We start from the raw sequence: 131,073 nt of genomic DNA on the forward strand, positions 1-131,073 counted from the left end.
AGAGGAAATAAAGAGCCAGAAAGATCTGCAGGGGAGCCGACCACAGCATGTTCAGGAAGGTGGTCAGGTCCTGGAATCGCTGGGCGTCCACCGACATCAGATTGACCACTTCGCCAACCGTAGACGAACGCTTTGCGGCATTTGTGATGACCAGAGACTGCAGACAGAAGGACAGAGAGTCTCAGCAGATATTCTTTAGTGCTATTGGTGACGTTTCCGTTTATTATGGAACAGCAGATTTTGGCCGCAAAATAAAAATCAGAAGAAAATAATGCTGAATGATACATTTAATGACTCCAGCATGGAACATGTCTGACCTTAGAGGTTCTACAATTAACCAATGAGCAGTGAGAGTGACTCTAATGGTTATCTGCTAAAACCAATACTACCAGTAGGAGGAATGAAGACGATGAGACGGGTCCTCTTTATCTGGGTGGCACAAAGTCACCATCATCTAATATAAGGGTCACCATACATGTTACATCTGACCATACATCCTCCATACAATCAACTTTGTATTTACCAGATCAATGTAATATGAGGACCTACCTGAACTATCCAATCAATTTGTATCCAGCTAAAGAGATCTAAAGGTGACCATACCCTATACAATCTGATTGTACAATCATACATACTGGGGGGGGGTACAACTGTGGGAATCAATGGTGGAGAAGGATCTGGGGGGGTCAATGGTGGAGAAGGATCTGGGGGGGGGGGGGTCAATGGTGGAGAAGGATCTGGGGGTTCTGGAAGATCACAAGCTTAATGGCATAATGGCAGTAATGCCAAGTTGCGGGTTCTAAAGTGAGCAAAATCCTCTCTTGTATTAATAGAGGTAAAGACTCCAGAGAGAGAGATATCATCCCCCCCCCCCGGTACAAATCATTAGTAATACCTCATCTGGAATATGCAGTTCAGTTTTGGGCACCAATTCACAGAAAGAACATTGGGGAACTGGAGAAAGTACAGAGAAGGGCAACCAAACTGATAAGAGACATGGAGGAGCTCAGCTATGAGGAAAGATTAGAGGAACTGAATTTATTCTCTCTTGAGAAGAGGAGATTAAGGGGGGGATATGATCTCCATGTATAATACATAAGGGGGATATGATCTCCATGTATAATACATAAGGGGGGATATGATCTCCATGTATAATACATAAGGGGGGATATGATCTCCATGTATAATACATAAGGGGGGATATGATCTCCATGTATAATACATAAGGGGGATATGATCACCATGTATAATACATAAGGGGGATATGATCACCATGTATAATACATAAGGGGGGATATGATCTCCATGTATAATACATAAGGGGGATATGATCACCATGTATAATACATAAGGGGGATATGATCACCATGTTAATACATAAGGGGGATATGATCTGCATGTATAATACATAAGGGGGGGATATGATCTCCATGTATAATACATAAGGGGGGATATGATCTCCATGTATAATACATAAGGGGGGATATGATCTCCATGTATAATACATAAGGGGGGATATGATCTCCATGTATAAATACATCAGTGGTTCATATAGTGAACTCGATGTAGAGTTATTCCCCCTGAGGTCATCACAGAGGACAAGGGGGCGCTCTTTACATCTGGAAAAGAGATTTAATCTCCAAACACAGAAAGGTTTCTTCACAGTGAGAGCTGTGAGAATGTGGAATAGACTCCCTCAAGAGTTGGTTGTGCCAGCTCAGTGGATTGCTGTAGGAAAGTCCTGGATTCTTTCTTGGATACACAGAATATAACTGGATATAACATTTATAGGTAAAGTTAATCCAGGGAATATCTGATTGCCTCTCGGGGGATCAGGAAGAAATTTGTTTCCCTGCAGGAGAAAATTGGATCATGCTTTGCTGAGTTTTTTTTGCCTTCCTTTGGATGAACTGTGGGTGTAGGATTATAAATTGTTTTTTTTAAGGTTGAACTGGATGGATTTTTGTCTTTTTTCAGCCAGACTAACTATGTAACTATGTAACAATCTCCTCCAGGTCTACCATCAACTATGTATTGTAAGGACCTGTTTAATTTTATAATTCCAAGGACTGTTTAGGTTTAGCCTCATATTACATAGTTATGGTAACTCTAAATGAGATTGTATAGTGTGTGGCCAACTTAAAGAAGATTGAACAACTCGACTGTAATGTCCAGTTTTGTTTCTTTTTATTACAAACAGTACATTATAATGGGCCATCGACTGAATATAGAGTCATTCCAGTGTCTCTTCAGGCCTTCCTGTCTTCCATCAGTGTCCCTCTGGATATACAGCTCCTCCATAGAGAGCGAGACTCCATTTACTAGGACTGAAATAATTTCTCAGTATGTTCTGCACATGACTTTCTGACAGGAGCTTACAGTATATACCTCCAGCGTTCAGCTTCCTGGCAGTGCAGGCAGTACCACCGTCAGCCTCATTCAACTTTCAGCTGATGTTTAGTGATGATGGCATTTCAACAGAATAACACAACGCAGTGAAAAAAAAAGATTCACCAATTTTCAGTGAATATCTATAGGAACCAAGCTGTAGTTTTAAAATGTGTTTATTTATATAAAGGCGCTCGCTGTTCACCTTACGGTATATGATCGCGGTGATGGCGCTTCTCAGCCGCATTCCGGTGACGAAGCAATACTGAAAGTGCTGGTGAAGGATGAGCGTTTGGGCGACGGAGGAAAGGAACATCAATGCGGCGATGCTGAATCCCCACCAGACTGGTGCACTGGAGTCTTTGGTGAAATGTATCAGAATACTAAAGAGAAGAGATCCGGACATATCACAATGTATTTTCAAATTATCAAGGAAATCACATAATACAAATATTACAATAGAGAGCGTTTGTGAGAAACCAGGGCTCTTTGTTCCCCCCCGGTAATTGTCAATGAATAGGAACACTGCACATTTGTAGCTCTGATATCAGCCGATTTCTGATTGGCTGTGCTTGGAGCACTGGCAGTCTGTATCATCCTGCTGCTCCCTCCTCCCTCCAGGTTGCTTCAGTTTACATCTCTCCATCTACATCCCAGGTCGGCTTGGCTCAGCTCGGGCGCTGGTCAGTGCATACTGCGCAGTGACATTATGGCACTTGGAGGCTCTTCCACCAATTTGAGATTTTTAGACTGCAAAGAGGGGGATCGGGAGGAGAGGAGGATCTGCCTTCAGTGCCCTGGCCTGAACTAGACAATTGACTGTTACAGAGGTCAGTGCCTGACAGCTCCACACCACAGAAAGACTGACCTGCCATCTGCTGAGCCTGTAGGTGGTCACTGGTGTCAAGAGGGAGTAGGGACCCTAAGATAAGTGGCCCCCCTTACCATTTTGTATTCACTTTGCAGATGCTGATGTAAGAGGGGTGGGCTCTGGTGACCAGAGACCTCCTTACCTTAGAGTTCCCTTTCCACCAGAGTCATAATAGATGAATGACTCCCACTAGTGCTAAACTTTCCCTTTCTAGGCCAGACACAGGGCCAGATTTAGGAGGATTTTGGTTGGCCTTTTTATGGAAGGTCCACTGAATTCCCCCCCTTACATCTGAGTCCACAGAGTCCCCCCTTACATCAGAGTTCCCAGAGTCCCCCTTGGATTACAATCTGAAGGATTACCTCTTACAGTGCAGCAAAGGGGAACTCTACAGACTCTGATGTAAAGGGGAACCCAGAGGACCGGGATGTAAGGGGGAACACTGCAGACTCTCATGTAAAGAGAAACTCTGATGTAAAGGAGTCTCGAGTCACTAGAGCCCCCATCCCCCATCAAGGTTTGGAGAGTTTCTCCTTATATCAGAGTCTGCAGAGTTCTCCCTTACATCAAAGTCTGCAGTTCCCCTTTACATCAGAGCCTGCACAGTTCCTCTCATATGAGTCCACAGTGTTCCCCACTTACGTTAGCATCCCCCTTACAGCAGAGTCCCCAGAGTTCCCCTTTACATCAGAGTCTGCAGAGTTCCCACTATGGGGTAAGGGGGAACTCTGTGAACCCTGATGTAAAGGGGAACACTGTGGACTCTGGTGTAAAGGGAACTCTAAGGTAAGGAGGTCTCTGCTCACCAGAGCCCACCCCTCTTACATCAGCATCCGCAAAGTGAATACAAAATGGTAAGGGGGGGCCACTTGACTTAGGGTCCCTACTCCCTCTTTACACCAGTGACTACCTACAGGCTCAGCAGATAGCAGGTCAGTCTTTCTGTGGTGTGGAGCTGTCAGGCACTGACCTCTGTAACAGTAAATTGTCCAGTTCAGGCCAGGGCACTGAAGGTAGGATCCTCCTCTCCTCCCGATCCCCCTCTATGCAGTCTCAATATATCAAATTGGTGGAAAAGCCGCCAAGTGCCATAATGTCACTGCGCAGTATGCACTGACCAGCGCCCGAGCTGAGCCAAGCCGACCTGGGATGTAGATGGAGAGATGTAAACTGAAGTGACCTGGAGGGAGGAGGAAGCAGCAGGATGATACAGACTGCCAGTGCTCCAAGCTCAGCCAATCAGAAATCGGCTGATATCAGAGCTACAAATGTGCAGTGTTCCCATTCATTGACAATTACCGGGGGGAACAAAGAGCCCTGGTTTCTCACAAACGCTCTCTATAATGATTGCTCATTAATTCTGCTCTGGGGAGTTCAGACCCCCTTGACAACTCTACAACTCTGTCGATGGCCCACTCCATGTTCGGCCTTTTCTTTGGGGGGTCTAGGTGTGGGCCCAGCTCAATAAGCCTCTATGCTAAAAATATATAAAGAAAAAAAAAACAAAAAACATTTATATATATATTTATACATACATACACACACACATATACACACACACTGTACATTGGTACATTGGAAAGATTTCAGAAGACCAGATATATCCATGAAGAGTTCCCTTGTTAGTTCCCATCTATCTAGAACACACATCACAGCTATGTCCTATTGGGGACATTTTCCTTCACTTCCTGTCCCATAGCCAACACAGGAAGTGAGAGGAAATCCTTCCGAAGTGTGGGAATCCCAGTTTGTCACCATAAATCCCATTGAAAGATTTATCTTCTGTTCCTGCTCTGGTGACAACCCAAAATTTGGGATATTCTCTCACTGTCGGTGATAACAGTAAATAGGACAAACAGAGAGGGTTAATCTCCCAATCAGGGGCACAGACAGCAATAACAACCCAGCAGGGGTTCTAACCCTCTCCATTCTAGCCAAAACTAAGAAAAAAAAAATTTGGCCCTTTGACTAGTCTTGTGCTCTAGATACCCCAGCCAGGAAACACAGCGTGGTTGGTGACCAAATTTTCTCCAGGGAGGTCATCACTCAGCTTAGTCTGCATTTTCATCCTGTCAGTAAGCTCACAATGTTAGAATGACAGCCTTGTATAATGTAGTAGAGCTCGAAATGGCTCATACAGCTGCCCCACCATTTCTTGGGCCACTGTGCAGGAAGCTATTATAAAGACAGATTTAGGTATTTCTACTATCTGTATTTAGATTCTGTGCTGTTTTGCCCCATGATGTAGTCTGTGTTTAGTGATTATGGCAATCCATAAATTCTGCTTTGACCAACTGACAGGAATGCCTCGTTCCCAGAAGAGCCTTACCTTAATAACTGGGGATTGACGAATGACAGGAGATCCTGGAAAAGCTTGAACACGGACCCGATTAAAAAGAATGGCCCAAAAGTCTTGATGAGAACTTTTAGGAAGGATGGCTCTCTCTTCTTCTTGTTGTTGACAATGAGAACATCGGACTCTGTTGGTTTTTCGGTCACGTGGTTCATTTCGGCTTCTTGGGCTTTGGTGAATTGCACTTCATTACTCCTGGAAAATCAAAGAAGATGGAGACAGGTCAACATGACAGTCACTGTGAGCACTATGGACACAAAAAGAATGGTTCTACAGAGCATTGACCGATGGATTTAAATTCTGGTGGGGCGAGGACATCACTGGTACAGCATGCACCTAATTAAGAGTCCTAACAGGTAAACTAGTGAAGGCCATGGAATCAGACTGGCTATATGGCACTGGACAATGAATGCTAGACTCTACATTTATCCCCTGTGTGTAGATATAATTATCTCATCATAGTACATGGATCTTCATGGATTACACAGATTCAGTCATACACTACAAAGGGTCGGTCTGAGGTAGAACAACATAACCTGGTAGCATGTTTTGGATTGCACAACAAAACTGGACCATCTGGTGGTAACCACTAAAACCAAGGAAAGAACATATGAATTCCTTAGTGGCATTTTCTCCTACAAACCTAGAACCACAAGACCACAGTGCTAACACTAACGAATTGTAACACCCAATGCATACAGTGTGGGGTCTAAATTCCTGAATATTTGGCCTGAGGGTTTGTTAAACTCATGGATTGTGTGGTCTCAGATGAAATCCACACCCACTGTACTCTTCAGCAGACCATCAGCCTTCATACATCACCTTAACTTGGCCTTCTCTGTGTCCCACTCTTTGATCAGTTTAGACACAACTGCTATGGATTTGTCATCTTCATTCAATGTCCAAAGATCCTTGTCTTCCAGAGGCCTCCTATAGCCCAATATCGCCATCCTGGGAGCACAAAGAAAAAAGTTCTTCTCAGTTTCAGCATGAAGAGTCACAACACAAACTGCATAATAAAATGAACGTTCATTTACAGGAAAACAAAATATTTAGTTCTGTAGTCTGAGATGGACTTCACACACTCAAGTCTTCTCCAGTCTTTGTTTAACTGGCCCCTTACTTGGCTGAGGAGGTAAGTAGTTCATTGTGTAAGATTGAAGCTTGTGCCAACCGAGTCAGAGAGGTCTGGGACTGAAGTTAGATAAAGGAGTTGTCCTCCCAGTCACCTTGGGAAGGCACACACATTGCAGGAAGATTTGGTGGAAAACACCTCGTTCTTTCCTTTAAGAAAGCCTATTCCACACAAGTTCTCATGTTTTTAAAAGATACCATAGATTTTTAGCATTCTATTTAAGTTTTAGATCAGTAGCAAATGGGAAACTTGGACAGGTGCCTCTAAAGCAGTGGTTTTCAAACTGCAACCCAGGGGCAAGATGTGGCCCTTTGTATGATTTTATCTGGCCCTTAGGGCACTAGTTAATCCACTGATACCAACATAATTCTCCCCCACTGACAGCACTGAAGGGGTACAATTCCTCTCAATGACACCAGTGATGGGGCACATTACCTCCCAATCACATCAACAATTGGGCCAAATGACACCAATGATGGAGAACAATTCCCCGCAATGACAACCACAATGGGGCACGATTCCTCCTGTTGTTGATACCAACAATTGGGCCAAGTGACACCAATGATGGAGAACAATTCCCCACAATGACAACAACGATGGGGCACAGTTCCTCCTGTTGTTGATACCAACAATTGGGCCAAATGACACCAATGATGGAGCACAATTCCCTGCAATGACAACAACAATGGGGCACGATTCCTCCTGTTGTTGATACCAACAATTGGGCCAAATGACACCAATGATGGAGAACAATTCCCCACAATGACAACAACGATGGGGCACAGTTCCTCCTGTTGTTGATACCAACAATTGGGAAAAATGACACCAATGATGGAGCACAATTCCCCACAATGACAACAACGATGGGGTACAGTTCCTCCTATTGTTGATACCAACAATTGGGCCAAATGACACCAATGATGGAGCACAATTCCCCACAATGACAACAACGATGGGGTACAGTTCCTCCTATTGTTGATACCAACAATTGGGCCAAATGACACCAATGATGGGCACAATTCAATGCATTGGTTTTTGTCCACTGATGGAACTGGATCTTTTGTACTCCTAATGGCCACAGTTTCATTTTTACCTCAGTTTCTATTTGCGCTCATGTTCACTTTCTGGAATTTCTTTTATTTTGTTAAAAGATATCTCAGTGATCTCATACACTGGAAGAACAACAAGGAAACAGCTAATACAGAGTTCTTCTTTAGATATTGTATTATGTTCACATTCCACTTACTTTGTGAACCACCAAAATGTCAATCTTGAGAGGAAGCCGGCGTCAGACTCTGGACAAGGATTCTGCAGAAGGATGATGAAGAAGAACTGTTCAATTTGGTTCTTAATGCTTAACTTTTCGGTCAATTAAAGGTGGAGTACTCACACAGTCGGAGGAGACGGGGGAGAAGAAGGGGCGAGCCTCCTTAAAACAAGACAGGATCAGCTCCAACGCCAGCAGAGTAAAATAAATAAAAAAGGTGGTGAAGCGGAATCGGTCCGACACCTCCTGAAGACAAGACAAATCAGAAGGAGGAAATGTTATTTAACCGCTTCCTGTCCGCCCAATAGCAGAAATACTGCGTATATATACACGATTTTGCAGTTCTAGATAGGGAGTGCACGCGAGCCGTGTGCATGCCCTACCCGCACCGCTATTCGTGTCCTCGGTTGTCAATCACTGGGTCCCGGCTGGTGATTACTCACTGGCACCCGGTGATCGCTGAGTATTACAGACGGGGGAGGGAACAATACAGATCTCTCCTCTGTCAGCTCCTGCACACTGTTTTGTATGGCTCTGCATAGCAGAGCCATACAAAGCAGTGTGTTTACAGCTGAAAGAAAACACACAGCACACAGTTAACCCTTTGATCGCCCCACATGTTAACCCCTCCTGCCCAGTGCCATTAGTGCAGTGTCAGTTGTTTTTATTAGCACTGATCACTGTATTGCTGTCACTGGGGATGTCAGTGACACCAAATCATTTCCTCCCAGTGTCAGAATGCCTGCTGTAGCCACGCTATAAGTCGCTGACTGCTGTCATTACTAGTAAAAAAAAATAAAAAATCCCAGTATACAGTCATGCAAACTGTTGTAATTCCTACACTGTTCACCTGATTTGGATGTAAATACCCTCAAATTAAAGCTGACAGTCTGCAGTTAAAGCACATCTTGTTCGTTTCATTTCAAATCCATTGTGGTGGTGTATAGAGCCAAAAATGTTAGAATTGTGTCGATGTCCCAATATTTATGGACCTGACTGCATATACCGCCATTTGTAAATGCTATAACTTTCATGTAAACCAATTAATTTACACGTATTGGTATTTTTTTTAGCAAAGACATGGAGCAGAATACATTTTGTCCTAAATTTATGATGAAATTTGATTTTTAATTTTTTTTACTGGACATGTTTAATAGCAAAAAGTCAAAAATATAGTTTTTTTCTAAAAATTGTCGGTCTGTTTCTGTTTATAGCGCAAAAAATAAAACTGCACAGGCAATAAAATACCACTGCAAAAAAAACTCTATTTGTGGTAAAAAAAAGGCCGTAAATTTAATTTAGGTGCAGCGTTGCATGACCGCGCAATTGTCAGTTAAAATAACACAGCGCCGTAATGCAAAAAATGGCCTGGTCAGGAAAGGTGGGTGAATCCTCTGGAGGGCAAGTGGTTAAAGCAGATCTTCAGTAGAATGAAAAAAATCTATCCTCGCAGTGGGTCTCCCTAAGGCTACATACTCATTTTTGAGTAAACAGCTTTACTTACCTTTCCTCTTTTCTCCAGGTTGTGGTTGGGCCCTCGATGTCCTCACATACAATGCAGGATTGCTGGTCCTGCTTTGTACATGATGATGTCACAGCTACCAGACAGGGTACCAAAGATGGGGCTTTTTACTAAAGCAATGTCCTGTTTGGATAAAACCTCGCCAAACACCCCGGGATCAAATTACCCGATTTACTGAGGACATGACCTTCGACCGGAAAGGAACAATGGCACAGAGTGTGGCCAGGAACCAGAAAATGATGAGAACGCCAGAAGATTGGACGCCCTTCAGCCTCTCGTAGTGGATAAGAATCGTTGCTGCAATCTGAGGAAAAAGAAGGAAAAGCTAAGCGTTAAATATAATATAATATCATATGTACCAAACACTGCAATATAGTATATACATTATATTGTACAGGAGTGACATCACCGCTCTCCAGATATAAGATATATTATACGGGAGTGACATCACCGCTCTCCAGATATAAGATATATTATACAGGAGTGACATCACCGCCCTCCAGATATAAGATATATTATACAGGAGTGACATCACCGCCCTCCAGATATAAGATATATTATACGGGAGTGACATCACCGCTCTCCAGATATAAGATATATTATACGGGAGTGACATCACCGCTCTCCAGATATAAGTTATATCATACGGGAGTGACATCACCGCTCTCCAGATATAAGATATATTATACGGGAGTGACATCACCGCTCTCCAGATATAAGTTATATTATACGGGAGTGACATCACCGCTCTCCAGATATAAGATATATTATACGGGAGTGACATCACCGCTCTCCAGATATAAGTTATATTATACGGGAGTGACATCACCGCTCTCCAGATATAAGTTATATTATACGGGAGTGACATCACCGCTCTCCAGATATAAGATATATTATACGGGAGTGACATCACCGCTCTCCAGATATAAGATATATTATACGGGAGTGACATCACCGCTCTCCAGATATAAGATATATTATACAGGAGTGACATCACCGCTCTCCAGATATAAGATATAATATACAGGAGTGACATCACCGCTCTCCAGATATAAGTTGTATTATACGGGAGTGACATCACCGCTCTCCAGATATAAGATATATTATACAGGAGTGACATCACCGCCCTCCAGATATAAGATATATTATACAGGAGTGACATCACCGCCCTCCAGATATAAGATATATTATACGGGAGTGACATCACCGCTCTCCAGATATAAGATATATTATACGGGAGTGACATCACCGCTCTCCAGATATAAGTTATATCATACGGGAGTGACATCACCGCTCTCCAGATATAAGATATATTATACGGGAGTGACATCACCGCTCTCCAGATATAAGTTATATTATACGGGAGTGACATCACCGCTCTCCAGATATAAGATATATTATACGGGAGTGACATCACCGCTCTCCAGATATAAGTTATATTATACGGGAGTGACATCACCGCTCTCCAGATATAAGTTATATTATACGGGAGTGACATCACCGCTCTCCAGATATAAGATATATTATACGGGAGTGACATCACCGCTCTCCAGATATAAGATATATTATACGGGAGTGACATCACCGCTCTCCAGATATAAGATATATTATACAGGAGTGACATCACCGCTCTCCAGATATAAGATATAATATACAGGAGTGACATCACCGCTCTCCAGATATAAGTTGTATTATACGGGAGTGACATCACCGCTCTCCAAATATAAGATGTATTATACGGGAGTGACATTGCTCTCCAGATATAAGATATATTATACAGGAGTGACATCACCGCTCTCCAGATATAAGATATACAGGAGTGACATCACCGCTCTCCAGATATAAGATATATTATACGGGAGTGACATCACCGCTCTCCAGATATAAAGTGGATATAGAAAAGAATCACTTCCTTTTTTAAAATAATCACAATTTGTTGCTTTGCATCCTGAAATGAAGACAGACACAGTTTTTGTTTTACCCAGCTCTATTTGCTCCGTGCAACTTACTTATAAGATTCAAGTGAAAGATCTTACAAATTGTAATTTTAAATTAAAAAAACTAAATCACTGAGTTGGGATCAGGAAAGTGAAAAGGATCAGTACCCCCCCCCCCCCCCCCCGCTCCTAAAAATGACTTGTGAACTCAATACAGTGCAGCTAATCATCTTCTCAACGGCCATTTGACTTTCAACTTTGATCAGTTATGGTCATTTCAATTAGTTCAGCATGAAAAGAGCTTTCCTGGAGCATGTCAGTCCCTGGTAGTGCAATGGAAGCAAACAATCAACTATGGGTTGCAAGGCACTGTCACGGGGATCTCCAGGATAAAGTTGTGGACAGGCACAAGTCAGGATAGGGTTATGAAAAAATGTCAATGGCTTTATGAATGCCTAGAAGCAGAGTGAAGTCTATTACTAAGAAGTGGAAGGAATTTGCTACAACACAGACCCTCCCTGGAACAGGACCTCACTCTAAACAAGATAAAAAAGCCATTAGAAAACTGGTCAGAGAGACTACCAAGAGGCCTACAGCAAATCTGAAGCAGTTGCAGGAATTGATAACAAAGAGTGGTCATTGTGGTCATGTGACAACAATATCACAAATTCTCCACATATGTGGCTTGTATGGGAGGGGTGCAAGAAGAAACTCACTCCTCAAGAAAGGCCACATGTAGTCACCACTGAGCTTTGCCAAAACGCAACATGAAGATTCTGAGACCACATGGAAAAATGTGTTCTGGTCGGATGAGACTCAAATTGAATGATTTGGCCTCAACACTAAACGATGTCTGGCCGAAATCCAATCCAGCTCACCATCCAAATCCCACCATTCCTACAGTAAAGCATGGAGGGGATAATATCTGGTTACGGACTGGAGCACTTGTCAGGATAGAAGGAAAAATGGATGGGGCAAAATCATGTCACATTCTGGAGGAAAATCTGTTGCCCTCTGCCAGAAAGTTGTCAATGGGAAGAAGGTTGACCTTCCAACATGACAATGACCCAAAGCACACAGCAAAAATGAGCCCACAGTGGTTGGAGGAGAAAAAGGAGAATATCCTTGCATGGCCAAGTCAGAGCCCAGACTTCAACCCCATTGAAAATCTGTGGACTGACTCAAAGCAGGGGAAGACTGACAGCTCATGGGGCCCCCCGCCAATAGGGGGTCATGGGGCCCCTGTGTCCTTGACCAAACTCAAAGCACACTCACAAAAGCCTATAAAAAGGTACCAGGGGCATTTCATGGGGCCCCCTACTGACCCTGGGCCCTCGGGCAGTGCCCAAGTGCTCTATTGGTCAGTCCGCCCCTGACTCAAAGACTGCCATCCACAAACGGTCACCATCAAATTTAACTAAACTTGAGCCGTTCTGCAAGGAAGAACGGGCAAATATTGCAAAAGTCTAGATGTGCAAAGTTAGTAGAGACATCCCAACAGACTAAAGGCTGGAATAAAGCTAAAGGTTCAACAAAATACTGACACAAAGGGGGTCCTTTTTCCAACTCAGTGATTATGTTTTTGAATTTTTTTTAAATGTTTCTGACATGTTGGTGTTCTTTCACTTGGATGTTATTAGAGTAAATATAGCTGGATAAAACAAAAACTGTGCCTGTCTTCATTTCAGGCTGCAAAACAACAAAATGGGATTATTTTAAAGGGGGTGTTTCTCTTTTATACCCACTGTAGGTTATATATTATATATTAGACCTTGAATAGTGATCTATACAAACCATTGTGATTCCGACGATCAAAGGTGTGACAAAAAAGACAGGAGGCGGAGCCTCATTCTGAACAAGTTTATGGAAGGAGTAGAACAGGTCCGCCCAGCACACAAGCCAAAGCAGAATGCCAATCAGCTGAAATACACAAAAAAATGAATCTGTTAAAATGCTTTATGACATGTTTAGAAAAATGTTCAAACCACCTCCTCACTGTCTGAAATATGAGACTGTTAGAACATTTGTTTCAAAGCCATTGTGAACTCCAAGAAGTAATGAGTGAGGTTGCAGAACACTCTGCTCTCCCCACGCTCCTCCTGATTGTAGGAATACATCCCACTGCAAGCCTATCGTAAATTACAGCTGGTGTGCCAGGGAGGATGGCATTTAAAGCTGGACAGTGTATAATAGGTCTACAGCTTACAAGAAATGCGAGGAGTTAAATAAAGGTTGAGCTGTGAAACAAGTCTGATGTCTGTATAGTGATCATGATGCAAGAACACCTGAGCTCATGAAAAATAAATGGATAGAGAATGAGGGGGAGAGAGAAAAACAAAGCAAGAGAAGAGGGGAGAGAGAGAGAAGAGAGGAGAGAGAACGGGGAAGAGAGAGAGAAGGGGGGAGGGAGAGAAGGGGGGGTAGAGAGAGGGAGAGAAAAGAGAGTAGAGGATAGCGTGGGGGTGGGGAGAGGTAGAGAAGGGGGGGGGGAAGCAAGAGAGAAAAGAGAGAGAGAAAGGGGGGAGAGAGAAAGGAGAGAAAGGGAAGAGGAGAGAAGGGAAGGAGAGAAAGGGGAGAGATGAGAGAATGGGGAGGAGAGGAAAGAAAGGGGAGAAAGACAGGAGAGAAAGGGGAGAGAGACAGGAGAGAAAGGGGAGAGAGACAGGAGAGAAAGGGGAGAGAGAAAGGGGAAAGAGACAGGAGAGAAAGGGGAGAGAGACAGGAGAGAAAGGGAAGAAGGAGAGAAAGGGGAGAGAGGAGAGAAAAGGGAGAGAGACAGGAGAGAAAAGGGAGAGAGACAGGAGAGAAAAGGGAGAGAGACAGGAGAGAATGGGGGGGGGGGGGTGGGAGGGGAGAAAGGAGAGAGAGACAGGAGAGAAAGGGGAGAGAGAAAGGGGAAAGAGACAGGAGAGAAAGGGGGGAGAGAGACAGGAGAGAAAGGGAAGAGGGAAGAAGGAGAGAAAGGGGAGAGAGACAGGAGAGAAAAGGGAGAGAGACAGGAGAGAAAAGGGAGAGAGACAGGAGAGAATGGGGGGGGGGAGGGGAGAAAGGAGAGAGAGACAGGAGAGAAAGGGGAGAGAGAAAGGGGAAAGAGACAGGAGAGAAAGGGGAGAGAGACATGAGAGAAAGGGGAGAGAGACAGGAGAGAAAGGGAAGAGAAGTGAGGGGAAGAGGGAGAGGAAGGGGGAGGGACAGAAAGAGCAGTAGAGAAGGGGGCAGAGAGAGAGGGGGAGAGAAAGAGAGAGAGAGAAGGGGGGGAGAGAGAGAGAGTGGGTGGAGAGAAAGGAAGGGGAAGATGGGGGGTGGAGAAAGCAAGATAGAAAGGGGAGAGGGAGGAGTTTGGAAAGAAAGAGAGGTAGAGAAGGGGGGGGGGGACAGAGGGTGGAGAGAGAGGGGGAGAGCAAGAGAGGGAGAAAGGGGGGGGGGCAGAAGGAGAGAGAAAGGAAGGGGAAGAGAGAGGAGGGGGAGGGAAGCAAGAGAGAAAGGGGAGAGAGTGGAAGGGTGGTGAGAGGGAGGGGGGGAGAGAGAAAGGGGGAGAGGGAAAGAAAGGGGAAGGAAGAGAAAGATCAGAGAGAGAGAGGAGGGAGAATGAGAGGGGGAGGAGAGTGAAAAGGGGGGGGGGGATTAGAGAGAGAAGGAGGGGAGAAAGTGATGGGGGAGATAGAGATGGGGAAGAGAAGGTATCTCACCGTTTTGACCTTGCAAAGCACAGACAGCACAATATATCCTCTTCTATTATATCTTAAATAAATAATATAAAATGGGAGCATGGCCCAGAGGTAGATGCAGGGGATCCAGGCGATGATGGTGTTCTGGAAGCATGGCGTCAGATCCGGGGTGTGTGTGTACAGCGTTAGGTTGGGATCCTGAAATTAAACGCAACAGAATATAAGAACTTTGAAAAACTTGACATTTCAGTTCTTTAAAAGTGAGCTGCATTTATAACTAAAATTATTTTTTTCCAGTGGAGTTTTTATTAATAAAATAACTGTAAACTTTGTTTCAGCGTGTAATAGTGGGAGGAGTTTCATCAGCGCCTGGAAATGAGATATTGGACACAGACATAGCCGTATGCTGTGACCTGCTTTATGTTAGCTGATCACAGTGACAGTCATGGGACTGCTGGAGAAGTCAGCTGGAGATATTCCCCCCCCCTTTATTTGGAATATTTCCAGTTCAGATGACTTCTAGGAACTGTTTCTGTATGTATGTCATTGAAATGTCTATTCTGGGGTCCTACAGAGCCCCCCAAATTCTGCTGTACTGAGATGACAGTTCTGAGCAACACCATATCCCATTAATGAGGTCTCAAATTACCCCCCTCTGTCCTCATAAAAGTAAATGAAGCATATAACCCATCGGAGGATGAATGAGGTGATTGTTATAGAATGTAAAACAGACCAACTCTGCTATTAATCATTGACCTGAGTCTGAGAACTCGTTCCAAATCTGACACCAGTATGAACATCAATACACAATATGCTGGACCAAGACCAAGAATATTTCAGGAGAGGAGAGTTATAGAGGAAGCAGCGGAGTCCTCCAGCAGTGCAGAGTATTTCAGGAGAGGAGAGTTATAGAGGAAGGAGCAGAGTCCTCCAGCACTGCAGAGTATTTCAGGAGAGGAGAGTTATAGAGGAAGGAGCAGAGTCCTCCAGCACTGCAGTGTATTTCAGGAGAGGAGAGTTATAGAGGAAGGAGCGGAGTCCTCCAGCAGCGCAGAGTATTTCAGGAGAGGAGAGTTATAGAGGAAGGAGCGGAGTCCTCCAGCAGAGCAGAGTATTTCAGGAGAGGAGAGTTATAGAGGAAGGAGCGGAGTCCTCCAGCAGTGCAGAGTATTTTAGGAGAGGAGAGTTATAGAGGAAGGAGCGGAGTCCTCCAGCAGTGCAGAGTATTTCAGGAGAGGAGAGTTATAGAGGAAGGAGCGGAGTCCTCCAGCAGCGCAGAGTATTTCAGGAGATGAGAGTTATAGAGGAAGGAGCGGAGTCCTCCAGCAGCGCAGAGTATTTCAGGAGAGGAGAGTTATAGAGGAAGCAGCGGAGTCCTCCAGCAGCGCAGAGTATTTCAGGAGAGGAGAGTTATAGAGGAAGGAGCGGAGTCCTTCAGCAGCGCAGAGTATTTCAGGAGAGGAGAGTTATAGAGGAAGGAGCGGAGTCCTTCAGCAGCGCAGAGTATTTCAGGAGAGGAGAGTTATGGAGGAAGGAGCGGAGTCCTCCAGCTCTCCAGCTGAGCAGAGTATTTCAGGAGAGGAGAGTTATAGAGGAAGGAGCGGAGTCCCCCCAGCAGAGCAGAGTATTTCAGGAGAGGAGAGTTACAGAGGAAGGAGCGGAGTCCCCCCAGCAGAGCAGAGTATTTCAGGAGAGGAGAGTTATAGAGGAAGGAGTGGAGTCCTCCAGCAGAGCAGAGTATTTCAGGAGAGGAGAGTTACAGAGGAAGGAGCGGAGTCCTCCAGCAGCGCAGAGTATTTCAGAGAGGAGAGTTCTAGAGGAAGGAGCGGAGTCCACCAGCAGTGCAGAGTATTTCAGAGAGGAGAGTTCTAGAGGAAGGAGCGGAGTCCTCCAGCAGTGCAGAGTATTTCAGGAGAAGAGAGTTATAGAGGAAGGAGCGGAGTCCTCCAGCAGTGCAGAGTATTTCAGGAGAGGAGTTATAGAGGAAGGAGCGGAGTCCCCCCAGCAGAGCAGAGTATTTCAGGAGAGGAGAGTTATAGAGGAAGGAGTGGAGTCCTCCAGCAGAGCAGAGTATTTCAGGAGAGGAGAGTTACAGAGGAAGGAGCGGAGTCCTCCAGCAGCGCAGAGTATTTCAGAGAGGAGAGTTCTAGAGGAAGGAGCGGAGTCCACCAGCAGTGCAGAGTATTTCAGAGAGGAGAGTTCTAGAGGAAGGAGCGGAGTCCTCCAGCAGTGCAGAGTATTTCAGGAGAAGAGAGTTATAGAGGAAGGAGCGGAGTCCTCCAGCAGTGCAGAGTATTTCAGGAGAGGAGTTATAGAGGAAGGAGCGGCGTCCTCCAGCAGCGCAGAGCATTTCAGGAGAGGAGTGTTATAGAGGAAGGAGCAGAGTCCTCCAGCAGAGCAGAGTATTTCAGGAGAGGAGTTATAGAGGAAGGAGTGGAGTCCCCCAGCAGAGCAGAGTATTTCAGGAGAGGAGAGTTACAGAGGAAGGAGTGGAGTCCTCCAGCAGTGCAGAGTATTTCAGGAGAGGAGAGTTATAGAGGAAGGAGCGGAGTCCTCCAGCAGTGCAGAGTATTTCAGGAGAGGAGAGTTATAGAGGGAGGAGCAGAGTCCCTCAGCAGAGCAGAGTATTTCAGGACAGAAGCTCAAGAAAGAGAAAGGAGCTTTTTTTTATCCCAATTGAGGTCAATGCCAACAGCAACTCAGAAGCAAGTCAAATCAGTAGAAAATCTTGCTCCATCTGCCTTGCTGAGTCTGACTTTCCTGTAGATGGACCTCTATGGCTGTCGGAGGGACAGCAGGGTGTTGCAGTGTGATGACAGTAGAGTAGTGGGCTGTATTTTGAATCTTGGTCCCCAACGTTAGATTATGTAACCTCATTCCAGATAAAACATTTTAATTGTAAATTTCTGGCAGGAGTTTTGGGGAAGTGGAATGTGTACAACTTCTACAGAAAACCTCAGACAGTATCATTGATCTGCACTATGGCTGTTGTATTCCAATGAGATTATTTTAAATAAAATCCAAATAAACTGGATGAGCAGATGTGACCGCAGCATCGCAATAAACCCAGAAGGAGAAGTACATCTAAGACTGCAGATTACTGGAAATAACAGAACATTTGCATAAGAACAATACTTTGCAGTGTATTAATACCTAGTTGGAGGACAGTGACAGTTGGCGTACTGCCGAAGGTTAAAGGGGAACTCCAATCAGAGGAAAAAACCACCATATAGCCTGGAATCACACCTATTTCTTTTCCCCCGTGCATCTTCGATTGAAATGAACAAAATCAACGCGCATGTCAGACCACATTTTAAGTGGGCATTGCAATCCACTTTGTATTGGGTATCAGTGAGCGTTATAATGCACATCATGATGCTGGATCCACTTCTTAGCATTTTTGCTTGATTCATTTTCCATTGAAATGAATGGAAACGCATCAAAAAGCATCTCAAAGCAAGCAAGATGTGCAACGTGATGTGAGTTGACACATCGTAACGTACATAAATGGACCATTGCCAACGTGCGCCTATGAACACTGACATGCATTTTGATGCTCTTCTATTGATTTTAGTGGAAAGGGCATCAAGGGAAAATTCGTATTTTTACAAAGAGATAATAAAAGTTCATGTATCTGTCTTTTTATTCGCTTCCTAGCTGCCTTCCCTGTAAAGCAACACTTTGGGAGCAGGAGGGACATTAACAACCGATATGGTCCCTGCTGCATGCACATGTGCTGACAAGCATAGAGCAGAGCTGATCACTTGTTGCTGCTCCTTCATTGTCCAATCAGCAATTTGGGATTGGTGAGGTGATACCAGTATACTCTGGTAACAGAAGAAGTGATGTTTTCTTGCTGGCTGTGCTTCTGGCAGAGGTACACTATATTGCCAAAACTATTGAAACACCCCTCCAAATCATGTGATTCAGGTGTTCCAATCCCCTCCATGGCCACAGGTGTATAGAATCATCACCTAGGCATGCAGACTGCTTCTACAAACATTGGTGAAAGAATGGGTCGCTCTCAGGAGCTCAGTGACTCCAAGCGTGGTCCCGTGATAGGTGGTCACCTGTGCAATAAATCCATCCGTGACATTTCCTGGCTACTGTTAGTGGGATTATAACAAAGTGGAAGCAACTGGGAACAACAGCAACTCAGCCACCAAGTGGTAGGTCATGTCACATGACAGGGCGGGGTCAGCGCATGCTGAAGCGCACAGTGCGTAGAAGTCACCAACTGTCTGCAGAGTCAGTAGCTAAAGACCTCCAAACTTGGTGTGGCCTTCAGATTAGGACAACAGTGCTTAGAGAGCTTCATGGAATGGGTTTCCATGGCTGAGCAGCTGCATCCAAGCCTTACATCACCAAGTGCAATGCAAAGTGTTGGATGCCATGGTGTAAAGCACGCCGCCACTGGACTCTAGAGCAATGGAGACGTGTTCTCTGGAGTGACCAATCATGCTTCTCAGTCTGGCAATCCAATGGACGTGTCTGGGTTTGGCGGTTGCCAGGAGAACGGTACTTGCCTGACTGCATTGTGCCAAGTGTAAAGTTTGGTGGAGGGGAGATTATGGTGTGGGGTTGTTTTTCAGGGGCTGGGCTTGGCCCCCTAGTTCCAGTTAAGGAAACTCTTAAGGCATCAGCATACCAAGACATTTTGGACAATTTCATGCTCCCAACTTTGTGGGAAGAGTTTGGGGATGGCTCCCTCCTGTTTCAACATGACTGCACACCAGTGCACAAAGCAAGGTCCATAAAGACATGGAGGAGCCAGTTTGGGGTGGAGGAACTTGACTGGTCTGCACAGAGTCCCGACCTCAACCCCATAGAACTCCTTTGGGATGAATTAGAGCGGAGACTGTGAGCCAGGCCTCCTCCCCTGACATCAGTGCCTGACCTGACAAATGTGCTTCTGGAAGAATGGTCCAACCTTCCCATAGACACCCTCCTAAACCTTGTGGACGGCCTTCCCAGAAGAGTTGAAGCTGTTATAGCTGCAAAGGGTGGGGCCAACCCAATATTGAACCCTACGGACTAAGACTGGGGGGCCATTAAAGGTCATGTGTGTGGAAAGGCCGGCCGACCAATACTTTTGGCAATATAGAGTATATGAATCTTCATAGTGGCCAGACACAAATATAAATCCTTTGCAAGACAGTTCACATCTGTTTATTTCAACTGTTTGTTGAGGTTCAGCTTTAAGCCCCTTTCACATTGGGAAAGCTGCTGACTCGCAATGTGGGATGGATCGCTTTGTCAGCAGCGGCTGGCCCGTGGTTAGCAGGCGATCAAGAGGTCACCTCCCCACATGCCTGTGTGAAGAGGGATTTCACACTAAAATACCTCTTCACTGTGTCCATTAGTTGATGGTTGAGTGACAGGTGGGCTGCCCCAGGCTGCAGAAAACAACAACAAAGGGTGCGGCATTGTGTATATTATATCCTATGCACATTGAATTTACTTCCATAGAGACTACCATGTAGTAGCTTTGAAATTTCAGCTGGAATGTCCACATGCAAAATTCCGCTGTATTTTACAGTAAATATATATATTTATAGTGATATGGAGATGTTACCTCTCATGATAGATGCATTTTGTACAGTGAGTCCATGGCAGACAGGGACTGTAGTTAGGGGCCTGGTAGCCATATGGTTTTGCACACAGGGGTTTCAGCTCCATACCAAACGAAAAATGCTGAGCAGGGACGGACTGACCATTTGGAAACTCGGGCACTGCCCAAGGGCCTGGGGTCAGTAGGGGGCCCCATGAGATGCCCCTGGTACCTTTTTCATAGGCTTTTTTGTGTTTGGGCAAGGACACAGGGGCCCCATGATCCCCTATTGCCCGGGGGTCCCATGAGTTGTCAGTCCGCCCCTGATGCTGAGCCACCTGGCTCTTAAAAAGGGATCCCCCCCCAAAAAAAAAAAAACAAAAGTCAGCAACTACAAATACTGTAACTGCTGACTTTTAATACTTGGGTACTTACCTGTCCACACCCAGAGCTGATTCTTCAATCAGCTATGAGGTGCTGGTGCCACCATCTTGACTAAGGGAAACCAGCAGTGAAGCCTTGCAGCTTCACAGCCAGTCTCCTACTGAGCATGCGCAAAGTGCACTGCTCTTTGGGAATGGGCCGCAGTCTTCTGGGACCTGTGAAGAGTCCCAGAAGGTTGTGGGGGGGGAAGGACAAACCTCCGGGCTATATCGCCATGGCAAATTGAGCCAGAAGTGGGAGCGGGTACCTGTCAAAACCAACCACCCCCCGAAAAAGGTGCCAAATGTGGCAGCTGGGGGGGAAAGGAGGCAGACAAGCAGAGTTGGATTCAGAAGAGAAGTATGAATCAAGAAGTATCGCCTCCAGGAACTTCAAATTAAGTAGTTGTGAACTCTCCCTGGATTGAATATGCAGTATGCAGGGGCGGACTGACCATTTGGAAACTCGGGCACAGCCCGAGGGTCTGGGGTCAGTAGGGGGCCCCATGAGATGCCCCTGGTACCTTTTTCATAGGCTTTTTTGAGTTTGGGCAAGGACACAGGGGCCCCATGATCCCCTATTGCCCGGGGGCCCCATGAGTTGTCAGTCCGCCCCTGATCGGAACGCATGGGTATTCACACCTATGCATTCTGATTCTGCACATCGCACTGCGTTTTGTGGACCGCTTTCAGGGTGTTAACATACCCGCAGTGGTTCGCATGAACGGGGAGCGATTGTGATGCTGTGCAGAAAATGCTGCGAATTCTGCACCGCATCAATGTGAACCCGGGCTTAAAGAGTGCAAAATCTGGTACAGCTGTGCATATAAACCAATCAGCTTCCAGGTTTTATTGTCAAAGCCTCATTGAAGAAGCTGAAGTTAGAAGCTGATTGGCTACCATGCACAGCTCCACCAGATTTTGACCTCTTCAGTTTTAGTAAATCTCCCCCCATTGTATTGTGCTGCATTAGAAGAAAATTGCTCCATGTTGGTTTTGTTGCCAACGCTTACTGAAGTGTTTCAGGATGAAAAGTGACAGTTGGCCCATAGCGTTCATCCCACTGATCACATTACAATGTACAGACAACATTGATGTTCAGACACGTTATGAGTGCGACTCTAGAGAATTATATGCGATAATGAAAAAGAGGAAGTGAAGGAGATAAATGAATCTTATCAGCCGTCTAATCACTCAGTATAAAGGAAGTCATCGTTCCAGAGCCAAGAATAAAATGTGGACGGGATTGAGAAAGACAGTTCAGGCTTCAGAAGGGCTTATAGACTCTAGTAACAACAAGAAAATTACAAAAATACTTAATACCCATATTAGAGTAATAGGAAATAATGGAGTATAAGCCATACAGTGGACCGGTCATCAGATATAATTTTCAAAAATTCACACTATGAGGGTCTTTAATGAGAAACTTCACTCTCTCAATCAACATGGACTTTTTCTAATCCGTATGCTGCTAGCATTAGTAAATATATAGGAAAGTATATTATATGTACTTGTTTTAACCCTTTATTTTTGCGTTCCTTCATTTACTGCGTGGTTTCCATGCCTAGGCAAATGATGTCATACATCCCAGGAGTCTACAGGAGAAGAGGGAGGGTTCTCAGATCAGCCAATGCCTGAGCTAAAGACAGATGAATTCCTGTGTGTGATGAATGGCCTTAGCCCTCGCGCCGGCCACATCCACTAATTCGTTTCGCCTCTGACCACACCCCCTATAAGCAGGGTGAAATGCATCAGAGGGCGTGGCTGGAACAATGGCTGAGGCCATCCATCACACACAGCGTTGTTTTCTGAGTCCTGGGGATCAGTTTGAATGGCATTCACCCCTACATATGCTATAGAGCAGGGGTCTCCAAACTTTATAAATGAAGGACCAGTTTACTGTCCTTCAGACTTTAGGGGGGCCGGACAGTGGCCATTGGAAGAAGAAAATGTCCTGACATCAGTGGGAGTAAACAATGCCTCATCATTAGTATTAACGGGAGATATAGTGCCCCATGACTGGTATCAATAGGAGTAATAGCTTCCCATTGTTGGCATCAGTGGGAGAAATAGTGACCCATCATTGGTGTCAGTGGAAGGAATAGTGCCCCATCATTGGTGTCAGTGGGAGGAATAGTGCCCCATCATTGGTGTCAGTGGAAGGAATAGTGCCCCATCATTGGTGTCAGTGGAAGGAATAGTGCCCCATCATTGGTGTCAGTGGGAGGAATACTGTCCCATTGTTGGCGCCAGTGGGAGAAATAGTGACCCATCATTGGTGTCAGTGGAAGGAATAGTGCCCCATCATTGGTGTCAGTGGGAGGAATAGTGTCCCATTGTTGGCGTCAGTGGGAGGAATAGTGATCCATCATTGGTGTCCATGGGGAGGAATAGTATCCCATTGTTGGCATCAGTGGGAGGAATAGTGACCCATCATTGATGTCAGTGGAAGGAATAGTGCCCCATCATTGGTGTCAGTGGGAGGAATAGTGCCCCATCATTGGTGTCAGTGGGAGGAATAGTGCCCCATTGTTGGCATCAGTGGGAGGAATAGTTTCTCAATGTTGGTGCCAGTGGGAGGAATAGTGACTCATCATTGGTGTCAATGGTAGTAATAATTTCCCATTATTTAGAGTTGTGTAGTTTATTGGGTTGTTTGGAGGATTTACCGCAATTTATATTTATAATTTCCCATTATTGGTGTCAGTGGGAGGAAAAGTGCCCCATCATTGGTGTCAGAGGGAGGAATAGTGTCCTATTGTTGGCATCAGTGGGAGGAATAGTGACCCATCATTGGTGTCAGTGGGCAGAATAGTACCTTATCATTGGTGTCAGTCGAAGGAATAATGCCCCATTATTGGTGTCAGGAATAGTGCCCTATCATTGGTGTCAGTAGAAGGAATAGTGCCCCATTGTTGGTGTCAGTGGCAGGAACTATGCCCCACTGTTGCTGATGGTGGGGGGAATAATGCCCCAAAGGCCAGATAAAAGCAAGCAAAGGCCACATCTGGCCCCCGAGCTGCAGTTTGGAGACCCCTGCTACAGAGCATCTAATCATGATTATGGAACATTGTAGTGGTCTCACATCTCCTGCTGTATAGCATTTGATTTTACAGATATACCCCAGTTAAGTGTGCTATAGCATGCGATGCGTGAGCGGTCCTCTGTTGCAGGGGCGGACTGACAACTCATGGGGCCCCCGGGCAATAGGGGATCATGGGGCCCCTGTGTCCTTGCCCAAACTCAAAAAAGCATATGAAAAAGGTACCAGGGGCATCTCATGGGGCCCCCTACTGACCCCGGGCCCTCGGGCAGTGCCTGAGATACCAAATGGTCAGTCCGCCCCTGCTCTGTTGTACTGCATTTGATATTATGAATATACCACAAATAATTCGATTTTAGCAGCGTGTAGTCATCTACAATTGTGCACGAGGTCTCTTCAGTGCCAAGCTGGATGAGCACCCTGTCCCTGGGAGGATGAGGACGGACAGACTCAGAGCAGGATTATACATTGTTTGCAACAGGCAGAAAGTTTATTTAGCAGGAAATGATGCCGGTTATCTGATTGGCTGTTGGACGGGTTATATGAATCAGCGCCACGTTCATGTTCTTCCCATGTGCTATGTACCAGAACAAATCACATCGAATAAACAGGATTGTAAAATATTTATATAACTATACAGACGTTCCGTAGGCGAGGAGAACGCATGTCATCCCCACCCTGTAGATTAGCTGCCCCAGATAGTCATCATTCTGCCATTTAGTTGCTGTAGTGACAATCGTTTAATATTTAATACTGATAAATGTTTGGTTACGGTTTAACTCCAATTCTCTGGGGAAAACATTGAGCTCTGCGCAGACACAAATCGGATTTGTTTCTTTTATTTTGCATGGGCAGCACAGTGGCTGAATGGTTAGCACTTCAGCCTGGCAGTACTAGGGTTGCTGGTTCAAATCCCAACCACAGCACCACCTGCCTGGAGTTTGTATGTACTACCTGTGCCTGCGTGGGTTTCCTCCGGGTACTCCGGTTTCCATCAACACTCCAAAAAGACATGCTGGTAGGTGAATTGGCTCCTGTCTAAATTGGCCCTAGTATGTGTATGTATGAATGTGAGTTAGGGACTTTAGATTGCACGCCCCTTGAGGGTTGGGGACCTTAGATTGTACGCTCCTTGAGGGTTAGGGACCTTAGATTGTACGCCCCTTGAGGGTTAGGGATCTTAGATTGCACGCCTCTTGAGGGTTAGGGGCCTTAGATTGCACGCCCCTTGAGGGTTAGGGGCCTTAGATTGCACGCCCCTTGAGGGTTAGGGGCCTTAGATTGCACGCCTCTTGAGGGTTAGGGGCCTTAGATTGCACGCCCCTTGAGGGTTAGGGATCTTAGATTGCACGCCTCTTGAGGGTTAGGGGCCTTAGATTGCACGCCCCTTGAGGGTTAGGGACCTTAGATTGCACGCCCCTTGAGGGTTAGGGACCTTAGATTGTACGCTCCTTGAGGGTTAGGGACCTTATATTGTAAGCTCCTTGAGGGTTAGGGACCTTAGATTGTACGCCCCTTGAGGGTTAGGGACCTTAGATTGTACACCCCTTGAGGGTTAGGGACTGATGTGAATGTACAATATATATGTAAAGTGCTGTGTAAATTGACGGCGCTATATAAGTACCTAAAATAAATAAATAAATACAGCTAAAACAAAATATGAATGCAATAAAAGACTAAAAATGTCTAACTTGGTGCTGGAAAGAAGACACAATATTATATCTGATACTGCAACATAGTTGACTACAAATCTTACCTACATATCACAATTGGGACACCTATTGAAGAATGAATACTGGGACCAGGTTATATCATTTTGGGATTTGGTGTCACCGCTATCCACAGTGTCCAGTAGGGGGCGACAGGTGTCACTGCAGGTCATGTCAGGACAAAGTTCATCCAGTCGAATCACATGCACAATCAGCAGCCTCCATATTCAAGAAATTTCTCCGGCTGTTATCACAAATCAGCAAATCTATTTATATATTGTCTGCTTTTTACCTGCCCTGCTTAGGCCTGGCTCACACCAATGCGTTATTTAGTGCTTTTCGCAGAAATGTCCATTTAACATTGTTTCCTATGGGACATGTTCACATTATTATTATACAGGATTTATATTATTATTGTTATTATTATACAGGATTTATATTGTTATTACCGTATATACTCGAGTATAAGCCGAGTTTTTCAGCACATTTTTTGTGCTGAAAAACGGCCCCCTCGGCTTATACTCGAGTCAACAGCGTACAGGGGTGGGCAGAGGGCTGCTGTCTCTTACCTGGCTCCCACGATGATCCATCCAGGAAGCGCTGCTCCTTCCGTCACTCCGGCCACTCCCTCACTCCTGCCGCTCGGCTCCGCCTCCTCACCGATGACTGGCCACCAGAACTGTAGCTCAGGAAAGGTACACAGGCGGCCAATCACGGGCGAGGAGGTGGAGCTGAGCGCACCCGTGAAAATCGAGTGAGGGAAAAGCCGGTAGTGTGCAGTGCAGAGGTGCTCCTGCAACCACATATGCTGGCTGCAGCAGCACCATACTGCAACAGGGGTCAGCAAGTGTCATTGGTAGGAATAGTGCCCCATCATTGGTGTCACTGATACCAACGATGGGGCACTATTCCTTCCACTGACACCAACGATGGGGCACTATTCCTTCCACTGATACCAACGATGGGGCACTATTCCTTCCACTGATACCAATGATGGGGCACTATTCCTCGCTCTGACACCAACGATGGGACACTATTCCTCCCACTGACACCAATGATGGGGCACTATTCCTCCCACTGATACTAATGATGGGGCATTATTCCTCCCACTGACACCAACGATGGGGCACTATTCCTCCCAGTGATACCAACGATGGGGCACTATTCCTCGCTCTGACACCAATGATGGGGCACTATTCCTCCCACTGACACCAATGATGGGGCACTATTCCTCCCACTGATACCAACGATGGGGCACTATTCCTCCCAGTGACACCAACGATGGGACACTATTCCTCCCACTGACACCAACGATGGGGCACTATTCCTCCCACTGACACCAACGATGGGGCACTATTCCTCCCACTGATACCAATGATGGGGCACTATTCCTCCCACTGATACCAATGATGGGGCATTATTCCTCCCACTGACACCAACGATGGGGCACTATTCCTCCCAGTGATACCAACGATGGGACACTATTCCTCCCACTGACACCAACGATGGGGCACTATTCCTCCCACTGACACTAACGATGGGGCACTATTCCTCCCAGTGACTCCAACGATGGGGCACTATTCCTCCCAGTGACACCAACGATGGGGCACTATTCCTCCCACTGACACCAACGATGGGGCACTATTCCGCCCACTGACACCAACGATGGGGCACTATTCCTCCCACTGACACCAACGATGGGGCACTATTCCTCCCACTGACACCAACGATGGGGCACTATTCCTCCCACTGACACCAACGATGGGGCACTATTCCTCCCACTGACACCAACGATGGGGCACTATTCCTCCCTCTGACACCAACGATGGGGCACTATTCCTCCCACTGACACCAACGATGGGGCACTATTCCTCCCACTGACACCAACGATGGGGCACTATTCCTCCCACTGACACCAACGATGGGGCACTATTCCTCCCACTGACACCAATGATGGGGCACTATTCCCTCGGCTTATACTCGAGTCAATAGTTTTTCCCAGTTTTTTGTGGTAAAATTAGGTACCTCGGCTTATATTTGGGTCGGCTTATACTCGAGTATATATGGTATACAGGATTTATTATTATTATTATTATTATTATTATACAGGATTTATATATTATTATACAGGATTTATATCGCCAACAGTTTGCTCAGCACTTTACAATATAACGGGAGACAATACAGCAACCATACAGTTCAATACAAGAGGGATAGGAGGGCCCTGATCCTTGGAGCTTACAATCTAGGAGGGAGGGGCTGGTGGTACAAAAGGTAGTAACTGTGGGGGATGGACTGGTAGGAGTAGAAGATTCCATTATTAGCTGAGGGCAGGATAGGCTTTCAGAGATCGCCTAAAAGTGAGCAGAGTAGGCGATAGTCTGATAAATTGGGGTAGAGAGTTCCAGAGGATGGGGGAAGCTCTGGAGAAGTCCTGGAGACGAGCATGGGAGGAAGAGACATCTTTGTTTTTTTCAGCTGCCGTGTTTTTGGAAAGGTCCAGGGACTTTTTTTTTAATTAAAAAACACAAAACGGTGCATTTTTGGCTCAACAGATTTCAATGGAGACAATGCAGAAAAGAATGTAGTGCGTTTTTGATGTGTTTTGCATTTTTTAACCAGTTCCATGCTGCCCTATAGCAGAAATACTGCTACAGGGCAGCACGGGTGCACAAAATCACATATATATATATATACACGTGATTTTGCAGTTCTTAATAGGTGCTGTGCGCGCCCTATCTGCGCCGCCATTCACGGCCTCGGCTGTCAATCACCAGGTCCTGTCTGGTGATTACTCGCTGGCACCTGGTGATCACCGAGTATCTCCAAGTGGGGAGAGACCTGTATGTAAGCAAACAGATCTCTCCCGTCAGCTCCTGCACACTGCTTTGTATGGCTCTGCATAGCAGACCAATACAAAGCAGTGTACTTACAGTGAAACACACAGCACAGTAAAACAGCACACAGTTAACCCTTCCTGCCCAGTGTCATTAGTACAGTGTCAGTGCTCTTGATTACCACTGATCACTGTATTGGTGTCATTTGGGATGACAGTGACACCAAGTCAGTCCCCCCCCCCAGTGTCTGAATTCCTGCCGCAGTCCTGCTATAAGTTGCTGATTGCCGCCATTACTAGTAAGAAAAAAAATCCCAGTATCTATACCGCCATTTGTAAACGCTATAACTTTCATGTAAACCAATTACAGTTATTTACACGTATCAGGATTTTTTTCTTTAGCAGACATGTCGCAGAATACAGTTTGGCCAAAATTTATGACAAAATTTGATTTTTTAAATTTTTTTACTGGACATGTTTAATAGCAAAAAGTCAAAAATATTGTTTTTTCTTCCAAAATTATCATTCATTTTTTATTTATAGTGCAAAAAATAAAAAACACACAGGCGATTAAATACCACCAAGAGAAAGCTCTATTTGTGGGAAAAAAGGATGTACATTTCATTTGGGTGCAGCATTGCACAACCGCGCAATTGTCAGTTAAAGTAACACAGCGCTGTAACGCAAAAAAAGTCCTGGTCAGGAAGGGGGGGAAATTGGAGGGCGAGTGCTTAATCTGCCCAACAACAAAATTGGCCAAAAAAAAAAAAAAACATTAAAAACCCAAATTGGGTTAAAAAATGCATAAAAATCGTGTACAAAAACACAAAACGCACCGCAAAAATGAATCAAAAGCAAACTTTGAACCAGAGCAATGCTGCATCCTGTAATGTCAGATCTGTGCGCAGGAGCCAATAGGGGATGATTTATGAAAACTGGAGCACTCAGAATCTGGTGCAGCTGTGCATGGGAGCCAATCAGCTTCAGTTAAGCTTCGTTACCCCCGATTCACACCTCTGCGGCCGCGCAGACTGCGTTTTGCTCGGGCACGAGAGCTCATTCATTTGAATGGACTCCCGTGTCCGTGACACGCAGGGAAGAAGTCCCTGCACTACTTTGAAAAACACAGCCTGCACGGGAACCTCGGTTCCCAGTCTGGTTGCATTTCCCAGTGCGGGCGCTGTGGCATTAGAAGTAATGGCGCCCGCCCGCAGGTCCGCAATTCTCTGTGCGGGTGGTGCGGCTGCACAGATTTTCATGCGGATCCGCAGCGGCATTTCCCGCATGGATGTGAACCTAGGGTCAAGGAGTCCTCATGCACACGGGACGTTTGTCGCCAGATGTTTTGGGCTTTTGAGGTTTTCTTCCTACAGCCAGTAAACCCCCCAGCATGTCATCCTAGGTGTCCATACACACAGAGACTGGAATCAATGTTTTTTGGCTGGAAAAAAAAAAAAACAGGACAAGTGGGTTTCTAGAGGAGTTTTTTTAGCTGTAAAATCGCTCTAAAACTGAAAAACGCAAACCGGCATTTTTGGACTTTTTTTGACCCAAATAAAGGTTTTTTTGGTGAAAAAAAGGTAAAAAAAAAGCAAACGCGGCAAAGCGCCCCAAACTGGCATTTTTAGACTTTTTTTGACCAAAAAAAAGTTTTTTTTGGTGGAAAAAAACACTAAAAAACACAAATGCGGAAAAATGTGGCAAATCACCGCAAACCTGCATTTTTAGACTTTCTTGACCAAAAAAAATTGGGGTTTTTTGGTGAAAAAAAACACTAAAATACACAAACGCGGAAAAACAAGGCAAATCACCGCAAACCGCGTTTTTGGACTTTTTTGACCAAAAAAATGTTTTTTTTGGTGGAAAAAACACAAATGCGGAAAAACGCGGCAAATCACAGCAAGCCAGCATTTTTAGACTTTTTTTGACCAAGAAAAAAATTTTTTTTGATGAAACAAAAATGCTAAAAACCATAAACGTGGAATAATGTGGCAAATCACCGCAAACCTGCATTTTTAGACTTTCTTGACCAAAAAAAAAATTGGGGTTTTTTGGTGAAAAAAATGCTAAAAAACACAAACGTGGAAAATCGCAGCTAATTGCTGCAAACCTGCATTTTTAGACTTTTTTGACCAAAAAAAATTGTTTTTTTTAGTGAAAAAAACACAAACGTGGAAAAACACAGCCAATCGCTGCAATCCGGTGTTTTTGGACTTTTTTAAACCCCCCCCCCCCAATTATTATTTTTTTTTTTAAAACCACTAAAAACACCGCTAAACGCTAATGCAAAAACGCTAAGGAACTCATGTTTTTAACATGACTTTACACAGCTAACGTTACCAGCCTTATCAATACGCCCCGTGTGCATGATGCATAAAACTTGGAAGCTGATTGGTTTCTATGCAGAGCTGCATCAAATTTTTCCCGCTCCAGTTTTAGTACATAACCCCCAATGTGTGCCAATCATTAAGCCAGGGGCCAATGTTTAGAGGAAATGACTTGTTTAGAGGAAAACTCAGATTTGATTAAAACATGGTGACACCATGACTGTTATACGTGTCACGTCGCAGTTTGCCGTAATTGAATTTGACTTTTTTTATTCCCTTCTGCAGCCAGCCACAGTATTCAGTTTACAGATATTGCCATCCCACTGTGCATGCAAGGGGCTCAGTGATGCCGCCATCCCACTGTGCATGCAAGGGGCTCAGTGATGTCGCCATCCCACTGTGCATGCAAGGGGCTCAGTGATGTCGCCATCCCACTGTGCATGCAAGGGGCTCAGTGATGCCGCCATCCCACTGTGCATGCAAGGGGCTCAGTGATATCGCAATTCCACTGTGCATGCAAGGGGCTCAGTGATGCCGCCATCCCACTGTGCATGCAAGGGGCTCAGTGATGTCGCCATCCCACTGTGCATGCAAGGGGCTCAGTGATGTCGCCATCCCACTGTGCATGCAAGGGGCTCAGTGATGTCGCCATCCCACTGTGCAGGCAAGGGGCTCAGTGATATCACCATCCCACTGTGCATGCAAGGGGCTCACTGATATTGTCAACCCACTGTGCATGCAAGGGGCTCAGTGCCTATACCAGGTGTACACACAGGGCCTGAGATGAAATTACAGTTAACCCGTTTCATGGAATACGGCATCCACGGCAATACCACTGGGCCTACTGCACTAGAAAATTCCTACCTGGAGCCCGGGTTCACATATGTGCAGATCACATGTGATGTATATTCATTCTGTGCAAATGGGGTAAAATTGATGGTTTCCAGGCTATATTCTCTTCAAATCGAATGTGTGAATAAGGGAAAATACTGCAATATGGCCACTAGATGACACTAACTCTCATAGGAAAAAAAATATGCACCTGAGCACCATCTAGTGGCTATAATGCATACAGCCACTATACACCTCTTCTCGGGCTATTTCCTCTACAGGTCGAATGTTTCATCACTGAAAAATAGAAAACAGCATGAATGGAGTAAATACCACTTTATGGCCACTAGATGGAGCTGAGGAGCAGATTTATTTTTTATGATAATCAGCACCATCTAGTGGCCATATTCTGTTACTTTCCCAATTCATACAGTTTTCTTATTTAAATTTTGCCCCATCCATGCAGAACAAATTTACATGCAGTTTCAATGGATAAACAGCTAGGTGAGATTTTTTATGAATACACCCCTTAGTGTCTGTGCTCGCTTCCTTCAGTGTATTATACTGACTAAAAAAATGGCATACACAGAGAAGACAGCAAGGCATCATGGGATTGGATTAGTTATGAGGAGGCGTGGCCACACACAGGTCCTCTTCCAGTTGTTATGCACGTGCCTGACGGTTAGAAGCGCATGGTCATCATGTTCGTCTTCTTGGCACAGACGCGGTTATTTTCTGTATTTATGCTGGAGGTCAGTTTAGATGCAATCAGAGTGAAGATCATTCATCTACAGAGCAGACTGAATGCAGCTTTTGGCAGATCTGCAGACGCCATCAAAGTCGAACTTACTGAACTGCACAAAACAAAAACATTTTTCTCCTTAATCTCTATCCGAGTCTCTCCCAACTTTAAACAACTTGGCAGAATCTGAAGCATTGAGTGTGTACACCTGGCCAGGCTGCGCAGTGCGGATCACAGCCGCCTCCTCCAGTTTCCACTGGAAAGTTATGTTAAGAGGCCGCAATTTGTTCAAGCAGATCCATGAAAAAGCTGTGGGGTGGGGTGGGGGTTTGGAAGTGGAGACCTCCTTGTGGCTACATTAATGATATGAATGGCTGGTTGGATTACAAAGTCATATTATATTATATTTTGGCATTATATCATATTATATTATATTGTTACATTACATCGTATCATATTGTTACGGTTAGAGATGAGCGAATTATTCAAAAATTCGATTTGGCTGATTCGGCGAATTTGCGGAATAAATTCGATTCGAGTCGAATATATTCGCTGCGAATTTAACTTATAAAAGGGTGTTTCTAGGCTTCAGAGAGCCTTTATATTAGTGCAGAACACTGTACCTTTAATTTAAATGCCCTTGAAGTCTGCTGGGGAAGAGAAATAATACTGACAGTCAGTATGACATGCAGATGAGTGCCGTCGATCTTAGAATCACCGCACACTTCACTCATTTGGGCAGTCACGGGGCCAAAACCAGAGTGTGGAGCCACAGTGTGGCGGTGGAGGCAGCAGCAATGGGAGGCCATACAGCACCCTATGACAAAATGGAACCCACCAGCAGTGTGAGGAGACCTGAAAGTGGCACATGGCAGAGTGTGGCGATGGAGACAGCAGCAATGGGAGGCCGTACAGGGACCCATGAGACACTCTGGACCTGGCAGCAGCATGAGGAGTCGGTACGGGGGCCCATGGCAGATTACAGGCCTGGCAGCAGCAATGGGAGGCCATACAGCACCCTATGACAAAATGGAACCCACCAGCAGTGTGAGGAGACCTGAAAGTGGCACATGGCAGAGTGTGGCGATGGAGACAGCAGCAATGGGAGGCCGTACAGGGACCCATGACACACTCTGGACCTGGCAGCAGCATGAGGAGGCGGTACAGGGGCCCATGACAGATTACGGGCCTGGCAGCAGCATGAGGAGTCGGTACGGGGGCCCATGGCAGATGACGACGAGGCTGCCAAGTGCGATCAGCCTCATCATCATCAATTAGGGTCTCCGCCTCACTACTAGCCCCCTCGGCTGCGTGTGGGTCAGGAGACAGACCTGTCTCTAGACCGGCTACTGAGCCACTCTCCTCGCCAGTACTTCTTCGCCTGGCTGCTGAAGAGGCGGATGTCTCCCCCCGTTCCTGACCGCCCTCTGTTAGCTCTTCCTCACTGTACAGTGGGGCTGAGCCCACAGCATGCGATACTTCGCTTGGTGAGGGAACACCAAAGGACAGGGGCAGGTAGAGGACACGTGATTTCAGTGGGCTTGCTCCCGGGCCATGCCAACTAACGGTTGTGTCTGACGTACCCACCGACCGTTGGCTGTAGGTGTCAGAGGTGACCTGGGAAGAGGAAGACGACCGAGCCAACCAATCGATGACGGCAGGGTTGTCGGTGGAGACACGACCGCTGGATGACACCGGGAGCACTGGCCTCTGGCTGCGACTAGTGCTGCCTCGACCCCTTCCTCTGCTGCCACGTCTGCTCGCTCCTGAAACATTGCCTCCTCTGCCACTCCTCTGCGTGTTGTCTGACATACTCTTTAATTCAACGATTCTGTGTCCCTGAGTAACGATTCTATGTCCCTGAGTAACGATTCTGTGTCCCTGAGAAACGATTCTGTGTCCCTGAGTAACGATTCTGTGTCCCTGAGTAACGATTCTGTGTCCCTGAGTAACGATTCTGTGTCTGTCCCTCAGTAACGATTCTGTGTCCCTGAGTAACGATTCTGTGTCCCTGAGTAACGATTCTGTGTCTGTCCCTCAGTAACGATTCTGTGTCCCTCAGTAACAATTCTGTGTCCCTCAGTAACAATTCTGTGTCCCTGAGTAACGATTCTGTGTCCCTGAGTAACGATTCTGTGTCCCTGAGTAACGATTCTGTGTCCCTGAGTAACGATTCTGTGTCCCTCAGTAACAATTCTGTGTCCCTGAGTAACAATTCTGTGTCCCTGAGTAACAATTCTGTGTCTGTCCCTGAGTAACGATTCTGTGTCCCTGAGTAACGATTCTGTGTCCCTCAGTAACGATTCTGTGTCCCTCAGTAACGATTCTGTGTCCCTGAGTAACAATTCTGTGTCCCTGAGTAACAATTCTGTGTCTGTCCCTGAGTAACAATTCTGTGTCTGTCCCTGAGTAACAATTCTGTGTCCCTGAGTAACGATTCTGTGTCCCTGAGTAACGATTCTGTGTCCCTGAGTAATGATTCTGTGTCCCTGAGTAACGATTCTGTGTCCCTCAGTAACGATTCTGTGTCCCTGAGTAACGATTCTGTGTCCCTGAGTAACGATTCTGTGTCCCTCAGTAACGATTCTGTGTCCCTGAGTAACAATTCTGTGTCCCTGAGTAACAATTCTGTGTCTGTCCCTGAGTAACAATTCTGTGTCTGTCCCTGAGTAACGATTCTGTGTCCCTGAGTAACGATTCTGTGTCCCTGAGTAACGATTCTGTGTCCCTGAGTAACGATTCTGTGTCCCTGAGTAACGATTCGGTGTCCCTGAGTAACGATTCGGTGTCCCTGAATAACGATTCTGTGTCCCTGAGTAACGATTCTGTGTCCCTGAGTAACGATTCTGTGTCCCTGAGTAACGATTCTGTGTCCCTCAGTAACGATTCTGTGTCCCTGAGTAACGATTCTGTGTCCCTGAGTAACAATTCTGTGTCCCTGAGTAACAATTCTGTGTCCCTGAGTAACAATTATGTGTCCCTGAGTAACAATTCTGTGTCCCTCAGTAACAATTCTGTGTCCCTGAGTAACAATTCTGTGTCTGTCCCTGAGTAACAATTCTGTGTCTGTCCCTGAGTAACAATTCTGTGTCCCTGAGTAACGATTCTGTGTCCCTGAGTAACGATTCTGTGTCCCCGAGTAACGATTCTGTGTCCCTGAGTAACGATTCTGTGTCCCTCAGTAACGATTCTGTGTCCCTCAGTAACGATTCTGTGTCCCTGAGTAACGATTCTGTGTCCCTGAGTAACGATTCTGTGTCCCTCAGTAACGATTCTGTGTCCCTGAGTAACAATTCTGTGTCCCTGAGTAACAATTCTGTGTCTGTCCCTGAGTAACAATTCTGTGTCTGTCCCTGAGTAACAATTCTGTGTCCCTGAGTAACGATTCTGTGTCCCTGAGTAACGATTCTGTGTCCCTGAGTAACGATTCTGTGTCCCTGAGTAACAATTCTGTGTCCCTGAGTAACAATTCTGTGTCCCTGAGTAACAATTCTGTGTCCCTGAGTAACAATTCTGTGTCCCTCAGTAACAATTCTGTGTCCCTGAGTAACAATTCTGTGTCTGTCCCTGAGTAACAATTCTGTGTCCCTGAGTAACAATTCTGTGTCCCTGAGTAACAATTCTGTGTCCCTCAGTAACGATTCTGTGTCCCTCAGTAACGATTCTGTGTCCCTCAGTAACAATTCTGTGTCCCTGAGTAACGATTCTGTGTCCCTGAGTAACAATTCTGTGTCCCTGAGTAACGATTCTGTGTCCCTAAGTAACGATTCTGTGTCCCTAAGTAACGATTCTGTGGCCCTAATGTCTCTCTGGCCCTAACTCTGTCCCTAATACAGACAGGTCTGTCTCTCTTCAATGACCGGAGGCTAATGGAGAATTGTAAGATGGCCGCAATTTATAGCTCCACCATTACACAGTGCTGGCTGGCTGGCTGCTGATTGGCTAATGCGATCACATGTCATGAATGAATGCATTATGGGTCAGCGCGCCTTGTCTGCGCGCCTTCCCAGAGATCCCCGCTCCGTCGCCACACATGTCGCCGCCATTTTTGGGAAAATTCGATTCGTGCATCCGAAGTTTGCTAATTTTCGGATTCGGCGCGAATCGAACTTTTCCTGATCTTCGAAACGAATTCCACTTCGCCAAGTTCGATTCGCTCATCTCTAGTTACGGTATATATCATATCATATTGTTAAGTTATAAATCATATTATATTGTTACGTTATATATCATATTATATTGTTATGTTATATAGTATCATATTGTTACCTTATATATCATATATTGTTACGTTATATCGTATCATATTATTTTGTTACATTATATTGTATCATATTGTTACGTTATATATCATATTATATTGTTACATTATATCGTATCATATTGTTACGTTATATATCATATTATATTGTTATGTTATATCAAATCATATTATTATTTTATATCATATCATGTTATATTGCTACGTTACATCATATTATATTGTTATGTTAACAAAATATATAATTCCATAATATAATATGATGAAAAGTAACACTATACTGTAATATAATATGATATATTGCAACAACATAATATGATGTAACGTAGCAATATAACATGATATGATATAAAATAACAATATGATACGATATAACGTAACAATATAATATGATATATAATGTAACAATATAATATGATATATAACATAACAATATGATACGATATAACGTAACAATATAATATGATATGATATGAAATAACAATATAAGATGATACAATTTTGGAGATTCAGATGTATATGAATGTATATGAATCTCGGAATGGACACAGTAATAAATATCAACGAATCTGAAAAAAGTTATAACAAAATTAACGAACGCATTTGTTTCATTTGGATGACATCACATGATGCGATAGTAGTTTAATTCAATTTTTAAATTCGTTCAAATATTCGGATTCGAGTAAATGTGTGATTTAAATTGAATTTGTAATTGGCAAAGTCAGTCAGTTCAGTTCCACAGTCTAATGCAATTCTTAGGATTTGCATTATATTTATCCAGTTGCATCCAAAAATATCAAATAGTTTTAATATACGAACAACGAATCCACCCAAAATATTGAAACCGAAAAATAATATATAGCAATCTAATCGTCTGTGAAGGATTTCCTGGAAGGAACTTTGAGTAACTCAGGTCCCATTCACACTTGAGCTGAACATCTTTTGGTCAGTTTTTGGGCTGAGTGTTATAGACTTGAACAATTAAAAAAAAAAATTTTGACCAATGGAAAGCTTGTTAACAGGCAAGAAAACACATGAAAAAATGCATATTATGGATGTTTTCACACGTTTTTCATTCACTCTTTTTGGGGGCCAAAGCACTCGACTGTGTCCCAAAAATAGTTCATGTACTTTTTTAAGTGATGACCTTCAAACAACACTATGTAGTTGATATACTAAAACTGGAGAGTGCAAAATCTGGTGCAGCTGTGCATAGAAACCAATCAGCTTCCAGGTTTTATTGTAAAAGCATAACTGAACAAGCTGAAGTTAGAAGCTGATTGGCTGCCATGCATAGCTGCACCAGATTTTGCACTCTCCAGTTTTAGTAAATCAACCACTATAATCCGTGTGAAAGTGCACCACCTAATATAATGGAAATTCTAGTGTTGAGCAATGTATACTTCACAATTCTATTCACTCAGGTGCAAATGCGGCCTAAAGGGTAACCAAGACAATTAACTGTCCCTGAATAGCCTGGAGGTTGCATGACAATCCAGTTATGAAACAATAGATGCCACCACATGGAGGAGGAATAATGGAGGAGATCCTCCAGCATGAATAGTCCCATCAGTAAACTGTCCACTGGAATAGTAGGTGGAGCAAAGCAGCAAGGTGGGGATCTGCTGCTCCAGGTCCAGCTGGATAAATGTTCCTCACAAAGAACATCCAACTGATATTATGGAACATTAAAAACTTCTTCAGCAGATTTTCCTGGGCAGAGACCACCAAAGAACAGAGCAGATATACCCAGAGCCTTCACAATGTTGGGCACAAATAGTGAATGTTCTCATGGAGGATGCATGGAGAAAGATGGCTAATGACCCAAAACTCAGAGACTATGTAATCCAACTAATTTCAACCAGGGTTCAGTGAAACTCTAGGGTTCCTCCAGAGGTTGCAAGGGTTTTCTTGAGATTTGGTTGATCGAACTCCATCGAACTCCAACCCGATGGTGCCTGCATGATTCAAGGCCAAGGCCACTTGGAAAAGCCACTATCATAACATCAGCAGTCTTTTTAGCTGTCTATAAACTGTTTATTCTTCCTACTGATCAACAATATAAGCAGCACTCTTCCCACTGACCTCCAATGTAAGCATCATTCATCCCAATGACCACCAATGTAAAGGTCATTCATCTCATTGCCCACCAATGTAAGGATCATTCATCCCAATGACCACCAATGTAAAGGTCATTCATCTCATTGCCCACCAATGTTAGGATCATTCATCCCAATGACCACCAATGTAAGGGTCATTCATCTCATTGCCCACCAATGTTAGGATCATTCATCCCAATGACCACCAATATAAGGGACATTCTTCCAACTGACCACCAACGTAAGGAGCATTCTTCCCACTGACCACCAATATAAGGAGCACTCTTCCCACTGACCACCAATGTAAGGATCATTCATCTCATTGCCCACCAATGTTAGGATCATTCATCCCAATGACCACCAATGTAAGGGACATTCTTCCAACTGACCACCAACGTAAGGAGCATTCTTCCCACTGACCACCAATATAAGGAGCACTCTTCCCACTGACCACCAATGTAAGGATCATTCATCTCATTGACCACCAATGTAAGCATCATTCATCCCAATGACCACCAATGTAAGGATCATTCATCTCACTGACCACCAATGTAAGGATCATTCATCCAACTGATCACCAATGTAAGGGACATTCTTCCAACTGACCACCAATGTAAGGATCGTTAACCTCATTGTCCACCAATGTAATTATCATTCATCCCAATGACCACCAATGTAAGGATCATACATCCACTTGACCACCAATGTAAGGGACATTCATCCCAATGACCACCAATGTAAGGATCATGCATCCCAATGACCACCAATGTAAGGGACATTCATCTCAATGACCACCAATGTAAGGATCATTAATCCAACTGACCACCAATGTAAGGATCATTCATCCCAAAGACCACCAATGTAAGGGACATTCTTCCAACTGACCATCAATGTAAGGATCATTCATCCAACTGACCACCAATGTAAGGGACATTCATCCCAATGACCACCAATGTAAGGATCATTCATCCCAATGACCACCAATGTTAGGATCATTCTTCCAACTGACCATCAATGTAAGGGTCATTCATCGCATTGACCACCAATGTAAGGATCATTCTTCCCATTGACCACTAATGTAAGGATCATTCTTCCCATTGACCACTAATGTAAGGATCATTCTTCCCATTGACCACTAATGAATTGATTTCAGCAGGGTATCCCTGAGACCTGAATATTTTAAGGTTTCTTTTGGGATAGAAAAGCTGATGTAACCTTTCCACAAATTAACACCAAACTAGAGTCAAGCAACAATTGGAGTTTGCTTCTGCGGAGGACGATTGCCACTTCCCAAATCCCTTAAAACTTCCAGATTTGTATATCCGCCTGAATCTGCATCTATTTATCTCTATTGTCAATATTTACACTCTCATGACACACTCTGATCCTTGTTTATAAATATTACTTTAGTTGGGGAGAGAAAGAAGAGAGAGAAGGTTTTCCAATGACATTTTTGATAGTAGGCTTAGTTCATATTTGTGCGACACCAAAGTTGCACCATTTCCAGTGGGACTTTGGTGTGGGACTTTGATGCGACTTTACACTCAAGACGCATCAAAATAGTGCATGAACCTTTTCAATGTCTCTGCAACTTTAAAGTGGTTGTAAAGGCTGAAGGTTTTTACCTTCATACATTCAATGCATAAAGGTAAAAAACCCTCTGTGTGCAGCCCCCCCCTCGGCTTCCCCTTTAATACTTACCTGAGCCTCATCTCAATCCAGCAATGTGCACGAGAGCCTTGACTCTCCCTCCTCATTGGCTAAGACAGCAGCAGGACCAGGGGCGGACTTACAACTCATGGGGCCCCCGGGCAATAGGGGGTCATGGAGCCCCTGTATCCTTGCCCAAACTCAAAAAAGCCTATGAAAAAGGTATCAGTGGCATCTCATGGGGCCCCCTACTGAATCCGGGCCCTTGGGCAGTGCCCGAGTTTCCAAATGGTCAGTCCACCCCTGAGCAGGACCCATTGGCTCCTGCTGCTGTCAATCACAGCCATTGAGCCAATGAGGAGAGGGGGGTGGGGCCAAGCTGTGGCTCTGTGTGTGAATGGACATGCAGTGCAGCAGTTTAGGAGCAAGCCTGATTTGGTGCCCCCATAGCAAGCTGCTTGCTGTGGGGGCACTTGGCAGGAGGGCCAGGAGCACCAGCATGGGAGGATCAGGCTTGCTCTGTGCAAAACCATTGCACAGAGCAAGTAGTATAACATTTTTGTTGTTTTTTTTTTTTTTTAATTGCCTTTAAAGGATAATGTACTAGGCCCATGCGCCTTGTTTGTTAATGCAGTACCCCTAGACTTCCCCAGTCTCAGGATGGCAGCATGGCTGTCACGGCTCCATGGGGCTTCCATCTTCACCCGGTCTTCCTTCAAGATTCCAGGGCTGCGAAATGTGGTGATATCATTCCTGCGCAGGGGCAGACTGACAACTCGTGGGGCCCCCGGGCAATAGGGGATCATGGGGCCCCTGTGTCCTTGTCCAAACTCAAAAAAGCCTATGAAAAAGGTACCAGAGGCATCTCATGGGGCCCACTACTGACCCCGGGCCCTAGGGCAGTGTCCGAGTTTCCAAATGGTCAGTCCGCCCCTGCTCCTGCGTATGTGCACTGGAGTCTCAGCCATTGAGAGCGCAGTGCACATGCGCTGCTAAAGTAAATATCTCCTAAACGGTGCACATTTAGGATATATTTACAGTACCTGCAGGTAAGCCTGATTAAGGACTTATCTGTAGGGAAACCATAAAAAAAAGACTTGGCCCTTATACAGATCTGCATGCAAATCCAAACAGAAGTGGGTTCCTACTACCTGTCATATGTATTAGGCCTAACTACTTGTCCTCCAGAGGATTCTGCCCCCCTCCCTTCCTGACCAGGCAATTTTTTGCAATACGGCGCTGCATTACTTCAACTGACAATTGCGCGGTCATGCAATTCTGCACCCAAATGAAATTTGGCCCTTTTCCCACAAGTAGAGCTTTTCTTCAGTGGTATTTGATCGTCCATGCGGTTTTTATTTTTTGCGCTATAAACAAAAAAACCGACAATTTTGAAAAAAAACCAAAACTATATTTTTGACTTTTTGCTATTAAATGTGTCCAGTAAAAAAATTTAAAAAAATCAAATTTCGGCATAAATTTAGGCCAAAATGTATTCTGCTCCATGTCTTTGATACAAAAAAACCAATACGTATACCTTAACTGGTTTACGCGAAAAACGTTTACAAATGGCGGTTTATATACTGGCATTTTTAATTTTTGCTAGTAATGTCCACGATCACTTATAGCGGGACTGCAGCGGACATTCTGACACGTGGGGGGGAACTGACTTGGTGTCACTGACATCCCCAATTACACCGATACAGTGATCAGTGCTAATAAAAAGTCCTGACACTGTACTAATGGCCCTGGGCAGGAAGGGGTTAACATGTGGGTGATCAAAGGGTTAACTGTGTGCTGTTTTACTATGTCTGCTGTGTATGTGCGCTTTACGCTGTAAGCACTTTGCTTTGTATTGCTGTGCTATGCAGAGCCATACAAAGCAGTGTGCAGGAGCTGACAGGGGAGAGATCTGTATCATAAACAGGGGTGGACTGACCATTTGGAAACTCGGGCACTGCCCGAGGGCCCGGGGTCAGTAGGGGGCCCCATGAGATGCCCCTGGTAACTTTTTCATAGGCTTTTTTGAGTATGGGCAAGGACACAGGGGCCCCATGATCCCCTATTGCCCGGGGGCCCCATGAGTTGTCAGTTTGCCCCTGATTGTAAACAACACTTTTAATTGTATCCAATCAGACAGGCCCTTGCACTACATAGTTGAAGGCAAATCTAAAGGAAATTGCACAGAAAATTGTATAAGGTATGGCCAGCCTTATACTGATCTGCTTGCAAATCCAAACAGAAGTAGGTTGCTGCTACCTGTCAAATGTATAAAGCCAGCTGTACACGGATCAAATTCCAAAATAATTTTCTTTGAAAATCTTTTCTAAGAATTTTCGTTTGAATTTCACACCATTAGTGGGCCACAGAAATGGCCGATTTTTGTGCAACCATTGAATTTGAGTGTTGAAAATTTTTTGAAAAACGAACTAATTTCTAATCAATGATGGGAGAATCGTGTGAGAAATGTAATAAAAAAAGAAACAAGCATGAGCTGTGACCTGGAAAGAAAAGAAAATTCTTGGCCAAGAAAATTCTTTTCTGTAGTGAAATTGAAGGCTTGGTTGGTCAAAATTCTAAATCAATGGTGGCACCATCGGATTACAAAATGCATGAAATTTCAGATTTTCTAAAGAAAATTTGTTCAGAATTCGACCCATGTATGGCCTTAAAGCATATAAGCTCGTACCCGACTAGCAGTCTCCATCTGTTTATTTATTATTTCAGGTACTTATATAGCGCCATCAGTTTACTCCGCACTTTACATATATATTGTACATTCACATCAGTCCCTAACCCTCAAGGGGTGTACAATCTAAGGTCCCCTAACTGATATTCATACATACACATACTAGGGACAATTTAGACAGGAGCCAATTAACCTACCAGCATATCTTTGGAGTGTGGGAGGAAACCAGAGCACCCAGAGGAAACCCACGCAGGCACAGGGAGAACATGCAAACTCCAGGCAGGAGGTGCCGTGGCTGGGATAAATACAAGTCCAATTCCAAAAATGTCGGCAACAGGTGAATACAAAAATCTTTGCATAAAGGAGTAAAAACATTCCATGGCAAACATACGCCAACACGTTTCAGACCTTATTTATAGCTCATAGAGGATAAAGAAGATTTTTGCATTCATCTGTTGCCGACATTTTTGGAATTGGACTTACCCCAGGTTCACACCTAAGTGTTTTCCGCAGCTTTTTGCAGAAACGCAGTGCAGTCCATTTAACATGATTTCCTATGGGACACGTTCACATCTCTGCGTTTTCACCCGGTGCGTTTTTTGCAAAGGGTCAGGGACTTTTTTGAACGCAAAAAGTTGCATTTTTTGGTTCTATAGACTTCAATGGAAACGCTGCAGAAAAGCATGTATTGCGTTGTTGATGCGTTTTAAATCTGCCTGGCAACAAGAAAAATGAAAAAAAAAAGAAACTAAAAATGCAAAACACGGCAAAAACGCAAGTGCAAAAATGCAAAACGCAATGCAGAAATGGCCTAAACGCAACCCGCACAGGTGTGAACCTAGCCTTAAACTGATCTGAGCCAGATCTTGATCCAGCAATGTGTCAATGGCTCCTGCTGCTGTCACAGCTAGTGAGAAGAGGGTGGTAGGGGCCAAGTCACGCTCTGTGTGTCAATGGACACACAGCCAGCTCAGGAGCGAGCACATGAGTGCCCCCAGAACAAGCGGCTTGTTCTGACGGAACTCATCGGGGGGGGGGGAGAAGCCAGGAGCACCGGCGAGGTACCCAAGAAGTGGAGAATTGGGGCTGCTCTGTGCAAAACCATTACACAGAGCAGGCAAGTATATAATTTTTTTTAATTTTTTAAATAAAACTGTAGCCTTTAGAATGACTTTAAATAATGGAGGCAGTTCCTGCCGTACAATGATGGTCTTTTCCTGCGAGCAGGTGGTGGGGGATGGGAAGGGGATTAGTTCTGTATGGGGACACAGAGAAGTGCAGATCAGCAGCTGCTGCTGAACAAACATCAGAAATTATGAAGATTAATGAAGGGGGCTCATCTTATTATAATATCCCCCCCCCGGATGGCAGGACAGGTGTGAGCCCGGGGGGGTTCTGTGTGCCTTCTGGGGAAATATTAAATACAGTGGATCTGAAATGGCAGCAACAAGTCACATGACCGGCGGGAGAACAAAGCGTCTCCAGGTGTAGGATGTGACCTCTGACTTCCAGCACTTCTTATATAATACATTTTATAATCTGTAATCATCATTTATTGTATAATTTCTATTTGTACTGGAGAGATGCGCCGATTTGCATTCACATGATTATACGTCTCTCAGAGATTCTGAGAACACCCTGCACACCCCGACGGTAATAATGGCCTCACCCTGCGGCATAAACAATTATTAGACCACAACTGAAGGAGACGAAGGAGAGATTTCATGTTCATCATCCCCGGGATTACAAGAGAGTCCCAAGCAGCACGTGTTCAGAGAAGGACATCCCAGAGGTATATTTATCGTCAGTTTCCCTTGACTTGTACTGAGAGAACAAAATGACAATGAAGCACAATGCAGGACAGGAACAGAAATAAATACCCAAAAAGTAGTCTTTGCTCTACGTCAGCCTTTCTCCAAACTATGGCCTGCGGTCCAAATCCGGAGATCCTGATGTAAGGGTGTATTCTGATGGGGACCCTGATGGAAGGGAGACTCTAAAGGGGATCCTGACATAAGGGGGACTCAGATGGAAATCCTGATATAAGGATCTTGATATAAGGGGAACTCTAAAGGGGATCCGAATGTAAGGGGGGAAAAAGGGGGAATCTGAAGGGGACCCTAAAGTAAGGGGGGCTCAGATGGAGACCCTGATGTAAGGGGGGACTCTAATGAGGATCCTGATGTAAGGGGGGGGGGGACTCTGATGAGGATCCTGATGTAAGGGATCTGATACAAAGAGGACTCTAATGGGGATCCTGATGTAAGGGGGGGGCTCAGATCAGGATCCTGATGTAAGGGGGATGTTGATGAGGATCCTGATGTAAGGGGGGACTCTGATGAGGATCCTGATCTAAGGGATCTGATACAAAGAGGACTCTAATGAGGATCCCGATGTAAGGGGGGACTCTGATGAGGATCCTGATGTAAGGGGGGACTTTGATGAGGATCCTGATGTAAGGGGGGACTCTGATGAGGATCCTAATATAAGTGGGGGAACTCTGATGAGGATCCTGATGTAAGTGGGGGGACTCTGATGAGGATCCTGATGTAAGGGGGGATTCTGATGAGGATCCTGATGTAAGGTAGACTCAGATGAAAATCCTGATATAAGGAATCTGATACAAAGGGGACTCTAATGGGGACCCTGATGTAAGGGGGGGGGGGGGCTCAGATCAGGATCCTGATGTAAGGGGGGATGTTGATGAGGATCCTGATGTAAAGGGGGACTCTGATGAGGATCCTGATGTAAGTGGGGGTACTCTGATGAGGATCCTGATGTAAGTGGGGGTACTCTGATGAGGATCCTGATGTAAGTGGGGGTACTCTGATGAGGATCCTGATGTAAGGGGGGGTTCTGATGAGGATCCTGATGTAAGGTAGACTCAGATGGAAATCCTGATATGAGGAATCTGATACAAAGGGGACTCTAATGGGGACCCTGATATAAGGGGGGGCTCAGATCAGGATCCTGATGTAAGGGGGGACTCTGATGAGGATCCTGATGTATGGGGGGACTCTGATGAGGATCCTGATGTATGGGGGGACTCTGATGAGGATCCTGATGTATGGGGGGACTCTGATGAGGATCCTGATGTAAGGGGGGATTCTGATTGTTACTCTGATGCGGGGGGGGGGCTCTGATGGGGATCCTGATGTAAGGGGGGATTCTGATTGTTACTCTGATGCAAGGGGGGGGGGCTCTGATGGGGATCCTGATGTAAGGGGGGATTCTGATTGTTACTCTGATGCAAGGGGGGGGCACTGATGGGGATCCTGAGGTAGATCTTCAGGGATAAATTGCAGAATACTTCTTATGATGGTGGTCAGTTTAATGGCAAGAATCCCCCTTACATTGGAGGCCATAGGAAGAAAGCCCTTAAGCCCCTTATAATGATGATCCTCATGCTCTGCTTACAGACTAAGCTAAAAAACACAACACATTGGTGTAATATTGCTGGCTTTGCCAAGTGGTGGCCCCGGAATTAGGCACCATCAACTTGGAGGTCAATCAGCCACAGCTCAAAGAACTCCTCTGGAGGAACCTTTGGGTTCCAGGCAACCCTGATTGAGAATGGCCGTACTAAGTGATCCCAATCAAACATGGCATCACAAATCAGTCAGAAAAAAAGACGCAAAACACACCCATCTACACACACAAAATTGCTATATGCAGAACTTTTTTTCAGAGAACAGGTGCAGGAACTCCCCCCTTCTGAATAACTAGTGGTTTAGACATTAATGGCGGTGTGTTGAGTTAATTGAGGGGACAGAAAATGTACACTGTTATACAAGCTGTACACTGACTACGTCACATTGTAGCAAAGTCTCATTTCTTCAGTGTTGTCACATGAAAAGAGAGAATCAAATATTTACAAAGATGTGAGGGGTGGACTCACTTCTATGAGATTATATATATATATATATATATATATATATATATATATATATATACAGTGGGGATCGAAAGTTTGGGCACCCCAGCTAAAAATTTGTATTAATGTGCATAAAGAAGCCAAGGAAAGATGGAAAAATCTCCAAAAAGGCATCAAATTACAGATTAGACATTCTTATAATATGTCAACAAAAGTTAGATTTTATTTCCATCATTTACACTTTTAAAATAACAGAAAACAAAAAAATGGCGTCTGCAAAAGTTTGGGCACCCTGCAGAATTTATAGCATGCACTGCCCCCTTTGCAAAGCTGAGACCTGCCAGTGTCATGGATTGTTCTCAATCATCGTCTGGGAAGACCAGGTGATGTCAATCTCAAAGGTTTTAAATGCCCAGACTCATCTGACCTTGCCCCAACAATCAGCACCATGGGTTCTTCTATGCAGTTGTCTAGAAAACTGAAACTGAAAATAGTTGACGCTCACAAAGCTGGAGAAGGCTATAAGAAGATAGCAAAGCGTTTTCAGATGTCAATATCCTCTGTTCGGAATGTAATTAAGAAATGGCAGTCATCAGGAACAGTGGAAGTTAAAGCAAGATCTGGAAGACCAAGAAAAATATCAGACAGAACAGCTCACAGGATTGTGAGAAAAACAATTCAAAACCCACGTTTGACTGCACGATCCCTCCAGAAAGATCTGGCAGACACTGGAGTTGTGGTACACTATTCCACTATAAAGAGATACTTGTACAAATATGGTCTTCATGGAAGAGTCATCAGAAGAAAACCTCTTCTACGTCCTCACCACAAAAATCATTGTTTGAACTTTGCAAATGAACATATAGACAAGCCTGATGCATTTTGGAAACAAGTTCTGTGGACCGATGAGGTTAAAATTGAACTTTTTCGCCGGAATGAGCAAAGGTACGTTTGGAGAAGAAGGGGCACAGAATTTAATGAAAAGAACCTCTGTCCAACTGTTAAGCATGGGGTTGGATCAATCATGCTTTGGGGTTGTGTTGCAGCCAGTGGCACAGGGAACATCTCACGAGTAGAAGGAAAAATGATTCAATAAAATTTCAGCAAATTTTGGATGGTATCTTGATGCCATCTGTGAAAAAGCTGAAGTTAAAGAGAGGATGGCTTCTACAAATGGATAATGATCCTAAACACACCTTGAAATCCACAGGAGATTACATCAAGAGGCGTAAACTGAAGGTTTTGCCATGGCCTTCACAATCTCCTGACCTCAACATAATTGAAAATCTATGGATAGACCTTAAATGAGCAGTGCGTGACAGACAGCCCAGAAATCTCAAAGAAATGGAAGACTTTTGTAAGGAAGAATGGGCAAAGATACCTCAAACAAGAATTGAAAGACTCTTGGCTGGCTACAAAAACGTTTACAAGCTGTGATACTTGCCAAAGGGGGCAGTACAAGATATTAACTCTGCAGGGTGCCCAAACTTTTGCAGACGCCATTTTTTTGTTTTCTGTTATTTTGAAAGTGTAAATGATGGAAATAAAATCTAACTTTTGTTGACATATTATAAGAATGTCTAATCTGTAATTTGATGCCTTTTGGAGATTTTTCCATCTTTCCTTGGCTTCTTTATGCACATTAATACAAACTTTTAGCTGGGGTGCCCAAACTTTCGATCCCCACTGTATATATATATATATATATATATATATACACACACACACACACCAGGGGCGGACTGACAACTCATGGGGCTCCCGTGCAATAGGGTATCATGGGGCCCCTGTGTCCTCGCCCAAACTCAAAAAGGCCTATGAAAAAGGTACAAGGGGCATCTCATGGGGCCCCCTACTGTCCCCTGGCCCTCGGGCAGTCCGCCCCTGACACACACATACATACACATACACACATATACATACACACACACAGTATGTAATTTTGCACAGAGAGGCCCCCTGTACAACTGCTACAGGGGGTCAGCAAGTGGCTAAAGTGGTTGTAAACCTCAAATGTGAAATATGAACAAAGCATATCTCTCTCTATACACACACACATGTGGGAGCCTTAATCCAACAGCTATGACATGAACCTGTATTCTGTATTGGTAGAGGAACTGCCTTCAAAATGAAGATTAGAGGGGGGGGGGGCAATAAAGTGTCTGTAAACCTTAACAATGAACTTCTATATTCCTAAAACTACAAAGACGTTCTGTAGGCGAGGAGAACGCGTGTCATCCCCATCCTGCAAATTAGCCGCCCCAGATATTCATCACTCTGTGATTTTGTTGCTGTTGTAAGTCATTTCATTTTTAATACCAATACATAATTTGTTACAGTTTAACTCGAATGCTCTGGGAAAAACATCAAGTTCACCGCAGACACAAATCAGAATTTTTCATGCAGCTAAAATAAAATATGAATGCAATAAAAAGTCGGACAGACATATAAATTGGTGCTGGAAGGAAAAAATTAACACAGACACCACATCTAAGGACTGGGAAGCTGCAATATGACATTTTTCTTCTTGGGATTAGATATACTTTAATTGTCTTGCTATGGGGCCCCATCAGGGGCGGACTGACCATTTGTAAACTCGGGCACTGCCCGAGGGCCCGGGTTCAGTAGGGGGCCCCATGAAATGCCCTTGGTACCTTTTTCATAGGCTTTTTTGAGTTTGGGCAAGGACACAGGGGCCCCATGATCCCCTATTGCCCGGGGGCACCATGAGTTGTCAGTCCGCCCCTGGGCCCCATCACACACATACAGCTCTGGTTCTACAGCACACGTGTCAAACACAAGGCCGCGGGCCGAATCCGGCCCGCCAGGCCGTTTTACGTGGCCCTCGCAACTCTCCTGAAGCTGCGGCACCCTCCTTGTCTCTGCCACACCTTGTCTCAGCAGTTCTGCAGCAGAATGGAGTACAGAATTTCTCTGCCAGATCCTGCTCTTCTCCACGCAGCCACGAAGAGGCTTGTCTCTGCCCCCCTCATTTCAGTAGTCAGCAGCAGAGAGGAAGATAGAACTCCCCCTCTCCCATGTCCATCTCCCCTGGTCTCAGCATTCAGCAGACTCTGGCAGCTGGCTCCAACCCTCCTCTGGTCCTCCTCCAAACACTGCACTTTTGCTTCCCAACTCTGCCCACAGCTTCTTCCTGGCCCTGTGATGTAAGGAAGGGTGGGGGACTCTTGACTTCTGATAAAATCGGGGTGGGGTGCTCTGGACATGTAGTCTTACAGATATAACTGGCCCTTTGAGGGCAACCATAATGTTTATGCAGCTCAATGAATGCAGTTAAAACCGCCTTCACAGACATTTTGCACTGTCTGTGGCAGGTGCGGACTGACAACTCATGGGGCCCCCAGGCAATAGGGGATCATGGGGCCCCTGTGTCCTTGCCCAAATTCAAAAAAGCCTATGAAAAAGGTACCAGGGGCATCTCATGGGGCCCCCTACTGACCCCAGGCCCTCAGGCAGTGCCCGAGTTTACAAATGGTCAGTCCACCCCTGGTCTGTGGGAATGTGTGCCAATTTTTGAGCTCCAGTACTGATGCTGGATGAGAAGACCTGGTTTACAATCGGTGTTCTAGTTCATTCCAGAGGCGTTCAGTAGAGATGAGGTCAGGGCTCTGTGCATTCTGCTCGAGTTCCTCCACACTAAACTGACCAAACCATGTCTTTATGGAGCTGAATTTGTACACAGGGGTATAGTTATGTCGGAAGAGAAAAGGACCTTCCCCAAACTATTAGGTTGAAGGGTCACAATTGGCTACAACAGCCTTTCTCAACCTTCTGAACACAGAGGAACCCTTGAATAACATTCTGGTCTTGGGGAACCCCTGCTAATAATGACTACATTAGTGTGATGGTCATTGGAAGGATTCCCCCCACTACAGACAGCTAAAAACATCATTGAGGTAGAAGTTGCTCATTGCTCCAGGAACCCCTGGAAACCCCTGGAGGAGCCCTCCAGAAAAATGGGTCTACAGTGTCTTTGTATGTTAACGGTACCCTTCACTCAAAACACCTGAACATCATTTTAAGCAGGGCTGGACCTAGCCTATCTGATCTGGGGGTGCTGTCGGTCTGTCACAGTGTGTCACAGTAGTATGTATTAGGCTGTTTAAAATTAGGGTGATTAAAAAGAACCTGTGCCTCCTTACATCAGATGGCCCTTTCAGAGTCCCCCTTTATATCAGTTTCCCATCAGAGTGTCCCCTTACATGGTGTCTCCATCAGAATGCCCATCGAGGTCCCCTCTTACATCATAGTCCTCATCAGAGTCAATTTTAGGAGTCCTTCTTCACATCTGGGTCCCTATCTGAGCTTACCTACATCCAGGTTCCCATCAGAGCCCCCCTTATATCAAATGTCCCCATCAGAGTGAAGGCGGTGATAACTGCAAAGGGGCACAGCTCCATACTAATGCCTATGGTTTTGGAATGGGGTGTCCAACAAACTAACAAATGATGTGGTGTTTACAGACATTTCAGCCACATACTATGTAGCTATATACAGTTAAGGAAATAAGTATTTGATCCCCTGCTGATTTTGAATGTTTGCCCACTCACAAAGAAATGATCGGTCTAAAAATCGAATGTTCGGTGTATTGTAACACTGAGAGACAGAAGAGCAACAGAAAATTCAAAAGAAATGCATGTCTAACAAATGACGACTGATTTGCATGTTCATAAGGGAAATAAGTATTTGATCCCCTATCATTCAGCAGGATTTCTGGCTACCAGGTGTCTTTCATACAGGTAACAAGCTGAGATTAGAAGCAGTCTCTTAAAGGGAATGCTGCTAATCTCATTTTGTTACCTGTATAAAAGACACCTGTCCACAGGAGCAATCAAACAATCAGATTCCAAACTCTCCACCATGGCAAAGACCAAAGAGCTGTCCAAGGGTGTCAGGGACAAGATGGTAGACCTACACAAGGCTGGACTGGGCTACCAAACTATGGCCAAGCAGCTTGGTGAGAAGTTGACAACAGTTGGTGCAATCATTCGCAAATGGAAGAAAACACAAAACAACTGTCAGTCTCCCTAGGTCTGGTGCTCCATGCAAGATCTCACCTCGTGGAGTGTCAATGCTCATGAGAACAGTGAGGAATCATCCCAGAACTACACGTCAGGATCTTGTCAATGATCTCCAGGCAGCTGGGACCACAGTCACCAAGAAAACAATTGGTAACACACTACGCCAACAAGGACTGAAATCCTGCAGTGCCTGCAAAGTCCCTCTGCTCAAGAAAGCACATGTCCAGGCCCGTCTGAAGTTTGCCGCTGAACATTTGAATGATGCAGAGGAGGACTGGTTGAAAGTGTTGTGGTCAGATGAGACCAAAATCGAGCTCTTTGGCATCAACTCAACTCGCCGTGTTTGGAGGAGGAGGAATGCTGCCTATGACCCCAAGAACACCATCCCAACTGTTAAACATGGTGGTGGAAACATTCTGCTTTGGGGGTGTTTTTCTGCTAAGTGGACAGGACAACTGCACCGCATCAAAGGGACGAAGGACGGGGCAGTGTAGGGTGAGAACCTTCTTCCCAGCCAGGGCATTGAAAATGGGTCGTGGATGGGTGTTCCAGCATGACAATGCCCCGAAACACATGGCCAAGGCAACAAAGGAGTGGCCCAAGAAGAAGCACATAAAGGTCCTGGAGTGGCAATTGAAAATCTGTGGAGGGAGCTGAAAGTTTGAGTTGCCAAACGTCAGCCACCAAACCTTAATGACTTGGAGAGGATCTGCCAAGAGGAGTGGGCCAAAATCCCTCCTGAGATGTGTGCAAACTTGGTGGCCAACTACAGGAAATGTCTGACCTCTATGATTGCCAACAAGGGACTTGCCTCCAAGTACAAAGTCATGTTTTGTGAAGGGGATCAAATACTTATTTCCCTCATGAATATGTAAATCAGTCATCATTTGTTAGACATGCATTTCTGCTGAATTTTTTGTTGCAATTCTGTCTCTCAGTGTTACAATATACCAACCATTCGATTTTTAGACTGATCATTGCTTTGTAAGTGAGCAAACATTCAAAATCAGCAGAGGATCAAATACTTATTCCTTTCACTGTATGAATTCCCCCCGCACCAACAGCCTCTGAAACTTTGAAGAGTGCAAAGAAAATCTATATTAATTGTATCACCGGTGATGCGTCCAGCCCCAGTGCACCTTCCACACAACACTTTAGTAATTATATTGGTGCAGCTGGTAATGGCAAGGACTCCGGTGCGATTATATTTCTGATAATATCCTGTGTTCTTTAGTCTATGCCAGACTCATACTTTTCAGCCTTGAAATCATTCTCAGCTCCGCGGTGCTAAAAAATTCTATCCACAGTTCAGTGTACATAAGCTCTATCTGATAATTATTTTCAAAAATGATTATGAAATGAAACAAATAATTATAAACAGAAAGAAAATAAACATCGGCTGTGAAAATTGTGATGTCCATGTACATTAGTGGCCAGTGGAAAAGTGATCCTTTACATCACTGGTCTTTGTAGACCTCCAGCTAGTAGACGGGTCGGGAATAGAGATACTGCCTAGGTTTCATCTTCTGGAGAAAAATATGAACTCTGCATTGTACTGAGCGATGACAGACCGTCTTATAATCATCAGCACATGTTTTAGGTCTGCTGTGTTGATGTGCTAAAACCCTCCAACGCCATAGATGAGGCCAGATTTCCACTTTGTGGCCTTTATGATATTTACAAGATGGTTGTTTAGGGAGCACAGATGTCTGTCTGACTATACAATTAACCCTTTTACCTGCTAGGAGTCACTGATAGACACGCTGGAAGGGTTAGCGCTGGTATTGGAGTTAAGAGACATTTGAGAATTTACAGTTATATAGCTGTGACATACAGTTGCAAGAAAAAGTATGTGAACCCCTTGGGATTACGTGGAGTTTTGCATGAATTGGGCATAAAATGTGCTCTGAACGTCATCCAAGTCACAACAATAGAAGAACACAGTCTGCTGAACATAATACTGTAAAACATGGCAGAGGGAGCATCATGGTTTGGGGCTGCTTTGCTGCCTCAGGGCCTGGACGGATTGTTGTCATTGATGGGAAAATGAATTCCAGAGTTTATCAAGACATTTTGCAGGAAAACGTACGACCATCTGTCCGCCAACTGAAGCTCCGCAGAGGATGGGTGATGCAACAGGACAATGACCCAAAGCATACAAGTAATTCAACAAAACAATGGCTGCAACAGCACAGAATACGCCTTCTGGAGTGGCCCAGTCAGAGTCCTGACCTCAACCCGATTGAAATGCTGTGGCATGACCTTAAGAGAGCGATTCACACCAGACATCCCAAGAATATTGCTACACGGAAACAGTTTTGTGAAGAGGAGTGGTCCAAAATTACTCCAGATCGTTGTGCAGGTCTGATCTGCAACTACAGGAAACGTTTGGTTGAGGTTATTGCTGCCAAAGAAGGGTCAACCAGTTATTAAGTCCAAAAGGTTCACATACTTTTTCCTCCCTGCACTGTGAATGTTTACATGTTATGTGCAATTAAACCATGGCAACATCTAATGTTTGTGTAGTATTATGTTCAGCAGACTGTGTTCTTCTATTGTTGTGACTTAGATGATGTTCAGAGCACATTTTATGCCCAATTCATGCAAAACTCCACATAATCCCAAGGGGTTCACATACTTTTTCTTGCAACTGTATACTGTAATAGTGTACAGAGAACACTGAGAAAGTCACATCAGTCTCTGCCCCAGAGAGGTTGCTTGTGCTGTAGCTCTCTCTCTCTCTCTAGACACTAGGGGGCAGTTCTGCCTGCCTGGCCCCTGTGAGGATGGAAGATTCTGTTGATGTCCGAGGCGATAATCTACCTGGGGGGACCCAACTTGAGCTCTCAAACTTCGTCTTCACCTGAAGACTTTGGTTGTGGCCCTGAAAAAGGGGAATCCCTTCCTGCCTTCATAGAGCGGGTTCCTGACTGGTTTGTATTGTGAAGGAAGAGGAAAAGCTGGTGAGCCTGAGCGCTGATTAGAAGAAAAATACATTTTTTCATGATAAGGCATGGAGCAGCAAGTGGCAGAGTCTGAAGCCAGAGCTGAAAGTTTTGGAAGACGCAATAAAGAAACAGCAGAGTCTGGTCAAAGCATTAAATGAAAAGAGCGGAGCATTCAAGGAAATGGTCCAGAATGAGAAAAAGGTTCAGGAAGATGAGAAAAGATGCCATCGTGCCAAAGTGTCAGCATCGTGGCAGTACCATTGGAGAACAAGTAGGGGATCCTGGATGCTGACCTTGGATCTGTTTCACTGGGGAAAATGGCGGCCTCTGCCTCAATCCCTCTCCAGCAAGCTGGAGGAACAGCACAGGAGGTAGAGGAAAATGGCAGAAGGCTGCTGAAGTTTATTAGTGAGATGGAGTCTCCTTAAGTGGAAGAACCTTTTGGTTTTCAAAGGATTCAGCTGATGGGGATGATGGTGAGGACTCTGTACCTGGTCCTGTAAAGGAAAAAAAAGACTGAGATGCCATGCTTTATTAAATCTTTCAGTATGGACTCCAGTATGGGGAGCAGTGTCCAGAGCAGAGTTTTGGATGGAAAACCTCCTGTGTTCTCACAGACCTCTGCAGGGAAGATGGTTGGTGTGGCTGCAAGAGTGAAATCTGCTGATACCAAGAAATCTGCAACTGTGGACTCTGCTACCAAAAATCCTGTGACTGTGGACTCTTCTGGGGGGGAAGGTAAAGGTGGGATTTGACATTATTTATGAACAATCCCTGCTGGTGGCTGCAAGTACAAGTTTTGGTGATTAGTCCAGTGGGCTTCTATGACTATGATCCATCTTTTTGTTCACCCTGAGTCTCTCAGTATTTTCTTCGACAAGTATAAGCATGTGTATAGGGTTTACTGGAGTGGGAGGGACTCGCTCCAAAACTTGTCTCACGCCAACCTCTGATTAAGAATGTCACCATCCTAATAAGGAATGAATCGATTCTGGCTGCTGATTTGGCGGTCTGGCTGAGAAGATTTGGGGAGCTACTAACCCCATTGAAGAAGATTGTGAATGAGAGGGGGATATGGACGCAGGGGCAGACTGACCATTCGAGCACTCGGGCACTGCCCGAGGGCCCGGGGTCAGTAGGGGGCCCAATGAAATGCCCCTGGTACCTTTTTATAGGCTTCTTTGGGTGTGCTTTGAGATTGGGCAAGGGCACAGGGGCCCCATGATCCCCTCTTGCCCGGGGGCCCCATGAGTTGTCAGTCCGCCCCTGTATGGAGAGGTGGGTGGTCAGTGCAGATGAGGCTGTATGTGTATGGAAATGTGGTCCAATATCTGCCCTCCTCAGCCCTCATTGGGAAGGATAGGATTGTTGTGTTCTACCCTGGACAGCCCAAGCTCTGTAATAAGTGCCGTTCTCGGGTCATTTCACCTCCTTGTGTTCTAAGATGAAGTGCTCTCTGTGTTAGGACCTGAGGCATCTGGCTAAGGATTGTAATATGTTCAGATGAAATCTTTGTGATAAGGTTAGGCATGTGTACAGCCAGTGCCCTGAGGCCATGCATAACCAATCAGCTTTGGTGAAAGAGTTTTTTTGTCTGGATATGGAGGAGGCAGAGCAGAGAGGGTGCCAAGGGTCCACAATGTCTCTGTCCCTGTTGTTTTCTGTGGTATCAGTGTGTGATGGTCCATCCAATGTAGTGTCATCTCCTGGTGTCTCCTGAATCGGTGTCTGTGGATGTTGTGTCTGATCCTCCTGTGCTAATCTCCTCAGAGGTAGTGGGGGCTGTAGATAGAGCTGAACCAGTGCGTATGGTTGCACTAACACCCATTACCTGGCGTCTGAGGATCGGAGGGCATGAGGTGCCTTGGGAAGAGTGAATGATGGTGGGGTGCTGGGGTGAAGGTTGGGGGGCAGCTGTGGTGAGTGGGGAGAGTGGGGTGGATGATGTAGTGGGTGATGGTGGAAGGGAGGGAGCTTTGCAGTCTGGGTTGTCACATGATATGGAGTGGTTGGAGGCAGAATGAAAGTGTGGGAAGAAGGAGAAGAAGAAGAAGGATGTGCCTGTACCTGAACCTGGGATGGTGGAGGTGTCTAATGCATTTGAGGTGCTTTCTGAGGTGGAAGGTGAGGGTTCTTCAGGTGATGAGTCAGTTATTTCCATTGAGGAGCAATCATAAAGGACCCTGAAGCGTGCGGTGTCTCCAAGTAGGGAGGGGGGGGGGTAAGCAGGCTAAGAAATGTGAACCTCAATAATCCTGATATCGGTTCTCACTCCTTTGAAGGTGGCGACCATTAATGTTGCCAGCATAAAATCAGTAAGCGCTCGTAACATGGCCTTATTTTTGCTCAGTCAGTTTGATGCTGATATTTTCTTTTTGCAAGAGACCAGGCTGTCTAGTTTGGCGGATGTTCGTGTGATGAAGAAGGAGTGGAGGTGCAGCTCCTCTTTCTGGTCTCTTGCGGCTGAGCCTTACACTGGAGTTGCGGTACATTTTTCCGGCATGGTAACCTGTCGTTGGATTATTGAGGTAGAAATGGGGAGGTGCATGGTCTTAGACCTCTCCATGGGGGGACAGGACCTGCGCCTGATTAACATCCCCAAAGTGGGACAAGATATGCATCTTCATGAAGATCAAGCCTTTTCTTTTTACAGCCCAGCAAGTTGTGTTCCGTGGTGATTTTAACACTGTCACTAGGACTAAGGACAGAAAAGGTACTGAAGCCAGACTGGACTGTGACGGCTTTTTTTTTTAATGAAATAGCTAGACAGGCAGGTCTGGTTGATGTGCACATTCATTGCTGCCCAGATGACACGGGATTCACTTTTCAAAGAGGTGCTGCTTGTCAGAGAATAGAATAGGTTTTTTCCAAGGGGAACTCTGCCTTCTCAGCACCAGTGTGTCAGGCGATGGAGTTTTCCAATCACTGTATTCTGTCTGTGACTCTAAATATCCTCAATAAACCACTTAGGGAGAGGGGTACCTGGAAGCTGAATTCAGCGCTCCTGGACAATGAAGAGGTGAGCCAATCCTTTGAGGATTTTTTTCAGGCACAGGTATCGATCATGGACTTTTGCAGCAGTAAGTCCGAGTGGTAGGAGCTTACAAAACAAAGAATCGTTGGGTTTTTCAAGGCCATAGGAAGAAATAAACAGCTTGACAAGTATATCACCTACCAGCATCTGCAGAGAAAGCTTGATAGGCTTGTCTCGAAAAATGGAGATCCGTGCGTGATCTGTGAGGTTGAACTCCTGCTCAGGAAGTGTCAATATGACAGGCTTTCTTCTTTGGTTCTAGAAAGGGATTATGGGAAATATGACTCGCCTGACCCTTACCAGAATTGCAAACAAGGTAGAGCAGTTAAGTCAGTTGTAGGCCTGGTTGACAGTACGGGTTCCTTGACAAAGTCCAAGTCAGGGCTCCTGGAAACCACCAGGTCATATTATGCTGACCTCCTGGGTTGGAGGGACCTTGATTGGGCAAGCATGTCAAGTTTTCTGGGCTCTACTCCAGGAATGTTAAATGGCAGTTCTCCTGTGAGTTTGACAGAGGACATCATGGCAGATAAGGTGGTTAAGGCTATGAAGACGTCGCCTTGGCCAGACCGATTGACAGCCAAGTTTTATAAACACTTTGAGGTTACTCTGGCTCCATGTTTGGTGGAGGGTTTAGCCTCTCCCTCCATGTGACAATCTGCAGTGATTCTTTTGTCAAAAGGTAAAGACTCTTCAAGAATTTAGAATTGGCAGCCCATTAGCATTCTCAATGTTGATAGGAAGTTACTGGCAAAAGTTTCTGGCGTTCATCGTCTGTTGCAGGCAATTCATTTTCTCGCCATCAGCACTGTTCAATTTAGGGTAGAAGCACTTTTTCAGTGGTGTTAGCTGTGCGGAAGGCCCTGGAGCAGTGCAGGGCTGGGGAAAGTACCTGCTGGCATTGGATCAGACCAAAGCCTTTTATCAATCATGAGTACCCATGGCTGTTTCTTGGCAAGTATGGCCTGGAGGGGGGCTTTATCGATTGGCTGCAGACTTTATACAGGGGGGCTGAAGGCTTCATGCTTGTGAATGGTTGGATCAGACAGCCTTTTCAGGTTGGCTCAGGTGTATATCAGGGGTGTCCTTTGAGTTCTTTGCTATACGTGTTCGCAATCGATCCCTTCATTCGGAGGTTACAGAGAGGACCGTTGTGTGCAGTGTCTTTGGCCATTCCTGGTGAGCCTCCTCTGAGGGTCGTGGCCTATGCTGATGACCTGTCTGTATTACTCTCTGGGATGCAGGAGGCGGAGGAGGTGGTTTTAGTGATGGAACAGTATGCTGAGGCTTCTGGCTCAAAGATCCAGCAGGATAAGAGTGAGGTTTTCTGGATGGGAAAGGAAAGTGAAGGCTTTATGCTACCGGACACCTTCCCAGAGCCCCGGCAGAATATTAACGTTTTAGGCATCAGATTTGGTCCTGGCAATTACAGCCTTGCAAATTGGGTAAGCAGGCTACAAGATGCCAATGACTAGGTTGCCAGCTGGAAGGATTGGAAACTCTCTTACAGGTAAAGGATTGACCTGATTAAAACTTATTTGATCCCAATATTTCTAGGTCAGCTTTGTCTGTGTTTTGCCAGCATCTCTCTATGTGAGGATCTACAGCTGTTTCTTCCAGCTGTTATCGGGGAACAGACTGAACCTCATTAAGAGGTCTGTAACCTACCTTCCCAGGTGGATGGGTGGCCTAGGTATGGTCAACCCTGTGGTATTCTTTTCTCTGAGGTTTTTCAAACATAATTTTGGTAGTATGCTGGCAGAGGAACTGCCTGGTTGGGTTGGTGTATTTCAGTTCTGTTTTAGGCCTTTTGTGAGCAGCTGGGAAAATGGTGGGCCAGTGAAAAGCCTGAGGGTCCAATATGGTAAGCTCCCAGCTTATGTTGGCCTGTGCTTGAAAATGTTTTGGCAGTGGCCAGTGAAGGCGGAGGAAATTAAGTCTCTTCTTAGGAAGGTCCTGGAGAGGAGGGTTGTTGAATCTGCCTTTAGCGAGCCTCTGGCCTTGAGGGGTTGCCCAGGCCATGTTAGGAGAGAGGGTTTTGCATTTGATTAATATGGAGAGAATCCCTTTGAAGTTTTGGAATTTGGCCTGGCTCTTGTTCCATGGCAGATTCTATGTGAAGGGCAACCTGAGTGTGGTGGGGTGAAGGAAATGATTGACCATTTCTTGGTTCAGTGCCCCTTCAAAATGGAAGTCTATAAGCGGGTGGGTGGGGCTCTGTGTATCCCTTTCCTTTCCCACTTGAGTTACGCAAAGTGGTCTTATGGAGCCTTTCAAACTCACTGAGATTTTGATTTTGGGACACTTTTTCTAGTTAGCTTGATTGTCCATTACTACACGTGGAGTGCACGGTGTCAAGTTCCATTTGCAAAAAAGTCCTTCCATATCGAGGTGGTGGTGCATAACATTCTGGGTGAGGTTGGGAAGATTCGGAGTCTTAAGGACAGGTGTTGGCTGGGGACCTGGACAAAGGCGTGGAGGAATGTAAGGTCCCCGTAGTTGCTGTCTGTCAGTCTCTGGGTGTGCGGCTTGTCTTTCTGTCCTTTCATGTCCCCTAGATTTTTGTAAGATCAGATTTTTGAAAAAAAGGCTGCATGCATGGGATCAATGTTTGTTTCTTAGCCTTGGGGTGTGTTGAGGTGGAGGTCGGGTTCTGTTTTGCATAATTTAGTAGTTTGTGGATAATAAAATGGTGCTTCTTTGTATAATATAGTTCTATTTATGTTATGTTTGGAAAAAAAGCCATTTTCTTTTCTGTTATTTGCTGATGTACGATTGTTTGTTTTAGTTTTGTATATATTAATTTTTATTTTAATTTTTGTCTATATGTAAATATGGTTTTAATAACAAGCTGTTGTTTGCAAGATTTTAAATAAACAAAAAATGTACACTCTAATGTCCCACCAAAGTCGCACACTATTATTATACATTGATATAGCTCTGAAATAGTCCACAGTGCTGTACAGAGAACATTGAGCCATCGGTGTGACGTGGCAGCAGTAGAAGCTGTATGACCATGGTTATCACATTCACTGCACAGTGGTGGCTCCTGGAACCCGGAGATCAGACTGATAACACACAATGTTAGCACACAATGTTATCTCAGTGTGTTGTCTTGGCCTGCATCCTACTGCGATAACGGGACATTACTAGAGGTAATTGTAACCTTTATGTGTGCGGTGAAGCAATGGTGACACCTTCCTGCATGTAATGTTTAACTGGTATTGGAGCGCCATCATAGAGGCATCTTTTATATCTTCATACACCTACATGGGTGCGCCGGACCAACCCCTAATGTGTAGGCTACGGTTGACTATTAGAAAGTCTGATTAACAAGTAATGCCTTTTATCTTACAAGCTGCTCTTATCTTGGGAGAACAAGCGGTTATAGGCCAAAAATGGTCATAGGTGGCAGATACCCCAGATTGATTTGTCCCCTTTAAGACATGGCTGATCCTTCATACCAGCCATTCTCAACCAGGGCTCCATGAAACCTTAGGGCTTCTTCATAGGTTGCTAGGGGTTCCTTAAGCTGTGTTGTTTTTACCTTCCTTCTGATGGTGCCTGAATGGTTTTGGGCCCAATGCCACATGGCAGAGCCAGCTACATGACACCAATAATCTTTTTAGCTGTCTGTAAATGGTGCATTATTCCTACTGACCACCAGCATAAGAGCCATTCTGCCCACTGACGTAAAGGGAATTCTTCTCCCTGACCACCAACCTAAAGGAGCATTCTTCCCACCGACGATCAACGTAAGGGGCTTTCTTCACAATGACCATCAACGTAAGGGGATTTCTTCTTGCTGATCAGCAACGTAAGGGGATTTCTTCTTGCTGATCAGCAACGTAAGGGATGTCTTCCCACTGACCACCAACCTAAGGGACATTCTTCCCACTGATCACCAACGTAAGGGACATTCTTCCCACTGACCACCAACGTAAGGGACATTCTTCCCACTGACCACCAACGTAAGGGACATCCTCCCCAGTGATCACCAAAGTAAGGGACATTCTTCCCACTGATCACCAACGTAAGGGACATTCTTCCCACTGACCAACGTAAGGGACATCCTCCCCAGTGATCACCAACGTAAGGGACATCCTTCCCACTGACCACCAACGTAAGGGACATCCTTCCCACTGACCACCAACGTAAGGGACAGTCTTCCCACTGACCATCAACGTAAGGGACAGTCTTCCCACTGACCACCAACGTAAGGGACATTCTTCCCACTGACCACCAACGTAAGGGACATTCTTCCCACTGACCACCAACATAAGGGACATTCTTCCCAATGTTCACCAACGTAAGGGACATTCTTCCCACTGACAAAGAGAATTCTTCTCCCTGACCACCAACGTAAAGGAGCATTCTTCCTGCCACCCATCAACATAAGGGGGCTTTCTTCCCACCGACAATCAACGTAAGGGCCTTTCTTCCCGCTGACCACCAACGTAAGGGATATTCTTCTTACCAACATAAGGGATATTCTTCCCAATGACCACCAACCTACGGGACATTCTTCCCTCTGATCACCAATGTAAGGGACATTCCTCCCACTGATCACCAATGTAAGGGGCATTCTTCCCACTGACCACCAATGTAAGGGACATTCTTCCCACTGATCACCAATGTAAGGGACATTCTTCCCACTGATCATCAATGTAAGGGACATTCCTCCCACTGATCATCAATGTAAGGGACATTCTTCCAACTGACCACCAATACAAACAAATGGCAACTGTCCCAATCTATAACTGGCTTTTGCAGCAAGGAACACATGGAAGGGCTATGCATGTCAAACAACAAAGAAAAACTCCCAACTCAAATTACCAACCAGTCTTTAAGGAGGTGTGGGCTCCCTCCAGGCTTACCTGCCCTCAGGCTCTCCATTATTATACATGTGCTTCTACTATGGACACTCTCAAGAGTTAGGACTACAGAAAATACTGGGGTGCCGTGAAGAGGCTCTGCCTTTCTTAATGAAAGCTGTAGATTTTAAAAGGGCTGAAAAAGGACTTTTTAAACATGTTAAAGCTTCTGTTAGATTCTAGTTATGTTGTGTTCTCTGTGATATAGAACTTTAAGAAGAGGGATGATGAGAGACAATATCATCAGAACTATTATTATCATCACCAACATTGTACAGCAACTTTTTCCTTTGGGAATGGTTCTAGAAAACATCTCCATATATCATCTCATAAACAACTCATCAGAGCATAATCAGTGAACAAAAACTCTGCTCGGTCTCCAGGGACCCTGGTATTCCCACATTGGGTGATCAAGGAACTGGAAAAAAGCACACCAGTTCGTTGATCTCCCCATCTGAGGAGGGCTGCATCTCTGGGACTTTATCCATAGGTTCCTCACAATCTGATTCCCTGGCCTCTCCCTGGTATTGGCCCTTTTGAGGTGCTGGAGAGTTAGTACTTTTTTTCCCACATTGGGTGCTGCCAATTTGCTACTCACACAGCATGGGGAAGGAGAAGCTGAGCTGTCACTCACAATCAAAGCCAATCCCATGCGCTGATGGGTATGTGTCACTGCTGAAAGGGGGAGTGGTTAGATATAGGAAGGAAGGCATGGCTGCTGACTTTTGATAAAGTCAATATTTGCATATCAGTGACTGCTTTGGTTGTAGCTGGAGCAGAGTATGGAAATACTACCTGGAGGAAGGAAAGGTTCCTTTAAAAGTCAAAGAAAAGGAGAAGCAAGAGGTAGAGATGCTGATCCTTTGGCAATGCAAAATAAATCCGTCCTCATTCAGGACCAATCACTCGCATGTGATTGCAGCATGAAAACATACACGTGAATGAGAGTAAATAGCTGTGAAAGCTGGCCACCTCTCATTGCTTTCAAAGTGGCTGCCTCCCGCTGATAATCGCAGGGACCTCCGCTGGGGTTCTTGCATGTAATCGCAAGCAGAGTGCATTTGCAAGTGTGAAAGGACCCTAAAAGACCTTTTTGTGGCAACATTGTATGCTGACATGTAATGATGGCTTAGAACCACTACAACTAGCTGAATTATATGATTTGGTATCTCCCTCTGTCCTCCCCTCCTGTTTAGTGGTAGTTAGTTCAGTGCTAACTAAACCCTCCCTGTTTCTGCCATGTTCCCTCAGTCAGTGTTAGACAAGCTTCGGCGGGAAGTTATTGTCTGCTTACACTTCAAAAGACTGGAAAGCCACCCTCTGTGCTGGACTTTACTGAAGCAAAATTGCATTGGATTCTGTGTCTTATTTAGGAGTTAAGCTGCCTGTGGATGGTGTCAAGTCAGCAGGTGACTATATTGCACAGACTGGGTCTATGGAGGTATGTCATTGCATCTGAAACAGGGAAATTAACAATAATACGTTAACTTTTAATAATTGCATAATAAGTTTAGGTCTTTGGTAATCCCCATAATTAGGAAGGTGTAGGAGATGATTTTTTTGGATTTAGTAAGGTACCCAGAGAAGCTCTAGACCTGACTGAGGCTTGTAGCTACATTCTTTGCATTTTGGGAGGCAATAGTCTAATAAATTGCCATTGATCAGAGTTAAAATGGTCAGGAGGAATGACCAGCTTTCCAGATATCATATGGCAGGCCTAAGGGTTACCAGTCATCCATTGACTTCCAGAATCTTTCCATCGATGGTCAGTCTACATCTCACATGGAGCAGTGGTGTGCACGTATTGTTGAGAGATGTGTTGCTTACCAAAATCTGCATCCAATCAATCAAAAGATCTCTGATCACTGTATGCAAACTCATGCCCTGTGATCAGCTTCCATACAAGTGACATTTTTCCTTGAATTTAGGCTGAAACAGCGCCCCTCGCAGTCAGGCCAGGATTGCCGTTTCTGGAGTCCTTTCTTTCCAGAGTCTGGAAACTCTCCTTGTCTGCACCTTCTGTGCCTTTCGCTCTATATTCTCTGAAGACCAAACTGTGTCGCTAACTCCACAAAGATGCACATTGAACACACAGAGAGCCTGAGAAATCCAGAGCACAAGTGACCATGTGACAGAAGCACTGCGACCAGAGAACGGCGAGAAACTTCCCCAAAATTCTGCAAATCAGAGAAATATGAGGAAAAGGGAACAACCGCATCTGCTGCAAAACATTCAACAACTGACGGTGCAATGTGACAAGCTGAGGTCAGCCACATGCAGGACAATTGCTCCCGGAATTGCTTCTCCACAAGTATTCAGACGGTAACATTGCAAATTGTGTCCACGTACAGTATGTGCCCAGATGCTAATAATGCAAACCATGCAAGTCCAAGTTATACAAAACTGCATGCTGATGTGGTTACCAACTGAATGGCATAGTTGGAAAAGGACAGTCCATCTGAGAAAACCATCCCTCCAAAATGCTTAGTATAACAAATGCTTAGAGGCATAAATGTTCTATAAACTGCAAAGTCTATCTGCTAAAGAGCCCATTTCAAAGAGATAAAAAGTGCTAAAATAACTGTCTTTTAGTTGACTACTTTTTGCTGACCTGGATTGACCCAACTACTGTCTCACCTGACGACTGCCTTGAGACCTGACCACCCCCTCACCTACCTGGACTCCACTACCCTCTCCCCTGTTTGCACCCCTGCCTAGTCCTGACTATATTCACACCTACATCCCGACTCTTGCCTGCTCTCTCCCACCTGACATGACCTGACTACGCTCTTACCTGCTGCTTGGACCTAACTACTCTCTCCTGTCTTGACCGCTGCCTGTATCCAACCGCTCTCTTGCCTGCCTTGACCCATGTCTGGACCTGATAACTCTTTCACCTGCTGGTTGACTATCACCTGCTTTGACCCCGGCATGGATCCAGCTATACACCTTCCTACTGCCTGCCTTGAACAATGCTTAAACCTGACTACTCTCTCACCTGCTTTGACAGCGGCCTGGACTTGACTTATTCTCTCACCTGCCTTAACCCTTGTCTGGACATGACTACTCTCTTGCCTACCTTTACCTATGCCTGGACCTGACTATTCTCTCATCTGCTGCTAGACTCTCACCTGCCTTGACCACTCCCTGGATCAGACTAAACTTGTGCCTACTGCTTGCCTTGAATGGTGCTAAACCTGAATACTGTCTATCCTGCCTTGACTGCTGCCTGGATCTGAATATTCTCTAGCCTGTTTTGATCCATGCCTGTACCTGACTATTCTCTCACCTGCTGCCGGATTCTCACCTGCTCCCTGCCACTTATCACCTGCTTTAACCCGACTACACTCTCGTCTGTTGCCTGCCTTGACTGCTGCCTGGACTCGACTGCACTCCTGCCTGCCTTGACTGCTGCCTGAACCCGACTACTCTCTTACCTGCCTTGACCCATGCCTGGACCCAGCTACTCTCTTGCCTGCTGCCTATCAGTTGCCCCCTTTCTCAACCCCTGTATGTCCTTGACTATTATCTGTCTTGACTCTTGCCTGGACCTGACTACTCTCTTGCCTGCCTTTACCCATGCATGAACCTGACTATTCTCTCACCTGTCTTGACCCTTGCCTGACTACATTTGTGCCTAATGCTTGCCTTGAATGGTGCCAGACCAGACTACTCTCTAGCTTGCCTTGACTGCTGCCTGGATCTGAATATTCTCTAGCTTGCTTTGATCCATGCCTGTACCTGACTATTCTCTCATCTGCCTTGACCCATGCCTGGACCTTACTACTCTCTTACCTGCTGCCAGATTCTCACCTGCTCAATCTCACTTATCATCTGCTTTTACACTCTGGCCTGTTGCCTGCCTTGACTGCTGCCTGGATCCAACTACATTCCTGCCTGCCTTGACTGCTGCCTGAACCTGACTACTCTCTTGCCTGCCTTGACCCATGCCTGAACCTTGCTACTCTCTCACCTGCTTCCGGATCGTCAACTGCTCCCTGTCACTTATCACCTGTCTTAACCCGACAACACTCTTGCCTGTTGCCTGCCTTGACCCATGCCTGAACCCAATTACACTCCTGCCTGCCTTGGCTGCTGCCTGACCCCGACTACTCTCTTTTCTGCCTTGACCCATGCCTGGACCTGACTACTCTCTTGCCTGCTGCCTAGTAGCTGCCTTCTTTCTCAACCCCTGTATGTCCTTGACTACTCTTATCTGCCTTTACTCTTGCCTGGACCCGACTAGTCTCTTATGTGCCTTAATTTGACCACGCTCTCGTCTGTCTTGAAGCCTGGCAGGACCTGACCTAATACCTTCCACTTGCCAAGACCTTTGCCTGACCTGACCACGCATCTACAGTACTATGAGCAGTGAACTATGGGGTGGCAATTGAGGGGATGTGACCTAATGCTAGTTGTAGAAAAGGAAACTGGGCCCACTAGGCTTCCTGACGATCCTCACCATTAGAAACTCTGGTGAAGACCAACTGCCACTTGTTAGCCCATGTAACCTGCTAGGGAATACCATAAGACAAGGTGCCAGACTGCAATGGGGACTGATCTCTGAGCCGGCATCCCAGTCCAGGAAGTAGATGGTGACCCTGGTTGATGCTAGAACAAAGACATTCTGTCCTTCAGGAGAGAAGAGCAGGTGAAGGCATTCTCAGGGGGGGTACTGTGTTCTCAGTAAGAGGCAATAAATACCTAGAAAGGTTACACCGATACTGTATAGGATTCATGTGAATTGCAGCATGCTAAGTAATGTATCTGATGACAGGTCCATGTTAAATACACTGTTGGGAATGGTGGAATATTATGTAACTGATCTTCAATAAAAATAGATTTTTTTCTTTAAGTGCAGAACAGATATAATGGTGCCTACAAGGTCTGCCTCAGATAAAAGGAAAACCTGTCAACACACTACGGATCTCCAGCTGTCACTGACACTAAGAATTGGTGCACTTGAGCAGTAAAACCCTTAACCCACCCCTGCCCATGGAGGGCTCATCCATGGGATTACAACCGGCCTGTGGTGTTCCTGATGTCAGGCATATATGTAGGACAAGGCCACAGAAATGACTGGTCATCTGTGCTTTCAGTTTAGGGAGTCAATAATCTCTGGGGCCGTATAGGGAAAGTCGGGAATAAATCAGAGGCAGGGGTGGATTGACAACTCATGGGGCCCCCGGGCAGTAGGGGATCATAGGGCCCCTGTGTCCTTGCCCAAACTCAAAAAAGCCTATGAAAAAAGTACCAGGGGCATCTCATGGGGCCCTCTACTGACCCCGGGCCCTCGGGCAGTGCCCGACTTTCCAAATGGTCAGTCCGCCCCTGATCAGAGGTCTGCAATCCTGCGGGCACCATTGATGATTTGGGCAGATTACGTTTTTTTTTGCAGGTGGAATATTGGGAGTCTTCATGGACCTCCTTTTAGCTTTCAGAACCCCCAAAAGTGCTCAGTATAGAAGAACTCTGCTCAGGAAGATGGAGCCTTAACATGCCCCTGCCACTGGTTAAGGGGATGCATTCTAAGTGAGGGTATGCCAGGGTACCACCTAAGCCATTAATGGCCACCATGTGCCCACTGCAGGTTTAGAGGCTTCCGGCTGTAAAAGTAGGGAAATGAGGACACCTTTTAGGGTCAGATTCACAGCTATGCACACGCAGAGTGCATGAGTTTAATATGTACATCTATGCATTAAACAACACATATGACCCTTGGATTCACATGGCATACATATGAAAACACATGCTCTGTGTTGTGGTGTGTTTTTAATATAGATACATTTCTTGAGGCGTATTTAAAAAGAATTCATGTCCTGGGAAACTACATTTACATGCATTCTCCACAAATAAGTGCAAAATCGAATGTTATTAAAACCCCAGGTCGAACGTTATTCATTTATACAGAATAGAACAGGATCCTCAATGAACAAACACACAACAAGAAATGACAGACACATCCATGCCAACGGACTCTCCCTTAAAAAGGAACTTCAGTCCTCTAGCTGTTGGCTCTGCCCTTCCACCTCCGGCGTCAGCATTCCCTGTGCCGATGTACCGCACAGGTAATCTCTGCCAGGTTGTTGGGTCCTGGCAGAGCCCTTTGACAAATCTGCACACCTGTAGGATATTTCTCGCAGGTGTACAAAGACAAAGAGGTTTTCAGACTTTCGTTCAACCTGTCCATTGGAGACAGCAGCCGCCATTTAACTGCTCAATAGCAAGTTATCTTTGACTCTTATTGGCTATGTATATACTGGGGGTAAGTGATTCGTATATATCTGGAGACAGAACACACAGTATAATGGCTGCTGATGGGTTCTTAAAACGCATCTTTGCCATATCTATTTATTGCTGTTGTTATGCGATTGTTTTCTAGAACCTTTACTCTGGTGTCGGGGCCTTGATGTTTTCAGGGGTGATATCCCTTGGGCCGGCAGGCACATCTAAGCAACACATATATATTCCATCTGTATCTCAAGATCTGTATTTCCAGCCGATCCCATATCCCCAATATTTAGAGGTAAGAACCTTTGCACAATGTCTCATTATATTGCATATTTGACAATGATTTATATATATATATATATACTGTATGTATATACACACACACACATATATATATATATATATATATATATATATATACACACACACACACACACACACATACACATACACACACACAGTATCTCCCAGAAGTGAGTCCACCCCTCACATATTTGATTCTCTCTTTTCATGTGACAACACTGAAGAAATGACACTTTGCTACAATGTGACGTAGTCAGTGTACAGCTTGTATAACATGTAAATTTGATGTCCCCTCAAAATAACTCAACACACAGCCATTAATGTCTAAACCGCTGGTAACAAATGTGACTCCACCCCTAAGTGACAAGGTCCAAATTGGGCCCAATTAGCCATTTTCCCTCCCTGATGTCATGTGACTCGTTAGTGTTACAAAGTCTCAGGTGTGAATGGGGGGCAGGTGTGTTACATTTGGTGTTATCGCTCTCACTCTCTCATACTGGTCACTGGAAGTTCAACATGGCACCTCATGGAAAAGAACTCTCCGAGGATCTGAAAAAAAGAATTGTTGTTCTACATAAAGATGGCCTAGGCTATAAGAAGATTTCCAAGACCCTGAAACTGAGCTGCAGCATGATGGCCAAGACCATACAGTGGTTTAACAGGACAGGTTCCACTCAGAACAGGCTTTGCCATGGTCAACCAAAGAAGTTGAGTGCACGTGCTCAGCATCATATCCAGAGGTTGTCTTTGGGAAATAGACGTATGAGTGCTTCCAGCATTGCTGCAGAGGTTGAAGGGGTGGAGGGTCAGCCAGTCAGTGCTCAGACCATACGCCACACACTGCATCAAATTGGTCTGCATGGCTGCTGTCCCAGAACGAAGCCTCTTCTAAAGATGATGCACAAGAAAGCCCGTGAACCGTTTACTGAAGACAAGCAGACGAAGGACATGGATTACTGGAACCATATCCTGTGGTCTGATGACACCAAAATTAACGGATTTGGTTCAGATGGTGTCAAGCGTGTGTGGTGGTAACCAGGTGAGGAGTACAAAGACAAGTGTGTCTTGTCTACAGTCAAGCATGGTGGAGGGAGTGTCATGGTCTGGGGCTGCATGAGTGCTGCCAGCACTGGGGAGCTACAGTTCATTGAGGGAACCATGAATGCCAACATGTACTGTGACATACTGAAGCAGAGCATAGAGGAGTGGAAGAGGACTCCAGTGGCAACCTGTGAAGCTCTGGTGAACTCCATGCCTAAGAGGGTTAAGGCAGTGCTGGAAAATAATGGTGGGCACACAAAATATTGACACTTTGGGCTCAATTTGGACCTTGTCACTTAGGGGTGGGCTCACGTTTGTTGCCAGCGGTTTAGACATTAATGAATGTGTGTTGAGTTATGTTGAGGGGACAACAAATTTACATGTTATACAAGCTGTACACTGACTACGTCACATTGTAGCAACGTGTCATTTCTTTAGTGTTGTCACATGGAGGGAGAAAGAGAGTGTGAGTGTGAGTGTGTGTGTCAGGGAATTAATTTCATTTCAAACTGGGTCTCTTCTGTCATATAGATGGTTTTTTTTGTATATTTTCTATATTTGTTTGCTAAATATGTATATTATTTCATTGTCATCCCCTTTTTCTTTATTTACTTTAGAGAGTTTTCCAATTTTGAGTATGTATACTTTCAAGTAAATGATTTGTGGGTCCTGAAGAAGTGGGGATACTCGTGAAACGCGTCGACCTATGTCACTGGACACATTTTATTCAAGCAACATGTTTGTACCAAGAGATGGTTCTTTTTATAGGTCAATTCAATAAATCATGGAATTTTATATATATCTTTGTCTGTGTATATAAGAAATGGGATTATTCATGAACCTTTGAGGTATATTAAATGTCCCCTATCCCCAATACCCTATTGTTATTTATCTATCTTGGCGCATGTGTGGAGAACTCACATGTGTGCACAGATGTATGGGAAACTCATGTGCGCAGAGGTGCCACAGGACTGTTGGGACCCAAAGACCTGCAGCACATCTGTGCAACACCCTGACGTTGCTCTTGCCTTTGCAGCACAATAGATGTTTTAAAAAAATTACAAAAAATATTCAATTTGAAGGTGGGTGGGGGATTATGAGGATATCAGATTTAGGGTGAAGATCCGCTTCAATGTTAGGTATTCCAAAGACATCTGTGTTTCCATTTGACAAGGTTTCACAATCCGACAGTGAACATATTAATGAACAGGATGAAGTTACAGTTCGTTAGAGACCAAATATGATATGGATTTCATTCATATCTCACTTGGGAGATCTAATGTCTTTTATACGATCGAAAATACAAATAATTCAAAGCAACTCTACTGGAGAAACAGGTTTACGTAAAGAAACAGAATACAATGTTACATCACCGGCGATTAGTTTACAGAAATAAAAACAGTACATGCACAGGCACAACACCCATGCAGACATATGCTGTATATACACCTGCACAACACACACCGGACATTGCTTGTCATATTCTGGATGAAACAACATCTGGAATGGAAATTATTAATCTGTTCATCACATTCCTTCAGCAAATGGTTTTATGTGTATTTGTCCTTTTGCACATGGACGGAATAAATTACGGATAGTTAATACACAGGTTCTGCTGGCAGATTCTGCAATGACCTCACATATACATGCATGCAGGCGCATAATCGTGCATATGCGTAACATTTTTCCTCGTCCTCTTTGACTTCATGCATACAGTCGTACATAGTCACTCTCCTGGGACCAGCTGCCGCCATGAACGGTCACCCAATGAGATGAATTAGAAGCTGCGGCTGTACGTGGTTATGCGCAGAGGTTTGTGTAAGGCAACCACACAGACGTATGTGTCCGACGACCACTATCTGTATTTGGAGCATACATCCGTGCGTGTGCAGCTGCTTTTCAGAACCCTGACGCATAACCGCATACAGCCGCATCTACTAGTAAAAAATGAATGTGATAGTAAACAACGAATGCGATGATAAAAAATAAACGTGATAGTAAATAACGAGCGCGATAGTGAATGACGAACACGATAATGAATGACGAACACGATAGTAAATGACGAATGTGATAGTAAACAACTGAACATCATAGTAAATAACAAGCGCGATAGTGAATAACGAACGCGAAAGTAAAAATGAGCACAATTGTAAATGATGAACGCAATGGTAAAAAATGAACGTGATAGTAGACAACTGAACACGACAGTAAATAACGAATGCAATAGTAAATGATGAACGCGATAGTGAATGATGAATGCAATAGTAAAAAATTAACGTGATAGTGAAGTAAATGACGAATGTGATAGTAAAGAACTGAACACGATAGTAAATGACAAGCGCGATAGTGAATAATGAACGCGATAGTAAAAATGAGCACAATTGTAAATGATGAACGTAATAGTAAACAATTGAACGCGACAGTAGACAAGTGAACACGATAGTAAATAACGAACGCGATAGTAAATGACGAACGCGATAGTGAGTGACGAACGCGATAGTGAGTGACGAACGCGATAGTGAATGACGAACGCGATAGTGAATGACGAACGCGATAGTGAATGACGAGCGCGATAGTGAATGACGAGCGCGATAGTGAATGACGAGCGCGATAGTGAATGACGAGCGCGATAGTAAACGACGAGCGCGATAGTAAACAACTGAACACGATAGTGAATAACAAGCGCGATAGTGAATGATGAACACGATAGCAAATGATGTACATGATAGTAAACAACTGAACGCAATAGTAAATGATGAACGCGATAGTAAATGATGAACGCAACAATAAATGATGAACGCGACAGTAAATGATGAACGCGACAGTAAATGATGAACGCGATAGTAAATAACGAACGCAATAGTAAATAACGAGCGCAATAGTAAATGACGAATGTGATAGTAAATAACGATCGCGATAGTGAATCATGAACGCGATAGTAAATAACAAGCACAATTGTAAATGATGAACGCGATAGTAAAACATTAACGTGATAACAATTGAACGCGATAGTAAATGACGAACGCGATAGAAAAAAATTAAATGTAATAGTAAATAATGAATGCGATAGTAAACAACTGAACGCGATAGTAAATCAAAACACAATAGTAAATGATGAACGCGATAGTGAATGATGAACACCATAGTAAATGATGAACGCGATAGTAAACAACTGAACGTGATAGTAAATAATGAATGCGATAGTAAAAAATGAACGTGATAGTAAATAATGAATGCGATAATAAATGATGAACGCGATAGTAAATGATGAACTCCATAGTAAATGATGAACGCGATAGTAAATGATGAATGCCATAGTAATGATGAACGCGATAGTGAATGATGAACACCATAGTAAATGATGAACGCGATAGTAAACAACGGAACGTGATAGTAAATAACGAGCGCGATAGTAAATGACGAACGTATTAGTAAACAACTGAACGCAACAGTAAATGATGAACATGATAGTAAATAATGAACGTGATAGTAAACAATTGAACGCGATAGTAAATGATGAACACGATAGTAAAAAACAAACGCGATAGTAAATAATGAACACAATAGTATAAAATGAACGCAATAGTAACCATTAATATGGCTTAGTGAAATAAACTGATACAACATCAGACTTCATGCTAGAATACTTCTTTTTCTTCCCATGGACACACGGCTCTGCGTCTCCGGAGAGAATGGAAACTTCTGAGGATCCTGATAAGACGAAGGTAGCGGACTGACCGGTCCTCTTTTCTTGGAATCCTCTGAAGGGATCATCCACAGCAATGAATGAACACACCTACCATAGACAACAATGGATCACAGACGCAATACAACCTCCTATGGATGGAACTTTAAATCCAAACTGGAAAGAAGTAAAAGAACACAAACCCAGGCAGCAATGTTCATGCGTCTTTGTGAGAGGAGGAACACGACAGACCGGTAACGCTGCACATTCTTTTCATTCAATAAAAAGCTCATTTCCACAGAAACGTTTCCTTGAACTACAAACAAATAAAATTGAGGCTTATAGCCGAACTTCTTACCCAGAATTTTGAGCCCAGCCGCCCGCCGCTTCCACAAAACGCGTCCATGTCGCGGTCACTTCAAGGTTTTGGTGCGATAACAGATGTACATGGAGGCAGCTAACCGACTAAAAGACGCGTCCACCATCCGTCAGCCTCCCTGCGCAGGATGGAGCGCACACTGAACGAACAAACTTCAGTGGGCGGACTTTTTTATTCTTTCCTTTTTTTTGCTTATGCGTGATGACTGCGAAAAAAACCTTCAGGCGAGAAGGGGGGGGGGGGGCGGGGCAGGGGGGGCTCTTCCTACTTCTGCAATTTTTTTGGTGTGTGAGGTTATTGTAGGACTGCAGCCTGGCTGAGTGTTTCCTGGTTTGTGCAGGCGGCCTCCCTCCCTCCCTCCTGCACTGCCCCAAGTATTATATTTGTGCCTCTCTCTCCACCCCCTCGCTGATGTGAATGCCTTCCACACCCTGCTACACACACCAAGAGCATGGCAGGCCAGGATGCCAGCAAATCCCTTCCCTCCCCAAAATATTGGGGATTTTTGGATAGAGCCTCAAAGAAAAAAAAACAAAAAAACAATTCTTCAATCTCTTCCTAAAAGCAGATGTAAGCAGCGGCGTGCGCAGCAGATGGCTCGACCGATAAACCGATCTCTCCGGTATTTACAGAGCAATTACAGAGCAGCGCAGCTGGGATCTCGTCTCAGCGATGCCACGAGAGAGAACGTCATCAGTTACCTTCAGAGACGGCCATGTATACTGTACATCTGAGACAGGAAAATACTTGTTGAGTCAGAAAATAAAAAAAAAAAAAAAAAAAAAAAAAAAGAAGAAGAAGAAGAGGATTAAGGGAAAAAGTGGAATACTTATGGTTCGCTTTACTTGGCGGGAAGAGGGCACTCATTAATAAATTGTAAAAAAAAAAAAAGAAGAAGAAAAAAACATATATTTAGTGGAACACACAAAAATACAATGTAAAAATAAATAATTAGTGTAACGCTAAACAATAATGTAAAAATACAAATGTAACAATATAAAAATACAACATAACAAACAATGAACATGTCAGTATAAAAAAAATTAATAAACAATCTACTGATATAAAAATACAATATACCAACAAACATATCAATATAAAAATACAATGTAACTGTAAACAACGTATCAATATTATAATACAATGAAACAAACAAATGTAACAATATAAAACATACAATGTAATAATTAATGTAACAATATACAGTACAATGTAAAAATAAACAGTTAACGTAACAATATAAAAATACAACGTAACAAACAATTAACATGTCAGTATAAAAAAAATTAACAATGTACTGATATGAAAATACAATGTACCAACAAACATATCAATATAAAAATACAATGTAACTTTAAACAACGTATCAATATTATAATACAGTGAAATAAACAAACAAATGTAACAATATAAAACATACAATGTAAACATAATGTAAAAATAAACAGTTAACGTAACAATGTAAAAAAAAAAAAAATACAGATGTAACAAACAATGACGGTAGCAATATAAAAATACAATGTAACAATAAACAACGTATCAATATTATAATACTGTGTAATAAACTAACAATATAAAAATACAATGTAATAATTAATGTAACAATATACAATGTAATCTATCCATTCAGTCGTATCTGACCCTTGGCGATTGCATGGGCCGTCACTCGTAAGCGACTTTTTCCACAAATTCTCTTAGCAATTATTATACAGGGTAGGTTGCCAGGTCTTTCCCCAACCCCCACCATGCAGGAGATCCCACATGGCCAGGGATGAAACTAGGACAATTTAGACAGGAGCCAATTAACCTACCAGCATGTCTTTGGAGTGTGGGAGGAAACCGGAGCACCCAGAGGAAACCCACGCAAGCACAGGGAGAACATGCAAACTCCATGCAGGAGGTGCCATGGTCGGGAATCAAACCCATTACCCATTTACTGCAAGGCAGATGTGCTAACCACTAAGCCACTGTGCCGCCCCATACAATGTAATAATAAACAGTTAATGTAACAATGTAAAAAAAATACAATGTAACAATATTACAATACAATGTAACAATAAACAACGTATCAATATTATAATGCAATGTAACAAACATCTAATGTAACAATAAAAAACCATTGTAATAATTAATGTAACAATGTAATAATAAACAGTTTATGTAACAATGTTTAAAAAAAATTACAATGTAACAATGACTGTACCAATATAAAATACAATGTAACAATAAACAAAGTATCAACATATTACAATGTAACAACACACAACTAATGTAACAATATAAAAATACAATGTAATAAACAATGAATGTAACAATATAAATGTACAATGTAATAATAAACAGTTAATGTAACAATGTAAAAATACAATGTAACAAACAACATGTTCGTATAAAATACAATGTAGGTATATTAAAAAAAAAAAAAAAGTACCAATATAAAAATACAATGTAACAACAAACAGCTAATGTAACAATGTAAAAAAAAATTAATAAAAAAAATACAATGTAACAATATACAATACAATGTAATGAGCAATGAATGTATATAAATATACAATGTAATAATAAACATTGTAACAAAATAAAAATATAATGTAGCCATAAACAATGAATGTAACAATATAAAAAATACAGATTTAAAAAAAAAAATTAAATAATGTAACAATAAATAATGTATCAATATAAAAATACAGTGTAACTATTAATGTAATATATAAAAATAAAATGTAACAACAAACAACATATCCATATAATACAATGCAACAAACAACTAATGTAACAATATAAAAATACAATGTAATAAACAATATAACACATTTAAAAATACAATGTAACAATGAATGTAATAATATATAAATACAATGTAACCATAAGGAACACCAGACTTCCAGCAAAGGTCAGTCAACAGTAAGGCCGTGTTCACCTATCACGTAGAGGGAATGAGCGCTCCCACTCATGCGATTCTGCGTGGCACCCATTTGAATGGTCTGCCCTATGCGCATTTCTCTCCTGAATTCCTATTTGGGGAAACAAGCTTCATGCCATTTTTAAAGGGGTGGCTTGCTACAAGATCCTGTTGTGCAACAGTAATGGCAGAATCACATCACATTTGGGGTGCCAGGATATGCCATGTGACTTTGAATCAGGGGCATCCCTACGGTTGGTGTCACCCGATGCGATAAAACTTGGTGACACCCCCACCGATGATCCCCGCAGAATGGATCGGATCTGTGGATTGAGCATAATGGATTCGACTGAACCATCCTGCGGAGATCGTCGGCATGCAACCTATACGGGGTGACACCGGACCGGCTCCACGAAAAGGTAAGTTGTAAAGCAAGCTGACGATCCCCGCAGGATGGATCCGATCCATCCTGCGGGGGAGACTGGATATAGTGAATGCAGGGTCCGGGGAGAGCGGATATAGTGAATGCAGGGTCCGGGGAGACCAGATATAGTGAATGCAGGGTCCGGGGAGACCAGATATAGTGAATGCAGGGTCCGGGGAGACCAGATATAGTGAATGCAGGGTCCAGGGAGATCAGATATAGTGAATGCAGGGTCCGGGGAGACCAGATATAGTGAATGCAGGGTCCGGGGAGACCGGATGTAGTGAATGCAGGGTCCGGGGAGAGCGGATATAGTGAATGCAGGGTCCGGGGAGACCAGATATAGTGAATGCAGGGTCCGGGGAGACCAGATATAGTGAATGCAGGGTCCGGGGAGATCAGATATAGTGAATGCAGGGTCCTGGGAGACCGAATATAGTGAATGCAGGGTCCGGGGAGACCAGATATAGTGAATGCAGGGTCCGGGGAGACCGGATATAGTGAATGCAGGGTCCGGGGAGACCGGATATAGTGAATGCAGGGTCCGGGGAGACCGGATATAGTGAATGCAGGGTCCGGGGAGACCGGATATAGTGAATGCAGGGTCCGGGGAGACCGGATATAGTGAATGCAGGGTCCGGGGAGACCGGATATAGTGAATGCAGGGTCCGGGGAGACCAGATATAGTGAATGCAGGGTCCGGGGAGACCAGATATAGTGAATGCAGGGTCCGGGGTTTAGCAACACTTTAATATCATTGCATACAATTAGCCTGGTTTCACCCTGTGAACTGCATGTGAATTGTACAAAAATCGCACTGCATTCCTGTGCAAATCACATGTGATTGTGTGCGGTGCGATTTGAGCCCATTCGTTTTGAATGGCTCAAATCGCACTACACTTGCATACAAAAAGTGCAGGGAGTTTTTTTGAAGTTCACACTGGACCCGGATCACATCGGTGTTTATTCCCATGCCATCTGGTTCAGGCAAACACACTGCGGTGGTGTCGTTAACTTTCCATTGACACCCAGCAGCAGATTGCAGTGAGATTGCAATGCGGTGTGAGAACTGCACAGGAATCGCTGTGTTTCCAGCACCACCGCAGTCTGAACTCGGGATTAACAATATATTGTGGGAGTTGTGGGATAAGTTTGCTTTGTAGTCGGATTTAAATATTTTATTATTGTTTTTATTTTTTATATTTAAATCAGGGGCGGACTGACATCTCATGGGGCCCCCTACTGACCCCGGGCCCTCGGGCAGTGCCCGAGTTCCCAAATGGTCAGTCCGCCCCTGGATTGGATACAAAACACAGCTTGGGGTCTATTTACCAACATTCTCACCCAAGACTCCCACACCTTTCTACTTGAATCTTCAGAGAACATGGGAATCCTGAGAAAAAGTTATGCAAATCTGGGCTAAACAGTATGGGAATAGTGGATGAATGTTGTCTGAGTCTCGGGTGAATGTTGCAGAAGTCATAGGTGAACATTGTGAAATTATTGGATGAATACTGTGGGAATTTTGGGTGAAAGTTATTTAAGTCTTTGGTGAATGTTGTGGGAATTCTGGGTGACCACTCTCTTAATCCTGGGTGAATGTTGGGGAATTCTGGGTGAACACTGTCTTAATCCTGGGTGAACGTTGTGGGAATCCTGGGTGAACACTGTCTTAATCCTGGGTGAACGGTGTGGGAATCCTGGGTGAACACTGTCTTAATCCTGGGGGAACGTTGTGGGAATCCTGGGTGAACACTGTCTTAATCCTGGGTGAACGTTGTGGGAATCCTGGGTGAACACTGTCTTAATCCTGGGTGAACGGTGTGGGAATTCTGGGTGAACACTGTCTTAATCCTGGGTTAACGTTGTGGGAATTCTGGGTGAACACTGTCTTAATCCTGGGTGAACGGTGTGGGGATCCTGGGTGACCACTGTCTTAATCCTGGGTGAACGGTGTGGGAATCCTGGGTGAACACTGTCTTAATCCTGGGTGAACAGTGTGGGAATCCTGGGTGAACACTGTCTTAATCCTGGATGAACGGTGTGGGAATTCTGGGTGAACACTGTCTTAATCCTGGGTGAACGGTGTGGGAATCCTGGGTGAACACTGTCTTAATCCTGGGTTAACGTTGTGGGAATTCTGGGTGAACACTGTCTTAATCCTGGGTGAACGGTGTGGGGATCCTGGGTGACCACTGTCTTAATCCTGGGTGAACGGTGTGGGAATTCTGGGTGAACACGGTCTTAATCCTGGGTGAACGGTGTGGGGATCCTGGGTGACCACTGTCTTAATCCTGGGTGAATGTTGTGGGAATTCTGGGTGAACACTGTCTTAATCCTGGGTGAACGTTGTGGGAATTCTGGGTGAACACTGTCTTAATCCTGGGTGAACGTTGGGGAATTCTGCATGAACACTGTCTTAATCCTGGGTGAACGTTGTGGGAATTCTGGGTGAACACTGTCTTAATCCTGGGTGAACGTTGTGGGAATTCTGGGTGAACACTGTCCTAATCCTGGGTGAACGTTGGGGAATTCTGGGTGAACACTGTCTTAATCCTGGGTTAACATTGTGGGAATTCTGGGTGAACACTGTCTTAATCCTGGGTGAACGTTGTGGGAATCCTGGGTGAACGGTGTGGGAATCCTGGATGAGCATTGTCTGAGTTTGTGGTAAATATTGTGAGAATCATGGGTGAACATTGTGGGAATCATGGGTGAATGGTAACCTGAATCTGGGGGGTTTGTTTAAATCTTGTTTGAATGTTGTAGGAATTGTAGGCAAAAGTTTTGTGAATATCGGAGGAGAGTTGTGAGAATGTTGTCTGTCTTGGGTGAATGTTGCAGACATCATAGGTGAACATTATGATGTTATTGGATGAATGCTGTGGGAATCTTGGGTGAAAGTTATGCAAGTCTTCAGTGAATGTTGTGGGAATCATAGGTGGACACTGTCTTAATCCTGGGTGAACGTTGTGGGAATCCCGAGTGAACGTCTGAGTCTTTGTTGAATGTTGTCACATTTTTAAGTAAATGTAGAAATCATGGGTAAACGTTGTGGGAATCATGGGTGAACGCTGCCTTAATCCTGGGTGAATGGTGTGGGAATCCTGACAGAGCATTTTCTGAGTCTTTGTTGAATGTTGTTGTATTTTTGGGTAAATGTTGTGGGAATCATAAGTGAACGTTGTGGGAATCTTAGGTGAACGCTGTGGGAATCATGGGTGAATGCTGTGGGAATCATGGGTGAATGCTGTGGGAATCATGGGTGAATGGTATCTGAATCTGGGGAGAAAGTTGTGTGAACCTTGGGTGAATGTTGCAGGAATTGTGGGTAAAGGTTGTGTAAATGTTGGAGGAAAGGTGTGGGAATCTGGGTGAATGTTTTGAGAATGGGAGAACAGTTTTTGATTTTGGGGTAATGTGGGTGATCATTGCAGGAATCATTGTGAATGGTATCTGAATCTGGGGGGGAAAGTTGTGTGAACCTTGGGTGAATGTTGTAGGAATTGTGGGTAAAGGTTGTGCAAATGTTCGAGGAAAGGTGTGGGAATCTTGGGTGAATGCTGTGGGAATCATAGGTGAATGGTATCTGAATCTGGGGGGAAAGTTGTGTGAACCTTGGGTGAATGTTGCAGGAATTGTGGGTAAAGGTTGTGTAAATGTTGGAGGAAAGGTGTGGGAATCTGGGTGAATGTTTTGAGAATGGGAGAACAGTTTTTGATTTTGGGGTAATGTGGGTGATCATTGCAGGAATCATTGTGAATGGTATCTGAATCTGGGGGGGAAAGTTGTGTGAACCTTGGGTGAATGTTGTAGGAATTGTGGGTAAAGGTTGTGCAAATGTTCGAGGAAAGGTGTGGGAATCTTGGGTGAATGCTGTGGGAATCATAGGTGAATGGTATCTGAATCTGGGGGGAAAGTTGTGTGAACCTTGGGTGAATGTTGTAGGAATTGTGGGTAAAGGTTGTGTAAATGTTGGAGGAAAGGTGTGGGAATCTGGGTGAATGTTTTGAGAATGGGAGAACAGTTTTTGATTTTGGGGTAATGTGGGTGATCATTGCAGGAATCATTGTGAATGGTATCTGAATCTGGGGGGAAAGTTGTGTGAACCTTGGGTGAATGTTGTGGGAATCTGGGTGAATGTTTTGAGAATGGGAGAACAGTTTTTGATTTTGGGGTAATGTGGGTGATCATTGCAGGAATCATTGTGAATGGTATCTGAATCTGGGGGGAAAGTTGTGTGAACCTTGGGTGAATGTTGTAGGAATTGTGGGTAAAGGTTGTGTAAATGTTGGAGGAAAGGTGTGGGAATCTTGGGTGAATGTTTTGAGAATGGGAGAACAGTTTTTGATTTTGGGTAATGTGGGTGATCATTGCGGGGATCCTGGGTGAATGCTGTGGAAATCTTGGATAAATGTCTGAATCTTAGATGAAAGTTGCAGGAACCTTGGATGAACATTCTGGGAATCTTGGCTGGGATCTGAGGGAATCATGGGTGAATGTTGTCTGAATCTTTAGTGAAAGTTGTTGGAATCTTGGGTGAGCATTGTGGGTGAATGTTGCGGGAATTTGGGTGAAAACACTGATAACCATGCCTGTTCTGGGACAGGTGCATCTCTCTTAGAACAGGCATGATCGGGGAAATGACAAACAATGGATGGAAACATTTATAACCCGTCCTGATATCACATGGCCGAGCCATTCCCGTCTTTTATTTTTCCCACAATAAAGCCGCGCCCTCTGCTCTCCTCCCTCCGCTCTCCTCCCTCCGCTCTCCTCCCTCCGCTCTCCTCCCTCCGCTCTCCTCCCTCCGCTCTCCTCCTACCAGCTGGGAAATTGTCACCTCTGCCACAGATATCGCAGATTGTGCAACTGCCAGCAGCTACAGGAAGAACTACGGATACAATGTATACAGACCTATGAAGAGGGAACCCCACTGAGAGAGCCAGATGCCCACCATCACTCTCATACAATGTATACAGACCTATGAAGAGGGAACCCCACTGAGAGAGCCAGATGCCCACCATCACTCTGATACAACGTATACAGACCTATGAAGAGGGAACCCCACCGATAGAGAGCCAGATGCCCACCATCACTCTGATACAACGTATACAGACCTATGAAGAGGGAACCCCACTGAGAGAGCCAGATACCCACCATCACTCTGATACAATGTATACAGACCTATGAAGAGGGAACCCCACCGATAGAGAGCCAGAAGAACTACGGATACAACGTATACAGACCTATGAAGAGGGAACCCCACCGATAGAGAGCCAGATGCCCACTATCACTCTGATACAACATATACAGACCTATGAAGACGAAACCCCACTGCTAGAGACCCCCCCAAAAATTCAGGAGAATCCCCAAAGCCCCCCCCCCCACCAGAACAGGGAAGTGTGTCACTGGCAGGATCTCCAGGGGAAAAACGTTGGAAAAAGAAAACGAATGCAGCCGCCACACCCAAGAACTAGCCAGCTGCACATCGATGACATTTTTCTTTGGGTTTGGATTCGCTTCAATTCTAAAACATTTTTTTCCGTCAAACCAATCAGGGCGCGACATTCCACACATATCACCCGGAACGGAACAAACAGCGTTCACACGGTTTTGGCTGAGATGACATGTTTCTGTGGCGGTGTGTGGAGAAACACGCATGTCATACAACATACATGAACACGTTAGGGGCCATGGTGCCAATTATTGTCAATGACACCCCAACGCAGCTCCAGCGCTCGCTACACAGCATTGCCGAAAATGGGGCATGTCCATGGCAACACAATCTGAATTATCAGCTGGAATGGGCGGACCTAATCTAACGCAGGTTACCATGCATTCTTACACCAGAGTCCCCCTTACAGAAGAGTCTCCCTTTACATGAGAGTCCCCATCAGAGTCATCCTTTACAGGAGGAGAGTCCCCATCAGAGTCGCCCCTTACAGGAGAGTCCCCATCAGAGTCGCCCCTTACAGGAGAGTCCCCATCAGAGTCGCCCCTTACAGGAGGAGAGTCCCCATCAGAGTCGCCCCTTACAGGAGGAGAGTCCCCATCAGAGTCGCCCCTTACAGGAGGAGAGTCCCCATCAGAGTCGTCACTTACAGGAGGAGAATCCCCATCAGAGTCGCCACTTACAGGAGGATAGTCCCCATCAGAGTCATCCTTTACAGGAGGAGAGTCCCCATCAGAGTCACCCCTTACAGGAGGAGAGTCCCTATCAGAGTCGCCCCTTACAGGAGGAGAGTCCCTATCAGAGTCGCCCCTTACAGGAGGAGAGTCCCTATCAGAGTCGCCCCTTACAGGAGGAGAGTTCCTATAAGAGTCGCTCCTTACAGGAGAGTCTCCATCAGAGTCCCCCCTTACATGAGAGTCTCAATAACAGTTGTCCCTCACATCACAGTCCCTTCTTACACCTGGAAGACCAGATCAAATCTTGCAGTGGGTCAGATTTGGCCCATGGGTCATTGTTTGGAGACTCCATCAGAGTTTCCCTTTTTATGAGAGTCCCCATCAGAGCCCCCCTTACATGAGAGTTCTTAAACAGAGCGCCCCTTATTTTTGGATCCCCATCAGAGTCCCCCTTACATCAGGATCCTCATCAGAGTCCCCTCTCACATCAGATTCTCCATCAGACCCTTACATGAAAGTCTCTATTGGAGCCCCTCTTACATGAGAGTCCTAAACAGAGTCCCCCTTTATATCACGATTCCCATTAGAGTCCCCTCTCACATCAAAGTTCCCCCTTACATGAGAGTCTCCATCAGAGTTGCCTCCTATACAAGATTTCCCATCAAAGTCCCTTCTTATATCAAGATCCCCATCAGAGTTCCCTCCAACATCAGAGTCTCCATCAGAGTCCCCCTTATACGAGAGTCTGCATCACAGCCCCTTCTTACATCTGAGGGCCAGATCAAATCTTGCAGCAGGTCAGATTTGGCCCATGGGCCATTGTTTGGAGACTCCTATTTTGGGAGCTCTTCCTCAATAAAGTCCCCCCTTATATCAGGGTCCCCATCAGATTCCCCCCTTACATGAGACTCTCCATCAGAGCTGTCCATTATATGAGAGTCCTCATTGGAGCCCCCCTTACATGAGAGTCCTCAACAGAGCCTCCTTTATGTTAGGACATCAGGGTCCTCATCAGAGTCCCCTCTCACATCAGTGTTCTCCCGAACACAACAGTCTCCATCAGACTTGACCCTTACAAGAAAGTTCCAATCAAAGTCTCCACATAGAAGAGGGTCTCCATCAGAGTCCACCTTATATAAAAGAGTCCCCAAAAGAGATTCCCTCATATCAGGGTTCCCATCAGAGTCACCCTTACATGAGAGTCTCTATCGGAGCCCTTCTTACATGAGAGTCCTAAACAGAGTCCCAATTTATATCAAGATCCCCATCAGAGTCCCCTCTCACATCAGAGTTCCGCCTTTCATGAGAGTCTCCATCTCCTAGATTGTAAGCTCCCAGGATCAGGCCCTCCTATCCCTCTTGTATTGAATTGTATTGTTGCTGTATTGTCTCCCGTTATATTGTAAAGCGCTGAGCAAACTGTTGGCGCCATATAAATCCTGAATAATAATAAATCAGAGTCGCCCCTTATATTAGGATCTCTATCAGAGTCCCCCTTACATCAGAATCCTCATCAGAGTTCCCTCCAACATCAGAGTCTCCCTTCCATGAGAGTCTGCATCAGAGTTGCCCCTTACACCGCATTCCCCTTATACATCTGAAGGCCAGATCAAATCTTGCAGGGGGTCAGATTTGGCCCATGGGCTGTAGTTTGAAGACTCCGATAATAACAGTATAGCTTTTTAGACCTCACAGCTCCAACCAACATGTTTTTCTACTTTTAGACAGAGTGGGGAAGGATTGGACCCTTTGTTGGGTTTCTATCACTGTCTCTGCAGCCACGTGGTCACCGATATATAAAGTGGGAGAAGCAGTATCTATCAGACACATATATTCTATTCATACTAATACTACATGTACTAATAATACAGATTTTTAATCATTTTCAAATTTCCATCAAAAGCCTCCCTAGTGGTCTGATTATGTCAGTATTTCTGTGCTCAAAGCGGTACTTTTTTTGCATGGAAATATGTCTTTTTTTATTGTAGGCCTGTAATTTTTAGGAATAACTCACTGAAATCTGTCTGAACAAGAGTCTAGTAAACATCCCGGGTATGATAAAATTTTAAACACAAAATCATCAATAATAATATAATAAATAATCATAAAAAATAATAATATAATAATAATACATTTAATTCAATAAAATAATCAAACCAAAAACACTGAAATTTGAAATATAGCGCCAAGTTCGCACATCGCTGAGCAAAGTCGCAGAAACGTTTTCAGTGTCTGATGAGGAATTTCCCCCACGAATCATTATCACTCAATTCTGCAAGTGGTTCTGATTTACTATCGCTGTTCTCTAGCCGGTCTAAAACAGATTTTGACCTAAAGGGACGCTTTTTGGACGCCATGGACGTTTCTCAGTTTCCAGGCAGAAAGAACAGTCAAAATGCAGGCAGGGCGCCGGACAAAGCACTCGGGACAAAATGTATGTGAAATGGTTTGATACAGGAATGTTATACTATGTGATTATAGTGAATTTAGTGAATGTCACTTTTTGACATTTTTAAATTTCCCGCCGTTCCGTCCCCCGTACGTCCCGACGCTCGCAGGAGACGGAACCCGGAAGACGGATGCCGGCATCGGCCGGAGGAGATGGCCTGGGACACTGCAGGGGGGACATCACGGGAGCGCAGGACAAGGTAAATGATGGAGGGATCCTGGAGCAATGCTGCAGGATATTCCCGAGCAGGGGAGGACTGACAACTCATGGGGCCCCCGGGCAATAGGGGATCATGGGGCCCGTGTCCTTGACCACACTCAAATCACACCCAAAAAATCCTATAAAAGGTACCAGGGGCATTTCATGGGGCCCCCTACTGACCCCGGGCCCTCGGGCAGTGCCCGAGTGCTCGAATGGTCAGTCTGCCCCTGTTCCCGAGTGTAGCTCGGGGTTATCGCTCTTGGTTCTGAAACTTTACCCCGAGCTACACTCAGGAATACCTCCAGGAGGTTAAAGAGGATCCCGCCTCTAAGAAAGACATCGGAATGGTTTTGCCATGACTAGCAGTAGTTGGTGGCGTGGGACAGCTTGGCCTGAATGGACTGTTATGTAGACGGTTATCAGGGAGCTCTATGACTTTCTTACCGTTGTTTACTGTTCTAGAAGCTGAAATTCTGTAAACTCCCAGCAAGATTTGGGAAGTGAGAGGACGGTGATGACAGGCCAGTTCCTTCCTTTGTGTTTCTATTCTCTGCCATGGACTGTGGATGTGTTAGGAAGGGGAGGAGGTCGGTGTCGACGATCGCACTCCAACCAGATCATAAAAGTAGACCGGGGAACCCCCACGTCACCTCTTCTTCTACTCCACCCTTACATCGATATTCACAGAACTGATTCCAATCTGAACAAACTTTTTTTTTCCTTTTGTATTTTAATGTAATTTTTATTTTATTTAAATTTTTTTCTTTGGCCGATGATCACTTACGTCCCCGGAGAGTTCCCGACATTCAGAGAAAACTATTCTTGGTGATCTGTCCGGGAATCCTACTTCACCAACAGATATAGACAGACGCGGGGCAGACTCCAATCAATAGAGAGCGCCGTCTCCGTTACAAATGTTATTTCTACAGAAGTGAGAACACAAAATGGAATAAATATTGGAAGCTCACATTTCCTTTAAAACAATATAAACAGCGCAAATCAAAACCCATAAAAATTAAATATCAACCGATAAATCATATGAATAATAATATAATGTAAATTAAAATAAAAGTGCAAAAAAATTAAAAATATAAAAAAATATATAAATATTAAAAAAATGTCCAAAAAACACACATATAAAGTCCTTATTCGCGCTCCCAGCACACATGTCCGGTACTCACAGAAAGGTCCCGATCTCCTCTTTCAATCAGGACCTTTCCCGATCATGTGACCACCGTGACGGCATGTCACAGCGGTCACTTGACCCTAAACCCCAGCTTCTGAAACCCTTAAAGGGCTGGGAGGTGCCGGCGCAAAAGGGTTAAGTAGTTGTAGACCCTTTCATATTCCCAGTGAAGTGACTGGCCTCAGGTGATACACAGAGAAGGAATAAATCCTCCTGCATAAGTTGTACCTGTTTATCTACAGTATTCTCTTCTCTACAGCTGTTCAAAGTGCAGAATGTATCAAGCTTGTCTGAGTTCTGAGAAAAGGGGGCGGAGAGCTGAAATTATACTCTGCCGAGCTCAGTGAGGAGAGCTCCGAGAGCTGATTGGAGGGAAGAGACACACCTCCCTTCACACTGCACACAGGAACAGAGCTAAGGCTGTCAATCTGCTGGAGGTCCCTCCCCTGTCACCATTTTACACTTGGTGTCAGGAAGGCTTGTCAGAAGTGACTCATGCTGATAATAGAGGAACAAAGCAGCAGACAGAAATGCCACGTAGTGCTCTGGACTGAGACAATTACACACTATAGAGGGATATGCTTCATTCATATTTCATGTCTGAGATTGACAATCACTTGAAAGGGGGATTCCATTTTATTGAGCACATCCAGCTACCAGTGAACACTCTGCAGTGTGGATGAAATGGGGAAATGAATGATCAATATTTGAGCCATCAGTGGGAGGCCAAGACGTTGTGCCCTCTGAAAGTCTCACATTGCACCTCCTCTCACTGTGTTAACTGCAAACCGGGTGGGATTTAAACTCCACCCCCCTGCAGATCTCCTCCCCAAACTCTCCATTTCATTACTGTATTCCTAGCTTGTTTTAGAACATGATGTCACTGTGGGTGGAGCTATGCTGTGATGCTGAGACTTCATGATTGAAAGTGAAATCCAATAAATAAAAGGGCAAAGCCAAAGACAGTCAAACTGGGGAGGAAAGAGCTAGATGATGCTAGATGTCCTCCAACCAGGAAATGAGAAACTAATTTTTTTTTTTTTTTAAGTCCACAAACGTGCAACTATAACGAAAAAACCCGTAAGTGTTCACAAAAAAAGTGCAAGTGCAAAACACCACACGAAAAAGTGCACTTAGGGGTGTGCTGTGTCCTACCCCTAAAGGGGCTTGGACCGCTTACCCTGATCCCCCGGGGCACGAAGCTCCTGACGGGGACAAGGCTCCCAATTGGTCCTCCTGGCCAAAAGGCCTGGTGGACCACCGTTCCCTATGCCCAGCCGAAGCCGGACATCCAGTACTAGGCAAGGGGACTCTCCCAAAGAAGAGTCCCCTAGGGATCAGGGGAGGAAGGAACCGTATGGCCACACATCCTCCCCCTAGACTTCAGAGTAGGCCCGAGGACCCACACCCTCCATCCGTGAAAAACACACACATAAGAGCAAAAAAGTGACAAACGTGGGAAGTGCATAATAAATAAAGAGAAAGAAAAAATAAAAAAGTGGTACCGTGCCGAATTGTGCACAGACCAGGCCCTGAGGCCTGAGGAAATGAGAAACTCATGGTGTGCAGTTAAATCAGAGCAAGCAACTAAAGCTTAGTAGAGTGATGTCATCACTGGGTCTCTGTGCTTCTCTATGCAGTACAGGCAGATCATGGCTGGTGGGAGGGGCTGGCGGGGTGCTGTACATAGCTTATTAAAAACATCACAGCACTCTGCCACAGTACGCTCAGCAGCTCTTGGCCCTGATGCAAGCAGTGGGCAGGCTCTTGGGAGGAGTTATGCAAATATTAAAATGTCTTCATGGGTGGATGTCAGTCTAGAGGAGTGGGCATTCCTAGGAAGACTTCATTTAGATACAGACCACCCTTGGTAATGCCCACATGTGATGCTGAGCCTCCAAGATTGAAAGAACTTAAATGCACTGAATAAAAGGGGAGGGGCCAGGGGCAGTCAGGCTGGGGAGGAAAGAGCAAGATGATGCTGGACGTCCTTCAGCCAGGAATCAAGGTGGAGCTCTATCTGACTTGCTGCAGCTTCTAATGTACATTTTGAGAAGCTCACAGTGTGCGGTGAAATCAGAGTAATGCCGGCCATAGACGGGTCAAAAATTGGCCCGAAGAAAAAAAAAAAAAAAAAAAAATATATATATATATATATATATATATATATATATATATATAAATCGGCCAATTTTCGCACCATTAGTGGGTTAATTGGTCGGCCGTTTTTCAGGCTTTTTGCACATTTTTTTTACCGGGCATGTTGGAAAATTCACGGCTGATTTTGACGATCGGCCAATTTTCCCGGCAATGATTGGCAAATCGGCCGATCATTTTACCGATAAAAAATCTGCGCATGAGCCGAGACCTGCAAGAAGAAGGAAAAAAGAAGGAAAAAGAAGGAAGAAGAGGAGGGAGGAGGGAGGGAGGAGGGAGGGAGGGAGAGGGAGGGAGGAGGAGGGAGGGAGAAGGAGGGAGGGAGAAGGAGGGAGAGGGAGGGAGGAGGAAGGAGGGAGAGGGAGGGAGGAGGAGGGGGGGAGGAGGGGGTGTGGGGGGAAGAGAATTCCAGTCCGCTATTATATTTTATATAAAAAGTCTTGCGGTTGCAACAATGCATCTATTTGTATCCGAATATAACCATCTGTATCCGAAATGGATACAAATAGATACATTGTTGCAACCACAAGACTTTTTCATGTCAAATATAATAGCGGAGCTCTCTGCAGGGACAGAAGGAATTATGGGATTAAATGCCGGCCGTAGACGGGACGAAAATCAGCCGATTTTATTACCATTGGTGGTAATGTTGGCCGATTGAACGACCGATTTTTCATTTGTTTTTTCTCAAAAACGGCCGATTTTCGACCCGTCTATGGCCTGCGTAAGCCATTTCAGCCCAGGAGAGGAGGCGGTGCAACTGTACCAGACTGGAGGGAAGGCGGTGTTCTTTGCCCCAGTCATTATATAATTTCCGCAGGATGAATGCACACCTGTAACCCTTTACATCCCCGTAGACTAGACCTGACACCCAGAGCAACCACTAAGAATGATGAGCGCCATTATTCAGCATTTTTCATTTAGTTTTGCTCAGCATTCTGACCTCACCAACCTGCTGAACCATCTGCTGGTTTCATCATACATAGTTGGGGGATTGCATCATATCAGACGCGTTTATATTCGTTTTAAAACCGGTTCTATGTCATTTACAGGCAGGATTTCAGCAGTGCCCGGCCCATAAATGGCAGAAAAGTCCAGAATCTGGAAAGATGTCATTTCCACATTAACCCCTTCCTGCCCAGTGCCATTAGTACAGTGTCAGTGCTTTTTATTAGCACTGATCACTGTATTGGTGTCACTGGGGATGTCAGTGAGACTAAGTCAGTTCTTCCCCAGTGTCAGAATGCCCACCGCAGTCCTGCTATAAGTCACTGATCGCCGCCATTACTAGTAAACAAAACAAAATAATTCCAACAGGGGCGGACTGACCATTTGGGCACTGCCCAAGGGCCCAGGGTCAGTAGGGGGCCCCATGAGATGCCCCTGGTACCTCTCATAGGATTTTTTGGGTGCGGTTTGAGTGTGGGCAAGAACACAGGGGCCCCATGATCCCCTATTGCCTGGAGGCCCCATGAGTTGTCAGACCGCCCCAGGGGCAGACTGACTATTTGGAAACTCAGGCACTGCCCGAGGGCCCGGGGTCAATAGGGGGCCCCATGAGATGCCCCTGGTACCTTTTTCATAGGCTTTTTTGAGTTTGGGCAAGGACACAGGGGCCCCATGATCCCCTATTGCCCGGGGGCCCCATGAGTTGTCAGTCTGCCCCTGGTCCGCCCCTGAATTCCAACGTATACACCACCATTTGTAGACACTATAACTTTCACGTAAACCAATGAATTTACACGTATTGGGATTTTTTTATTAGGAAAGACATGGAGCAGAATACATTTTGGCCTAAATTTATGACGATATTTGATTTTTAAAATTTTTTTTATTGGACATGTTTAATAGCAAAAAGTAAAAAATATATATTTTTTTTTTTCCAAAATTGTCGGTTTTTTTTGTTTATAGCACAAAAAATTTAAACCGCATAGGTGATAAAATACCATTGAAGGAAAGCTTAATTCGTGGGGAAAAAAAAGGACGTAAATTTAATTTGGGTGCAGCGTTGCATGACCGTGCAATTGTCAGTTATTGGACATGTTTTATAGAAAAAGTAAAAAATATAGGGGTTTTTTTTCAAAATCGTCGGTCTTTTTTGTTTGTAGTGCAAACATTTAAAAATGCAGAGTGACTTATAGCGGGACTGCGACGGGTATTCTGACACTGGGGGGGGGACTGACATACCCAGTGACACTAAGACAGTGATCAGTGCTAACAAAAAGCACTGACACTGTACTAATGACACTGGGCAGGAAGGAGTTAAATGACCATTTGTAATATTACATGAACATTACTATTATTGTAATTCCATGTATTTTATCTGATATATATATAATTACTACTATCAGAGGCGTCCCTAGGGTTGGTGTCACCCGGAGCGATAACACTTTGTGACACCCCCTCCAACGATCCCCACAGAATGGATCGGATCTGTATATTGAGCATAATGGATCAGACTCCGATCCATTATGCTCCCCAATCTGCAGATCCGAACCATCTTGCGGGGATCGTCGGCTTTCTTTACAACTTACCTTTCGTTGTCATCATGCAGCCTATACAGGGCGACACCGGACCCGCTCCATGAAAAGGTAAGTTGTAAAGAAAGCCGATGATCCCTGCAGGATGGATCTTCGGCTTGCTTTACAACTTACCTTTTCGTGGAGCGGGTCCGGTGTCACCCCGTGTGATAGGTGTCACCCGGTGCGGCGCACACCCCCCACACCTGCCTCGGGATGCCACTGACTACTATTATAGAATGTACACTATATTGGTATACAGTTGCAAGAAAAAGTATGTGAACCCCTTGGGATTACGTGGAGTTTTGCATGAATTGGGCATAAAATGTGTTCCGAACGTCATCTAAGTCACAACAATAGAAGAACACAGTCTGCTGAACATAATACTACACAAACATTAGATGTTGCCATGGTTTAATTGCACATAACATGTAAACATTCACAGTGCAGGGAGGAAAAAGTATGTGAGGCCCTAGCTTAATGACTTCTCCCAGAGCTAATTGGAGCCAGGAGTGAACCAACCTTGACTCCAATCAGTGTGATGATATTGGATGTGTTGCTGACAGCTGTCCTGCCCTTAAAAAACACACACCTGTTTTGGTTTTACTGGTTTCAAGAAGCACTGTCTGATGTGAACCATGCCTCGCAGAAAAGTGCTCTCAGAAGACCTACGATCAAGAATGGTTGACTTGCATGAAGCTGGAAAGGGTTACAAAAGTATCTCCATAAGCCTTGATGTTCATTCAAAACTCCACGTAATCCCAAGGGGTTCACATACTTTTTCTTGCAACTGTACATATTGGTCTCCTGCCTTTCCACGCACATGAACTTTAATAGCCTCCCAGTCTTAGTCCGTAGGGTTCAATATTGGGTTGGCCCCGCCCTTTGCAGCTATAACAGCTTCAACTCTTCTGGGAAGGCCGTCCACAAGGTTTAGGAGGGTGTCTATGGGAAGGTTGGACCATTCTTCCAGAAGCACATTTGTCAGGTCAGGCACTGATGTCGGGGGAGGAGGCCTGGCTCGCAGTCTCTGCTCTAATTCATCCCAAAGGTGTTCTATGGGGTTGAGGTCAGGACTCTGTGCAGGCCAGTCAAGTTCCTCCACCCCAAACTGGCTCCTCCATGTCTTTATGGACCTTATAAATGCGTATATATAATATCAACATATTAAAGAGAAATAAATTTAGAGCGAAAAACTGGAAACAAATCCATAAACCAGAAGGACCGATACAAAAAATAATAATAAATAAAAATTAATAATAAAAAAGTCCAAATAAATTCTTCTTTGAACAATTCTTCTTTCTGTGACCACCAGGTGCAACTACCACTGAAATAGGTGCACTAATTCTCCTAGATTGTAAGCTCCAAAGAGCAGGGCCCTTGAACCCCTCGTGTATTGTATTGTTACTGTATTGTCTCATGTTCTGTCCCCCACTATAATGTACAGCGCTGAGCAAACTGTTGGCGCTATATAAATACTGTATAATAATAATAATTTCTCCACCCAATATCTGCTCACCTCCAGCAGTGTGACCTCGCATCATACAATGTTTGGTCTAACCGCACTTTTGGTACCAATAATATGGACTCTGAAGCAGGGGCGGACTGACAACTCATGGGGCCCCCGGGCAATAGGGGATCATGGGGCCCCTGTGTCCTTGCCCAAACTCAAAAAAGCCTATGAAAAAGGTACCAGGAGCATCTCATGGGGCCCCCTACTGACCCCGGGCAGTGCCCGAGTTTCCAAATGGTCAGTCCGCCCCTGCTCTGAAGATCAACTTGATGAATGGTAGCTCCAAAAAGCTCCCTCCAACAGACACTTTAGATCAGCAGTATTCCTCATAAACAAAAACTAAAGTGCTTTATCCTTTTAAAAGCTTTATTTGCACAACGATTAACACTTATGCACTCACATTTGACAGGTGCCAAACCGCACCAGGTATGACAAGCATCCACTGAAAACTCCTCAGGCACCAGATAGCAGTAATTATCCCCATCAGCACAGCCAGTACAAAAGACAGAAGCTCCAACCAGTCAAAGACTATGAGAATAAGCAATAGCGGGCCCTTTATACAATCACAATTGCCTTACAGTCAGGTGAGTCCTGGAGCAGTGTGCATCTCTGTATACCACTGAGCCGATCATAACTACATCGTGACATCATCCGCAGGCTCCTCCCCAACGCGTTTCGTCACAGATCACGTGACTTTATAAAGGGGATCTGATTGGACTGTACAACGTTCATCCACCATATAAATATATATAGAACAGGCACCATTTTAAAGAAGACCAAATCACTATGCAAGAATACATACCGAGACCGGCGCCATTTTATTGCAGATCAAATTGAAACCTTGACTAGGATGAACACCGCTCCACCTCTCAAAACACACAGACCTATGGAACGGCATACATACCTCTGAAAAACGATATTACTGGCGGAATGACTGTCACTGACCATACATATACTGGGTTTATCTGGGACCAATCAAATTGGATGCCTATCACACTTACAGAAGATTTCTACATGAAGATGGCCTAGGCCATAAGAAGATTCCTAAGACCCTGAAACTGAGCTGCAGCACGGTGGCCAAGACCATACAGCGGTTTAACAGGACAGGTTCCACTCAGAACAGGCCTCGCCATGGTCAACCAAAGAAGTTGAGTGCACGTGCTCAGCGTCATATCCAGAGGTTGTCTTTGGGAAATAGACGTATGAGTGCTGCCAGCATTGCTGCAGAGGGTGAAGGGGTGGGGGGGGGGGGGTCAGCCTGTCAGTGCTCAGACCATTCGCCGCACACTGCATCAAATTGGTCTGCATGGCTGTCTTCCCAGAAGGAAGCCTCTCCTAAAGATGATGCACAAGAAAGCTGCAAACAGTTTGCTGAAGACAAGCAGACTAAGGACATGGATTACTGGAACCATGTCCTGTGGTTTGATGACACCACGATAAACTGATTTGGTTCAGATGGTGTCAAGCGTGTGGAGGCAACCAGGTGAGGAGTACAAAGACAAGTGTGTCTTGCCTACAGTCAAGCATGGTGGTGGGAGTGTCATGATCTGGGGCTGCATGAGTGCTGCCGGCACTGGGGGGCTACAGTTCATTGAGGGAACCATGAATGCCACCATGTACTGTGACATACTGAAGCAGAGCATGATCCCCTCCCTTAGGAGACTGGGCCGCAGGGCAGTATTCCAACATGATAACGACCCCAAACACACCTCCAAGACCACCACTGCCTTGTTAAAGGAGCTGAGGGTAAAGGTGATGGACTGGCCAAGCATGTCTCCAGACCTAAACCCTATTGAGCATCTGTGGGGCATCCTCAAATGGAAGGTGGAGGAGCGCAAGGTCTCTATCATCCACCAGCTCCGTGATGTCGTCATGGAGGAGTGGAAGAGTGGAAGAGGACTCCAGGGGCAAACTGTGAAGCTCTGATGAACTCCATGCCCAAGAGGGTTAAGGCAGTGCTGGAAAATAATGGCGGCCACAGAAAATATTGACTCTTTGGGCCCAATTTGGACCTTGTCACTTAGGGGTGGACTCACTTTTGTTGCCAGCAGTTTAGACATTAATGGCTGTCTGTTGAGTTGTTTTGAGGAGACAGCAAATTTACATGTTATACAAGCTGTACACTGACTACAACACACTGTAGCAAAGTGTCATTTCTTCAGTGTTGTCACATGAAAAGATAGAATCAAATATTTACAAACATGTGAGGGGTGGACTCACTTCTGGGAGATTTTATATATATATATATATATATATATATATATATATATATATATATATATACACACAGTTGCAAGAAAAAGTATGTGAACCCCTTGGGATTACGTGGAGTTTTGCATGAATTGGGCATAAAATGTGCTCTGAACGTCATCTAAGTCACAACAATAGAAGAACACAGTCTGCTGAACATAATACTACACAAACATTAGATGTTGCCATGGTTTAATTGCACATAACATGTAAACATTCACAGTGCAGGGAGGAAAAAGTATGTGAACCTTTGGACTTAATACCTGGTTGACCCTCCTTTGGCAGCAATAACCTCAACCAAATGTTTCCTGTAGTTGCAGATCAGACCTGCACAATGATCTGGAGAAATTTTGGACCACTCCTCTTCACAAAACTATTTCAGTGTAGCAATATTCTTGGGATGTCTGGTGTGAATCGCTCTCTTAAGGTCATGCCACAGCATTTCAATCGGGTTGAGGTCAGGACTCTGACTGGGCCACTCCAGAAGGCGTATTCTGTGCTGTTGCAGCCATTGTTTTGTTGAATTACTTGTATGCTTTGGGTCATTGTCCTGTTGCATCACCCATCCTCTGCGGAGCTTCAGTTGGCAGACAGATGGTCATATGTTTTCCTGCAAAATGTCTTGATAAACTCTGGAATTCATTTTCCCATCAATGACAAAAATCCATCCAGGCCCTGAGGCAGCAAAGCAGCCCCAAACCATGATGCTCCCTCCGCCATGTTTTACAGTGGGGATGAGGTTTTGATGTTGGTGTGCTGTGCCTTTGTTTCTCCACACATAGTGTTGTGTGTTCTTCCCAAACAACTCAATCTTGGTTTCATCTGTCCACAGTATATTTTGCCAGTAGTGCTGTGGAACATCCAGGTGCTCTTTTGCAAACTTCAAACGTGCTGCAATATTCTTTTTGGACAGCAATGGCTTCCTCCGTGGTGTCCTCCCATGTACTCCATTCTTGATGAATGTTTTCCTTATTGTAGATGTGTCAACAAAAATGTTAGCATGTGCCAGAGATTTCTGTAGGTCTTTAGCTGACACTCTGGGATTCTTCTTTACCTCATGCAGTATTCTGTGCTGTGCTCTTGCAGTCATTTTTACAGGACGACCACGCCTAGGGAGAGTAGCAACAGTGCTAAACTTTCTCCATTTGCAGACAGTCTGTCTTACCATCGACACATGAACATCAAGGCTTTTGGAGATACTTTTGTAACCCTTTCCAGCTTCATGCAAGTCAACAATTCTTGATCGTAGGTCTTCTGAGAGCTCTTTTCTGCGAGGCATGGTTCACATCAGACAGTGCTTCTTGAAACCAGTAAACCCAAAACAGGTGTGTGTTTTTTAAGGGCAGGACAGCTGTCAGCAACACATCCAATATCATCACACTGATTGGAGTCAAGGTTAGCTCACTCCTGGCTCCAATTATCTCTGGGAGAAGTCATTAAGCTAGGGCCTCACATACTTTTTCCTCCCTGCACTGTGAATGTTTACATATTATGTGCAATTAAACCATGGCAACATCTAATGTTTGTGTAGTATTATGTTCAGCAGACTGTGTTCTTCTATTGTTGTGACTTAGATGACGTTCAGAGCACATTATATGCCCAATTCATGCAAAACTCCACGTAATCCCAAGAGGTTCACATACTTTTTCTTGCAACTGTATATATATATACACACATACACACACAGTATGTGATTTTGCGCAGAGAGGCTGCCCTGTATAACTGCTACAGGGCGGTGAGCAAGTGGTTAAAATGGTTGTAAACATCAGATGTGAAATATGAACAAAGTATATCTCTCTATGTGTACTTGTCTCATTTTAGAGCACTAAGTGTCGTTTCTGTCTGCTGAATCCTTTCTCTGATATCAACATGACAGGTTTTCCTGACACAAAGAGAAAAAAGGTGACAGATGAGGGCGCTCCAGCACACAGCCTGTGATTGAGAGCCTCAGCTCTGTTCCTGTGTGCTGTGCGGAGGGGGGGGTGTGTCCCTCCCCTCCAATCAGCTCCCAGAATTCTCCTCACTGAGCCCTGAAGAGTGCAACTTCAACTCTCTGCCCCCCTTTTTTCTGACAGCTCAGACAAACTTTATAAATTCTGGATTTTGAACGATCATAGGAAAGAGGAGACTGCAAATAAAAAAAAGGCACAACTTATGTAAGAAGATTTGTTTTATCTTTTTTGTATCACCTGAGGATAGTCACTTCACTGGGTATATGTAAGGCTTTACAACCACTTTAAGTCTCTGCTGCTTTAAGTGAACTCAAGAGAAAATGCACAGGTGTGGGTGCTGCATGTGGGTGTGACGGCTCAGGCGGAGGGCCTGATGGGTATGCAAGATCACTGTGTAAAAAGTCGTATTAAAAAGTGAGAACACGACTGGGAATTTCAGTGTTTACACAGTCACAATGCCACAATGTGATAAGACGCCACACCTTCCACCATAAGCTCTGAAAAAGAATTTGCTCCGATAGATTTTATCATTTTTCTTTTGTGTTAAATACTACAACCTCATTGTATCACATAACTGCCCTGCAATAACCTTGGCCATTTCCTATCATTATCATTCTGGCAGGACTTGATGGAGGTCACAGGTGACACCAGTGAGTAGTATGAAGTCTGAGGGGCATTCAGTCCAGGAGCACCCATGAGGCTGCACAATACTCCAGGTTGCAGACCATTGGTTTGCCCAAATGCTGATGGTTGATGAGCGAACAAAAAGAAGTGAGATAACAGACCTGGGAAGGTGGTGTTCAGGCAGAAGACAGCAGCCAACCATTTCACAACAACAGGAATTATAAATGGGGATACACAGGGCTTTAAGAAGAACATAATAATTTACTGCTATTTCATTTTTACTTTTTCTACTCAATAAAAATGTCACCAACCATGTGCTGCATACAGCTGGTAGCCAGCTGAGGAACTGAATGCCGAATATAGGTGCATGACCAGCAGCCAATTATTTCCTTTTTTACAGGAATGGGAAGCAAAACCTCCATGGCATGTAGAACAGACAGGGAAGGTCAGGAAGAGAGGTCAGAAAGAGAGGTCAGAAAGAAGATCAGGATAATGTTGTATGCCCATCAGGTTAGTTAGGTAGGTTTTTGCTAGATAGCGGCTGAGTAGCAGCCTGGGGATGAGTCAGCCTGGGGAGAGCGGTAGTGAGGTTACCTCAGGACAGGCTGGGAAGCTCCAACAGTTTAGGGCTTCTGGAACCCTCCCACCTCTCCAGAAACTGAAGTACTTTCTGGAGGAAGGGTGGAGGAGGGGAGAAAGCACAGATCTGCATGTTAGAGGAACCCTGGCCAGTCCCCTGGTAGGAAGCTGGAAATGGTGTCCAGGGCAACCCTCAAAAGTGGCAGAGCCTGTGCAGCAGAGTCAGTGAGTGTTGGGTGGAAGATGGAATAAGGATCTGGAGTTTGGGGCCTGGGAGAGGGCCTACCTACGGGCAGATGTGGGAGAAGAGGATGTCCACTGTGCCACCATCTCCAAGGGAGCTAGCCCAGCAAAAAGCCTGAAGGTAGCCACCAACCCATTGAGCTTGCAGGAAAGACAGTGTGAGTACTCTTACACCATCTGGGCCGGTTATTGGGAGAGGTCAGTCAAGCAGAGAACCCAACTAACTTCTTATCCAGGACTGCTGCATTAGATTGACAGCTTCTGGGTCCCCTTGCCCAGGAAATACCCTTGACAGCAGGGTGAAGAAGGGGATACATGTGGGGTTTGAGGAGGTACACCAGAGAGTGGAATGTTCTTAAAGGAGAGATTCTTTTTGTCCACATCTGTACATAGTTGCTAAGAAGTGAGTCCTTATGTTTCTACAGATCCTTGAGCATCCCACACACCCCTCAACCCCATCCAAGTTCTAAACCCCTTAATATAAATCACATAACAAAGCTCAGACTGGTTACTGACCCTGGTGTGCAAAGTGTGAAAGAAATGTATGTGATATGGCTGTGCAGTGCTTTAGGGGGACCCAAAGATCAGTGACTCTTAAGGGGGTAGCTCTACAATGGTCACAGGGAAGCTCAGGGAGAAGGGCAGGGAAGAGGGCAGGGAAAGGTTTAGAGAAGAAGGTCAGGGGCAGGTAATAGAGGAGGCTGCGAAGAAGGTAATGGGGCGGTAAGAGAAAAGATGAAGGAAAGGTATGGAAGAAGGAAAGGTATGGAAAAAGGCCAGAGGAGATGCTCAAGGCAAGATCCAGAGAGAAGTTTATCAGAAGGTAAGAGAAAAAGGTTAGGGGAAGGTAAGGGAGAAGGTTGGGGGGAGGTCAAAGTTGAAGGTCAGGGAGAAAGTCAATAAGAAGATCAGGGGGAGAGCCAGGGAGATGTGAGGAAGGCCAGGAATAAAGTTTGGAGGTAGGTCAGGGAGAAAGACAAGGGTAAAATAAAGGGATAAGGTCAAAAAGGAGGCAAGGGAAGAGGTCAAGGAGAAGGTTAAGTAAGGTACAGTGAGGAAGTCATGGAAAGACAAGGGGAAAGGTCAACGGCAATGCTGGAGAGAAAGTCAGGAGGAAGGTTAGGGAGATGGTCAAGGTCAGACCATGAAAAAGGTCAGGGAGAAGGTCAGGGGGAGGACCAGGGATTAATTCAGGAGGCTGGACATAGGGAAGGTCAGAGAAAAGGAGGAAGGTTGATTGGAAGGGCAGAGAGAAAGTCAGGAGGAAAGAGGGAGAAGAACAAGAAGGCGGCCAGTAAAAATGTTAAAAAGTAGGTCAAGGCAGGTGCCAGAGAAAAGGTCATGGAAAGCTAAGGGAGATGGTTATGGGACGGTAAGGAAAAAGGGTCATGGAAAGCAAAAGAAAAAGGCAGGAGACGGGAAGGGGGAAGGCCAAAGATAAAAGAATTAGGTTGGCGGAGAAGGACAGCAAGATAGTCAGGAAGAAGGTCAGGATAAAAAAAAAGTCAGAGGAAAGGCAAGGATGAAGGTCAGAAAGGTGGCCATGGAAAAGGTCTGGGAGAAGATCAAGGCAAGTGCCAGAAAAAAAGGACATGGACAGGTTAGGGGAGCAAAAGGGAGAAGGCCAGGGAGAAAATCAGAGGAAAGGTCAAGTTGAAGGCCAAGGAGAGGGTCAACAGAAAGTTCAAGGGGAAAGTCAGGAAGATGGATAGGGCAAAGGTCAGGATGAAGGGCCAGGGAAAAGATCAGGACGACGGGCCAGGGAAAAATTTAGGAAGATGGGCCAGGGAAATGGTAAGAAGATGGGCCAGGGAAATGGTAAGAAGATGGGCCAGGGAAATGGTAAGAAGATGGGCCAGGGAAATGGTAAGAAGATGGGCCAGGGAAATGGTAAGAAGATGGGCCAGGGAAATGGTAAGAAGATGGGCCAGGGAAATGGTAAGAAGATGGGCCAGGGAAATGGTAAGAAGATGGGCCAGGGAAATGGTAAGAAGATGGGCCAGGGAAATGGTAAGAAGATGGGCCAGGGAAATGGTAAGAAGGTGGGCCAGGGAAATGGTAAGAAGGTGGGCCAGGAAAATGGTAAGAAGGTGGGCCAGGAAAATGGTAAGAAGGTGGGCCAGGAAAATGGTAAGAAGGTGGGCCAGGAAAATGGTAAGAAGGTGGGCCAGGAAAATGGTAAGAAGGTGGGCCAGGAAAATGATACAAAGGTGGGCCAGGAAAATGATACAAAGGTGGGCCAGGGAAATGGTACGAAGGTGGGCCAGGAAAATGATACAAAGGTGGGCCAGGGAAATGGTACGAAGGTGCGCCAGGAAAATGGTAAGAAGATGGGCTAGGAAAATGGTAAGAAGGTGGGCTAGGAAAATAGTAAGAAGGTGGGCTAGGAAAATGGTAAGAAGGTAGGCCAGGAAAATGGTAAGACGGTGGGCAAGGAAAATGATAAGAAGGTGGGCAAGGAAAATGATAAGAAGATGGGCCAGGGAAATGGTAGGAAGATGGGCCAGGGAAATGGTAGGAAGATGAGCCAGGGACGTGGTTATGGATACGGTATAGGTAGGTGCCAGAGAGAAGGTCACGGAAAGGTAAGGGAGAAGGTTAGGAGAAAGTAAGCGAGAATGGAGAAAGTCGGGGGAAAGGTCTGGAACGTGGTCAGGGAGAAGGTGACGGCACGTGCAGAGATGAGTATTAGCAGATAGCTCAACAATCTCTCTTGGACAGACATCTGCCTATCTATAGTCATGTCACCCTGAGAACAGCAGGTGAGGCAATATTTACCTTCCGTGACACAGTAATGTCATAAGAGTGTGGAAACCACAAGAATGAGTCATCAAAACTACAAATGCCTCTGAGGCAAAGAGAAGTCTGAAGAAGGGTTGCAGCAGATGACATTGCACCGAGCTTGCTCACAAAGCTGCTGCACTTACAGATATTTATATACAATAATCAGTGGCTGGAGTCAGAGAGGAAATGTCCCTGTTCAGGAAAAAGTAATCTCATTATGTCCATCTGGGTTGTAACACGCTCAGCTGCGGCTTTGGTTTCCTGAAAAGTGAAAAATGATGCAGAAGGCAACGTTTGCTAAATGGAGAATATAAGACGGACAGACGTTTTCAGGAAACTATGTCAGAGTGCACAGGCTGCAGAGCAAGGTTATACACTGTGTTAAGTCACAATGCATCGGGTGGGAACTTTCATCTGCCACAAAAATATTTTTTAGTAATATCTAGAGGATGGTATCCTGGAAAACCTAGTAAAGGCTAATCATGTGACAAGGTCAGAGCATTTCCCCAGACTCCTCCACTATGATGTGGTGTGGAGTTCATTAGCCTAGCCAGTAATCTGAGCTCCACCATTTAAATAAATGAAAACAAAAACGTATCCTCACTACAGAAATGTGCAGGAAAAATGATGCATTCAAGACTGGTCTTCCAGAGCTGGAGTACTGGACTCAATCCCCACTCAAACTCCACCGAATATATACAGTGGGGCAAACAAGTATTTAGTCAGCCACCAATTGTGCAAGTTCTCCCATTTAAAAAGATGAGAGAGGCCTGTAATTGGCATCATAGGTAGACCTCAACTATGAGAGACAAAATGAGAAAACAAATCCAGACAATCACATTGGCTGATTTGGAAAGAATTTATTTGCAAATTATGGAGGAAAATAAGTATTTGGTCAATATGAAAAGTTCATCTCAATACTTTGTTATATATCCTTTGTTGGCAATGACAGAGGTCAAACGTTTCCTGTAAGTCTTCACAAGGTTGGCACACACTGTTGCTGGTATGTTGGCCCATTCCTCCATGCAGATCTCCTCTAGAGCAGTGATGTTTTGGGGCTGTCGCTGGGCAACACAGACTTTCAACTCCCTCCAAAGGTTTTCTATGGGGTTGAGATCTGGAGACTGGCTAGGCCACTCCAGGACCTTGAAATGCTTCTTACGAAGCCACTCCTTCGTTGCCCGGGCGGCATGTTTGGGATCATTGTCATGTTGGAAGACCCAGCCACATTTCATCTTCAATGCCCTTGCTGATGGAAGGAGGTTTGCACTCAAAATCTCACGATACATGGCCCTATTCATTCTGTCCTGTACATGGATCAGTCGTCCTGGTCCCTTTGCGGAGAAACAGCCCCAAAGGATGATGTTGCCACCCCCATGCTTCACAGTAGGTATGGTGTTCTTTGGATGCAACTCAGCATTCTCTCTCCTCCAAACACGAGGAGTTGTGTTTCTACCAAACAGTTCTATTTTGGTTTCATCTGACCATATGACATTCTCTCAATCCTCTTCTGGATCATCCAAATGCTTTCTAGCAAACTTCAGATGGGCCCGGACATGTACTGGCTTAAGCAGGGGGACACGTCTGGCACTGCAGGATCCGAGTCCCTGGCAGCGTAGTGAGTTACTGATGATAGCCTTTGTTACGTTGGTCCCAGCTCTCTGCAGGTCATTCACTAGGTCCCCCCGTGTGGTCCTGGGATTTTTGCTCACCGTTCTTGTGATCATTTTGACCCCACGGGTGAGATCTTGCGTGGAGCCCCAGATCGAGGGAGATTATCAGTGGTCTTGTATGTCTTCCATTTTCTAATTATTGCTCCCACAGTTGATTTGTTCACACCAAGCTGCTTGTCTATTGCAGATTCAGTCTTCCCAGCCTGGTGCAGGTCTACAATTTTGTTTCTGGTGTCCTTCGACAGCTCTTCGGTCTTCACCATAGTGGAGTTTGGAGTGTGACTGTTTGAGGTTGTTGACAGGTGTCTTTTATACTGATAACAAGTTCAAACAGGTGCCATTGATACAGGTAATGAGTGCAGGACAGAGGAGCCTCTTAAAGAAGAAGGTACAGGTCTGTGAGAGCCAGAAATCTTGCTTGTTTGTAGGTGACCAAATACTTATTTTCCTCCATAATTTGCAAATAAATTCTTTCCAAATCAGCCAATGTGATTGTCTGGATTTGTTTTCTCATTTTGTCTCTCATAGTTGAGGTCTACCTATGATGCCAATTACAGGCCTCTCTCATCTTTTTAAGTGGGAGAACTTGTACAATTGGTGGCTGACTAAATACTTTTTTGCCCCACTGTATAGTCTTCTTAATAAAATAATTTCTGGACTAACTGGCCCTACAGTGCCTACTATTTGACTGTGATAGAGATGTTAGAGTGTAAGCTCCTGTGGTGCAGAAACTGCTGGTCTGGCTCAGTGTTCTCTTTACAGGACTCTAGAATATGTCAGAGCCAGGGGCGGACTGAACATTTGGAAACTCAGGCACTGCCCGAGAGCCCGGGGTCAGTAGGGGGCCCCATGTAATGCCCCTGGTACCTTTTTCATAGGCTTTTTTGAGTTTGGGCAAGGACAGAGGGGCCCCATGATCCCCTATTGCCTGGGGCCCCATGAGTTGTCAGTCCGCCCCTGGTCAGTGCTATATAAATGTGTAATAATAGTGTAAGACTGTAGTGGGACGTCAGAGTGTAAGCTCCTGTAGTACAGAAACTGAAGAGAATGACTTGGTGTTCTCTGTACAGTGCTACAGAATATGTCAGAACTATAAAAATGTATAACATTTTTATTTATTTATTTCAGGTACTTATATAATGCTGTCAATGTACACAGCACTTTACATATATATTGTACATTCACATCAGTCCCTAACACTCAAGGGGTGTACAATCTAAGGTCCCTAACTTACATTCATACATACACATACTAGGGACAATATAGACAGGATCCAATTAACCTACCAGCATGTCTTTGGAGTGTGGGAGGAAATCAAAGTACCCGGAGGACACAGGGAGAACATGCAAACTCCAGGCAGGTGGTGCCGTGGTTGGGATTCAAACAAGCGACCCTGTACTGCCAGGCGGAATTGCTAACCATTTAGCCACTGTGCTGCATATTAGAGTGTAAGCTCCTCTGGTGAACAGACTGGCTCAGCATTCTCTGTACAGCACTGCAGTATTTGTCAGAGCTATATAAATGTATGATAATGTGGTGGAAAATTAGAGTGCAAGCTCTTCTGGTTCAGAGACTGAAGTGACTGGCTCAGTGTTTTCTGTACAGCACTGCGGTATATGTCAGAGCTATATAAATGCATAATAATAATAATGTGTAGCTGTGGAGGGACAGAGTGTAAGCTCTTCTGGTGCAGAGTCTGATGTGAATGGTCCACTGTTCTCTGTTCATGTCAGAGGTCTGTATATGTAGAATATATTTCAGCAATATTTTTTTCATTGCAAGGAGTGCAGTGGCAAGGATAGGGGCACTGGGGAGAATAAAGGCAGAACTGCACCCAAAAGGGAAAGTCCTGCTTGTTGGCATTCTCCCCCCCGACACATTTGGCATTTTTTTTTGGGGGGGGGGGGTAGGGGGAAGCAGGCACCCGCTCCCACTTCTAGCTGAGTTTGCCGCCGCCTCCTCCTTCCCCCCCGCAGTCTTTTGGGACACACGGTGCCAGAACACTGTGGGACATATCACATAGCGCAGCACCACTTGCGCATGCGCAGTAGGAGACTGGCTGTAAATCCAGAAGGCTTCACTTCCAGTTTCCCTTAGTTAAGGGAGTTAAAGGATACCAGTATGCTACCTGTCAGCACATGAGCAACTAGATCTAAATCCAATGACATTTAGATATATGCCCTATAATAATCTGATATACAGTGCTCAGTATAAATGAGAACACCCCAACAGATTTGTCAGAAAATCTTTACTTTCCTTTCAGAATCAACATTTTCTATGGGACACTATACTACAAAATCCTCCACAAATGCTGGCCATTTGATTGCAAACAAGATTTGTTCATTTGCACACACAAAAAAGTATTTTTCCTAACAAATTCATCCAAGACCGTGTTGCAAAAATGAATACACCCCAATGACAGTCTTAGGAGCAAAGTTAAATTTTAGACAACAAAATCCTAATTAACAAGAATCCAACTATGGGGGAGTCTAATTATTCATTAAACAGGTGTCCAGCAGACAGTTGATTATAAAAGGGTGTTACTTAACAAAAGAAAACTCCTCTCATTTCACGCTGTCAGCAACGGCACCACATGGAAGAGAAATGTCACAAGGCCTTAGAACGAAAATCATTTCTTTACACAAGAAAGGTGAAGGCTACATGATCAGCGAAGCTTTATTTATCAGTCAGAATACTGTAGCAAAAGTGATACAAAAATGTAACAAAGATGGAACTGCAACCATTTCACAGAGACATTCAGGCCGTCCACGGAAGTTAACGCCTCTTCTGATAAGAAGGGTTGAAGAAAATCTCCATGCAAGTTCACTGCAGTTAGCTAAAGAAGTAGAAAGCCAAACTGGGGTGATTGTTTCCTGTGACACAAGAAAGATGAAGGCTACAAGATCAGCAAAGCTTTACTTAGAATACTGTAGCAAACGTGATACAAAAATGTAACAAAGATGGAACTGCAACCTTTTCACAGAGACATCCAGGCCATCCACGGAAGTTAATGCCTCGACAGGAGTGTCTTCTGATGAGAAGGGTTGAAGAAAATCTCCATGCAAGTTCATTGCAGTTAGCTAAAGAAGTAGAAAGCCAAACTGGGGTGATTGTTTCCCGTGACACAATGCAGCGTACACTGCAGAGGAATGGCATGCATGGGTGTCGTCCACGAAGGGGGTCCCTCTAAAGCCCATGCACAGAAAAGCCCGCCTAGAATTTGCCAGGGCGCATGTTGAAAAAGAAGAAGACTACTGGGACTCTACTCTGGAGTGATGAGACCAAGATGAATGTTTTTGGAACTGATGGCTTCTAAACTGTATGGTGTCACAAAAGTCAGGAGTACAAAGAAAAATGCATGGTGCCTACTGTGAAACATGGTGGTGGCGATGTCCGCCTGTGGGGCTGCATGAGTGCTGCTGGTGTCGAGGAGCTGCATTTCATTGATGGTATCATTAATTCACAGATGTACTGCTCAATATTGAAAGAGAAGATTCTACCATCACTCCATGCCCTCGGTCGTCGTGCACTTTTCCAACATGAATGATCCATAACACACATCTATGGCCACTGATGCATTTCTGAAGAAGAACCGAGTGAAAATGATTCAGTGGCCAAGTATGTCTCCTGATCTGAACTCAATCCAACACCTATGGGGAATTCTGAAGGAACAAGTTGAGCATCACTCTCCATCCAGCATCCAGGCTCTAAAAGAGGTCGTTCTTGAAAAATGGAAAAAGATCGATGTTGCAATATGTAGCCAACTTGTTCATTCCATGCCTAGAAGACTTGGTACCGTCCTTACAAATCATGGAGGTCATACAAAATACTAGATGGAGTAGCTTTTGTTGTGGGATGTATTCATTTTTGCATCAAATAATTTGGGTAAAACTGAAGATTTCGTAATCCAAGTTATATTATTAACCTTACTGTCATGTAATGAGCCGAACAAATGTTCCATAAAACTCAGTTTTGTCAAAATTTGGGGAATTGTGTTCAGAGATATGGATTCAAATCTTACTTTTCAAAAGGGGTGTACTCATTTATGCAGAACACTGTACATGATGCAGATAGATCCCCTTGTTATAATTGGATACACATATTGTGGATAGATCCCCTATAACGGATCGCAATGCACTAAGTAGGGGAAGGCCTTTGCACAGTATGGGGGGGGGGGGGTCTCTCATCTACTCATTATGAAGTTGGTAGCTCCCACCAATGACGACGCCCTTCATTTAGCTGCCTGCAGGTCAGACTCGTGCTGCTGCCATACAATATCAGGGTGATGAGTCTTCTTTTTATTCAAAGAAAACACAAGATGCAACAAGTACGACGGATTTATTGAGCGCTCTGACTCTGGATTGCATCATTCTTCTCATTAGCAGTAATTACAGGACAGTGCAGGTCTCTGCTTGAGAGATGGAAAGTGAGAATCTCACATATTTCAGGCCCCCTCCCGCTTCCAGCCTCCAATTCACCGAAACCACCATTCTGCATGCCTGACAATCCAAGGAATGCCAGGTTATGGAGGAGCGGTGGTCATCCAGGACTGGGCAAGTATGGAACTGCCTGGTCCTGAAAATTACTTCCTGTCATTTTAAAAGGTTACAACAAGGAGACCATTCAGAGAAGTGTCAGGATCTTTCTTTTTTTTTTTTTACTAGATTGGCAAAATATAAAAACATGCAAGTGCCTCCAAATTAATTTTTTTTTAATTAATTTGTAAAATTTATTGAGCCATCATGGTGTTTTTGACATCAGTCTGTGCACCTCCCTTATCCCCCTTTCACTTGTGCTCCATATTCATCCAATCCAATGTCCCCTTACTGTGCCCCCCTGTTCACCTGTGCCCCATGTTCATCCAATTCCATATCCTCCTCCCACCTGTGTCCCATGTTCATCCAATCCCATGCCCCCTTCCTGTGCCCCCTGCGCCCCATGTTCATCCAGTACCATGTCCTCCTCCCACCTGTGCCCCATGTTCATCCAATCCCATATCACCTTCTTGTGCTCCCCCTCACCTGTTCCCCATGTTCATCCAATCCCATATCACCTTCTTGTGCTCCCCCTCACCTGTTCCCCATGTTCATCCAATCCCATGACCCCTTCCTGTGCCCCCTGCTCACCTGTGCGCCATGTTCATCCAATCCCATCTCCTCCACCTGTGCGACATGTTCATCCAATCCCATCTGCTCCACCTGTGCCTCATGTTCATCCAATCCCATATCCCCTTCCTGTGCTCCTCTCCTCCTGTGCCCCATGTTCATCCAATCCCATGGTCCCTTCCCCCAGCACACCTGTGCCCCATGCTCATCCAATCCCATATCCCCTTTCCTGTGCTCCCTCCCACCTGTGCCCCATGTTCATCCAATCCCATGTCTCCTTCCTGTGCCCAATGTTCACCTAACCCCATGTCCATCCAATCCCATGACCCCTTCCTGTGTCCCCCGCTCACCTGTGCCCCATGTTCATCCAATCCCATGTCCTCCTCCTGTACCCCCCTCCCACCTGTGCCCCATGTTCATCCAATCCCATGTCCTCCTCCTGTACCCTCCTCCCACATGTGCCCCATGTTCATCCAATCCCATGTCCTCCTCCTGTACCCTCCTCCCACATGTGCCCCATGTTCATCCAATCCCATATCAGCTTCTTGTGCTCCCTCTTGCCTGTGCCTCATGTTCATCCAATCACATATCCCCTTCCTGTGCTCCCCCTCACCTGTGCCCCATCTTCATCCAATCCCATGACCCCTTCCTGTGTCCCCCGTTCACCTGTGCCCCATGTTCACCTAATCCCATATCCGCCTCCCACCTGTGCCCCATATTCATGCAAATGCAATCCCATGACCCCTCCTGTGACTCCCCGCTCACCTGTGCCCCATGTTCACCTGATCCCATGTCCGCCTCCCACCTGTGCCCCATGTTCATCCAATCCCATATCCCCTTCATGTGCTCCTCTTCACCTGTGCCCCATGTTCACCTAATCCCATGTCCGCCTCCCACCCGTGCCCCATGTTCATGCAATCCCATGACCCCTCCTGTGACTCCCCGCTCACCTGTGCCCCATGTTCACCTGATCCCTTGTCCGCCTCCCACCTGTGCCCCATGTTCATCCAATCCCATATCTCCTTCATGTGCTCCTCTTCACCTGTGCCCCATGTTCATCCAATCCCATGTGTTCCACCTGTGCCACATGTTCATCCAATCCATATCCGCTTCCTGTGCTCTATGTTCGTTCAATCCCATGACCCCTTTCCTGTGCTCCCTCCCACCTGTGCCCCATGTTCATCAAATCACATGCCCCCTCCCACCTGTGCCCCATGTTCATCAAATCACATGCCCCCTCCCACCTGTGCCCCATGTTCATCAAATCACATGCCCCCTCCCACCTGTGCCCCATGTTCATCAAATCACATGCCCCCTCCCACCTGTGCCCCATGTTCATCAAATCACATGCCCCCTCCCACCTGTGCCCCATGTTCATCAAATCACATGCCCCCTCCCACCTGTGCCCCATGTTCATCAAATCACATGCCCCCTCCCACCTGTGCCCCATGTTCATCCAATCCCATATCTCCTTTCCTCTGCCCCTCGCTCACCTGAGCCCCATGTCATCCAATCCCATATCCCCTTCCTGTGCTCCCCCCTCACCTGCACAGGCCGCAGCATTGTGTCATCTCTGAGTCAGCATTCCAGGCCAGGAAGTATATGGAGACCCTGGATGATACCTGAACAAATATGGTGCTGTACTTCTGGAGAGAAAAGCAGATAGTTGGGGGGGAAGTATTGTGATCTCTGTGAGAGGTAGATACCTGGAAGGGTACACTGACACATTACTAATAATAGGGACAAATATCTGATGACAGGTCCACTTTAAAGAATTACAAGGATCTGGTATATGGACCAGCTTGCCACCCCCTCCATACTGAGTGGAATCCTGGGGTTTGGTTGGTGCGCTCCTGTGACCGCACTGTCGCTCTCATCAATCATGGGATGAGGGGATGACACGGCCTGTTTTCCTTCCTAGGAGCTCCCGCTGCTACTGTATTTGTATTGGCTCCCTGTGAATGGCGGTATTTTGCGCCTGGCACGCGGTGTGGAGTCAGTGAAGATGTAGGACATTTTCTGGAAATCATCAATTTTGGCAGCCGGCATAAAGTCCATTTATTCTCCGCCGGATTCCTGCCGCGCCAGATACAGAAAAAACGACATGCTATTTATTATCACTTTGCCGCGTCACGATCCAGCCTGGAATTCCATGTCGTGTTTATTACAGGCTGTGATCAACGACTTCCGTCATACCGGTCCTTGCTTTCAAAGTTGCATTTACAGAAGATGTTCCAATGCAGCGAAAAATAACCCCCTCCCCCCCTTCAATGGGGGCGACATATAGAATAGCGACTAATCCTATACATGGCCTCAGCAAAGTACAGAGAAGAAGAATTGTGTGCCATGCTGATAAATGGCGCAGTGCACAGGGGGTGACGGCATCTGTGTGCGACATTTGTTGTCTGGTCTGTTTTCTGTAATGCATGTGAAGCGCAAGCCAGCAATGGCCCATTTCCTTTAGTCTAGGTTCACACCTATGCGTTTTGCAGAAACGCACAGCAATCGATTTAACAGGACACGTTCACATCTTCGCGTTTTCACCTAGTGATTTTTTTGTAAATGGTCAGGGACGTTTTTAAATGCAAAATGTTACATTTTTGGTTCAATAGACTTCAATGGAGACGCTGCAGAAATGCATGTAGTGCGTTTTTATGTGTTTTGTGTTTTAATCTGCCCAGCAACAAGTTGGAAAAAAAAAAAAAGAAAAACTCATTAAAAATGTGTAAAAAAACGCGCCGCAGAAATGCATGGAGTGCGTCTTTATGTGTTTTGCGTTTTAGTCTGCCCAGCAACAAGTTGGAAAAAAAAAAAGAAAAACTCATTAAAAATGTGAAAAAAAAAAAAAAAAAAAAAAAAAAAAAAAAAATCGCCCTGCAAAAAGTACTGCAAAAATGGATCAAATGCAAACTGCATAGGTGTGACCTCGTGCCTTCCCTTCAGTCTGGCACAGCTGTACATTCCCCTCTCCTGTCCTGAAATGGCTTACTCTGGTTTTCCTGCACACTGTGAGCTTCTCACAATGTGCTTTAACCCTTCCACTGCCAGAGCAGTTTTTGCACACATTTAAAAAAAAAAAACATACAAAAAAAAAAATTTTAGGCCTGAAAATTGCATAAACCCCAAAATAGGATATATTTTCTGAAAGAAGACACCCTAGAGAATAAAATAGTAATAGTTACAATTTTTTATGTCACATACTATTACTGCAAAGGTCTAGGAAATGCAAAATTTCAGTAAAAATACACTCAAGTTCCTTTTAGGGCACACAAACGCAATAGTTACCAAATGTTTGGTAAAATCTAAAAGATTAGGTTGCACCGAATAAATAGATACCCAACATGTCAAACCTTAAAGGCTTTTTCTTTTTTTAAAGAAAAAATAACAATCATGTCTATACTTACCTCCTCAGTGCAATGGTTTTGCACAAAGCAGCCTGGATCCTCCTCTTCTTTGGTCCCCCACCGAAGCTCCTGGCCCCTCCCCCCTGTTGGGTGCCCCCACAGCAAGCAGTTTGCTATGGGGGCACCCACTGCTCCGTGTGTCCATTCACACACAGAGCTGCGGCTTGCCCCCCCTTCTCATTGGCTCACTGGCTGTGATCAAAGGAGTGGGAGCCGATGGCTCCCTCTTCTGTCTCAGCCAATGAGGAGAGGGAGTCCCGGGATAGCTAATAATCCAGTGCACGTCGCTGCATCCAGATTAGGTGAGTATTAGGGGGGCTGGGGGGGATGCTGCACACAAAAGATAAAAACATTGAGCTTTTAGAAGTACTGAAGACTGCAGCCACTGTTTGTAACCCCCCCTTCCCCCGCTGTCAGGTCAATACAATATACGGACCTGGCATCGAAAGGATTAAAAGCTGCAGCAAGTCAGATAGAGCCTGGCCAGACGACATCCAGCATCATCTTGCTCAACCCCCCCCCCCCACCTGACTGGTCTGCCGCTTTCATTCACTGCACTTCTTTCAATCATGGAGGCTCAGGGTCACATGTGGGCGTTTTCATGCAAATACAGCCTGCCTAGGAACTCCCCCTCCTTCAGGCATCCACCTGTCAAGGCCTTTCCATTTTCATCACAGCCCTGATTTTAGGCTCAGTGACATCATCACTGGGTCTCTGTGCTTCTCTATGCAAGGCAGACAAATCATGGCTGGTGGGAGGGACCAGCAGAGTGCTGTACATGGCTGAAAACATTGCAGCACCCTGCCTTAGTTCTCCTCTCAAGAGCCCTCAATGCAAGCAGTGGGAGGAGTTTTGCAAATATCAAACTTGCTTGATGGGTGGTAGTCAGGCTGGATGAGGCAGGCTTTATATGCATATACACCTCCCTAGGTAATACCCACATGCAATGCAGAGCCTCCATTACTATAGGAGAACTGATATCCAATAAATCAGTGGTCGGCAAGCCGCGGCTCGCGAGCCACATGCGGCTCTTTACCCACTCTAATGCGGCTCTTCTGTGTGCCGGGCGCCTGCTCCCCTCCCTCCTCTCGGTCGGCCGCTCCCCTGCCTCCTCTCGGTTGGCCGCCCCAAAAGTCCGCGCGGACCTTTTAATCCGGCCCGCGGGTGTGGCTGTCAGGATGTGTGTAGGCGGGGCAGCGTGCCGAACGTGAGGGGAGGGGAGCTAGGCTCCTCTCACAGTCCGCCCTGAAGACCCGAACGGCGCGGGAAGACAGCGAGAGGAAAGGTAAGTGAATTGACACGGGGGACTTGGCTTACTAGAAGGGGGGGGGGAATAGTACTGTGGGGGATGAAATACTATATGGGGGGATGAAATACTATAGGGGGGATGAATTACTATAGGGGGGATGAATTACTATATGAGGGATGAAATACTATATGAGGGATGAAATACTATAGGGGGGATGAATTACTATAGGGGGGATGAATTACTATATGAGGGATGAAATACTATAGGGGGGATGAATTACTATATGAGGGATGAATTACTATATGAGGGATGAAATACTATATGGGGGGATGAAATACTATATGAGGGATGAAATACTATATGAGGGATGAAATACTATATGGGGGGGATGAAATACTATATGGGGGGATGAAATACTATATGAGGGATGAAATACTATATGAGGGATGAAATACTATATGGGGGGATGAAATACTATATGGGGGGATGAAATACTATATGGGGGGATGAAATACTATATGGGGGGATGAAATACTATATGAGGGATGAAATACTATATGGGGGGATGAAATACTATATGGGGGGATGAAATACTATATGAGGGATGAAATACTATATGGGGGGATGAAATACTATATGGGGGGATGAAATACTATATGAGGGATGAAATACTATATGAGGGATGAAATACTATATGGGGGGATGAAATACTATAGGGGGGATGAAATACTATACGAGGGATGAAATACTATACGAGGGATGAATTACTATACGGGGGATGAAATACTATACGGGGGATGAAATACTATACGGGGGATGAAATACTATACGGGGGATGAATTACTATGGGGGATGAATTACTATATGGGGGATGAATTACTATATGGGGGATGAATTACTATGGGGGATGAATTACTATATGGGGGATGAATTACTATATGGGGGATGAATTACTATATGGGGGATGAATTACTATGGGGGATGAATTACTATAAGGGGGATGAATTACTATGGGGGATGAATTACTATATGGGGGATGAATTACTATATGGGAGATGTATTTTCAGTTTTAAAAATGTGGCTCTCAAAATAAATTTCAATCATGGTTTTGGCGAGATTTGGCTCAGTTGAAAAAAAAGGTTGCCCACCACTGCAATAAATGATCGGTGAGGAAAGGGATAGATGATGCGAGACGTCCTCCAGCTAGGAATTGAAGCAGGCTCTGACTTGCTGCAGCTTCTAATGCACATTGAGAGAAGCTCACAGTGTGCGGTGAAATCAGGGTGAGCCATTTCAGCAGAAGAGAGGAGCTGGTAGAACTGTGCAAGACTGAAAAGAAAGTTATTCAGCAATATAGCCCAGTGGGGGGGGGGGGTTCACATGTATTAATGGACTCATTATTGGGTAATAATGCAATCTGGATTGCAGAGGTCAGGGGAACAAAAAGCATCATTTTAATGGGGGGGGCAGCACTTCCTATTGCCTTCCTGTCCCGGTGACACCCGCTCCTCTCATTTCTTTTATGGGCGTCAGAGGGACAGGAAGTCAGGGGAAATCCACTTTAGTCTCCATGCTTCATCCAGATGAGTGATGCAAAAGTACGGAAGCCAATGGATCAGGATGACAGCCAGGGAAATAACATTTTCAGGAGGGGAGCTCAGTTGTGGCGACTTCTACACTACCTGAGCGGAGGTCCCCTTTAACATGGGTGGCGGCACTAAGGAACGATTTCATGGCTTGGGAAGGACGTGACAACTTTCCGGAGAGTAGTTTCCACATTTGCCCGGAGCTCATGCAGCCGGAGCGGACTCAGCACAGCGATAAAATAATGAGAACAATTTTCCAATAGATAAGACGAGCGTGCCGCGCCTCTAATCTGCTCTCCCCGGCTGATCTCCGCCGCTGCCCAGGAGCACGTGGATCACGAAATACGGCATTCCCGACGATCAGATTCTATGTTAAATGCCTTTGATAACAGATTACGGAAAATAAGTGAAGAATTTCTGCTGAGAAGATAAAATAAAAAGGTTCCGCTTATGAAAACTTTGAAGAGATATCTGACAGCTCAATAAACATGGCGCTGCACGGGCCAGGCACGGGTGAAGGATGTTATCTGAGATCATGGGGTAATATATCATGTTGGAGGAGGGAGGCGGACACTTACCCCACCGATGGAATTCTTAGCACTTATATTGCCAAAAGTATTGGTCGGCTGGCCTTTCCACACACATGAACTTTAATGGCCCCCCAGTTTTAGTCCGTAGGGTTCAATATTGAGTTGGCCCCGCCCTTTGCAGCTATAACAGCTTCAACTCTTCTGGGAAGGCCGTCCACAAGGTTTAGGAGGGTGTCTATGGGAAGGTTGGACCATTCTTCCAGAAGCACATTTGTCAGGTCAGGCACTGATGTCGGGGGAGGAGGCCTGGCTTGCAGTCTCCGCTCTAATTCATTCCAAAGGTGTTCTATGGGGTTGAGGTCAGGACTCTGCAGGACAGTCAAGTTCCTCCACCCCAAACTGGCTCCTCCATGTCTTTATGGACCTTGCTTTGTGCACTGGTGTGCAGTCATGTTGGAACAGGAAGGGGCCATCCCCAAACTCTTCCCACAAAGTTGGGAGCATGAAATTGTCCAAAATGTCTTGGTATGCTGCCGCCTTAAGAGTTCCCTTCACTGGAACTAGGAGGCCAAGCCCAACCCCTGAAAAACAACCCCACACCATAATCCCCCTCCACCAAAATTTACACAATGCAGTCAGGCAAGTACCGTTCTCCACACTACAATCCCCCCTCCACCAAACTTGACCAGAGGAATAAAGATGGCTTGTCCCCCTTTCCCTTTGACCATTACCTCCTCCCCTTCACATTAATTAACCACTTGGACAACAAGCTGGAGTTCATGGCTAAAACAGCCTTTTATTACAACAACAATAAAAAACATTTGTAAATAATGTAAACACAATATAACTGGAGCTTCCAGGTCCCAGTAGGCATCAATAAACAAAACTACCTGCGTCCTACTTAAAATAGGCCTCCAAACACCACCGGCTCAGAGACAGCCACCGCGGATACAACCATCAGAAAAAACTGGGAGCCGTACCTCAGACTGGTCCCTACAAAGTATCTTTTTGTGCGCACAGCAACCTACGAGGACTTTGCACCCCGCCGCCTCCCGTCAGCACTAACCAATACGACCACAACCCAAAAAAACGGGCAAGACACAAGGGGTGGGAGGGAAGTTTTCCTTTGCTAATCTTCCTTCAGACTGAAGGCCCCCTCGCACACCCCGTCCAAACCACCCACTGTGGCTCCACCCGCTCCTATCTTAGCCATTTAGCACTCCCCTTCCTATTTCTTGCCAACTTAGAGGACTCTCCTCTCTCCATCCCTTTAACCCGTCATGCCGGCCCTCCGCTCATGTCTTCTCCTTTCCTCTTACACTGGGCCTCCCTTTACACTTGGCACAATGCAGTCATGCAAGTACCATTCTCTTGGCAACCGCCAAACCCAGACAAGTCCATTGGATTGCCAGACAGAAAATCGTGATTGGTCACACCAGAGAACATGTCTCCACTGCTTTAGAGTCCAGTGGCGGCGTGCTTTACACTACGGCATCCGACGCTTTGCATTGCACTTGGTGATGTAAGGCTTGGATGCAGCTGCTCGGCCATGGAAACCCATTCCATGATGCTCTCTACCCACTGTTGTTGTGCTCATCTGAAGGCCACACCGAGTTTGGAGGTCTTTAGCTATTGACTCTGCAGACAGTTGGTGACTTCTGCGCACTGTGCGCTTCAGCATGCGCTGACCCCGCTCTGTCATGTGACGTGGCCTACCACTTGGTGGCTGAGTTGCTGTTGTTCCCAGTTGCTTCCACTTTGTTATAATCCCACTAACAGTTGAGCGTGGAATATTTAGTAGCCAGGAAATGTCAGGGATGGACTTATTACACAGGTGACAACCTATCACGGGACCACGCTTGGAGTCACTGAGCTCCTGAGAGCGACCCATTCTTTCACCAATGTTTGTAGAAGCAGTCTGCATGCCTAGGGGATGATTTTATACACCTGTGTCCATGGAGGGGATTGGAACACCTGAATCACATGATTTGGCAATATAGTGTACCTGGAACCCACTGACACATGAAAAGGAAATTATACAGAGTCAGCACATTCTCGAATTGTTCTGGTAAATTAAAGTGGATCTGTCATCAAATATATAAAAGTTGTTACATGCCAAATAATGGCCTTCCCGTTATTTATTACCTCTCACAGAGATCACAGTACTCCCCCCCCGACAATGCTTTCATCAGCTTTTCACTCCAGAAGGATGATGCCATCTTTGTTCAGGCATCATCCAGGGTCACCATGTACTTCCTTCCTGTCTGACACCACGGCCAGGACAAAGGGTGGGCAGGAGGGTTGACCACGCTGGGCGCAATGGTTTTTTGGAGGGATTGAGGCACCCTGTGCTGAGATCTTAGGTTACAAGACTGACAGGAGTAATGATAGCAGCATCACAACTCCTGCCAGCCCAGCACTGGGAGCGGAGAGGACAGAACCAGGAGGAGGTGCGGGTTGCGTATCCTCTAAGCTCGCACATCATGAACCCGGAGGGAGGTGGCACAGTTTGCAGAGCCATTGTAATAGCATCATGGGCCCCTGGGCAAAGTAATGCACTGGGGCCCCTATCAGCCTGCCCCAATCTACGCACCTACTGTCATGAATTATAAATAGTCTATAGAATTAAACATATATTTATTAGTTCTTTTGAAAAAGAACAGTTTGGCATCTTTGTCCTGGGCACTGGGTGGCCTTGTCCCGACACTGTCTAACACACATCAGCCCCCTGCTGCAGCCTCTCACCTTGCTACAAAGTTGCAGTCTGATCACTGGGGGAGAGGGGTCAGAGAAAATGCCTCCTACTGCCTGCAGCAGACTGATGACATCATCTCAGCCTAGACATAGTCATTGACTGGAGCTCAAAGAGGGCTTCTTAAAAGATGAAAAGTGGAGCTTTTCTGAAAAATTATATTTTTGCTGTATATTGTGACATGTCCAGGGTTTATATATGCCTTCTTAAAAAAAAAAAAAAAAAAAAAATCACAATATAAAAAATAAGGCCTGCTGCTGTGATGTACAGCACCCTGCTAGCCTTTCCCAACAGCCATGATGTGTCTGCATTGCATAGAGAAGCACAGAGACCCAGTGATGACATTATTTGGTCTAAAATAAGGTATGCAATAAAAAAAAAAAAAAAAGATTTAATTTTACAATGTTACAAAAATTAAAAATGTTCACGTTGGGACATTCTGGCAAGTCAGTAACCCATTATTTTAGATGCAGCACACATTACCGTGCGACAGAACGCCCGGGTACAAATGTAAATGGTCCCCCAGAAGGGAAAAAACATGCAAATCCTCCTCTCCTGAAATGTGAGGCTCTCTGGCTTTCTTCCTTTGAAGTGGAGTTCTGCCCATGGCTTTCATCGCTCTCCCGCTTCTTCGCCGTCCATTCATTGCAATTTTTCTCTCAGGGCATTGATGAAGCGGCTCGGGGGGATTTCTGGGAGTCCATGCCAGGAACCGCCCCGTCTTCTGTTTAAATCAACATTGTGGATTTGGCAAGTCTACCTGGCGGAGGGAAAGCACTCCGGAAATTTGGACTGGAGAATATTTTTACGCTTCCAAAGTTTGTCTTTGAGTTTTTACAGATGAAATGAAATCTTAATGGACAACTTGGCTGGAAATGGAGATCCTGAAAGCCGCCGCTTACCCCGCTCTCTGCTGGAACCTCCAGTGTTTGCCAAATGATGGTGAGGAGGCCGGAGGGTTAAAGGGGAGGTCCAGGAGGTATGTAGGACCTACCTGTAGAGTATAGATGCCCTCATCCATGGGCAGCACAGTGGCTAAGTGGTTAGCACTTCTGCCTGGCAGTACTAGGGTCGTCGGTTCCAATCCCAACCACGGCACCACCTGCCTGGTGTTTGCATGTTCTCCTTGTGTCTGCGTGGGTTTCCTCCGGGTACTCCGGTTTCCTCCCACACTCCAAAGACATGCTGGTAGGTTAATTGGCTCCTGTCTAAATTGTCCCTAGTATGTGTATGTATGAATGTGAGTTAGGGACCTTAGATTGTACACCCCTTGAGGGTTAGGGACTGATGTGAATGTACAATATATATGTACAGCGCTGTGTAAACTGATGGCGCTATATACCTGAAATAAATAAATGATGATAGTGATTAGTGATGGGCTGACCAGGGGCGGACAGACAACTCATGGGGCCCCCGGGCAATAGGGGATCATGGGGCCCCTGTGTCCTTGCCCAAACTCAAAAAAGCCTATGAAAAAGGTACCAGGGGCATCTCATGGGGCCCCCTACTGACCCCGGGCCCTCGGGCAGTGCCCGAGTTTCCAAATGGTCAGTCCGCCCCTGGGCTGAACACATACACACAAAAAAAACTGGCCTGGGCTATAATGCTGACCTGTTTGTTCATTTTTTAAAGCCGTCCATACAAGGCTTGAATGTTGGCACACATTGTCCCAACTCACAATAGGCAATTTGTCCAGACAGCAATCATTAGGATGATGGGGGGGGGGGGGGGGTTCTGCTGACATTTCTGAGCACACCCCCAACACGTGGCACGGAGCTTCACGGTACTTTCTCAGGAAACTGCTCATACCTCTGCAATTGCAGGAAAAGCCCCCCAATACAGCAATCAGCCAGCTCTGACTTCATTCTGTGGTGGCCCCCGAGACCCCCCGCACCTCCAGGAAAACACCCGACACTGCTGGGTGGTAACGAGAAAAAGGAAGCCTTAAAATAACTTTGTCATCCTCATCCCAGTGCCAGAGATTGCGATTTTGGGGGAAAAAGAAATTCAGAACATTTTGGGCTTGCAGTATGAAATGACTCCAACCTCTGACAACGTTCTACATCTGAGGGTTCCCAACATACTAGCCATCACACACAGTGCAGTCTGAACAGAGAACTCTCCCAGCTTTCTCGGGAGGAAGATGCTCTCAGCTGCTGAGATGGGATTAGCGATATGCAGGTCAAGTACTGCAGCTTATTTATGAAATTCAGCATTGACATTTTAGGATTTTCTAAGAGGAATGCCGATTGTGAGAGATTCACAATGTTTAAAAATCGGCTCCAAGGAGTCTGCGCTCATTTCCCCCCATTAACACTTTGGTGTCTATTGATTAAAAAAAAAAAATCACTGGATAAATATCAGAAACATTCGCCCGACCGTCATGAATTTTTTCACCATCTTTTGTCTAATACGATTATCTCCTATGATCGCCAGCTCCATCTAGTGGCCATAATATGGTATTTTATCTGATTGACGCATTTCAGGGAAATACAGCATTATGACCACTAGATGGCGCTTACAATCTTAATAAATAATCATGGTAAATAAAATACAGTGAACATTTGTTATGGCGGGGTTAATACTTCTAATATTCATACAGCAAAGGTTTCTTTTGTAAAATAGACCCCTAGTGTGAGCCATTAGGCCATTCTCTCCCCAGGTGGAATGTTATTTGTTCATACAGAACAAAAAAACAAAACAAAAAAAACAACAAAAAAAAAAGGGGGGGGGGGGGGATTTGTACGGTGTTGGTACCCTTTCTCACAGCAAATTGGACAGACTCATTAGAATAATAATAATAATAAAAAAAATTGTATTACAATATCACATTTAAAAACAGCCCCTAAAAATCAGGGTAAAAAAACGTTGGCTCAGATGGATGCGTCCGCCTTGGCAATTGCACATGCGCGGTGATGGAGGTGACAACAGTGGTGAGTCTGCCCACCTTTTGCTCTTTTGGCGACACTTACACATTAGTTTCACCAACTGCCCTCCACACCTACAGCCACTCTGTGAGATCTTTTACCGGATTGGGTCAATTTCCCTTTGGTGGGACTATCTGATGGTATCTTTGTAAGTTTCTGATCATTATTCTGACATACAAAGGTTGTATTTTACATGTGCAATTATATAGGTTCTGTTTCTGCAGCCATACCCAACTAAACCCCATGAACCCCTGAAGAAGCAAAAGTGCGAAACGCGTCGGATTCTGTGCACCCCCTTCCTGATGTATATTGATTATGATGCTGTATTCATGTACTTTCGATAACAAATGATCGAGGAGGGGAGGTGTCTTCCTAGGGCTGGTTAGGGAATATGATCTGCTTTAAACCTTCACCCTCATTTTTAGTGGATTTTATGCACCCCAAATGTTTTTAAATGTGATATTGTAATAAAATATTAATGATTTTATTCTAATGGGTTTGTCAGATTTTTTCTGAGAAAAAAGGTATCAGCACCATACAAAATCTCATCTTTTTTTTTGGTTTGTTTTTCACATACACTATATTGCCAAAAGTATTGGTCGGCCGGCCTTTCCCCGCACATGACCTTTAATGGCCCCCCCAGTCTTAGTCCGTAGGGTTCAATATTGAGTTGGCCCCGCCCTTTGCAGCTATAACAGCTTCAACTCTTCTGGGAAGGCCATCCACAAGGTTTAGGAGGGCGTCTATGGGAAGGTTGGACCCAGGGGCGGACTGGCCATTTGGAAACTTGGGCCCGGGGTCAGTAGGGGGCCCCATGAGATGCCCCTGGTACCTTTTTCATAGGCTTTGAGTTTGGGCAAGGATACAGGGGCCCCATGAGTTGTCAGTCCGCCCCTGGTTGGACCATTCTTCCAGAAGCACATTTGTCAGGTCAGGCACTGATGTCGGGGGAGGAGGCCTGGCTCATAGTCTCCACTCTAATTCATCCCAAAGGTGTTCTATGGGGTTGAGGTCAGGACTCTGTGCAGGTCAGTCAAGTTCCTCCACCCCAAACTGACTCCTCCTTGACACCTTAAGCGTTCCCTTCACTGGAACTAGGGGGCCAAGCCCAACCCCTGAAAAACAACCCCACGCCATAATCCCCCCTCCAGCAAACTTTACACTTGTCACAATGCAGTCAGGCAAGTACCGTTCTCCTTGCACCCATACAAAATGTATGGCTCAAATCGCACCGCACAGAATTCGCCTGTGATTTGCGCAGGAATACGATCTGGTTCCTGTGCAAATCACATGCCACACCGCAGAAGTGTGAACCCGGGCTAAAGGTGGATCTCTCATCAGGGGCGGACTGACAACTCATGGGGCCACCGGGCAATAGGGGATCATGGGGCCCCTGTATCCTTGCCCAAACTCAAAAAAGCCTATGAAAAAGGTACCAGGGGCATCTCATGGGGCCCCCTACTGACCCCGGGCCCTTGGGCAGTGCCCAAGTTTCCAAATGGTCAGTTCACCCCTGTCTCTCATTTAAGGTGGATCTACGTAATAAAGCCTGACAGAGACAGAGATATGTAACAATCCTCCCCAACCAGCCAGAAATATGTCAGTCATGTGAACTATTTCAGATGTTGAAGTGCAATGTATTGAGGGTTCATGGTATGTATCCCGTCGGCGTTCAGCATGCGACATGAGAAGCTGCATGCGACACGTATTTTTAGACACTCGAGAAAGATTTAAAGCTCAACTCCATCCAAAAATGTTTTCTTTGTTTTAGATGGAGTGTGGAAAGGTTACAACCTACTGGAAGATTCCTCCTCACTTCCTGTCCTGATGAGAGGTGTCACTGGAACAGGAAGTAGAAGGAATCTCCCCAGCAGGGGCAGGGGTGGATGTAAAAACTTGGCAGAGGCTGCAACCTTTCCTCTTTCCATCCAGAACTGAACAATGTTTTGTTTGGAATTGTGAGGAGGTCAGACAGCAATGGGTAACACTACAAAGACACGAGCAGAGCACAGTCATTTTTTATTTGTGGGATCTGGGATGGAACGTGGAGGCAATATACATTCACTGGCCACTTTATTAGGTCCACCTGTTCAATGGCTTGGAAAACCCAAATTGTTAATCAGCCAATCACATGGCAGGAACTCAATGCATTTAGGCATCTAGATTTGGTGAAGACAACTTGCTGAAGTTCTATCCGAGCATCGGAATGGAGAAGAAAGGGGATTTAGGTGACTTTGAACGTGGCATGGTTGTTGGTGCCAGACGGGCTGGTCTGAGTATTTCAAAAACTGCTGATCTACTGGGATTTTCACACACAACCATCTCTAGAGAAACTGCGACTCATCAGACCAGGCAATGTTTTTCCAATCTCCTATTGTCCAATTTTGGCAAGGCTGTGAGAATTGTAGCCTCCGTTTCCTGTTCTTAGCTGACAGGAGTGGCACCCGGTGTGATCTTCTGCTGCTGTAGCCCATCTGCTTCAAGCTTCGACATTTTGTGCGATTAGAGATGGTATTCTGCATACCTTAGTAACAAGTGGTTATTTTTTATTACTGTTGCCATTCTATCATCTGGATCCAGTATGCCCATTCTCCTCTGACATCAACAAGGCATTTTCTTCCACACAACTGCCGCTCACTGGATATTTTCTCTTTTTCGGACCATTCTCCGTAAACCCTGGAGATGGTTGTGCGTGAAAATCCCAGTTTTTGAAATACTCAGACCAGCCTGTCTGCGATCAACAACCATGCCATGTTCAAAGTCAATTAAATCCCCTTTCTTCCCCATTCTGATGCTCGGTTTGAATTTCAGCAAGTTGTCTTCACCACATCTAGATGCCCAAATGCATTGAGTTGCTGCCATGTGATTGGCCAATTAGCAATTTTATTTACCAAGCAAAGGAACAGATGTACCCAATAAAGTGGCCGGTGAGTGTAGGGACAAAATGTCACTTATTAAGGTGACAATACTAGAAGGGAAAAACTTTTCGCACTGCTACTAGAAAAGATGGGACTATTGGGACAGCAGCACACACCTGGCTATACCACTAGCAAAAAACAACAAACAGAAAATTGATGTTGCGCTAATCACAATAATGCCGCAGACATTCCAAAACAAATAATGAGATGAGAAGACAATAGATAATACACCGTGACATCATCAGTAAATGGAAGGAATATGGGAGTGAAGGGAAAGGGGAAATAGAAAAAGGTCCAAAATGAGCACCAAAAAGGTGTAACAGATAATAAACCGTGACTGAGGGCAAAACGCACGGAAATGATCAGGGAAAAATAAAATATTGACTAAATCCCAGTAATTATTATTATTATTATACAGTATTTATATAGCACCAAAAAGTTTGCTCAGCGCTGTACATTATAGTGGGATACAGTACATGAGACAATACAGTAACAATACAATACACGAGGGGTTCGAGTAATAGTGGGACATATGAGTCCTTCACAGGGGCAGACTGACCATTTGGAAACTCGGGCACTGCCCGGGGTCAGTAGGGGGCCCCATGAGATGCCCCTGGTACCTTTTTCATAGGCTTTTTTGAGTTTGGGCAAGGACACAGGGGCCCCATGATCCCCTATTGCCCGAGGGCCCCATAAGTTGTCAGTCCACCCCTGCTCCTTGACTCTCCCATCCACAGCCAGCATACCTGGTTGCAGCAGCACCATCTGCACGGCACATTTACCGATCAGCTGTCATCTTCACTTGCTCCGGCTGCTCCCTCACTTGATCTTCGCGCTGCCGCTCGGCTTCTCCTCTCCAAGCTTCGCCTCCTCGCAGGTGATTGGCTGCCTGTGTGCCTTTCCTGAGCTACAGTTCTGGTGCCCAGTCACCGGTCAGGACGCAGAGCTTGCAGAGGGAGGTGCAAGCTGCCATAGGCTGTCCAGTGATCCTGAGGGTGTGGCCAGATGACAGGGGTAGTATGTCATCCCGCGCACACATCGCATGAAGGGAAAAGAAGACACCGGACCTGCGGACCTCTCTACTCCTCCTCCAGCAGCATCTCCTGGACTGGATCGTCGTGGGACTAGGACATGGAGCCAGGTAAGACACAGAAGCCTGCTGCCCGCCCCTGTAGTAAGTGTCCCTTCCATTGGAAGGGGGGGTGGCGGCACTGCACCGCCCCCCTAAAAAGTGCCACCCTAGGCAAACGCCTTGTTTGCCTCGCGGCAAATACACCCCTGGTTGTAAGTCTTATTTTGGCGCCCCTGTACCCTACCCCCCCTAGCTATGCCTCTGGTGTGTACCAATATGTCTGTGGCCATTCGTGTCGGAAATGACGTCACCATATTCCGCTCTCCGACCTACGCATTACATCACTGTCACGTGACTTCATCAGGGTACCCTGAAGCACTTTTTCTTGTCTCCACTCTCTCATTAGTTGTATTCACTTTATTTCATTTATGTTATGACGGATATGTCCCACAATTAGTATAATTTAGTCAATATATTATTTTTCCCTGATCATTTCCATGCGTTTTGCCCACAGTCATGGTTTATTATCTGTTACACCTTTTTGGTCCTCATTTTGGATTTATTATTTCCCCTTTCCCTTCATTCCCATATTCCTTCCATTTACTGATGATGTCACGGTGTATTATCTATTGTCTTCTCATCTCATTATTTGTTTTGGAATGTCTGTGGCATTATTGTGCAACATCAATTTTCTGTTTGTTAATACTAGAAGGGAAGTCATCTAGATCAGGTGTGTCAAACTCAATTTCATCTCGGGCTGCATCAGCATTATGTTTGCCCTCAATGGGCCGGTTGTATCTGTAAGATTAAAATTCCAGAGCACCCTTCTCCCCCTTGCATCAGATGTTAAGAGCCCACCCCCACCATCAGAAGTCAAGAGTCCCCCACCCTCCGTTACGACACAGTGCATCCCCCCCTTACCTTGTGCTGCCGCTGGGAAGAAGCTGGAAGCAGAAAGTGCAGGATCTGGAGGAGGACCAGAGGAGGGCTGCTAAATGCTGAGATGAGGGTGTGCCGTGGCTGCACAGAGAGACACAGGATCTTAAGGATAAGTTCTGTCCACTTTGCTGCTGGCTGCTGAGACGGGACGGGGCAGATGAGCCTCTCTGCAGCTGCATAGAGAAACCCAGGATTTGGTGGAGGAGTACTGTCCTCTTCTCTGCTTCTGACTGCTGGGGGGTAGAGATGAGCCTCTCTGCGGCTGCATAGAGAAACACAGGATCTGATGGAAGAGCTCTGTCCTCTTCTCTGCTGCTGGCTGCTGGGGGGGGGGGGGGCAGAGTTGAGCCTCTCTGCAGCTGCATAGCATAGAGAAGCACAGGATCTGGTGGAAGAGCTCTGTCCTCCTCTCTGCTGCTGACTGCTGGGGGGGGGGGGGGGGGCAGAGTTGAGCCTCTCTGCAGCTGCATAGCATAGAGAAGCACAGGCTCTGGTGGAAGAGCTTTGTCCTCTTCTCTGCCGCTGACTGCTGGGGGGGGGGCAGAGATGAGCCTCTCTGAAGCTGCGTAGAGAAGCACAGGATCTGGTGGAAGAGTTCTGTCCTCTTCTCTGCTGCTGAGACAAGGGGGGGTGCCACAGCTGTAGTAGAGGTGCAAAGGCCACATGAAATGGCCTGGTGGGCCGGATTCAGGCCCCAGGCCTTGCTTTTAAAAGACAAATAAAAAGACTTGTATACAGCTCAGCATCAAGACCACCAATAAAGGAGTACATAAATTATTTCCATGAATGGTCAGGATGGAGCCTAGGAGAGATTCTCCAACATTTTTCGCACACATGGCGCTAAGGGGACAAACAGAGGGCTAGGTGGACACTAATGGGGCAAGGCAGGCACTAATGGGGAGACTGGCGGAGGGGCAGGCCAGGTATGCAATATGTGGCTCTATGATTTTGAATGGCAGACCTACCCAGCGTAGGTCAGAATTTGGGGTGATCATGGTAAAATAAACAGATTGTGACCCTCGAGCTGTAACAGGCAGAGACAACAGCGGGAATTCAGGGAAATGAATGAGCATTTAGTTCAGCAATCAGACCACTTTATAAGGAATTGTAATATTTCAGCTATCGGTTAATATTGACGCAGGACATGGGTACTACGGCATTGACAAGATCCATTGCTGTCATTGGGGGGGCCCAGTCTTGCTCCCTCCCCTTTGAATTTCTGCTGAATATTCCCCTTATTGTGTATTAATAACTGAATTGCAATGACATGTCTGTATAGAAGCTGCAATACTTGACGACAGTGGAGCCCCCTCCCGTCCACAGAGCAGAACTCTGATCCAATAAGTAAATAAAATCCTGTAAACAGTTTACCTGCAAAATCAATGCTGTCCATCCAGTGAACACTGCTCCGCTTGCAGCTCTGCGTACTATTACTGAGCATCAGGCCTGGAATCCCCTCAGTCCTCCTTACAGGTATCCTGATCACTGAAAACTCCCCAAGTTCCCCATCTGTGCTGCTTCCCCTAATCTGCTGTCAGGGCCATCAGGTGCTGTAGCTGCTGCAGTCCTGCTCTGTGCTGCAGTGACACCTAATGTCCAATATGCAGAATGCAAAGACTGCCCCACACTTCTATTACCTGCCAGTCCCTAAACACTGGGGGGGGGGGGGGAATTACTAAATATTCAACCGCACCAGGGGTTCATTTAGAACAAGGCATTTGCCTAGGATGGCATTTTTCAGGGGGGCAGTGCTGCCCCCTGGAAGAAGAGACTGAAGAAGGGACACAGGTGGCATGGGGAGCAGGTGGGATCTGAAACAGGCTATTGGCTGCTTGATGGTATATGCAGAGTCCGACTCTCATTCCCAAGGATGTCCAGAGCTGTGAAGGTGAGTGTCTTTCTCTCTCTCATCTGGTGGGGAAGGCGGTGTATGGGGGGCAATGGTAATGGAAGGTTCTCTCAGGTGGGGGGGCAATGGTAATGGAAGGTTCTCTCGAGCGGGGGGGCAATGGTAATGGAAGGTTCTCTTGGGTGGGGGGGCAGTGGTAATGGAAGGTTCTCTTGGGTGGGGGATGGTAATGGAAGGTTCTCTAGGTTGGGGAGCAATGGTAATGGAAGGTTCTATCGGGTGGATGGGCAATGGTAATGGAAGGTTCTCTTGAGTGGGGGGCAATGGTAATGGAAGGTTCTCTCGGGTGGGGAGGCAATGGTAATGGAGGGTTCTCTTGGGTGGAGTGGCAATGCTAATGGAAGGTTCTGTTGGGTCGGGGGGCAATGGTAATGGAAGGTTCTCTCGAGCGGGGGGGCAATGGTAATGGAAGGTTCTCTTGGGTGGGGGGGCAGTGGTAATGGAAGGTTCTCTTGGGTGGGGGATGGTAATGGAAGGTTCTCTAGGGTGGGGAGCAATGGTAATGGAAGGTTCTATCGGGTGGATGGGCAATGGTAATGGAAGGTTCTCTTGAGTGGGGGGCAATGGTAATGGAAGGTTCTCTCGGGTGCGGAGGCAATGGTAATGGAGGGTTCTCTTGGGTGGAGTGGCAATGCTAATGGAAGGTTCTGTTGGGTCGGGGGGCAATGGTAATGGAAGGTTCTCTCGGGTGGGGGGGCAATGGTAATGGAAGGTTCTTTCGGGTGGTGGGGGGAATTGTAATGGAAGGTTCTCTTGGGTGGGGGGCAATGGTAATGGAATGTTCTCTCGGGTGGGGGGGGGCAATGGTAATGGAAGGTTCTCTTGGGTGGGGTGGGGAGGCAATGGTAATGGAAAGTTCTCTCGAGTGGGGGGGGGGCAATGGTGATGGAAGGTTCTCTCAGGTGGGGAAGCAATGGTAATGGAAGGTTCATTCGGGTGGGGGGGCAATGATAATGGAAGGTTCTCTTGGGTGAGGGGCAATGGTAATGGAAGGTGCTCTCGAGTGGGGGGGCAAAGGTAATGGAAGGTTCTCTCGGGTGGGGAGGCAATGGTAATTTAAGGTTCTCTGGGGTGGGGAGGCAATGGTAATGGAAGGTCCTCTCGGGTGGGGGGCAATGGTAATGGAAGGTCCTCTTGGGTGGGGAGGCAATGGTAATGGAAGGTTCTCTCAGGTGGGGGACAATGGTAATGGAAGGTTCTCTGGGGTGGGGGGGGGGCAATGGTAATGGAAGGTTCTCTCGGGTGGGGAGGCAATGGTAATGGAAGGTTCTCTCGAGTGGGAGGGCAATGGTAACGGAAGGTTCTCTCGGGTGGGGGGGCAGGGGTGATGTTGGTGAATGTCTCAGGCTCTTGATACAATTAACTTCCTAATCCAGTATTGCATGTTAAAGTTCCTGGAAATATAAATGAATGGTCAGGGAAGAGTGACGGGCTGGAGAGATGATGGCCGCAAAGCTGAGCGTCAACAGTAACTGTGAGAAAGGTATCCTGGTGGTCACAACCCACCCTTAGCAGGTGGTCATGATTTACCGACATGAATATTTCTGGTACCGTGAGGGGCACCGGGTCCATCAGCTCAGATGGCATGTGTCAGGAAGTTCTTCTTACCTGTGTATCCTCTTCATACTGACCCAGCTCACTTCTCTGGAGTTTTACCTGCACAGGTACACAGGGCAGGTGTCCCAACTTCTCTGGCAGAATCCCTGTTCCAGGTCGGTGGCTCACTATGGTCCAGCAAGGGGTGCTACCACTCACATGCAGAGCCCACAGCTCTTTCTCTGAAGGCACATTCATATTATTGTTATTATAATTGTCATTAATTATAATAATAACAATGGTAATAATAATAAGTTGAATAGTATTATTATTATTAAGAAGAAGAATACCATTTTTAATATTATTATTATTAATAATAATAATAACAGTAATATAAAAATAATAATAATAATGATGATAAGAATAATAAATATAATAATAATAATAACATGTCTTCAAAGAAAATAATAATATTAATACTACTACTACCACCACCAATAACAATAATAATAATAACATTAATAATAATTCTATTATTAATAATATTATTATTGTTGTTATTATTATTGTTGCTATAACAAAAATAATAACAATAGTATTATTATTTTTATTATTATTATTTCACTAATATTATAATATTTACATACTATAATTGTTGTTGTTATGATTATTGTTTTTGTTGTTTGACCACCTAAAAAAATTTTTTTCATTGTATTGCATTCAAGACCAGATAAAAGCAAAACAGCCACAGGCTCTGCTTAGATAAATAGTTATGAATGTGAACCCTTGATTCAGGTTGGTGGCTCATAAGGTGTTGAAGGAGGTGCTGCCACTCCGAGAGTC

At 45.3% G+C, this 131,073-nt stretch overlaps 1 protein-coding gene across 1 annotated transcript; it reads right to left on the reverse strand.

Moving 5' to 3' along the window:
- Positions 1-4: 4 nt before the first annotated feature.
- LOC149440974 (ATP-binding cassette sub-family C member 3-like) lies at positions 5-74,915 on the reverse strand (the record flags this gene model as incomplete). The annotated part of the gene is made up of 10 exons (XM_089657907.1): positions 74,692-74,915; positions 15,163-15,339; positions 13,268-13,393; positions 9,703-9,840; positions 8,138-8,260; positions 7,994-8,055; positions 6,435-6,563; positions 5,589-5,807; positions 2,594-2,771; positions 5-157 (listed from the first exon to the last, which is right to left on the reverse strand). Coding segments are annotated over exons 1-10 (1,353 nt in total), but the record flags the coding sequence as incomplete, so codon positions are not given.
- Positions 74,916-131,073: the final 56,158 nt, after the last annotated feature.

This window comes from Staurois parvus, unplaced genomic scaffold (genome assembly GCF_062004578.1).
Source record: "Staurois parvus isolate SC_StPar_1 unplaced genomic scaffold, SC_StPar_1.0 ptg001041l, whole genome shotgun sequence".
Taxonomy (NCBI): domain Eukaryota; kingdom Metazoa; phylum Chordata; class Amphibia; order Anura; family Ranidae; genus Staurois; species Staurois parvus.